A 105,884-nucleotide genomic window follows, 5' to 3' on the forward strand; every position below is an offset into this window, starting at 1 on the left:
ATACAGTCATGTAAACAGAGATGATTCTTACAGCATAAACCCACTAAGGGAGGTAAATGAAGGCAGGGCAGACAGTGAAGACTGTTGTATTTGGTTACTTTTTGCCATCTATTTTGTCAATGTTATTTACATTATTTTGCTATAAACAGTCTCTGTATATTTGTATCCATACGGAACTAGGACTACAATACCTTTTTAATGTTTAATAATTCATTTCTTCTTCTAAAGGAAAATAGGGAGAAGCAACAGTTCTCCACAAGGCAAATATTTTCTAACTCATGAGGTCTAGAAATCATCGACTTACCATTTGCAATATTCTAGGGCATTAGCTCTTCCTCCCTCCACATATATTACAATAAATGCCCTAAATTTCCCTTTCAGCAAATTTTTTTGTAGTGTCTGTTATTTCAAATGACTGTAATTACTGTCTGACACTGAGTTATAAGAAGATAGATTGGTTTGATTAGAGTTGGTGAACTGTTTCTAGAGAGGCATTTTGCTTGAGAAATACAGCTACTTTTTTTCCTTATCAAATATCTAGAGAATGAATGTGCTTTATGTGTTTTAAATGCTCACTGGTTGAAATTATGCAGTAGATGGTATATATTGCAGCATACTAAAGAATGATTAACTCTTTAATCTTACTGCTGCCAGCTTCAGATGCTGATTTTCAACGTGGAGAGCCGTCCAAGGCATGAATTCTCCTTTATCCTTCCATTACCCAGGATACTTTTAGAGCCCCTAAGCAGAGCCTCACACACTCTTTTCACTGGAGCACCCTCCCATGGGAATACTCAAGACACTTTGTTCAGACTGACTTGTGACAGAAATGTTGGGGAGTGGGGAAAGGAATATGGGAATATGGGAAAGAAAACATGTCACCTTTGCTTTGCTGGGTTTGTAACAGCCTCAAAAGCTCCTCTGCTTCTATGATTCAGCTGGACACTCCTGCTGGAACCTATCCCAGTTTCTTCCACCTGACCTCACTGAAGGAATTTCTCCATCTATACTCAGTCTACATACATGGAAATGAACTCAAGAGTTTCAGTCTGTTTTTGCAGCAGCACTTAGCAAGCTGGAGGCGACCTTCCCAACAGACTAGTAAAAACAGTGGCAAGATCTACACACAGTGCTGTGTTGCATCCCAAAGGACCTCCAGCACAGTTTTACCAGCAGCTGTTAGCCTGAGTTATTGAAATATTGACAGGTATTAGGGGCTTTTGTTGAAATGCATCTTCATTCTCAAGGAAAGGCCATGTCGCATATTCTGCTTGCTGTTCCATGCAGTTTACAGTGCTGCCTGCCAAGTGTGTCTCAGAAAGACTAATGATGTTTACAGTGCTTCATACACATTTAAACACAATATTTTCATGCTAATCTCATCTCGTATTTAGACCACCCCATGAGATGGCCTCCTCTGAGCAAAAAAGGAAATATTTATTAGTGAATATGATTGGTAAAGCAATATAGAGCTTCGTGAATACCTAATTTCTCCAAACCTTTTGAAATTGCAGTTGTAACTTACATAATTACAAATTTACAATTGCAATTTTTAACACACATAACAGAATTTCAAAAGATATCACAGCAGGTCTCTTGTGTTGCCGGCCTAGACCATTGCTGCAGAACTCTGTGCAAGGAGCATTGATCCATATAAATTTTTGACCTATGTGAACTGACAAGCTTGAAGCCTACTGTGTGCACTGCCACTGTGTGCATGCTCTTACTGGGAAGTCCATGTGAGCTCTATCATACCTCTCACTGCTGCCCAGTCCTCCTAAACCTCAGCACTGCCCCGTGTAGCCTGTGTTCATGGAATTAAAGGGTGCAGCAATGCTGACACAGCCTTCTTGTCCAATCCCAATTCTTTTGCCCACCTTCACATAAATCACAATACACACAGGCTGTCGCTGCAGCAACTCTGCCAGCTTAGATTAGATGCTAACAGCATGACACATGATTATGCCACAGGGCAAGCCAGGTCCCCAGATACATATGCACTGATGAAACCATGACCAAAACTGCCTATCTCAGCAGTGAAGCCACCAATAGATTATATAGGGAACATACCATTAGAGTTAATGCACCTGAAAGAAAAATGAGGGGAAATGGCACTTAAGCAGCAAAATGGAGGGACCAGAAATGTGATTCAGGAATGGTCAGACGAAGCTGAAACTCCCTGACCCGTTCCAACCATTAAGCTGCTTTACTCACCTTGATAACCCATATTAGGGGAAACACTGGAGCAGCAGACAGCTCCCAACATCACCTGCTTTGTTAGATGGTCCTTGTCTTAGAGGTCATCTGGTGTGCTTGCTCCTCTACCTCTCATTTGGACTGAAGGAGCATTGAAGGACAAGACAAAGAAGCTTTCCTGCAAGGTGAGTTCAAGTACAGAGGCAGTTTTTGGGAGCAGGTATAAGCATATGGAGGAAGTACAACATTCACATATTTCTTTAAAATTAAATGAAAACACCTACTCCTCATCTTCTTGGCCATTGCAATCCCTTTCTGGTTACAGTCTGGTTACACAGAAATTAAAATTTAAAGCAAAAACTTGTGATTCAAAGCAAGGTGTGCTATTTTGCAGGTACTCACTGACCAACCCTTACCCTCTCAAAGGCATGATAGCTACCTACCTATCACATACTGTTTAGTAAACAGCCTCCTAAGACTCGTGGATATCAGGAGACCTTCAATATGCGTATTTCCTTCCACCAATGCACAATGTGATACTGCTCTCTGCCAGTAAGGTCTTGTGCCACGTGGTGCTGAAATTCAAACAACTGGTGCAAGATGACTTGAACGGACTCCAAGTAACTGAGGATATTATTGCCTTCCCAGGGGTGAAGTGACAATGTTGTCAACTCCTCAGAAAGGAGGAATACATGTCATTCGTCAGAAACACCTGAGCTGCTTCAGGGACAATATCAGTGTACCACAAATGAAACATAATGGAAAGCCTGTTTTTTAGAGGAGATGAGCATCTGGGGCCTCAAGAGATGGCACAGAGGGAAGGAGAAAGACTGTGTGAATGAGCACACATGAGACAGGAGCTGGGGATTAAGAACTTCTAAGGATAACAGGAAAAAAATAATGTCCTTCCTGCAAAACAGGAAAGAAAGTCAGAAATGCTGTTGCCAAGAGAGAGAGGTAGGAAGGTCTCTGAATAGCTGAAGAAGCTTCTAAGGACACGCAGAATTTTGTGGTAACCAAAACTGTTTTGCATTACTTTTGCTAAGTGCGTATTTTGTATGAAGCAAATACTTAAAATTGTTTAGTTTAAATATTTCAAAGTATTTTCTCCCTGTTCACAGATAAAAGATGAAGAAAGCATGCTGCCAAATGCAGTGTTAGTAATCTTCTGAGATTTCAACATCCTGCTTTATAAATATTCTGTAACCATAGGGAGATTGCTTCCAAGCAGTGTGCACCTAGAGCTAGAGTTCACATCATGGAATCACAGAATCATTTGTGTTGGAAAGGACCTCCTGAGATCACCTAGTGCAACCCCCAGCTCAAGTAGAGGCAGCTACAGCAACTTGGCCAGGACCACATTATCAGGTTTTTGATATGTCCAGAAACAGCCTCTAAAACATCTCTGGGCAACCTGTGCCAGTGCTTGACCACTCACAGTAAAGAAAAAAGAAAATGTTTTCTTACATTCAGATGGAATTTCACGTGTTTTAATTTGTGTTCATGGCCTCTTGTTGTGTCACTGGGCACCACTGAGAAGTCTGGTGCTCTCTTCCTCACTACCTCCTATTAGATGTTCATACATGCTGATAAGATCCTCCTTGAGCCTGCTCTTCTCCAGGCTGCACAGTCCTAGCTCTCTCAGCCCTTCTTCATATGAGAGATGCTTCAGTCCTTTGTTCATCTTAGCAAACCTACACTCAGCTGGCTCCAGTAAGTCCGTCCTTTCTTCCACTAAGGAGTCCAGACTGGCGGTACACTCCAGATGTTGCCTTGCCAGTGCTGAGAAAAAAGGAAGGACCACTTCCCCCAAACTATGAATCTAAACATTTGTTATACATGCACTGGGTCACAATAGCGCTTAGGGGTTTTAGTTATACAAGAAGTAACAATTTCCAGGCTGAGAAGGGCACACTGCTGAATTAGAGTTCAATTTTTTGTTAGGACTCTCTCCTGGAACCTGGAGAACTGTGTCTAGGTTTCCAGTCTATCTCAGGTGATGGAGAAGACGTGAACATGTACCACATCTAACCCAAGAGCTAGTGGGCAGAAGAGTCCTTTTCTTGGGCTTTTCTACTCTGCTTTTTCTGGATCTTTCCTGTGAGATCTATGTGATCTGAACATATGCCACACTGGGCAGTCTCCTGACCGCCCACACAGGTGGGAAACTCCTGGCCTGAGGGTCCCAGCAGAATTTAGGATCAAGATATCCACCCAAAAGTTTGTGCCTGCCAAGAGCTGTGTGATTCTAGCAGTCCACTGACAAGAGCCACAGATGTCTATGAGATTTTTATCAACAGAAATTTAAGGACCTGTACGATTAAGTAGCAAAGCATTATTGGTGACAGTGGTGAATATACACTGATGTTTTGAACCTAAATGCTAAATTATCCCTGTTGATAGTCTGTTCTCTAGCCAATACGGTTGCTTTAAGCTTGTTTGCCTTTTTTTCCTCAGCTGTAAATAATGCATAGCCCATTTAAGAAAACTGGAACAGAGCTAAGGTGATGGCAAACAGCTTGCTTTAGTCACTGAAGTGGGATGTGGTTTGCACTCGTGCAGGAGTTTTCGTGCAGTTCTAGAAGACCCAGGGGCAGAATGTTATGCCAATTTTGAAGTTCTCTTGGCAGAAGCACAGGTTCCCCAGACAGCAGTGAAGTATCACAAGAACATTTCTTCCAATGCACTGTTGTCCATTATGATGCCTAAAGGAGCTGAGGAACAAAAACTCCAAAGCAATTTGATTGGGGATAAGATAAGAAAAGGATTTTAACTCAGCAACAACACGCGTGTGCCTCCCCATGTCTCAGATGTTACAATTTATAATACTGCCTGTCCAATCTGAGGTTTTCCCACCCTGTGGCTTTTGCCCTGATCCACTCCCAGCCTGCCCCTGGGGAATTGAGGATCTTTTCGTGACCCTCTCTTCATCAATCTTCATCTTCTTCGGGGTACAGGGGCACATAGTTACCTAGAGTTTGACTGTACTCTGCAGTTTAGGCCAAGATACAAGCATTCTCCAAACAGAACAGGTCTATCTTAGAGTGAGACTAAACATGTTCCAATGGAATTCAGGGATAGAATTGGTATGGGAGGCATAGAATGGGGTTAGAGGGTTGGCAATATATGTAACTTCTGTGTTAAAGGAATGAAATGCTGCTGCTTCTAAATCTACTTCTGCTATATAACTACTTATAAAACTTATAAAAATTAGAAAAATCAAAAAACTAAAAGGATCTTAAGGCGTCAATTAACTGTCCATTAACAAAGGATGATCTCTTACAGACTCATTTCTAACTACAGGCATTGCCAGGTGTGAGCATGAAAGACTTGAAGGCTACAGAGGGAGTCTCCAACACCATGGATCCTTTGTCTGAATTTACACCTCTGTGAGGGTGCAGAGAATAAATCATGTATCTTGGATATTAGTGGAAGAATTCTTGCTGCCTTGTCCTTTTGTGTACTACATTTTTAATACATATAACTTTTGTTGCTAGGTTACTCTCAAACCTTCCAGTGCAATTTTAAAAAATACATTTATTGCCTTCCATGCAGTCTCTACTCAAAAAGAAGCATTTAATGAAGCATTGCTTGGCAACACAGAGCTGGATGCTGGCTGTTTCTAACACTACTCACTGATCCTCATCATTCCCCATGCCCTTAGCTGCTTTATCTCCTATGCAAGAACAACAGTCTTCTGGCAGAGATTACTCTGTCCTACCTAAAACTGCCCCAGAATCATTCCAAAGCATGTCTGATGAAGAAAGTACAAATATGCATTCAAAATTGCCAGCGTCTACATGAATAGACACATAAACCATGAAGTAGGAGGTCTGGAATTAAACACCGTGAAACAGTAACAGCACAACACTGATGACATACTTTCCCTTCTATTTTCACTGATGCTAACAAGTCCCCCAAACATAAATGGATATGCAAATACATGCAAATTATTCTAAAACAATAAGGTGTGCAAAACCCAGAGCTACAAGACGGACATGAAATGTGAATTTACTTGGTGTGAAACTACTCTCAACAGGCACTTTTACTTTGTCAGTGAGATGGAGGATGGTGGTAGCTATTTGACTGATTTTCTTGTGATTCAACTGTTTCTAGACCACCATCCAGGCTAATTTGTACATCTGCACAACATTGTATGGATTCCCTGAACTGAACACTGACCCAGCCTCTTGGTTGGATGGAAGTTGAGCACTAAACTCGCATTTAAAGAAAGCTGGAAGCTTTTACAGGTGGCTTAGAGATCAAGGCACCATTTGGACTTGGAGAAGAAAGCTACTGTGTAAAAACAGCCTTCACCTCACCTCTGCAGCTGAAGGGAAATAAGAGAGGTCTTGTGCTGATGAAGGTGTTCATCTTTAATGCACAATGTTTGAGCTCAAGTACAAAGCATTGATTTTCTGTGAGAAACATTGGAGAGTAAAAAACTGAAAGTTAGACTTCTGTATCTTGTGCTTAGTCTTGAATCAAGAGGTAGAGATCAGGGAGGGCAATAAACAGAAGTCTTACAGACAAAGTGCAATTTCATCTGAAAAGGTCCATAAGGTGAAAAACCCCAAAACAACAAAAACCAAACACAACTGCAGCTGTAGCTAAAGAAAGGGAACATGAAAGAAAGTAAGTTACATCATTTTTCTATTTGGTCAGAATGCGATGAACATTTTTTGCTCAGGAGATTTGAAGCCAGCCAGGCCCAGATCCCTGGTGGCACAAATAGCATTTTTTTCACTAGTGTGTTCTTCTAGTTTGCAGTCATTAAAGACAGTGAATGAACAGAACTGTCTCATGTATAACTCATGGCATGTGGACACCAAGGACTCTTCTGCCTTATATGCTTTGACAGTGTAAATCAAAATCATCTCCTCCCAAGAGTGTGTTCATAAGTTTAATACCTTGGCCAGTAAAATTCCTTCCTGCTGCATGTTCAGAGCTTTGGGGTGTTACAACTACCTTTTTCTAATGGTTTAGCACCTCTATCTCTGTCAAGCAGGATCCAATTCCCTGCTCAGTCACAAATCTTGTCCACAGCCTTGTCAAGTAATCTTCAGCCAAGTCAGTAACCCTCAAAAACATCTGTCATCATCCCCTTCAGACCAGCCTGCTCACAGCAGGATGTCTCCTCTCCTGAGCTCCATAGCCTGGGCACAGACAGTCCTTGTGGGCTCCTGTCACTGACACTTGATGAAGGGTCTCTCTCAGTGTGAGTCTACAGCCCCAGCAAAGATCCACAGACCTAAAAGTCCTCCAAGGACATGGCAGAAGCAAGTGTGGCTGAGGAATGATTTGTGCTGGGTACAGCTGCAGCAGGGCAGGACAAACTGGAGAGAGCTACGGTCCTCCCTCTGTGCCACAAGGGAAAACACAGGTGATCAAGTGACACAAGCTTTGTTCAGCAAGTGCCAAAAATCGCTACTAACATACATACTCTCTTCCCTAACTCTCCTACAAAAGCTCTCCCATGAAAGCTCACCATCTCTCTCTTCCATTTGCCCAGTCCGTGATTAGAGACCAGATACCCATGGCCTGCTTAGGGACAGCTTTCCCAGTCTCCATTAGTCCCTCAGAAGTTCCTGTGTCTTACTCCTACTGACCAGACACATCTCAGGGAGCCATGGCTGCCTGCCTGGGACCACACACCAAAGAGTACCTAGAACACACCATCCAAGATATTTGTGCAAGAATAACAAATTTATTCTGCCTTGAAAAGCACAGCTAGAAATCCTTTACCAAAGAAGTTCCTGGACAGAGATGATGTTTAACTCCACCCATATGTGAGGACATCTGCTTCTGGGTGCTGAGGAAATGTGCCTGCCTTGCCAGGAGCTGGTGGCAGTCATGGTCAACAGCTTTGAAGGACGAGTGCCCATTCAGTGGCTTGGCTGGTGTGGTCCTGGCTGGCATATCACGAAGCTCAGGTTGCTTTGGAGCTCGACCAAAATTGTCAGAACAGAGTCTGTGAACACATCTAAGAAAGCCAAGAAGTCTGACAACATTTCAAAGACCATTGCTATGGTTGTTCAAGGCAGCTTTGCCTTCAGTGTTTCAAGAGCAAGGTAAGCTCTGGTACTTAGGTAGGACTGTGTAAATTATTTAGCTTAATGAAAGCTGAGGCACAGAGACATGAAGACCCAAATCCTTTAAGGTCCTCAGGCCCATTGCTATTATTGAGTGAAAGACTCTACCCTATCACTGCTGAGGGTGCGTGCACACACACACACACAAAGGAAACGAATCTTTCCAACAAACTGCCTGAAATTTGGGAGGCATATGTGACATACACAGGCATTTACTCTTGGCGTGGCTGTATGACCAAGGAACAGTTTCTGAGCAGCCTCTCCTGGTCGAAGTGAATTACTGCTTTTCCAAGAGAATTAGAATTCAGTGTTTAATTCCAGCTACAGTCACTGCAACTAAGTTGTTCTCTATCACTTTACCATGCTGTCAGTGAAAATCTGAAGGGATCTAAAAACACACTCTATCAAATCATCTGTTAAATTGAATTCTGGTTAAGATCCCAAAGTGCCTCTTAATAATATCAGGTATCTGAGAAGATGAATCATTCATTGCTTTAAACAGTTCATGACCTTCAATGTATCACATTCCACACACTGCTGTGAATTTCAGTTATTTGTAAAGAAATTGAAATCCCCTTTCTAGCAAACACTTAAGGACATTGTGCCTTATTACAAAAACCACTTAAGCATGTGTATTGTTAAACCTCTATTGACTTCCATTTAATTGTCCTGCTGACTCTAAACATCATGCAAGATTACCCACAGTCAAACTTTGCGGACACTTAAAAATTTGGGGGTTTAACCATGTAGAAATAATAATAGCATATAGAATGCACTTTCTAAGTTACATGTGGTGTAGTCGTGCAAGCCATGCAATATGTGGTGCAAGCCACATATTTTAATGGTATTGAGTCTTTACCAGACCCCACAGTATCCTCTGAGCTACTAGCAGAATCTGACATTTAGACCAATTAAACTATTATCACAATTGGCATAAAAACTGTATTGGTCTCATGTCTTCAAGACAGTACAGTACTATTTACCCTAGCACAAATTGAGATGCAGGCAGAATAGAAAGCACTGTTGCAAGGCGCTGAATATCAAAGCTTTTTTCTAATAAATTAATGTAGCCAAAGAAATATAAAGAAAAGAGATCATACCTTGCAACATTTTTGTCAAGGTCAATTCACATATTTTAACACATGATAAACACGTTATGCCTAACAGTATTGATTTATAAACCTCACAATTAAAGACCAGCAATATAATGATAACTCTTACATTACATAAAAAGAGAAGAAAAGGAGGAAAAGCTACGAGGCTTCTTACTTGTGCTTTGGTGAGCAGAGAATACACATTTGTGTGTTTGTGAGTTTGATAAGCAAATGTCAGACTGTATTTCCAAAAGCAGTAATAAGTCATATCCTACTATGACACATAACAACAGTTCCAAGTGTTCATAGACAGTCTGCTTACAGGTTGGTGAATTCTCTTTAATTTCCCCCAAAGAGCAAATGAAGAGGTAAAGGTAGCTGATCTTTGCTGAGGCCACATTTTCCCATAAACTTCTTTTAAGGACTCTTTGTCCTGCCAAGACGGACTTTTTCTCCACTCGTTTATTCTTTTTCCTTTGGCTGAGTTAGGACAACTGGATCTGTAGATATGTGATGAACTAAATCAGGAAAGTGATCCAGATTAAAACCCAGTAAACCATTAATTATTTCCTTCCTGTTCTAATTCACTACATATGCACAAAATCAGATATCCTGGCACAGCTTAGGAGGCAGAGCAGGACATGGATGGAGTAGCCACTGGAAAGAGGGTTTAAGGACAGCTTAAGACATTCTATGACCAAAATGTAATACATACAAAAGAAAGATGGCACAATTTTATAGGAATTACACAGATATAATTTGTTCTTTATCCAGACTCCTGGCTGTTTCTTAGAGATGATATTTTTTCTGGGAATAACCATTATATCATCAATTCAAAGTATTTTAATACATCACTAAGATTATTAACAGGTTTTTGCCAGTTATAGACATGGACAACAACGTTTGATTCTAGTAGAACAGAATCCCAGCAGAAACATCATACTTGTACAACAACCTGCTATTTGCTCAATTGCTGGGTAAAAGTAAACTACAACATTTTTTCAAATTAAGAACTGAAAAACATCCAAAGAAAGCACAAACTTGTAATGTTATCTTTCTACGATAGAATCTTCAGTGTGGGACTCAACTTTGACAGCAAGGCCACACAACAAGGTGGTTCTTTGGTTAGGCCAAAATCTGGTGAACAGGAGAAATATTTCCTCATCCTGTTTTCACCATCTTCCCTCCCTGACTGAGTGTGCTCTGATGGAAAATTAGTTTACTGAGGGAAATCATGTCCTGAACTGTCCAAATGTCATACAAGCTTTTTAGCAGCATCACACTGTATGAATGGGATTCAGGCCACTAAAATGCATCATGTTAATGTGTTCCATTATTGGACAGAACAACGTCTCCCAAAGTTAACATGGCTCTGCACCATCATGATTAAAGTTAATTGAATGCAATATAAGTTTTCAGTTTTCACATATTCTTAATGCAGTTTTCAGAGTCTCTTCATTCTCAGCAATGCATACAACTGTTTTTAACACTGCAATACAAAGCAATTATCACTATTGAGAGGCAATGTAGATATCTCTGTATTTTCTAAATAAGTCTCTAATAATTTTCTCTGTTGAAAGAGGAGCTAATGCATTATTGGTAATAATGCAGCCTTGTTCATATTAAGATACATCAGTTGTGGATGGCTTGGAAAACAGCACTACTTAGTTTGCTGTGACTTTCCCTGGTCTCTGTGAATGACTATGGCTAACACTAAGACACTTAATTTTCTCCTGTAGCAGCCATTTCCTTATTACTATTTTCTGCCAGTATGATTGGTTTCTCTGAAGTCATAACCCCAGCATTTTATTATGAACAACTAGAAACTTCCCCCTTGAAAATGACAAAATTTGGGGAAATTACTGATAAGCTTTATAAAACATTTCCCCTATCATTGCATAAAATGGACTGTCTATTGCTCTTTCTCATATATCTTGACTTCCTGGAATATTACTGTCTATTCACAGTTCTAATCCATATAAGGATGTAAATTTGCCCAGTTAGAGGTACACGTGATACATCCAAAACTGACCTTAGCGTCAACCATAGATCTCAATGGTAATTATTCAGCACTTTGTGTCCTGAGTGACTAGAGCTCATGTGCTGTCCTCCACACAAGTAGTTTCTGTCTCACAGTAGATACATGGGATGGAGTTTGATTTATGAAAGACAATATTAGTTGCCAGTTTTTTATGTAAACAAGAGCTACTCTGAAAATACATATCAAACATCTTTTTTTGCACTATAGTGACAGTTGATATTTCTGGAAACACATTGTAGACAAATTCAGGATTTTGAAATGTCTTAGGAATGTAAATTCTTGCTGCTTGGAACCTAACACAGTGGACTTGATCTTAAACAGAAAAGCGATGTGAAGAAGGAAACAGCTTTCAGCAAAGCAGACTCAGTCATGTGGAAGTTCCCCTGGAGACTAACCAAACTCTGTCAAAAAGCTCCCAGTTCTTTGCCTTACTCTAAGCAGGTCCTTCAATTTTCGAATAGTAAAGAATTTGAAGGAGTCTTCTCTTTCAGTTCTCCTCAAGTTCTCACTTTAGCCTTGCTATAAATAGGCAGGGACACAGTTTTTCAGTTCTACTATAGGCTTCTAGAGGATTTTTCAGCATCATTATGTTTATTTTCTTGTGCAATGCAGGATGGGAATAGATTTATATATTTATTTAAACAAGAATTAGACAAAAACTATTTGAATTTTGCAGTAAAAAAAAGGTGTACTGAGAAGTTGTTTTGCTTAGCTTTCTGTGACAGTTTAGACCTTCCCTGACTCACATCACAAATTGGCTGAAATAGTATCTCCTCAGAAAGGGAAAGGAGTGTTAGCAGTATGTTACAGAAAGGAAGGAAGGAAGTTGTGTGCCTGTCAGTCCCTGCACCTGATGGCCCTGCCCCAGGACCCACTGCAGAAAGCGCTCAGGGTTGGTTCCCCAAAACACAAGGGATGCTCAGAAAGGCTCTTTTCCTACCAACAGAGAAAGACACTGAGTGTGCTTTGGAAACAAACATCTCCATCCTTCATCAGGATGGCTTAATGCTTACACCCAGGGCTTCCTCCTCAGCTCTGCAGGTTCTGTTCAGGCAGGTGAACTCACTTCACTGTCCTTTTTCTACATTAACTTTGCTGCAGACACGAGTTTTGCAAAAGCAACAAGTGTTAAGAGCTATTAATCAGCAACACAAAGAGGATTCCAATGAACCCATTTGTATAGCTATCCCTAAAATGTGTACTGAGGAAGAAAAAAAAAAACAAACCTCAAACATTTTTCAAGTCTTCAGTGTTACTCTGTTTGCATGGCAAGTTTTAAATTCAACTGATTGCCCCTGGGGTAGCAGTATTGATCAAGTAATTCAGACACAAGAGCACTAACAGCAAATCTCAGGGGTGGCAGAAATAACAATACTACTCAACTTTATTCATCAACCTTCCTGGACTTTTCTCTTAAACCACTGTTGGGGTTTCATGCTTAATAGGAAGCAGCATCAGTAAAAATTCAGGTTGAGGACAACAAGGAAAGATGGTTATGATGAAAATTGCATTTGAAAACCTTCTCTCTTAACGTCAGTGTGGATTTTTGCATTAAATAATACGAGAGGCTTAGGGCAACAATGTAGTGGCATCAATGGCTAATGTAGTAGGACACACTCCTATGTAATTGCCTCCTGTCATTTCTGCAATGCCTGTGGGATATTGCGAAGAGACAGAGCCCAGTTTACAGCCCCATGACAACAGATCTTCTCAAACTTGGAGGTAATTTTTCTTTTTGAATGAATTGTCAAACTCCATTGTATTAACAAATATACCTGGAGGTGTATCACTATTGGTCAGGAAAAGGAAAAAGGGGCCTCCTGCCAATAGTTTACAGCACTTAGGAGAGAACAGTAGCAAAAAGAGAAAGCCATGCTCTGGGACAATACTTTTGGCTGGTGTGAACAGAATTCAGCTATCAAGTAAGAGGATTTTCTCCAATGGAATTGGTATAATTGCTCCCCCTCGTTTACATTTGTTGAGTTTGGCCTGTGACTGTTCTGAGGAAAGTAAGCACTCAGAGAGAGAAGTGATGTGGAGAAAACAAAAAAGAGCAAACAGTATTACAACAAGGTATTAAACAGCTCTGAAAGGTCAAGAGAAAACAGACCTCAAGAGCATTACTGAAAGCCTCATGTTTAAAATAAATACTTTCAGTGCTCTAAAAGACACTTCTGCCACTGAGTACACAGGGAGAGGCCATAATGAAAGTGAATCATTTTAAGTTATTGAGTGATTCCAGGAAACATTTCAGATCTGTTAAACATTACTAAAAAGATAAATGATACCAGGAACTGTATTTCTCAGAAACTTGTATCTGTATAAAGAACGTGTTTATACAACTGGGCACTGTTATTTCCATCCTCTCTTGCCATACTTTGCTTTTCTATTACCTTTCCATCCAGAGTACTAAGGGTTGCATGCATCTTTATCAATCACTGCCAGGTCCATATGCTATCTGGTTTTCTGTCAGCAGCAATGGATCCAGATCTGTACAATACTCCTCATAGCAAAGCATACACCCAGGAATACCCTGCTATGGTCTTGCCAACACTCACAGTACACCCTGTGCCATTTCATCTTTTGTGGTTCAGCTCATCATGCCTGCCCCTGCCATTCAGCCAAGGACTGCCACAGTTGTGGAACTGTCAAACATCTCAAACTCACAATTTCTGTCACTTACAAGCAGCCATAAATCTCTCTCACACTGTGCTGTACACACAGTAGGAAGCATTTCCAAACTCAACAGACAGAAGAGGAGAAAGAAAGAAAAGACAGGAAAAGACAGGAAAGAAAGACAGGAAAAGACAGGAAAGAAAGACAGGAAAAGACAGGAAAGAAAGACAGGAAAAGACAGGAAAGAAAGACAGGAAAGAAAGACAGGAAAGAAAGACAGGAAAAGACAGGAAAGAAAGACAGGAAAGAAAGACAGGAAAGAAAGACAGGAAAAGACAGGAAAGAAAGACAGGAAAGAAAGACAGGAAAGAAAGACAGGGAAGAAAGACGGGGAAGAAAGACGGGGAAGAAAGACGGGAAAGAAAGACGGGAAAGAAAGACGGGAAAGAAAGACGGGAAAGAAAGACGGGAAAGAAAGACGGGAAAGAAAGACGGGAAAGAAAGACGGGAAAGAAAGACGGGAAAGAAAGACGGGAAAGAAAGACGGGAAAGAAAGAACGGGAAAAAGAAAGACGGGAAAGAAAGAACGGGAAAAGAAAGACGGGAAAGAAAGACGGGAAAGAAAGAACGGGAAAGAAAGACGGGAAGGAAAGAACGGGAAGAAAGACGGGAAAGAAAGACGGAAAGAAAAGACGGAAAAGAAAAGACCGGGAAGAAAAGACGGGAAAGAAAGACGGAAGAAAGACCGTGAAAGAAAGACGGGAAAGAAAGACGGGAAAGAAAGACGGGAAAGAAAGACGGGAAAGAAAGACGGGAAAGAAAGACGGGAAAGAAAGACGGGAAAGAAAGACGGGAAAGAAAGACAGGAAAAGAAAGGAAAAGACAGGAAAAGACAGGAAAAGAAAGGAAAAGAAGGAAAAGAAAGAAGTGCTGGGAGATTCATGCAGTTGTTGGAGCCACCAACAAATCTTCAGTACCAAACAACTGCCAAGTGTTGAAGTCTAAAGGTGCAAGTTAAAGCTTTCTAATGGATATAGTGCCTACTTATCTTTGTGCCCATGGGCTACAATGGACCAAGCTCCATTTTATTGAGTATACACCCCCATATCGCCAAAACTTGCCTCCTGCTCAAACAGGTACACATCTCTTCTCCTCCCTAGAGGCTTCCTTCCACTCTTTGGCCTGCAAGAGCCAAGTTTAACATTCATGTTCCTAGTAAAGAATGAAATCAACAACAGAGCAAATAAGAGCCTGAGAACTTCACTACAGATAACTATTTCACAAATTCTCTTGACAAACATCTAAGAAGCTTGGACTGCTTCCTTGCCTGTGGGGTCATGAATACTTCATGGCTGCCCTTCAGTAAGCTCTGCTTTCATCTAATCAGTCTGTTTCAGAACAAAACATCTCTGAAACTTCAATTTCTCTCACAAAAAGGTAGCTTTATGAAATCTTTTATAATCTCTGATAATACAAGATGGTTTAAAACACTATTTCCCAGAAACATGAATTGGCAAAAAAAAAAATCCCATTATTTAATACCACATTTCAAAGGTTGCTAGCAAAAATCATTTACGAGGGAAAAAAAAAAAGGAATGCTTGAGCCTCAGTCATGCTCAATTAGGAGTGGAGTTCAAGGACACCAACTCATGTTGCTCCAGGTTGGTATGTCTTACTGGTGGCTTTCCATAAATTCTCAGCTGGAGTGTCATCAGCTGTGGCCTTATTCTCCTTTGCTAGTCTGGGGCAAGATTAGAATTATCCTTGGTATGCCTCAGTATTGCAAAGAGAAAGAACTTTACCACTTCCTTTAATCCACGTGAGGTCTTGCTTAAAAAAAAAAGGCAGGGAGGGAAGAAGAGATACACAGGATGGGAGTCAGCTTCCTTCTTAAACGAAGGGTTACTGTTTGACAGAATAGTTATCCAGGCCTTATACAGTGACCACCCCTCATCCCCCAGAATGTTACATCATTACAAAACACAGCAGAAAATTATTTACACTTGTCACATTATTCAGGGTCCTGGCACTGGCACCAGCATTTAATACCGCCCAGTACTCAGATCTCTTTTCAGATGCTTGTACCTTAACATATGTGAAATGGGTATTAGAGAAGCATCCTGAAAGACATTTATTATTTTGCATCCTTCACAGAGTTTGGAAGCTAATAAAGCTTTAAAAATCTCCACTGAATGCAGAAATAAGATATACTTTCTTAGTAAATAAATGTGGCAACAGGCCTATGGGGGCACAATATCTGATCATACAGGTAAAGAGCACTTTGCTGGTGCAGAGCAGAGGTGGTTTCAGGTTATATCAGCCAGCTTAATACATTTCCTACGTTTTGACCTCCATGCAATTTTAAAGCTTTCCTTTTTTAATCAGTATAATTTTTTTTTTTTTGAGGTACAACAGTCAGGTAGATAAAAAGTTTTAAGTTAATTCAAGTATTTTGGGAGACTGTTTTCTGGGTCAGTTATATTCACAGGTAGAGAAAACCAACTCAAGGAACAAATTCAGATATTTATTTATGTATTGTTACAAATTTGCGGGTTTTTTTTTTCCATTAAATGTATTTAACAGACAACCTATTTGCACTCAGGCCTTTCGGCATTTTAATAAGCTAAAATATACACTTTTGGTGCCATATAAATTATGGTTAAAAATAATTCTCAAGGACATACTGAGGGGACAAGAACTTTAAGCAAAATAACTCAAGTTGAAATAGTCAATTCCCTTCAACAGTGGTTTCTATTTCATGAGATTATATTCTTTACACTAGCAAACTATATACAAACAATACAACAAAACTACTGTAAGTGCAAAAATGTAAAAAATATACACAAACATATACACAAACTGCTGTGTTTCTGTCTGAGCTACCTTACTATTAAGAAATCCAGTACAAATGCATGATTTGTATTTATGTATTTAACTTGTAGTATCTAATATTTAATTGTAAACAAGATTCAGCATGTAGAGCAACTTAAAACAGTTGTCAGAAGCTTAAATCATGAGGCCTGGAGACTGAAGAACTGTGCACATTAGGAACCAAACCGAAATACATACTCATACCTTTTCTGACCTATACTGCTGAAGCATTTAGGGTATGCAAAAAATTTAGAAATATTTAACTACTCCAAACAAATTCTTGAATTTCATTGTTTTACAAAATGCATACATTTCAATATTTAAAGTAAAATCATTATCACATTTACAGGTGTATGGATCATGTTCAGTAAGAGTGTTTTGTTCATAACCATCGAATAGGTTTTTGGTTTATTAAAAAACCTTTCTTGGCAACTCAGTTAAGGAACTCTAAATGAAAGCAAGCAATGGATGTTCACAATCAAACAATTAGTGAGCAAATGGTCACATCCCTTAAGCACAGATGAATTCACTGGGGACTGACCAGTGAGTCACTGATGATACTTATCATTAGGCAAGTATGTGTAGGATACACTGCATTGCTGAAAACCTACAGGATTTAGAAACCATGAACAGATATTGGAAAGAAAATGGAAGCTGCCTTTGCATGGATGTGATGATTTGCTGCCATGAGTCACTGCTAAGATTCTTAGTAAGGATGTTTTTTTGTTTGTTTGTTGTCAAAAGATGGTTGTCTTTTTTTCAGGTACTTCCCAGGCACTCACTGATGTATTACTTGAAGCACCTGGACACTTAAGAAAAGCCAGGATGACAGTTCTGTCTATCAGGACGGTATTGGACTAAGTAACAGTAGTAGCAGTAGTAGTGTTAGTCAGTTCAACATCAGAGAATGTGGAGAGAATTAAACATTGACTGTGTCAGTTTACAGCCTCTACAAATATGAGGTGTCCGTATCTATAGCAACTCGTTTCAGTGGAAAATTCAAGTACAACAATATTTTCACAAATCTCCTCATGCTAACGGAGAATACAGTAACATATCCATAGGCTTCCATTTCCAGGAAATATGTCAAGAGTCAAATCTCATTTTGTGTATTTTCTAAGTGCTTGAAAATTTACAGCATTGAGGAGAACATTTGACGAATTCCTTCTCATACATGATGCTTTTTGATTTAAAACACAAGCCAATCCATACAAGACATTCTGAAAACTAGTTTGATGTAAAGACTAGTTTAACAAGTTTTGTGAGCTTTTAGGTTTTTTTAAACATTTCAAACACTGCAACAATGCAGAATACACACCCTAAAATTAAAAAACTGCTTGTAAAAATAAAATGTTGGAAAAAAATTTAGAATCGATTTCACTGAAAAGGCTCAATAAAGTGCAAGCAGTAAATGAGAGGGTTTACATAGTGAAAAGTGAAGTTTAATAAATTCATACAATCTGTATTGCTGACAATGAGAGACACGCTATAAAAATGTTTTACTTGACACCATGCCCTCATATAAAAATATATTCTAATTGCCTTGCAGTACAATCAATTGACAGAATTGAAAATTAAAAGAACACTGAAATGCCACTGCTCCTTCTCAGCAATGTCAAAAAGGAAGAAAATATGTAGAGTTATACTATTGCAGTGTACTCTAACTGGATGAACTGGACTAGCTGAAATTACATAGTATGGTAATTGCAAATGAAAAAGATGCATTGCTACTTACTTGCATTGACTCCTCACCACTTCTTGAGAAGGTATTCAGGAGGTGCCACATTGCAAACATGGAACTCATTCCTGTGCAAAAATTCTCACACTTTGAGCTCTCACTAAAGCAGAGCTCTCTACTTACTGGACAAAAGTATGCACTGCAGCAAGCATTTTTACATCAAAAAATACTTCATGTCATTAAATCTGCAGGTCTTCATCCTCTCAAAAGTATCTCCTCCTGCTTGCAGCAAGTCTTTTAACTGAAATAACCAGGTCTTCAAAGTGTATCACAACTTAGACAATTCCAGCAATTGGAAACAAACCTTTGTAATATCACCTGACACCCAATGAAGGAATTTGCTTTTAACTGGAACTTTTTTTTATGAAAAATAATAAAGCATACTGCAAAAGTCTTCCCAGCAGAGGGGACATTTTCAAATCCTTTACCCTCCAGGCAGATTCTTTGGTGTTCAGGAATAAGGAGTATAGTATCAGCATGAACAAGCAACAATTATTTTCCTTCATACACTCCTGTTTGTCATGCTATTGGCAGATATTAAATAAAAGAGAGGTAAACTACTTCTTCTTTACCCTTAGAGACTGAAGTCTGATCAATAGCATTTGATGTCTCCCTTTCAGTGGAGATTTTCCACATGGCATATAGGCAGAATTTCCACTTATTATTAGCACAGGACTATGACAAACTTACATCCTGGCTAGTCATTCGAAGTTTAACCTGTTGAAATTCAAAGTGAGTATTTTTGTATTGAAAAGAGTCTTTACTTTTTAGCCTCCAGTTTTTGCTAATATAAGATAAAAGAAGTTAATTATTGCACAGCTAGTGCCAAGCCTTTTAACTGCCCCAAAATGGTGCAATGTCAGGTGCTTAATAAAGCTCTGTGGAGACCCTGGTCACCTACTAAATACTAAATAATGTCAGTACCAACTTTGATTCTTGAAGTTTTGCTGTCCTTTTTTTAAATCCTCTCACCCATTCCAAGTTCCAATTAAACGTCCCCCAATACTCATTTCCAAATAACTGACACACAATCTAAATTAAAAATATCTTGTGAGAGCTGCAGCTTTGCAACAATATGAACTTTAAACAAAAGCAGAGTATTAAAATAAAGTCTGTATAGCCTTTTAACTATGAAATCATGAAATAATTCATTTTTACTTATGATTTTTCATTCTTATAAAAAACTGTTGGCCACAATTAAAATCAACTCCTGTTTTCTTGAAGAACACGTATTTTTAGCATTGTAGTTAGTATAACAGAAGACAAAAAATGTTTTAACATATAATGAGTTTAAATAAATTTAAGACACTTTTCTGTAGGATCATCATCAAATGATGCTCTTTTCAATAATTTGTGTAAGCTTCTAAACCACATAAAGGATAATGCACATTACATTTTATTCACACTATAAAAAAAGCACAATATACAGGCCATATCTTTTAAAGTGCAACACAACAGAACATTTCTGCAACATTCAGGTTCTTCAAAACCCACAAAAGTAGGTATTTAATATTTAGGACCAAATCCTGTTTGGAGGTGTATCAACACTGAATCTAAACTCTGAATGGTTATCAATCTTGTCCTTGCTGTAAGTGCCACGCTAAAAGCGATGCTTATGACCACTAAACAGTATTATCTTATCTGCTTCCATATTACACAGCCTTCATGTCACATGTCCACAATGAAGGTTTTTATTCTTTAGTCAGTGAAGAGCATCTGCAGAGCCCTTTATTGAAGACAGTTCTTTGACTATGCTCAGAAAACTTCTTTAAAGTCCACTTAGCTTCACCATATAGGCTACTGTTTCAGATGTTAAATGTACCAAGAAAAATATGGTAAATGGAACAGAGCAAGCATGTCTCTGAGTTGGCAGCGCATGCTTCACTACGTTTGGCACTATCTACCAAATGTATTGGTAACACAGTATGAGCACGTACCAATTTGCTTTTCACCTCATAAATATTTTTGGTTGGATGTTTTGTGAATAACAGTTGAAAACCTCATTTGTTCCTGAGATGAGCATGACAAAAAGTGAGCTCCATCTAAAGCTGCCAACAGGACATTCCTCCAGCCTTGCTACCTGTGTGCTGAGCCAGATTTACAATCTCAATCCTCCCCAAGGCGCCACTTCTGAGACTCTTCTTGACGCACATCTGGCCTGATCTGGTTTCTCATTCCACCTAGAACATTTGAGGTTGCCTCTGTTGCAACAATGAAAGGTTTCACCACAGTTGGTGGGATTTGGCGGAGGACTCCTCCTACTGCTCCAGTTACTCCTCTGTTTTCATGCTCACGAGCAGCAGTCTCATAGATGGTTTGGGCTGTGTCCGTAATACCCTTTGAGAAATAAAAAGAAATCAGTTACACTGAAAAAGAAAAAGCAATCTCTCCTAATTTTAGGGAAATTTTAAACTGCTCAGTATTTCTCATCTTGGTGATTTGTATTATAGCTGTAGTACAACTAGACTGATACAAATATGATTTAGTTGTTCTTCTGTGAACTCAGAGATGTAAGTATTTCATCTGACTTCCAGTGGCACATGTTGTGCATATGGGAAAAAGCTGTGGGGTACTGTGGGCTATTAAAAAATCACGGAGTTCACTAGAAACTCAGCTGAGACCTTACTTCATAGACACCATACCATGTGTAACTAAAAGTACAGTACAAAAATACAATAAAAACAGGTCAGCATTCTAATTTATAACACGCTGTAAAAGCTTTCACTTCTTTTAAATCCAGCATTATGATTAAACTCTACCTCAGAATTAACAGTAACTCCAAAGGGAGGAGGAAGGGGGTGGGCAGGAAGTAAGGACGGATGATACAGTGCAGGAAATCAAGTTTACAGGATTTACAATAGTTGTAAACCATCACAGCTGTAGAGCACTCACGTCCTATTCACATTTATCTGCACGATATCTTAGTTTACTTCTGCTTTTTCCATGCAAGGTTTCTGTTGGTTTAAGTTTACTGATGAAGACAGTCTTGTTCAAAACCTAAATCCTCTTCTTTATTTGGTCAGCTTAAACTAGCATCTGTTAATCTGTTAGTCACTTTTGCACTCACCTCTTTTACGACACTGTAGGCTTTGGCTACACCTTCCCGTAGGTCTACTGGCTGATGAGCTAAACGATGGCGAGGGAATCGCTTGATCTTTTTTGCTTCAATAAAGGTAGGCCCTGGTGATACCATGTCATATGCAGTTTCTGCAGCTGCCTGAAGATCAGGAGCAAATGCAAACCATGTAAGAAGTCTTATGGTACCCAACTGCAAATTTAAACTACTAATAGGATGATATCATTGAAATAAAACAATTCTTATTCCACAAATAATACTCATTTACATAAGATTAGGGTTTTGTATAAGAACTTCTGGAATGGGTGTGGCTGTAACTATACATTAAGTTCCACAATGAAAGAATGAATGTTGTGGGTTTAGGTGGGTTTTCTCCCCTTCTAATTTTTGTCTCTTCAAAGGCATCCTCTAATCTGCATGAAATGCTCAAGACAGAAACCGAACATTTGATCAATGGTACATATTTCTTACAAACACACAAGAACACATATAATCCCATTCGTGAGTAACACCACTTTTTTTTTTACTATATATATTCAAGCTTAAGCACGTACACAATTTTTGCAAAATCAGGTGGTAAAAGTGTATTTTCATTATGTATTTTACATTAAGGAACATAAATTTATTAACTCTTTAATCCAAGATTACCTTGGGATTAAATCCAGAAAATTTTATAGACTTTGTGTACATCAACACAAATAGTACTGGGTTTAGGTTTTGGGGTTTTTTTCCTTTGTTGGTTTTGTGGGGTTTTTTTGTTTTGTTTTAAATATGCACAGATAAGCTGAGATTTTTAGAAAAGGCAAGAATCTATTACTGGAAAATACATGTGTGAAGAACTCATCTTTATCAATATAAATGATCTTCTAGTGAAGCTGAAAATTTTAGTATTAAACTGTACATTGTAATACATCAAAGTCATAAGAAACATGTAGCAGCTTGGGTGTTCAGCAGTATTTTAACAGTTTTCCAACTATTGCATTTGATGCCATAGTTCTCACCTCACAGATTGATGCAAACTCTGCCCAGTCCCTGCTTTCCTATTTATACAGTTGCATTTTTTTCCTTTTAAATACATACTCCCAACCTTAAATTTACAGCATTAAGATTCTAGTTTAATATAGAGCACTTACTAGGAGCATTTCTCATTTTATGTCTAACTTCAGAAGTAATACACTGTACCTGTATAGTCTGAACCATTCTGTTTGTCAGCTCCAGTGCTGCCATTGCAGTGGAAGTACCAAAAGAAGCTGCTCCTCTTTGAAAGCCCCTGACGATACGTCCGTCCTTCCGGTACTGCTCTATCGGCAACCACACCAAGTCCTTCAGACCTTGGACTGAAAGTGAAGACAGAACACCACAGTCAGAAAGTTCTCTTAAACAAGCAGAATGCCTCGAAAAGAAGTGAAAACAAGGGTCAACATGGTTTGTGGTGAGCTTTTTAGTGGGGAGAGGTGTTGTCTGGTTTTTAAGAAAACTGTCATGCGTCTGAGAAGAAATAAGATTTAACTTACCTAACTGCACTAGAGAATGCATAGGTCCTACTCCTCCCAAAATTCCTGGTAGCTGGTTTTTCTTTATATCATTAAGCCATTCACTGATGGCATAGGAGAACAATTTATCCACACCTAACAAACTAAAATAAATAAAATTATTATTTTTTTTAAACATACAATTCTCAACAAGATAAATGCATTCATTAGTCACTGAAGTAAAAGATGGCATTTAAACAAAAGAAAAGCTTTTTCAAGTGTCATCTTTTGACACTTCAAGATATCTCTTGAAGATATCTCTTGAAGTGTGCTATCACCAAGACTAGCACATATATTAAATACTGTTCTGAATTAGATGTTATTCTTGAATAACATCATCATCGAAAAAAAAACGAGACTCAAGAAATATTTGTAAAGTCAAAAAGCATCGTGGATTTCAAAGTACATCTTAACAGAAAATTTGCTTTGCATTTGTTATGTTCAGTTATTCACTACAAACTTGTTCAATTTGCATAGCAATGTTCATCTACATTTCAATAAACTTACCCGTGTCTGTAACAAAGTCTCTTCAGCTTTAATTCTGAGCAGTTCAACTGAGCAAGCCCAATAAGAATCCCAGCCAATGTTCCCTGTAAGTGAAATATTTTATTGTCACATGAATTTACTTAACCTGTTCAACTCGTGAGGAATAATTTGACCATCTCCACTCTTACTTGTAGGTATTTCTGTCCAAACAGATTCTCCCCCAGTCTTCCAAAAGCTACTTGTTACAGTGCTACAAATCACGTTACCTGAAAACTTCCAAGAGATGAAATTTGACTTAACCTGCTACTCTAAGAAAAACATCTGGATACAAGACAGCTTCTTCAGAAATAATAAGCCATAATAAGTTATGTAAACATAGCTCTGGCTTTAGTATGTTCCAGGCATTCTAAAGCTACTATATTTCACAGTTTGATTTCTGAGAGCTGGGCAAATTGAAGAATTTGCTGCTTTCACTCTTCCATATTTTCTTACTGATTTGCTGTGTCAAAGCACAATTCTGGTTGTGCAAACAGGATTTTTTGATATCTGTTTCTAAACGCAGTATAACAACCAACGCATATTTTAAGAAGAACTATGAACATTTTTTTGTATTTATAACAGATTCTGCCATTGCTTCTGAGGCCCACATGTTACTAGACTGCAAGGAAAGGAAACAAAGAGAAAAAAATGACATTTTATTCTGGCATTAATGAGAAAAAAAAAAGTGTAGAATTCTCATATCAGACAATGGAATCATCCTTTGAGGGGCACTGCAGCAATGTACTCTGATTTCAAGCCAATCATTGAGTTCATAAATGTGGCATGCAAGTTCCATTTGGAGTTAATCAGATCTGGAGGATCCACCCCTTAGGTTTCAAATTAAGAGTGCAACAAGGTTAAGCTTTATTGAAACTAATGAGAAGAAAAAAAAAGTGTTCTGTATTTGTCTTGATCACATCAATAATGACTAGGGAGCATAAAAATACACCCCCACTCATGGGGGTCGGGGAAAAACAAAACAAACAACATCAAATTTTTGTTCTGTAGCATCAGCATTATATACAAACCTGATCCATTGATACATGTTTGCCATGGTAATCAAGCCGTATTGGAACTTCTGATGTGAAACGAAATTCCCTGCAAAGTGAAAAGAAAATTTCATAGTGAGATACATGAAAAGGAAATAAAATCACTTATCCTTCCAAAAGAAACTCCTGGTTTCACATCCTCCTGGAATAGAATGTCATAGTCTTTTCTGTAAGCCATAAATCCTCTAGTTACTGTGTTGGTACTTCAGAATAAATGTACAAAATACAGTGGCAAATTCAGCTTTTCTTGGTTTATTAACATCTAGTTCAGATTAGCATTTGTAATAAATTTAACAGTCCTGCAGGAGTGCTACTAATCCTGCAAGTGAACATCTTTCCTCAATTTTCACAGCACAACATTCAGTTAAAAACAAACAAACAAAAAAAACCCATAAAATGATGGCTCTGTAGGCAAAATTTAGTCCTGCAACAGGAACTTAATAAAAAATTCTCCTGGTGATGTATATGATGAACTAGAACCACAGCCATGCTCTTACAATTTGGCTCTGCATTGCTTACTAAAGCACACATCTGTTGTTCAAGGCACTTACAATCTGAATACACGTGAAAAAACTTTTGCATAACAAGTTACGATTTTCACAGTCACTTCCTACTCAGGACTACATTAGAGTTTATCTTGTGATATTTTAATCTTATACCTCACCTCTTCCCTGATATCCTTTTCCTTTATATACTTTCATCTCTGGTTATATTAGATTTATTTTATATTGTTAGATGTAAGAATATAAACAATGCTCTTTTTATTTATTTGTAAAACATCTCATTACTGGTTCTCTACATAGCAGCACTTTAATTAATTTTTATTTCTTTGTGCACAGTAGTATTCAAAAGTTAATAAAAGTCATTAGTTACTGTCCTGTGATAGAAATAAATACATCTGATTGCCACACCCAGTCAATGAACAAACAAAAAAATGCACCTTTGCCCTAAGGTCTGTATAGTTTATCATCACCTTTCCTTAAAACATTCAGCAGAACAGCTGTGTGTCACTGGAAATTTTGTAACGAAAGTTTACCTGAAAAATACTGGCTGATCACTGTATGACGTCGATTCTTGTGAGAAATTATCATCATCTCCATTAACCACATCCATAGAGTCAATGCTACCATTTTCATTTGCTTGCTTGTGTGATGAGAAAGAAATGACTGGACTCGGTTCCTTAAGGCTGCTGACGTGCCTGGGCAAACTACACGTAACTTCAGCACCAGGAGACTTTTTAACTAGGATAAGAAGTTACACACAGTAAACTGACTCACATTTTCCACAGAAAGATTGCATTTACACCATTAACTGTGTCCTTAGCAAGTTCAAATGCTTATTAGCAGGACAATATTTAGACTTTTAGTTATTAACCAAAATTATTTCATGCAGCTTAAGACAAGATTGATGCATCAGCATAAACAATCCCTTTGGTTTTAATGGCAGTATTGCAGAGCACTTCATTACCTATGCATTTCAGTATGACACCTCAGCAGAAATAGGTAAAGTGTAGCTGCTAACAAATGCACAAATATAGTCAATAGTGGAAATATGCTTTTCAGTATGTTCTGCTTTTGCATCAGATGTTGTAGTTGATTAGAAGTACTCCTTTAGCTGCATACATACAGCATTTAATACCTCTTTCATAAAATAGTATGTCTATCTAATAGTTTGAAGTTGTGTAACATAGAGTTCAGTATTATAAATAAGCAGCACACTGTATTTGTTTTATTTAATAATTACATCATATTATATGCACAATTCTCAGTTTTTTTCAGAAGCTCTTATTAAATATGCTCCAATTTCAGTGAAACCTTTTATACAATTGAGATCCCAGGTGTTGAAGACCTTTGTTGATAATTATAAAATATGAAGCTAAAATACCCAAAGATTCTGTGTTCCAAAAAATCAGTAATTCATGTTAGTGCTCAAACCCCAACACAAGTTTTTATACACACAAGATTCACATGTGAATTTATAGAACATGTACCCACATTAAGGGAGAACAAAGATACACTTGCTAGATTTTTGAAAAGCATACCTTCAGGATCTGGAGTAACTAAGAGTTCTACTTCTGTAGAAAGGCTAGTGAAAAAGTCCTTCAGGAAAAACAAGGCATCCTAATGACAAAAAATAAAATACAATCAGATTAAAATAAATACAAAGATCTAATTCTCTAAAAATATTATCTATTATTCCAGCTCTATTTCCACACGGCCATGAAACAAAACACATTTCTTCTTTTTGATCCTTTAACACATGCAGAAATCACATAAAATCTAGGACAGAAACCAGGAAGATCCTCTGGCCACTGCCCGCTGCTACATATAACATGATTTCATGATCAATCTAGCTCTGTCTTAAAAATCCAGGGTTGTTTTCATCACTCCTAGTGTAATTTTGGAGACTGTTCCAGAACCCAGATGCTTTAATGGTTACAACATTTTCTCTCATTTCCAATAAAAGGGTATTTAAGTACACTTTATATTCTTTTCTAATACTGTCAAAGTCAGTCAAATCATTACAGATCACCACTGCTTCATTAAAAGTCATTAATATCTGTGGTGTTAATGTTCTAAAGTTACTACATCCCATTTTCTTCTTCTGACATATGCATCACACTGGTGCCTTATTCATCCTGTCATTAATGATCTGGACTTTGTTTTCCATTTTTGTTTCCAACTGATAAGAAAGACAGATTAAGTAGTAATGACAAGTATTTCTAATATGACTGCATGCAGCCTGCCCCATGCTTCCAAATGAGCTGTGGTTAATTTCACAGAAGTTGTAAAGGTGAATTCTGTTCATGGTACAAAAGATAAAAGGCTTTAACGAGCACCCAAGAGGGAACACATTTCCTCACTAGATGGCAGTATTTCCAAGCTATTTTTTCTGGATGAAATTATTGCAAACTAGACAGAGTTCAATTTTTCTAATAGCAGCATGAAAACCTCGTCTCTAACGTATATTGACAGAAAGAGAAAGTAGATGTGGAACTCCTAAATTAATACTCAAAACCCAAACATCTCTCTGAAGACGACAAATTAAGCAAGAAATGCCTCAACAAAGAGTAATATGCACTTTATATTTGCATGCCCAAACATATGTACCTTCCTTACTGCTTTAAAAAAAAATCCAAATGTTTCTTGAGTACATCAAAAATACTTTGAACAAAGGTTTGCTAAGGAAAGTAAAACAATTTCTGTTCTTCCTGCCACTGCAGTTGACAGCAAGACCAAAGCCTTCAGAGTAAAGACACGTTTCTTGAGTGTCAAGTGCCCTTGACTAAAATGTTGTGAACCACTTCTGGTTTAATGATTAACGTTTTCAATTAAAAACAATGAAGCCACTTCATGAACAAAGCCAGATGATTCAAGAATAAGTACACGATTTTTAAAAGCCATGATTCCAAAACCTTTGAGGTTATCAGAAGTCTCAGGAGGAAAACTTATTGAATAAACAGCCTTGTCTACAGATATTCTAAGTTTTTAAATTAAAAACCAAAAATGGACCCCAAAACCAACCTGGTCAATATTGAGGCGAAGTGGCATTAGGGAAACACGTAAACAACATTCCTGTGGGGATCTGCCAGACTCTGGACGGACATGTAATGCTTTAACTGTTAACTGAAAAAAAATAATAAACAGAAGCACTTACATTCACAATTATTAAATCTCAGAACACTAACTAGGAAAAATATTTGATGCAAAACCTCTGTACTTATCTGATTATAACTGCTAATATTATTAGCAATTATAAAGCTAGTATTGAATAAAAACTTACTATGAATGTAATAAAAATTAGAGGAACCCCCCCCAAAAAAGTAATAAATCCTTTATAGAACTAGTAAGACTTCAGTATACCATAAAACTACAACACTGTATGTGTAGTGAAGTCTCATCATACTCATACAAGCGGACATTTGTTCAAAACCAAATTGTGAAAACTACCAAAAGTTGTCCTGCAAATCTACTTTTTTTAACTGACAGAATCTCAACAACATGAATACCTGACAAGCTACCATTCAAACTCACTTTTGAATCAGTTTTAATATCCATAAAGAGTCAAGCAAACTATCAACAAATTATATTACTTCAGTGTTCCATGAACTCATGCTTTTTCTTGTGCAAGATTTCTAAGAAGAGTACATAACCCCCACGATGACAGTTCAACCACTGTAAATGTAAAAAATTAACATATTTCTAACATGTTTCATAACTGTACCATGTTTGAATGTGCTTTTCTGGGCATCTCCTTACTGCAGTAGAGATAGAGAAATTTATTCATCTGTGATGTAGCTAAGCGATCTCTAATCTCCAGGTCTTGAACAATAAAAACCTGTCGGGACACTGGCTGCTCCAACAGACAGGATTCACCTTCTGCACCACATGGAGGGTACACCTCGTGCTGGAATTTCACCTTTTACAACAGAAAGAAAACCAGCATCATCAGTTTCAGTGAAAAAGAGCATTTAACAGCAGAATACTATTTAAAAAAACAAACAAAACAGAAAACCACACCATACATAGGAACTTTAATAGCTGTCTACTGTTTTAAATCTACAGGAATAATATTGGGATTTCTGAAAACTATTCAGCTTTTTACATGTAGCAGGAGAAATCTTCCAATTTCTAGCTGTGTATATATTCATATTCTAGGATGCAAATCCAAGCCAAAATGAAGAGTCAGTATAAGACAATGAACGAGTTTCACTTTTTGTTTTAACATTGACTTTGCTTTTTCCTCTCAATCCTAACATCCATCTTACTTCACAGTGAAGCCAGTATCAGGCAATCCTGCAATTCTTGAATCCTGCACCCTCTACACTTCGGAAAGTAAGGTTTCTTCCCTGCCAATTGACTTCTCAAGTGGTTTCTTGCAGTCTTATTTCCTTTTTCTTTACTCACTTTTGGTTATAATAAACAAAAACATTAAGAATATTAGAATAGATATCCTTCATCTTTAGAAACAAGTTTATTCAGCTAGTAAATGCTATGCTAGAAGAGTAAATACATCTTTTGTTACACAAATTCTACCTTCATCATCTTCCAAGTGATTGCTTAGATTTAGATACTGTTGAAAGAAATCCTACTGAACTCTAATGGAAAACTTATCAAAGGAATGTAACATTCACACACAAAGAGTCATGGCTGAAGCTGTTTCTGTCATTCACCTTGCTTAACTGTATTTCCATTAGGAAGTCAGGGTTTCTTCCTCTTCCCCCACATGCTGTATTCCGCCCATGCCTTGTTGGTGTATGAGAAGGAGAACTATGGGGACTTCTGGGGAAATAAAAAGAAAAAATACACTTTTGCAGATTAAAGTTATCTCACTGTTAATCTAGAACTAAATGCAATGGATGTAACTTATTAGTACTTTAATGGCTTTCAAAAAAACCCACTGAAATTGTGTTACTGTTAAACAAATAATTTCTTTCTGCTCTTCAAGTAATGCATACTTAAGCAGAATGCTACGTGTATGTGTCCCCCCAAATTACATTTAGAGAACATTTTCTTAATTTTGGTTGTGATAATTTTAATAACTCTTTACCTTATATGACACCTGGTAGACCTGACTCTTATGCTCCTTAAGCCCTGATCTCTTTAGGAAAATTTGACTTCTAATATTACCGAAAAAAAAAATCCATCCCTCCACCACACCCTCCCCCCAAAAAAAAAAATCAGCAAACCCAAACCCCAAACCCAGCTTGTCCAGGTTAAGACATGGGAAAAATACACTCTGGTGTGTGGAGTTAAACTGAAGAAGATTCTAGATGATCTTTAAGGTCCCTTCCAAGCCAAACCATTCTGTGATTGACTCCTTGTGAGAAGGGAGCAAAGAAGCAAGCAAGGGACATTGAGATTTAACAGTGAGATTACTCCAAATTAAAAGAAAATCAAGTCTTTTTAAGGGTTCTAATCTACAGAATTACATGAAACACTTACATGAAACTTTTAGCTGGTGATGTTGGTGGTGCAGTCCCAAAATCCCTTCCACCATAAAGATGCCAAATAAGAGATATTTCCTTTACAACATAGCGTACCAGAGGAACAGGAAAATGCAGAGGAGCTTTGCTTGTATCTGTTTTTTTAACAGGTTGGCTGAAATGATTTTCCTTTATGGTAATTGCATCATCAACCATTATTTTTATAACTGGTTCTTCCTCTTTTTCCTAATTAAAAAAAAAAGTGTATAGCGTTGGGAAGATGAAATCTGCTTTCTTTATTGAGATGCCTAATTCTTTCCTATGAAAAGAAAAGCTATTCTGTATTGTCTTCTAAAGCTTATCCAACACATAATTGTTTTAGGAACGTTTCTTATAAAGTAAAGACAAAAGCATATGAAAAAAACCTAGAAACTGAGAGGTAGTTAAAAACAGCAACAACAAAAAAACCCAAACCAAAACAAAAAAATTCCCCACTCAAACTGTAAAGGAAACAAAGTACTAATTGAAAGCAAACAAAAAAACCCACAGAAGAGCCCAGGCTACCATACTAGCACTTTTGGAAACAAACAAGTTCAAACATAACTGGGAAAATACAGCTCCTAATCAGGGATCCAGGAACTACTTCTGTCTATTAAGATGAGCACAACCAGAAATACCATGAACAACATGAACACTGTGCAGAGGACGGACATCAGTGTAAAGCAACACACAAGCTTTTCTCTGAGCTTTGGCAAGGATCTTAGGTCCTTAAAAATACTGAAAGCTTAGACTATGAGAGAAATGAATAAAAGATTAGAAGATGTGCAAACTACTATTTTGCTAAATACTGGGTTTTGCCTAAAACATTTTTTCCTAACTGTGTCATTACTGTAAGTCAAAATGGCAATGATAAAACATGACTAAAATGTAGGAAAACTGCCAATACAGTTTAATGTAACATTCAGATCAGAGAACAATGACATAGTGCTGAGATATAGAAAAATCGTATCTATCTGAAAATACTTATTCCTTGCAGTAACAATGCAGAGTTCCTTTCAAACAGAAAAACTATTTTTCTGCTAGTTTGCCCATTGATAAAAAACATCACTAAGTATCACAGAAATCTATGAAATCTATTTTGTCTAAGTCTTAGATAGGCTTTTCTCTAATTCAGTTTATATATGGACTATTTTTAGTAATTTTCAAAGGATCTTACAGCAACAGCAACTTTGGGTGCAAAAAGAATGCAGAAATCATCACTTTCTGCTGGAACATCTCCCATGGCCTCATTTATGAGGTGATGAGTGAACGAAGCATAAGTGGGACTTGAATCTTGTGAGACATTTCCACTTTCATCTGGAAACAGGAAGAGATCTGAGCAAGATGGTTCCTGAGTGTGAGATCTGTCATCCAAAACTCCTGAGAGTTGAAGAAGGGTGGAGAAAAAAAACGTTTCAGTGGAAAAATCCTTACAAAATATGAAAATTATTTAAGAATTAACAAACATTTCTTAGCTTCAATTACATCAAGGAAATTTGGTTATTATATCTTGAATCACTTCCTACTATAAATAAAATACAATTTTCAAAATTCATCCAGTATACAATTGAAAGTGATTACAATATAATCATAACTAGTTACTAGCAGAGATGAACTGAGAAAAGATAGGAAAATTATTTGCAAAAACCCCCCACAGATACAAAACCCCAAAACCTGCCAAACATAGATCAAGCATTTTTATGTCCAAGTTTCTCATTCTGGTAGTAAGACCACAGCATCAATAACTTTCAGTACTACAGTGACTGTTCACCTTCCACCATCAAAAAGACCAGACATCACAGAAATAATGACATACCCTATTTGCAGTACAAAATCCTTAGCAAATTTAAATCTGAATTACACTCTAGCCATGATACAGGAGCCATAACCCTGTGATAAAATCAACCTATCTTGTTCTATCTGCTAATGGAAAGAATTCCTCACAGTCAAAAGTTCTTCCTGTGACTCAGAAATGTACCATCTTCCTGGACTACCTTCATACACACAAGAGAGGTCGTTGAATCCTCCACATTGCAGTATGACATATAAACTTACACCTAATGCTAACTTACAGTCTTACAGAATTTGGAGTCTTGACAGATTCCTTCCCTGCTGCTTTGGTATCCCAGTAATGTGTATTTGACAAGATTCTGCATTACTGTTATTAAAAGCAAGAATCTGTTTCATAGTTTGAAAACTTCAGACATCATACGTATCTGCTCCCATTCTTACTGCACCATCTCTACGTACACAAAACTTTCAAGGCCACTTTCTTTCCAAAAAGGTTGTACTTTGTGTGTACTTATGCCTTTAGAGGATTCTTACCATTAGATTCTGGTTTCATGGCAGAAGCAGTCTGTTGAGTCTCAATTTCTTCCATTGCATCACTCATCAAATCCCGTAGAATCTGTTGCTCTGATTCAGCGAGGACTGGTCCATGGGAAGATGGTTGGCTAAAGGTCTCTACCTGTAGGAGAGGAGTTACATCTGAAAGACAACTGCAATGTTGTGTTGAAAAAGACTTTGCTAGAAAAAGCTTGATTCACAGCTCTTAAACTGTGAGAAGAAACATCTTTACTTGATAAATAATCAAGTACTTTGAAACACCAAGCTAGATAATTCATAGAGTAGGTTAGAACATTCTGGTTCAGGATATTTAGATAATGAGAGTACCTGGACAGCTCATATATGTCCTAGAATTTCATTCTTTAGAAAAGAATAAAGTACAACAGGTAAACAGTACAAAACATTTTAAAATATTCAGGGACCAAAGTAGAAAAAAAAATACATTATTTTACTCTTAAATATATTTTAAATTAGATACAATCTGTTAATTTCTTCACAGGAAATCTCATATTATTTGGAAATAGAATAGGGATTAAAATTAAAACATATTACCAAGAAGCACAAAGTTAAGTTGATATTATTTTGCCGTGTTATACCTTCATTTTTGGCTTGCTAACTCCACGTTTAACCTCTGTCTTAGCAGGTGGATGTAAATCACCATAACTTGCAATATATTGTATGAGATTCATTAGTGCAGCACACGAATCAGAGCAGGTACGAATATGGATCACATCGCTGGAACAGTGCAGCTCAAAACGTGGTTTGGTCTAGATAGCAACAACAAAAAGGTAAGAATGCACTTCAGATTCCCTAAAAATAGCACCTTTACACAGTTGTTTTTAAATTAATTTACTTAACTAGGCAAAAAGGATTTAAAAGAAATAGCAAAATGAAGGAAAGTTTTTCAGTTTATTTTTAAGTATAATAAGGTAATTTTCAATCACAATCTCTCATGGAGATTTTACATTTTACTTTGTCTATGATTAAATACTTACTCTTTCTCCCTCAGAATCCGATTTTACTGCTGTAATGGTTAGTTCCAGCAGTCCCATATCCATAACACGAACATAATCTGAAAATTATAATTAGAAAAAATATTAAGATAATAACACAATCCTTATTATTTCTTGTTATTACACTGCCAAAAATAGCATTAAAAAAGGGTTTTATCAAAACCTTTTCTATCTCCACATTTCCTTCTCTTATGAGGATTAGTCTCTGAGTTCAAGTTTCAGCTACTCAAATCAAGAACTCAAATAATTTCAATCCAATATATCACTCCCACTGCCACCATCTGTGTGCAATGTAATCTTTTAAGGTATTTATCCTCATCCCATCTGTGTGAGTTAGAGAAACAGGCACACACAAGTTGAGTGACTAAGCATTCCACCAGTTTTTTAGTTGAAGTTAGAGAAAGAGAACACATGTTCACATAGTACTCGTCTTTCAGTGCCACAAATAACTTATTTCCCCTCTTTTCTTGTTTAAACAAAACAGGCATACATTTATTGTGTCCTTTAATAGAGATCTCTCACCTAAGCTAAATACACACATTTGTGGGTACAAGGATTCATTATTTTTCCAATTCATTTGTTAAATACTGATTTAAGTTCCTCAGTCCTTAAAGGTTCTTCCTATTTCAATGAGAGCAAACCAGTTGGTATCCTTTTCAGAACCTAGAACTCTGTGCCATATAGCATCTTTGAAGTTCAACTATTCTGAATACATCTCATAAAATGAGATCTCTTTTCTATGAAAATTTCTTTCTACGAAACTCCAGATTTTTAAAAATATGCTTTTCTCCAATACCCATTATGGAACTTTAATGAGATAATGGAGGAATTGCAAGTTGCTCTTCTCTGACATACTTCTGAACAAATCTAAACTGGAGCACTCAGATGTTCATCAACACATTCACTCATATTCAAGTTGCTGCTCCTTATCTCCTCAGACCTCTTCTTCAAAAACCTTTATATATGCTGAATATTACTGTAATTTTGTTTCTTTAGGCTCTACAATTGATTAGTCACATCTAAAACATCCTTACCTCTATGGAGGTTGACCATAACAGTATTGCACTTGTCAGACAAGTGCAAAGCAGCTTCATCTAAAATTATCCTAGAACACAAAACAAGATAAAGATGCTAGACAAATGCTGTACAACCAATCAGTCAAAAGAAATTGGTATAGGAAAAAAATACTTTAAAACACAAATATACCTAACGTATCTTAAAGGCAAACTCTTCACTTTAACTTTTCATAATTTCCAAATCCACTGGCAATTAACTACTGTAACATATTTTCACTATCACTAATTATATTGGGTTTGCATTTCAGTTTTTCTATTTGATCCTTTCTAGAATAAGAAATAATGCTTTTGACATACGGAATTGTCACTTATTTCCTTTTTTGCCTTTTTCTCTTTTTGATAAAGCTAACATACACATTTGTTTCAAGGGTAATTTAAAAAGTTTTATCAATAAAATCAAGCAACTTCGTAAATGTTTCACATCAGAACATGTATAACAGAATGAATATTCAACTGAAGTTGCAAGAAAAATTATTAAAAGTTACAGAGATGTTCATTAATCACTAAATATTTAATTAATTAATATACTGTTTCCAAATAACAAATATTTAAGAAATCTTAAGTGTTTCTAATTAATAAAATGGACACAACAACATTTCAGGACATCTTTCAACCGTATTAAAATGCAGAAGTGCTGGTTGTTAAAGAAAGTAATCTAAATAAAAAAATATATTAAAAAATTATTTAACCTAATAAAACAGAAGGATTACACATAAGCAAAGTATATTTCAAAACATGTAAAGCAGTGTGATCATTTACACAACAGGAATGCTTCCAAGGTCAAAAACGCAGGCAGGTGTTACAAGTTTTACAGGAGCTTCCATGAATTACAATCACTTAAATCATACCTGAGAGTAGAAGAGGATTTATCTACTGCAACACTGCTTGAAATGCTGAAAGTTTCAACAGTAAGTAGAGATCTGACTGGCAAAAACAATGGCCTAACAACGAATAGGAAAAACAAATTAATACTCTGTACCTATTTAGAAGTGCAATCAGAGCCCTGCAGATGACCTAATTACATCTTCCCAGGCCTAGGCAAGTGTATATCCTACTTTAAATTGCTTCCAGTTTAAGGGATTTCTGTTAAGTACTTTTTCCCAAAAAGCCTAAATAAATATTCTTTTTAGTATGCAAACTCAGACATTCCTGAAGAATAAATATATAGCTGCAGTGCCACCAAGTGACAAACACTTGCATTTTATTTACCTGTAGTCAAGAGCACAACTCCATAGGTGGACATGAAAAGTTGTAATTGTAGCTGGAGGATTATATCCCAGAACAGGTTCATCAGAAATATTTAAAAAATATAAAATCTAAAAATCAAAAAACATATTATTTTAATAGTTCAATATCTGTTAAATAAATATTCAATCATCTATTGCAAAAAAGAAAATCTCTAGCAGGTATGACAATAACAAGATTAGTAGAAAGAAAAGGAGAGAACAGTTTCAGATATGTAAAGGTGCTTACTCAGTGTTTTTTTATAGAAAAGCAGGGAATGGAAACAAGGCAAAAAACCTCATCAAAATTGCAGTTTCAAAAGTATGGAAAAGACCCAAGTGGTATATAAAGTCTCACAATTCATTTTTAAAATCTTGCCAAAATACAGTTTCATTCATCCTTCTTTGCAGTTGTTACTACAGTATTATCATTTTCTTTGCTCTCTGTCTAAAAAGTCAACTTTTCTTGTAATACTGAACATTGTTAAAGTTAACTTCAAGATATTCTTTTTCTTGGGGCTGGGGTGGAAAATATGCTCAGAACTAGAAATATGTGCACAAGCATTGTACATACAGATTTTTCACGTATTACCATATAAAATAAACACTTATCCTCCTCTTTAGGATCTGTCATAGCTCCTTATCAAATCTCTTACACTATAAAAGTTCTTCATTTATTCTAAGCCTGGAGCATACCACTGCTGCTAGCCTTTTAATTGTTTCCTCTAACTGTCTCTTTGGACAATTTTTTATTTCACCCCTCACCCTCCAAAAGAGATTCCCAAGTGCATTATTAATTGAGCAAATTCATAAAGCAAATATGGAACATGGTTTAAAGCAGGTTACACGAACCCACAGGAATATCATTCTAAGAAGAAAGTAATGACACAGCAGAGTCTGAAGCCCTAAGTTCAGCTCCCTGAAGTTATACAATATCAATGCATATAAAAATAAGCACACCATACATACTGGAGGATAAGAAGGATAAATTTGAATGTCAGGGTTTACTATCTGTAATCCAGTATGGTGTAACTACATGCAACTACACTGCTACCATGCTAATGGCATGCCCTGCTTCACATGTGTTCACACACACAGGGTCTCCAGCCCTGGCTGCTGTGCTGTCCCTCTGCATCCACACCTGTGAGTACAACTCTCCTCATTCAGAAGTGTTTGTGTAAACTGCTGCTTACTACCTCCCTAAGTCTTCTCCTCCACATTACTGCTCTTCAAACTACGCAAAACAGGGAACATATAAGGGAGAAACAAGACTTGAGAAATAAAGTGAACAGAAGGGAAAAATGGGGAAATGCTTTCAGTGCTGCAAGTACTTTGCTTGTTTTGTGGGTGAATTTTCACTAAAGAATTAAAGTACTTGAATAGCATTGCACTACCAAGATTTCTTCGAAAATTCTTAAAAAAAACCAAAACCAAAACCACGAAAAAACCCAAACACTAAAACAAACCACTACAGAACAAAACAACCCCCACCCCACCCCGAACCTCTCTGACACATAGTGGATTTAGGATGATGAGAGGAACTGTACCAAGTGAGTACACAAGAAATAATTTAAAAGCAAGACTACAGCCTATCAGTGGTCTCAAAAAGAGACAAGAAAGAAAGAATAACACTTTCAAAAGAAGAGTATGATAATAAGACATAGCTTAACACCAAGGCTTAACACCAAGATTTTATATCAAGGTTTAGTTTGATACTCAAACCCAATAAAACAATGAGACTAAAACTGAAGATGTAGTTGAGAAAACTGTAGCAATCTGACCTGTTCATGCCAGCTTAAACCTGAAGGCAGTACTCTGTGCTGAAGGGTGGCTCCCCGTAATCCAACAGCAACTAGAAATTCCTGCACAACAAAGTTGCATGACTTAGCTTACATGAAACATAGGTAACTATTTGGCATTTAGATTATGAAATAGTATCTGTTCCCGAAATCTCCAAGTGTATAGAAATGAAGAAAGGACTGGGCCAGGATTAAGCATTCAAAAAACTCCGCTTCACAATACAGAAACCCTGGCTAATACAGTCTCATACCTTTTGCAACAGCGTAGTTTAGAAATAACAGTTTTGTGGTGGTGATGGAAGGAAGGCCACCTGCACATTCGATCCAGGATTCACCAGAAATTAGCAGGAGTACCAACTCAATGTAGTTCTTTCTTATGCTGTTCAAATCTGAGTCAGTTCAGCCCCCCACAACACTTCACAGGTCTGCAGGTTCCTTCTCCAGATAACTCCAACCTGTTTGTCACCAGCTAAGAGGTCATCTTTTAGCCACACCAATGAATGCTGCTGTTACTTAGCTATGTCACTCCAAATAGGTAAGCAAATGCTGCCTATTAGATGACACTGCCGGTAAACTGAGCAGAAAGCTTTTAACTCTTTATATTTGTTCTTGTCTGTTTTGGCACCAGATTAAAATTCAACAAAACAAACAAAGTCAGAAAAAATTGTCAAAGAAATGCCTTCAGTAATGAAATGCAGCATGATTAGCAAAGTGAAACATTGGAAGAATTAGTAAATTATACGGATAATTAAATTTTAGAATCCACCCATAAGATTCTAACAGAAAATTACAGTTTGAGGATGAATGTCATGGTTTGTTTATCTATAGCCCTTGTAACTCCACATCTAGATGCTTCCATATAAATTGAAGTAACTCAAGTAATTTATAAAAGCACAAATGTAAAAACACAAACCTTTGTATTGCTCTCTACTTTATCTGACTGGATTTTGACTGCAACAGTCAGCATACTTGGACTATCCACTCCCACACCATCTGAAGTAGTCCTGCTAAGACCATCTTCTTCAGAAAAACAAATAGTAGGTTCTAACCAATGGGGACGTATTGTGCTGGGCAGTCGTACTTCAGAGGAAGGGACAACCCCATCTACCAAACCTGCAAAGAGATTTTAGAATGAGTTACCTCAGGCTTCAAAGTTGTTACTGATGGAAGAGTGAAGGAAAATCCTTTTTATGCTTTACACTTATAAAACTATTTTAATTATCAAAGTTAGTCATGAACACTGACAACCAAAAACTGTGAAGGGAAGGTTACAGGTGATCCTGATATTTAAAACCAGGGTTCAAGCTAAAATCTTCAGTCTGACTACAGGGTTTAAGTTTTTTATCTGCCCAACAAAACGGCAGAGGTGAAATAAAGGACAGATCTCCAACAGGTTACATGGAGAATAAGAACATGTGTCTCCATTTTATGAGACAGTGTCACGCTAACCCGTAAACATACAATAATTAAGCCTTGCACTGAAAATACCACTGATTCAGAAACATATGAGGGGAAAACCTTAAGAAGTTTAACTAAATGGGGGCTACCAGTCATACAAACTACACAGTCAAAATTCTTCATCTGCTGACTACAACTAGCTACCCAGGAAAAACACAGCAGACGCTGGTACCCTGTAACTTTTTGAATGAAACAACCAATAACATGTAGGGAGCTAGTACTTTCATGGTAAAGAACAGACTGTACAGCTAATTTGACAGAGGATCACAATATCAATGAAGACCAGCAGTTGCCAAGGAAAAGTTTGAGCTAAACTAAGTAAATATAGTTATCATAAAGTTGCATTACTGTAGTCTTTAGAAAGTTTAGCCATGAATTACATCCGTTGTGCCAAATGATACACTATCAAAGAAAAAAAAGAAAAAAAAATACAGCCTTTCTCCTAAAAAAACTGAAAACTTATCTCATTTCAAGTTTAGTCCCAAAGACATGTCAATGCCACCCTACCTTGATGATATAAATTGAGGCTGCTAGAATGGAGACACACATAGTGTCTGTCCTCAAAGCCTTCATATTTAGTCACGCTGAAAAGGGAACCACTGTTGAACTCAAACCAAAATTCACCGTACTTTCCTTCCAGTGTATTTCCATCATCCTGCTGAAGGAAGCATAGAAAGGATAAAACTACTGTTTGCTGAGTTTGCTGCATTTAGACAGTCTAAACTAACATAACTAACTTGCTACCAGTACATGTTTTCCTGCTTTTATTTTAGTTATTCTCATGTGAAGCAAAGTAAACACAATTGGCAAAATATTGCATTGCATTATTGCCTAGTTATAGTATAGTAGTATGAACATTACAGAATCACTGTTAAAAACACTTGTTCTTTCCAAATAAGTACATACAGCATGAAGGGACCCTGTGGTCAAAACAACAAACAACTTTTTCCAGTCTCAGGGCCTCACCTTTACATCTGTGAATACTGACACTAATCCATGGGTCACATTCAGCAGAACAGACAAAAAGCTTTGTGAGTTCTTATTCTGTGAGTCCAGCTTTTTCCTTCTGCGTGAACGATAGTTTGGATCAACAGTGGAATAATACTGTAGTGTTTCTTCCTCAGATCCACTCTCATCATCTAATAGACAAAATGAAAAACAACTCAACTCATTCTCTAACTAGTACATATATTACGTCAATAACTCATTTTTCCATTGGTAATGCAATTCAATTTCACACTTATTTTACTCAAATAAACAGTAATCTACATTTTGTCTTCTTGGTTTATGTTTTCTCCTAAGTTCACAAAATCTTTCCACTAACAGCTTAATCACTTCAGCCAATTATGCTTCTAAATCACTATAGGTCTAGATTATTTATTAAGTGTATTACCATAATTAACTGCAGATTTAAATTGGCTAAAGCTGTCTTTACTGAAAGTGTTGATGAGCTGGCTGGCCACAGATAGTCCAACACCATAAGAAAGGTTTTCAAATGTTTCTACAGGAGATGGAGCTGTGGGTTCCCACAACAATAAATCATTGCTGATCCTAGGAAGAAATACATTGTCATTACACAAAACATATGACTATGTTCCCACTTTATATAAAGTCAGTCAAGCATATTTTCTTTGCAGACTTCATATAACAGATTTCAGATTCCATAAACAAGATAGAGAAAAAAAGTTCAAGAGCACAAGAAATATATTAGTGTGTAAAAGTAATAAATAATGCAAGTAACCTTTATTCTGTAATTATTATACACACATATCAGTCTAACATTTGACAGTGACACGAAAGCCTCTATAAGTAGGTACATATTAGCTCAGTAGGTTGGAGGGGGTGAGAAAATCCTACTTTCATCACATCAATTTTCAACCAAGTTGCAGGAAAAATTTGTTCTTTTGATTTCAGGTGAGTGTGTCTGCTATGGTAAAGACAAATGTGACATTCAGTGTAGAAATATTCCAACAGAATATTCAAAAAAAGGATCAGCTTTGCCACTTTGGAAGTGAAAAATACTCTTAGAAGTGAAGTAATACCTATCAGAGGCTAAAACAGGTCGGCACCTCTCTTGCATCTAACATAGCACAGTACCAATCTAGTAGTATTTTGTTGTCTTTCAGACAGAAAATTAACAAAAATAAAAGTTGAACACACATCTGTAAGTTGGAATTGTTCTCTCTACACTTCTGTAAACCTTTGTAATGCTTACAAAATTGGGTTAGGGTTTTTTCCCCTGACTGCCTTGTAAACTCTAGATGTATAGATGGAAACAATAAGATGGAGTGCAACAGTTTCTGAAGTACAATGATCTACTTAAAGAAGAAATCAGAAAGATTAGAGCAAAATGAAATATTGCAAACAGAGATCTGAACCAAGTACTCAGTGAGAGTAAAGGACTGTTTAGCTTTACCCTTTGTTCACAATATCTGCCAAACACTTCTTAGCAGATGGCTGTCATGGCACCGACCAGACGCCTGAGACAATGCTGTCTCTGATGTTAACTTGAAAAAATATTTATATAGCATTTTATGTTCTTAAATAAACTAAACAAGTGCTACATCTGCTTATTCAATTGCTTTTATCAACGGTGAATACAGAACTAAGAGTGCAGGTCATGATAACCAAGCAAAAACAATTATCATACTTGCCTGTTGTAAAGCTTTTCATAAAAGCTTTTGTTCGGTAATGTTAAGTGAATGTTTGGTAACATGAGTTCCAGTACATAATGAGAATTGCTAATTGTTTTATCCTGAAACTCAGTCATTTCTACTACATCTCCTGGCATCACCATCTGAAAAAAAAAAAGAAAAAAAAAAAAACCTCTTGAGTTAAAAAAACCAAAACGCAAAAGTGGTAGTCAGAAGATGTACATCAAGTAGTGAGGATGTATTAATTTTGTCTACCATAAGCACAAAGCAATAACAAAACTTTATAGTACCTCTTCATTTTCAAACATGACCCTACGAGAAGAAAAAGGAGAAGGCTCTGGTCTTCTAATATCACAGACATCCTTCAAAGAATGAGACCCTCCTTCTTCTTCCTCTTGAAAGTTATTATCACCTTCTTCCTCCTCAGCTGCTATCCTTTCCAGAATAGAGTGCACAGCCAGAGGGTTTATTTTCAATACAATCCTGACATTGGAGAAGTTATGCAGAATAAGCCATTAGATATGCTTATAATGTTTATATTTAAGCACTGTCACATGTCCCCTAGTTCTACTAGCTTGCCACTAAATACACACAGACTAAATAGCTCAAAGACCAGGGATTTTTTTTATTAGATAGTAACATATTTTATTACCCAAAGCCATACTGCTAAGAAAAAAACCAAACTTACATATACAAAGGGACATGGAAAAACAACCATCAGATGAAAGAAAATGTTGCTGTCTGCTTTTTTCAATTCCATCAGGTGACCATCTAGGTGACCTTTTTTTAAGAAAAATCTGGCACTCTCCCAAAATAATGCTTGTTTCACTAGATCATTAACAGCTATTCAAAATACTCTACTGCATGATGCAGTATATTATATGTAAACACTGTTACAGAAAAATTTATTTGTGCCATTATAAAAGAAAAAATCTCCCTACAAACTTGCTGTCAGGAAGCCACTAAATTTTGTGGTATAAAAAGTACACAGCAAATTCTGTAGCAAATCTAAAATTGCCTCTTCAAACATCTTATTACATGCTTCAGTTGCTAGGTCCTTCTCTTCAGTAAGTCCCATGTACTGAATTGCCTTGCATGTGATACAAGCTGCAATAATTCAGTCTTAATATAGTTATTCTTACTGTTATTCTGGCTTATTAATATATAATATAATTTATGAGATAATTATATAATTACTATTAATATATTATAAATATATAACATTAATATTAACATATTATTGTTATATTTTTAGGTAAAACTTGATGGGGGGTTGTTTGGTATTCAGTCTGGAATGCAGAAGTAGGAGAAGAGGTAAAGTGACAAAAAAAATGGGAGAAAGTTTTGAGTCTAATAATTCATCTAACTTTCACTGACATTTACTCAAGGAGTTTTTTATACTTCTTTTTGGTTTTTCATAAATTCTTGAGGTCTTTTCACAAGTTACATGTTCTTTCTTTGCAAATTATTTTCAAGCATTTATCACACGGGCATTCTGCATTAAAATCACAAAAATAACAGTGCTTCTTAAAAATCTAAACAACCCACATTAAAAAACCCCAAATGTTTTTTTACCGAGGCCAGTCAAAATTGTCTGATGACGATGTTACATCTCCATCTGTGCCACCAGACACTTGAAAAAATTTTATTGGTGTTTCTGCATTATCTTCTTCAAATGAACCTGAATAGAAAGAGATTTTTTAAAAATTAACACAGGAATGCTAACTGCTAACTTCAGGTTAGCTGCTCCTCAGGCTAGAGTTTAACTAGCAATTGTCAATGCTATTTACTAAGTTACTCAGGCAAATTTGGTTGTCTCTTCCTCCAAAAAATATCAACTTTTAGAAACAAAAATTATTTCACATTATTTTCTAGCTAGCAGTAGTTAGAAAACAAGACATTTCTAATGCACAGATATCTGCATTTACACTTATAGCATCACTACATTTTGTCACAGTCTTGATAAGTACACGAAATGACACATAAGCAGAGAAGGTTGCAAATATAAATCGGTTTCACAGATTTATTACTTTGGGAGATATTAAGAGGCATGAAATCATTACAGTTTTCTCGATGGTTATTTAGGGAATCAATCACAGAATCGTTAGGATTGGAAAGGACCTCTGCAGAATATCTAGTCCAACCTCTCTGCCAAAGCAGGGTCACCTAGAGCAGGTTACACAGGAACACATCCAGGTTGGTTCTGAATATCTGCAGAGAGGGAAACTCCACAATCTCCCTGGGCATCCTGTTCCAGTGCTCTGCCACCTTCAATGTAAAGTTCTTCCCTATGCTGAGGTGAAACTTCTTGTGTTTCAGTTTATGTCCATTACTCCTTGTCCTGTCTCTGGGCACCACTGAAATGACTCTGGCACCATCCTCTTAGCACGTCACTTTGAGATGTTTATATGCATTAATGAGATCCCCTCTCAGCCTTCTCTTCTCCAGACTAAAGAGACCCTGCTCCCACAGTCTCTCCTCATATGAGACATACTCCAGATCCCTCATCATCTTTATTGCTCTCTGCTGGACCCTCTCCAGCAGCTTCTTGTCTTCCTTGTACTGAGGAGGTCAGAACCAGACACAGCATTTCAGATGTGGCCTCACTAGAGCCGAGCAGAGAGAGAGGATCAGCTCCCTTGACCTGCCAGCCACACTCTTCCTGATGCACCCCAGGACACCCCTGCCCCTCCTTGGCCCCAAGGACACACTTGCCAGCTCAGGGTCAACTTGTCATCCACCAATACTCCCAGGTCCTTCTTTCCAGAGCTGCTCTCTAGCAGGTCAGCCTTCAACCTGTACTGATACTGGGGTTACTCCACTCCAGGTGCAGTGCCCTACACTTGATCTTATTGCACCTCATTAGGTTTCTCCCCACCCAACTTTTCAGCCTATCAAGGTCCTGCTGAATGGCAGCACAGCCTTCAGGTGTATCAGCCACTCCCCCCAATTTTGTGTGGCCAGCACCTTGCTGAGGGTGCATTCTATCCCTTCATCCAAGGATTCTTCATTTCTAGACTAGACTTCTAACTTACAGAGCTGTAGTAATCTCCTACGAATCTACAAAACTTACCTGGGATAGAGAACAGAGAGATACATGAAACTGAAACAAACTGGTATAACAATGTAACAGAAAATAGAAGAAATACTAGCTCAGATCTCAAAAACTAAGAATGCAAGCACTACACTTAGATACATTAGCCTCCTATTATTTTGTTTTCACTTATGTTGGTATTTAGTACAGAGCACTAAACTACAGCAGAGATATCTACTCAAAAATTCAGGTGGAAAGACACTCCCTATGTTAATCCATATGAGAGGACCTTTTTCTCAACTACACAGTATCTGGGAAAATAAAAAGAACATTTAATATAACGTTAACATTCTTACCAGTTAGCTCTTTAAAGGTAAGCTCTAATTTAACTTGTTCTGGAGTTGACCCTCCTATAAATTCAGTTTTAAATTCCATATCTGTAAATTCAAGATGAAGAATCTCCTTCTGAAGTGATTTCTTAAACCATGGTCCTCTTTCTTGATCTGACCGTAGGTCAGGTATTGGGAAGCGAACAGAGAGATTTAATGCTGGGGCAGTGACTTGAACTGAAACTCTACAGTTTGCAGGAGTATGTGAATCATCCAGAAAAACTTCAGTAAATGCTTTATGCTAAAAAACAAAGTACATGGAAAAAAAAAATCTAAATTAGAGAAAATTGCATTAAAAGTGACTATGGGGAAAGTTTTTTGATGCAATACCTAAAAAAGAAAAATATTATTTATGTATCACAGAAAACATACATTAAGGCCAACAGCTATTAGTCTTAGAATATTTTTCTATTATTAGTGCTGTTAACATTCTATTTAGTTAGAAGTCAAGTATTTGCAGAAGTTAGCAATCCTTTAAAAAAAGCCTATTTTTGCATCTTTCTTTTTCTCTTATAGACAAAGTACCAAACAATACTCAGCTGCAGTTGGGAAATACTGTGTCTCAGATATTTTTTTTAAAATTGTGACTGTTAAGAAGCCAGGAATTATTATCCTGTGTATTTGCCCCTTTCAGCAAGTCATGTCATCCAGCTCCTGTCACTGACATGTCCTTCAAAGCCTCCCTGAGGCTGACCAACACTGAAAAGAATCAAACTCTCAGGACACAACCATATTGATAGAAATGATTGATGTCTTACACATTCTTTAAATAAGGGTTCTCTTAAATAGGTTTGAAAACTGATTTTTTTGGAATCGATCGATGCAGCAATAAAATTTCATGAAGATATTTGTTGCTGTGTAGTTAATTGTATTAATCATTCCTCAAGTACTTCAAGAAAAGTAGTCCAGTTTAATGTTATTGTGCTAAAACTTCTGTTGGTCCCCAGTCACTAGAATGCAAAGCATATGCTCCCCATCCTCTCTGTGACCTACCCCAAAAGCAGATAGAGAGAGGTAGAAGCAACTGGGCTGACTGAGACACAAAGATTTCAATACAGAAGTGTAATTGTCAGCAACAGTTTACATCAGTTGCTGGAGAGCATGATGAGAGAGTTCAGGGATGAGAAGTCAGTCAAGATTCTTCTTTTTGGCTCAGTTCTGTCTGCTTCAAGAAGCTGAGAATTTATGCAGTTTGTGAAGCATCTACCATTGTCTTTAGGTGTGTTATTAAACATGCAATCACTGAATCTAAAATGAGAACCTATGTCACATGGCTACTGTTCTATGTCAGAAGTTAAAAAGAAAAACAACAACAAACAAAAGAACAGAACAAAAAGAAACAAAAACCCTCTCACATTAAAAAAACAACCCTCAACCACCACAAATCAATTAGAACTAGCAATGTCAGGCTTAGTGCCATCCTGCCTTCCTCCTGCAAAAAACCCAGCAAGTTTATTAATCTACCTCTCTTTTAACTTACCAGACTTATGTGCTTATTGTAAGAAGCATACATGTGAGATGCCATCATCTCCACTGTAGTTAGTTTCTGTGGCTGAAGTAAGGAATTCAATCTGTCTACAATACTAATATCCAGCTCACAAAATACTGGACTTAACTTTATTTGTAACTCTGCCTTCTGTGGTACAGAACTGAGTCTCCCTTGACTACCCTAAAAAGAAAGAGAAAAAGCAGTAAAATCTTTAACAACAACAACACAGTGAAACAAATCATAATAACTGAGAGTTAAGGACTCTCTGTTTTACAAGTTAGATAGCTTTCTGTTCAAATAAACCAAATTAGACAAAGGTTATTACACAGAAACTTGGTCTTTTAAATCTGCCACCTTACCTGAGGTCCTCTATTATCTGAATGCTTATAATGCAGCTGAAGGCATGGCACAGTATGAGAATCGTTTCTTTCTTCAGAATGAAATGTCAGCAGCTTTAGAAAAAAAAAAAGTATTAAAAGTACTTAATAAATAAGGAGGAAAGAGTTGACACAGGAGAAGGTATTTATGACATTTTACCTAGAACAGACAGTAGGTAACCCCACATTCAAGTCAGTGAACAGAGCCCCAGCCCAACTGCTTACTCAATGCACTTACTCAGCTACTTTATTGGATGTCTCTGACCATTAAAAGAGATGGAAGAATAATCATCATGCAAAGAAACCTTTGCATTGCTCAACTCTACTGGTTAGTTTTTAGAAAACATTTACTCTAATTCCCAAACTGCATTAAGCAGATTTAAAAGAAGTAAACTAGTGAAGTTTGGCTGCTTGGTGCTATTCCTGTCAGTTATGACAGCAGTCAGGTTCACTATTTGAGCTCAGAATTAAAATTGAAGGTGTATCTTAAAACCATAACATATTTAAAATAGTAAAAAAAAAAAAAAAAAAAAAATCAAGAAAAATTTAAATTACAACCATTTTAAAATGTAGCATTGTCAGTTATACAATTAAAATTTCTTTGCTATGGAACTCTCTCTATATTTTACATACCTCTGTATAGTGAGGCTGCTTGGAATGAAAGTCAGTAGAAAAAAGGCATTCCAGGAACTCCATATTACCAATGGATAAATCAGTACTAAAACTTCGAGAGGCAGTCCTTTGTCTTTGTTCATAAGACACTTTGATGCCAGTACCTATAAACCTAATTATTAAAATCATGAATTATGAAAAGTAGCACAAAACAATATCAAAGTCAATAAAAATAACAAAGTCAAGATTTAAATATACAAAATAGGATCACTATAATCCTTTTAAAATCATTAAAGGAACTATAATTTCTTCAAAAATATGAAAATATCTAATTATAACAGATTTTGCAATGAAGACAATGGAGCTCACTTAGGTTACACATTCAGCAATCGTCAACATAGAGAAATTTGTAAAGAACATTTTAGACACCTAAGAGGTGCAAGTCACATAAATCTAACATCCTTAGACAGACAATGAAAAAGTCAAATGTCTCAGAAAGTCTAAATTACATGCATAAGGTAAGAAAAGGTATATACACCCTTACATATCTTACTTCATACACTGTACTGGGATGGTAAAAACTTCTGCAAAAAAGGACCGTTGACTGACTTTATGATTTTGTTCACACTTATATTTTATCTCTATTAATACACTATTTTGCACTAAGTAAACTCCTAAGCTCCTTCAAGCAGAAATCACTACAGTGGAATAAAAATAGTCCCGTAAAACACAGCTGTTTCTAAAGCAATAATTATCTTAATGATTCTTGACTCTAGACTTCTGTGGTAGAAACTGTACCTAGTTTAATTCATCTATTAAAAAGCTAGGTGATTTTAATGTTTATAATATTTTTTTTCTTAATTTAAAAAAAAGTCTTGGAAAACAGATGTCAAAATTTAAGACTATTTTGAAATTAATAAAGAAGTCTAATGCAATTCAAATATTAAGTGACACAATTCCTATGGAAATAAACTTACTTAATTCAAATTTACTTAAAATATATTTTTGTTAATTATATTTATTAAGAAGCAAAGTTATACCTAAGGTGATCATGAGAACAAGCTTCTGCAAATACTTCTCGGAAGGACAGAAAATCTTCTGTTGAAAACTTAACTGGCTCGATCTTTTCTATTCGGGCAAAGAAATCCCGAGCCATTGGTGTCAATGGGTTAAGGTTCAGTGAACTTTCAGGTGGGGGTAAAGGGTCAATATGAAGTACAGACACTGAGAAAGTTCCAACTGCCAGTCTAAAAAGCAGCTCAGGTCTGGATTCATCCACAGAAACAGATCTGGATGGAATAGCTGAAATACAAAATTAAGTTCACGTAATTTTTCAGCAATAACACATTTATAAAATCATCTTACTTTTGATTTTCATTTCTTTTTACCAAGTTGCTGCATAACAATTCATTTTCAGAATTACCTAGCTATTGTTACTTACATGTCCTTCTTAAGGAAGTCTGGTGAACCATATTGGCTGCCAGCGAAGAACCTCTTGGAGGCTGTAATTCTTGTTTGTTACGATCAAGAAAATCACCCCAAGTTGGTTGAAGCTAGAACAAAAACATATAGGACCTTAAATTTGCAAAGAGCTGTTAGATATTAGATCAAATATAAATAATAAGGTAAAGAAACACAAAAACCCAATATGTATAATCAACATCATGCCATTTCATGGGGTATTAGTGCTCAACTTATTAATGTAGATTTGCTTCACTTTGGGGTATGCTTTTTAATTCTATGATCTTCTGCACCCACATATTTTTAAAGCTGAAGTTGCACTTCATGTGCTTTTTACAGAGAAATGGGAGAATATATGCTCAACTATTCTCCATGGTTTTCATTAAGCAAAACACTAGGCATATAAAAAATTTAGCAAAGATGGTGATAACAACAACTTAAGTTTTTATGTTGTTTGAGGAATAATGTAATACAACAATTTTGTACTTTTTATTGTCACAGCCTGCGTAGTCTACACTGAAAGAAAACCCAGGTGGCAAACATGCAGCTATTAAAAAGAAAATGAATCACAAAGCATCCCACATAAGCTTCAAGGCATTTGAAAATACATTTCTTAGCTTAGTGGCCAAATAAATGAGAACCATTCCATTTCAATTTCCATAGCAGAAAAGGAATATTATCAGCTCTAAACACTTTCCATTGTTCTAGAATTTTTCCATAGTTCTCGATAATGTAAAGAATGCAACAGTTATGCAATGGTGTCAGACAAAACTGTTAATTTTAAAAAGATTTTAAATGTAGTTAATACTATACCACTGTAGTGCTCAGTGGAGATCCTGCTGGTGTAGTTGTATATGTACTGGTTAAAGACAAATCTAGATCCATGGTTGGAGGGTCTCCAAGAGGTGGAAGGGAGGAAAGGCTGTGAGACATGTCCATTTCAGCCATTGAGAAGAAAACTTCTTCTTCTAATAAGAACCATAGATAGTAAAGAGTTATTTTCTTATTAAAAAAATCACTTTACTTTTAACAAAAATGTATTCCTAAGTTTACAAATCTAACTGCTAGACAGAATAAGCAGCTAAATACATTATTTACAGAAGTTCCAAGGTTTCTTGATGCTGGGACTAGTAGTGTCTATGGAGAGAGATTTAAATAAAAATAAAAATCAAAAGGAAAAAACCCTAATGACCACTAAAACAGTTAAATGTCTCATTTTCATGTTCAACGTGGCATATTTTATAGAAATTCATGCACTCTCCTTTTGACAAATCAAAGTTCCCACTTTCACATTAAAAATAATTAGCAAAAAAAATTGAAATAAAAATATCAAGAAAATACAACTATTAGATGTAATTTCTATTCTAGATGTAATTTCCTCAACCATACATTTGAAAAGATGTTACACTGCATGTGTATTTGCTGTGTGCACATTAATATAAACCGAACAGTTTTAATGAAATACTGAATCAAGTCTAGCCCGATACCTAAAATAGTTAATTTTTTATTCAACTTTACAATCAATAACTTTGACATCAAATAATTGTAATGCTATTTCAGTACATAAGTTGGTAAGATTCAAAGCTGAACACTCAATTTAAACAATGTTAACACTGATTATTTGCTATGTTGCATTGTCTTTTATACTTGCCACGACTAGAAGGTGTTCTGGCACTCTCTGTCTCATAGAAGCTTTGTTCAGATGATGCTCCTGCAGATAAAGACTCTTTTCTTAAATAACGTTTCAACTCCATCTGGATCCGGTACTCATCCTCCTGTTGCATTGGTCGGTTCTTCCTATCTTTATTTGACAATTCTATTCTGTTTAGACTCTCTGCATTCAAAAAAAAAAGCACAGAAAGCCCACTGTAATTTCCTTAACAGTATCCCTAAGAAAATCCAAAAATTAATCTCAAAATTAACCATTGCTGTATATATAAGCATCTGTAGATATATGTATATACAAACACATGTCTGTTGTACATCAGATGTGTATTATGTGCATTTTCTTGGTTTGAAGATTTTACCTGTCCAGAACAGACTACTCTCTCCCCAGCATTCATTAACTTCAAGTCTGAAGAAAATATTTTAAGGTCATATATGCAAGTCACATATAATATTAGCATACATTTCTCAGTCAGCTTTAGGGACTAAGATCACAATCTCTTAAACGTTTTACTATTAAGGAAGTTTTAAAATTTCAGGTTTGAAGATCACACACACATGGGAAGCTATATGTAATACTTCTCCAGTTGTCCAATGAACAAGTCCAGCACAACAAATATATCAGTATCAGAAGAATATTAATTACCTACCCAGGACATGGGAAATCTTTTTGAAAAGATTAACTATCTACCCTAATAATTGTTGTTACATGAGGTAGATGGGGGAACAAACCAAAACACCCTCATCCTTCCAATGCAGTAGTTCAAACACTGCTGTTAATTCTTCACCAATATGGACAAACAGACTCAGTTACTGTCTGCTCTATGATTTCTGTGCCTGCCACTAAAGCATAGGACAAAGAAGGTAAGCTACTCTCATGAAACAGCACTACAAGAACCACAATTGGTTTGGTCTCCTGATTTTCTCCACTTAGAATTTTCTCATGTCTTGTCCTATTATATAGTACTTGTCAAGCCTTATTTGTTATTCTTTTCATTACTAGCATTTACAATTTGCAACTGAAATCAATAAATTGATCATAGCCCTAATTCAGAGCAGCTACAAAACATTTTGCTAATATCAGATAAACATTCATAATAACTCACCACAAATATTTTTTTCCACTAAGGAAATTCATTTATCTTGCAAAGTTTACTTTTTGGCCATTGCAATACATATTTAAATTTTACAGAATGTTCACTTGCCTGGTCCAGCAATAGCTGCTACCATGTCCAAAAGAAGATGCACCTGTCTTGGTGACAGAAATAGATGTACAGAGTCTATTTGTCCATCTATATCCAACTAAAAAGAAAAAGGAAGAACATTTTCAAGAACACTGAAGGAATTTTTCTCTGCAAGTCTTGAATCAAGTATTTTGATAAAAGATTTTTTACACTTTTGATGTAAATATAGCCATTCCAGCAGTATCTTCATTTTCTGCACAACACCTAGAAATTTAATTGTGTATTGCTTCCAACCTGTAGCTTGGCAGGATAAATGCAAATGCATCACTATTAGGTTAAAATAAATACACAATCTCAGATGAGAAAAACTCAAGAATTTCGTTCATCTGCTAATTTTTTTCCTTTTAATAATTCCATAAATAAATAACTATATAATGTTAGTTATTACATACTAATTATAAAATATTGACATCAGCACCTTCTGAAATAGACCTTAAAACTGTGAAGGGTCTCTTCAGGACATCTCTTTAGTATACAGATGAATAAATTCACATACTTTCTTCATGACGAGTGGGATGTTTACAGAAGTCCAACTGTTTTGAGATGGTATGCAACAAAGCAAGCCACTTAGCTTTAGAAAGCAAATCAAACTAGAACTATCTTAAAGACTTCTATGGATTTATCTTTCAGTTCAAGAATCCTGTACTCCCAGACATTGGTCCATTCATGATTATTACTCATTGTATTGGGTGTGGCAAGGTATTGGCAGCGAGGTTTTGCTGCAGGGCCAAGAGGTCAGGGTCTGCCTAGAGCTGGTTCCAGCCAGACTTGTAAAGGACACACCTCAGGACACAGCTGAGCCTACCAGCAAAGCTGGTAGTGACTCCTCGAAAAGATATTTAAGGAAGGGCAAAATGCTGCATGGGCAGTGAGGAAAAAAAACAGCAAGAGAAACAATCCTACAAACACTGAGGTCAGAGAAGAAAGAGGGGAAGCAGGTGCTTCAGCTGCCAGAGCCTCTGGAAGAGATCACACCAGAGCAGAAATCTACACTGCAGCTCATGCAAGTCCCACTCTGCAGCAGACAGATGTGCCCAGGAGGAAGCCTGTGGGGAGCCCACACTGGAGCAGGTTCCTGGAGGTGCTCAGCCCATGGAGAGGAGCCCACACAGGAACAGGTTCTCATGTCAGGAACCATCGTTCATGGAGAACTCGTGTGGGACCAGGTTTATCCTGCTGGACTGCAGCCCACGGATAGGACCCACACTGAAGCAGTTTGTGAAAGAATGCAACACGAGGGACCCATACTGCAGTAGGGGAAAAGGTGAGGAGGAAGGAGCAGCAGAGAGGAACTGTTATGAACTGAGTGCAACCCCTCAATTCCCCATCCTCCCTGCACTGCTCAGGGCGATGAGGAGGTAGAGGAGTTGGGAATCATGAAGCGAAGTTAAGCCTGCGTAGAAAAACGGGTGAGGGAAAGCTAGTTTAGTTTGTTTCTCAGCATTCAACTCCATTCTACTTGGCAATAAAGTCATTAATTTTCTCCAAGTTGAGTCTGTTGTGCCTGTGACAGTAACTGCTAAGTGCCCTCCCTGCCTTTATCTCAATCTACGAGCTTTTTCATCACGTTCTCTCCCGCTGTCCAGTTGAGAAGTGTTAGTGAGAGCAGCTGGATGGGTGTATGACAGCCAGCCAAGGTCAAGCCACCCCACTCATGGGAAAAAAAAACAACCAAACAAAACAGGCACCCAAATGAGTGCATTTATATGAAAATATACTTTTGCTCATAAGGACCTTAAGGGAATATTTACCTAAGCAGGGAAAATAAATGATCATTTAGTTCTGTGTACTGTTCTCTATTTTTTCCATCCTTTGGAAAGAGTTGTAAGAAAATGACACTACTGAAATGTGTGCACTCGACATGAAGTTACAAAGTGCACTTTGTATTTTACATGCTTGAAACGTCTGTCCGAACATAATTCAGTTTCCAGAGTAAAAAAAAGAGTTGAAACTAGACTAAGCAATATACTGTATCCATGTTCTTTTTAATATGCATGAACTCTACCCGATAAACCAAAAATCAGCTCCTTCTTCAATTTTGTCATGTAGTATTACATCCATTCACTAGTTTGGTTGTTACTCTTATTTAACCTAACAGCATTTTTACCTGTACTCAAGAACAACTTGCAGAGATCACTGCTTAGTCTTCCGTTATATTGAACATTTCGTATAAAACAAAAGTTACTCTCAACTCTGCCCTTGACATTTTTCTGTCAGCTATATTAAAATATATCTAATGACATAAAAGTGGGAAATCTTCAGCAACATCTGGATATCAATTAATTTAAGGGTGTTAACTGCATTAACTATTCATGCTTTTGAAATAGCCAGCATTTTTCTACTTCACACCAAACGAAATTTTATTTAACTTTTCAAGGCCCCTTCTTAACTGAATTAACAAGAAAAGTTAAAGATTGACTAGAAATTGCTGGACATAAAAAAAACTTTTCTACTCCAGTAGAAACCTTATGCTTTCTATGAAATATAGTATGGTATACAAGACAGGTCAATAGCCAGTGTTAAATTTGGAGACAAGGGGAATATATTTACACAACTTTACTTATATACTCACACTTTTTTAGGAAAATAGGGCTTTATTTTCAACTGCTTTGCTTCCTGCATCTTTATGTAAAATAAATATTACATTTATATAAATAAAAATTTTTAGTATTTCATTATGGCATTATTATTTGATTTACTGTAGATTTGAATATAAAAATTCACAAGTAGAAGTGTTCATGTTAGTTTTATAATGCTGCAAGTCTGAAATTATTTAACCTAATTAATCATTTACAGTTTACTTGTAATTGTTGAAGAGAATGACACCCTTTTAAAATCAAAGTGATTTTAATCAACCACCAGTTACACATTCCACACATACGTAGGCAAATCAGTCATAGTGCCACAAGAAAAAAGGACAAATGGATAGTAGCGGGAGTTTCATGAAAACAAAATAATTTTCTCAGAAGTAACTCAAATACATAAATTCATAGAATGGAATCAGAGAATCATTAAGGTTGGATCATCAAGATCAACCTTCAACTGAATACCACTCTGCCCACTAAAACATATCGAAGCACCACATCTACTTGTTTTGTTGAACACTTAAATTAAGTCTCTTTCTAACATACAGAAATTCTCCTTTAATGGATTTCAGTTTGAATATACAGAATATACAAGAAACTAAGTGTATTCTGCTCCCTTGAGAATCTTACCAATTTCTGGATGTAGTAGAAAAAAAAAAATTCTACAGAACTATTAATTTAGTTAAAGACCAGGAAAGCATGACTAACCTTAGCTCCAGGAAGTACTTCATTTTGCTTTAATGTTAGGCTCAACTCCATTCTACCAATCAGCTTACAGATCTGGACAGGGTCAGAAGGAGTAATTTCTGGTAAGTTTCTTGTTAATTGGGGATGTGGCTCATAAATGATTTTTGGATTCCAGCTAGGTGAAAGCTTTGGTTCAGTTGCCTTAAAACGTTACAGAGAAAAGAATAAGAATGTACCCCATTTCTCAAGGAAAAAAAAAAAGAAGCATTTCAAATAAGCATATCACACAAATAATCATTTTACATAACTATAAATATGATAATGGCATTGAAAACATGTACTGATAACTGTGAAAAAAACAAAGCATGTAAAATGTGAAGCCTTAGGCCTTTGCAAAAAAGAGGAGCAAGTTTCCACAGAACACTGAATTGTAGAGTACTTCTTAAAGTTGCAACCAGATTCCAATACAATATGTCCTAAACTTTACTCAGTCCTAAAGTCTCCATTTCCTTCCCCCTCCTCAAATCAACAGCAATTGATTATAAAACTTATCAAACATAGATTCAAGTAAAAGTTCAACTCTCGAATCCTTTAGAATTAACCTAGTACATTAGTGTAACAATATATTCTTTCATCAGTTTACACCCTCAGATAACGTATTTAATTTTACCAGCTGTGTAGCTGAACACACTGGGGAGGACTTTGCTGATGCAGGAAACTCATCCCAGAAGAAAGAGACACCTGAGAGCTGCAGTAACTTGTGAGCAAAAGCCGTGGGCTGATGTACATTTATTCCAGAGCACTCATCTGCAGTTTCATCACAGTACATAGTTCTGAGAGACAAAAGAAAGGAAATAAAGATGGTGGGTGCCTACAAATTGGGCTCCTTAGCCTTTAAGTTTGTACATGCTCTCTCTCTTCATACTATTTACTGTCACAAATGGAAAATCCACCACTCTCTGGGAATGGGTGGAAACCTTAAATTTTCTATGGAACACCACAGGAAAATTGAGACATGCTTCCACTGCAAACATACCCCAGTGTATTATCCTAGTCCCTACATCTAATCTGATCAGAAGGTGAAGGAGTCTGCCCAATGCTTCTAAACTTATCTTTCCATCAGGACACACACAATTCTTCCTTCAGAATCTTAACTTTTTAAAACTCTGCCATCTAATACTTTTCTGTTGTCTAATAGCACTACTTGAAAGTAACATTCTGTCAAAATGAAAGTTGAAAATTGAGAGAATATGCTACAATCCTGTAGAATTTCTATGATGTTGAATTTCTTATGAGACAGTATAAACAGTCAACTCTTAGAAGATGCAAGTCTACACATGATGGTATTTGCAGTGTAAAAATATACATACTTTTCCATAAATAAATGCTATCAAACGTCAAAACAACACATTATTTAACAGTTTGTTTCAATATAGTTTTTAAATCACAAAAGGTTTGTTCTGGAAATGGACTTCCATTAGAAAAATAATCACAATTGATTATTAATCTTTCCTGAACTGAGCTTAACAACCTGAAGCTTTCAAATGTTTAAAACCAAATATACTTCATTAGCAACTCTCAGTAAGCATCAGTTTTATCTGGTACTGATCTCAGTACTTTGCAAAAAAGTATGATTACACTCTCCTATAGGTTAAAAAAAAATCTACTTTAATAATGTGTAGAGTATTCTAAGCTCAAAATAATTACAGAAGTCACGTGGGCTCTTTTGAAAGCTAAAGCTCACAAAGGACCTAAACTCTTTCTGTTTGTTTGGGGTTTTTTCCCCAGGAGTGTACCTTTCTTTCTGAAAAGATCTGAAGTGTCTTACTCAAAAGGGTTGGTCTCTTTTCTAAACTGAAGAGATGGCCCAATTTGCCAGCAATCTACACAAAACTGTTGAACACCTAAGAAATGGTATTCATTAACTGTGGAAGTTGATGAACACTTTTATTTGGGAAAATAACCCAGAACTCTTCTAATTCGATGGTTGAATAACCTTAGTGTAAAGATGTTAAGTGGAAACTGAGTGGAGAAAATGCTCCACTCAGAAGAGGTACTCAAGAGCTAGTGTCTAACTGTATACTAAGAATGTGTGCATGAATGAAACGTATTCTGCAAGAAATGGCAAAAAGTGCCTTAGGAAAAAAAAATCTACAGATTAAAGAAAAAAATGTTTACCTTTCAATTCTGACTTCAAGTGCAGTTCCACTTTTTGAGTTCTCTGGCACATGTTCTATTCGCAAAACAGTATCTAAAAAGGTAACTTTCACTCTTCTTAGAACTTAAAAGATAAAACAAAAAAATACAGTGTAGGCAATTAAGTCAAGTTACTTAACAAATACTTTTGTAATTAACTCTATTAAACGGTCTTTCATTTTGTTTGAGTTCTCGGCCTTTATTTCAGTGGAAATAATCAATTGAATTTAACAATGTAACAAGACACCAAGAGACAATGGTAACTCCTACTAAATGTCCAATATGTACATCCATAGTGTACAACTGGTCTTTAAGGCTTGGATATTTGAGCAAGTGACAGCTCAAATCAAGTTGTTCTGTAGCTCAGTGTGGATGACCCTCAAAGAAAGTATCTGCTTCATTGTGCACCATATCTGAACTCCTAAACCTTGGGTAGCATCACACTGCTTGGACTGAATAATTCCACTTCTAGACTGAACATTTCCCTTAGCTCACACTTTTCAGCACTAAGTTCTCCACCACATACTGTGGTCATAAGGCCTTATTTTCTTTCATTTAAAAAAAACACCTCCAACAAAAAAACAAGATTTCTGAAGTACTTCTATCAACATGGTGTGATTATGGTGGCATGATATATTATAACAGGTCAGCTTTGCATAAAAACAGCTGAAAAAATATTCTCCATTTCTCCCTCAACAGCATCACTACTAACAATCTAAATTTGTGTGATGAATTAAACTGGCATCTCCAAAACTAAGGCATCTCACCAATCACTCAGGTGCAGATTCAGCTGGATTTATTCTGGTGAAAACAAACACCAACTTGCCCTGAAACAGGGTTCATTCTGTCCACTGAAGGAAGTATACAAATATTTTAGTAAGTAAATAGGGCATTTTTTCTCTGCTTCAAAAGCAAGATCAGCTGTCCTCCTTTCCTCTTTAAATTTTACAAGTAATGCTAACAAATGAAAATTTGTCAGATAAGTTATGGCAATTGAGATGCCATTTTGTAAAACCAAGACACAACATAAACCAATTTAATCTCAGATGTTAATTCAGATTTCAGTAATTAATTCATACCTGTTTCAATAGTTTCTGCAAATTTCTCAAGTCCTTCAAAAGGCTGGGACCCTTCTCCTTGTTCATCTGTCAGTTTTTGGCTAAGACACTCTTTTGCAAGCTGCATACTACTGGTCATAAAACTTGACCAATACATAGGCTCAGAACCAGATGCTGTGGAGTAAAAGAAGTCTTAATAAATTTGACTGTAAACATTATGAAACTATAAAGACAAAACAAAGTAATACATTTGGCACACCCAGGAAAGAATTTCAATGGTTTAGTGAGAAGTCATACTTAAAAACAAATTTAGTTACAATCTCTCTTTACAGACTTTACTATTTTAAAATTATTTTAATCTACTTAGACTGCATTGATAAGATTCTGGTATTTGAAAACTCATTATAAATAAGAGGAAACCAAATAATTAACACCATGACGAATCTTTAGCACTGGTTTAAGTGAATAATTTCTGGAGTTCTTTCACTATATTGGTATGCTTTTGCAGGCATAATTGGCAAAATTAAATAAATCCTATTTTTAAGAATTATTTCAAGGTTTCTTATTCCATCTGAAACATATCCTACATGAAGAAAGACTAAACAAGGTTTAAGATGTTATCTTAGCATATTAGAAAACGTTTTAAATGACTAACATAGACCTGATACAGTAAGTAGAACATCATAAAATCATAGAGCATGGCAGGTATTAAGCTGAACAAGTTTTCATCAGCCAGATTAATTTAATTGACAGTTCATTCCTACCAGTTAACGCCAAGCCCATTGTGAGCAAATACTATAAAACTAGATTAGAAAAGTTAATCAAATTCAACTAAAACGCTCTAGTGTAGGCAGAAAAAAGTAAAACTAGCACAAATACAAACAGGTTAAACAGGCAAAACATTTCAGTCTAGCATTCAGGTCTGGAAACATCCATGAGGCTATAGATGTGTGATAAAACCAGCTCTGTGGGGGTTTTTCTACACTGTTTATTCTAAAGCACAGTGCATTGAAGAGAACTAAATGGATGCAAGTGAACAAATAAAAAGTTTCCTCCTAATGCTATCATTCTCTTAAAGCAGTAATCTTACATCAGAAAGTAAGATAGCTCAAAACTTAATTCCAGTTAAACAACTAAGGATGAAATTCAGAGTATATATATGCAAGTAAGTTATTTAAGGTAACTTGCAACAGATGAAAAATAGGTTTTATGCACGAAAACTTATCAACGTATCAAGAAACGTATCAAGAAAACTTCTTCATGATACGTTTAAAGAAATGTTTTATTCCATCTTCTCCACACTATAAAAAGGAAAATAAACTAAAATCCTTCAGACAACCAAGCTACAATTTTCACACATTAAGTGCTCCACACATGCTATAACAACACATCTTAGCAGAATTTATGGAGTTTTGGTGACCAGTGAAAATTTATCACTAGATCAGTTAGATTCATCTGGATACAGACAAGTTAGAACTCAGCCAATCCTCTCAGCATCAGATTACATAAAGGTAAGTCTTTAGAGTACTTGAAAGTCATTATTTAAGACTGTGATAGCAATTAAATTGCATTAGTTGTTCTCCAAACACACAAGAAGAGGCATCTTTTACCCTAAAGTGGCCAAAGAAAGCCAGAACCTCTCTGTAGCCCCCCTTCATGGTTACTATGGTATTATCCTACTGCCAGCTACCAATGCTGACTAACAGCATTTGGCATACAACACCCAAAACCGGTAGCCAATCAAAACTCCTTTCCACACAGTATTGGAAGAGATACAACAGTAAGAGCATTTTATCATTTTAAGCTATTTAACAGAACAACAATTAATTGAGTTGACAACCAATTGATGAACACCTGATAGTTTCTTTTTTTTATTACATTCTCTAACATTAATGTATGTAAACTAAATGGCATTTTAAAAAAGGCAAAGACTGACTAAAGCAAGAGTAGCCTTTTGACTCTGAAAAACTGTAAAGAATCTCCTTTTCTAAAATGAAAAAATAAGCATACCCAGTCTTGGTCTCGGCCTGAAGACCATCTCTAATCCTTTTACTTCCAATGCACAGTTATCCTGTAGCAATGACCCCCATGGAACAGATAAAGAAATTGATTGGATAAATCCATCTGTGACTTCCAGAGGTGCATCTGCAGACTCCAGGATCTCATTAAGACACTAGAAGAGAACAAAAAAAAAAGTTTTTAAAAATCATCTCCATAATTATGCATCTAACTAATAAAACACTTTGAGACTACCAGAAAATGAATTATACTCAGAAGGACAAAAAATGGTCACTTTCAAGTATTTCAATTCCACTGCAATTTGTTTCACATTAATTACCCAGCTTTCAGCATAACACAGATTGCTCTGTGGTAGCTGTATAATCTGTATTTTTGGCTATTCAAAAAAAATATCTGCTAACTTACTCTTATAAATACTACAGTACTAACAAAAGTAAATCTATTCTTTCTTTGGCAGTACTTGAAAAAACTGAAAACAGGCTGACAGTAAAGGTACAAAAAGTACCTAAACTCCTAGTGACAGGAGTATTTCATAGCATGTATCTTCAGTGTAATGTTCATTTTCGATTTCTCTGTGACACTGGATCAATGGAACCAAACAATCACTTCCTGTTGTGTAACATACTTGCCATTTCTAAATCATATCTTTATAGCAAAATGCTACAATCAAGTTGCCCTTAGTACTGTACTAGCTCTGAAGTAGTAACTTCAGATTTTTAAATCTTCCACAATTCTCAGAAAAGACTCCCTTGTTGCATTATATAGGTTTTATTACATCCATATAGACGAAACATATTCTTCTCATTTACGTTAAAAAAAAAAGTGAATCCCTGTTTGTGCCCTGCCTCAAAAATGTAGTTAAAACTGAAGTTATGGAACAAGAACTAGCGAGGCTGCTTTAATGAAACAAAAAACAATCTAAATCACATATCAAATTTGGTGAGTGCAACTTTCCAATATAAACAAGACCCTACTAAAGACTGTGGTTGTAATAACAGGACATAATCTCCAAATGGCAAGAAAAAGTGTGGGTTTGACCTTCCTGTGTTGAACAAGGCTGCTGATTTTACCTGAGAAAATGCATAAATTCAACATCAAAATTTTGGGAAAAAATAAAAGTTGTTTTTAAAAGTTGTTTTCCATTTTAATCATATTTAAAATGTTCCAATTATATAGAATAACTTAAAAATAAACAAAATAAGTTTTCAGAAAATTACATTTTTCACTCTTATGTCTCCAGGTGCAAGTTTCCCATCATGTTAACTTGTTGCTTTGCTTATGCTTAATAACTTTGCTTTTGGAATCTTGTTTGCCTTGCATGTTCAGCTTTTCTAGTTTCTGTTCCAAAGTCCACTCAGGACAGCAGGAAAAGACATCAACTTTAAAGAAACAGAATCTGAACAGTCCTATCGCAAAATTATTTAGGAATCAAACAATCAGTTAAGATTCAGTGACATAAAAGCTTTATTTTGAACTCAAGTATAAAAGTTCAAATATAATTGAACTTAAACATAAGAATTATACGTGTGGTAACAGCCTGAGACAGGCAAAAACAAAATTTCAAATGAAAACTATATTTTAAAATATCACAGGTTCATTTAAATTACTTGAACCTTTATAAAGTACTTTGCTATCGCAGGAATTAAGCTAGCTACTATATTTTGAATAAGTCTGACTGAGATGTGCTTTTACTACCAATGTACATGGTGATAAAAATAAGGGTATTTTAATACATTGTTTATTATTTTCAAACAGAAATTTACTATCTATAAGCAAAAAAAATGAAGCATTCTTGAGCTAAATTGCTTCATAAACAGACCAGTTGTTCCTAGAAAGCAGCAATTAGAGCATTTCAAGTGAAATTTTAAAACTGAAGCACAGCCTTCATGACAGGACTCGTTTCCACATAACTGACCAAAAGTCTCCAGCTAGAAATCACAGCAGCACTAGTGATATACAGCAAAAGTGCTATTTGATGTATATTAAAATTCAACCACAAACATTATGCATTACATTTTGATTTTTCTAAACAGTCCAGGTCCCAAAAGGCAAAGGCATTACATTAATAGCCCCAGGTATTCCTACATACCTCTACAATCTATAAACACATACAATGTTGGCTAAAGTATCTACAATGCTAAGATGAACAGAAGTATCCACAAAAATGGATACCATGTAAAAATGCAGTCATCGAGGTGATTCACTGAGCACAAGGTTACAATGACTAGGGGGAAAAAAGAGGTGTAGTACTTCCGCGACATCTGTTTTTGCAATCTGTCATACACGAGAAAGTCACGTGCAGGGAACCTCAAACATGTCATTGTTTACAAGTGGAACAGAAAAATGCTGATCCACAAACGGGGAAAATCACCTAAGCATTACTGTATATTCATTTAATCACTGTGTATACGTAAAGAACTGCATATTTACTACCGGCCCGTAACTGCTGCTGTTACAAAGTATTTACATTTTAAATAATATCACTTTGACTCGCAAAGAGTGCTCTACACCCACTAGAGGGCATAACAATTCAATTAAAGCGACCAGCCTCACTGTAAGCCTGACACAGAAAACAAGCTGCAGACACAGCTAAAAAATAAATGAACAAACAAGCAAACAACAAACACTGGTACCATTGAGCATTTCTGCAAACGTCTGTCTCCTTCCACTTTCCAACATATTTTCACACAAACAATTAGAAAAGCATTACTTGAAAACATCATAAATTCACAAGTATTTTAAAATGTACCCAGCACGGCCTAATACCAGTATGTAGTCTAGTAAAAATGCATTCTGGAAAAACTTAGTAAGCCAAAGTACCTAGCTCATGATCAGTGCTACCCTGGAAGTCAACGACTGACTCACTGCAGTGCTTAAGACTCCTCACGACAGACACTTGACTGACAGGTAGAATTCAGTAACATTGGTAATCAAACCAAGAAACTTTACGAATTATTACAAACACAGTAATCCAAAGGTCTGTGTCTACAGTACACTAGAAGTGTGCATACGTGTGCATAGGCACATACTTATACAAAAACATATGTGCCAGGATTGAAAAATAAAAGCCTCAGCTGGTTCAAAGTGGGACAGCCCACCTGCTAAACTCCAGCTAAAACCAGCTTTCCATTTGTCAACAAGTACTTTCAGTATTGCAAGACTAGGGGACAATTTTTAGAGATCTACATGGACTAAGCTCAGCATAACACGATAATTAAGAACCACGATGTCTCCAAGATGAAGAAAAAGTATAGATGCCACAGGGATTACTTCATGTTTTTACCATCTCTAGTAGCCAGCAAAAATGCTCTTCAGTAAGTACATCACTGAATTCTAGTAGTTTTGGCTACACTAACTCCTTCTCCCTGAAATACCAGCAACTATTGCCTTCTTTTAGTTTTTGTTTCCTTTCTCATATTAAAAATTACGCAATCAAAGCATGGCTAGAAAAATATATCTGTAATAAATGCACAGATTTTTCTTCTAGATGCTAGCACATCAGCGAAGAGTTCCCTGGATGAAATGCTAATTACGGCTGTAACTTTTTACATAAAGGAGGCTGGGTATTGAAAATAAAGTGGGTGGCAGCCGGGGGCAGGGAATCAGCTGGTCCCTCAGATGCAGCAGAAGCCGAGGGGGTGAAGTGCCGGCATCTCTTACCCACTTATCCAGAGGGACCTGCGTCAAGGAGCCGGTGCCCTGGTAGAGATCCAGGCTGAGCTGTTCCAAGCTGAGCTTCTCCTGCAAGAAGTGGCCCAGGTACCTCTGCAGCAGGTACCTGCAGGCTCTCTTCTTGATGGACTCCGAGAAAGGCCACGGCATGGCGGCGGCGCGCCGGGGGCCGCAGGGCCGGGCGGCGGGACGGGGCTGGGGCCGGGCGGAGAGCAGAGGTGCGAGGGAGGCGAGCGGGAGCCGCCGGGCCGGCCTCGCCCCTCGGCGCGGGCTACCGCGGGGGTTCCGCTTCCAGGCGGCGCCCCGCGCCCTCACGGCCCGGCGGGCGGCACTGCCCGCCCTCAGGGCGAAGAGACGCTGACAGGCGCTCCATCCTCACTCGGACACCGCCGCCATCTTTTCGGCGGCCGCGGGCGCGGAGAGGCCGCTGCAGCCGCGCTGCGCGGAGCGGGGAAGGGGCCGCGGTCCGGCGGCCGGACGGGCAGCGCCCTCCGTGTCAGCTCTTGCGCCGCCGGCGAGGGCGGCCGGGCCGATCGGGGCTGTTTGTCCTGCCGCCCGGCTCCCCCGCGCGCCAGCGGCTCCGTGACGTGCGGGAAGTGGCGTCGGGAGCGGGGAGGCGGGGGCGAAGCAGCCGCGGAGGGGGTGGCGGGGCCGGGGGAGTCGCGCCGGCAGTGGCGCCGGGGCCGCCTGTGCGGGGAGCGGCCCGGGGAGCGGCGGAGCGGGCGCTGCGCTACGCGGGGGGGCGGAGCGGAGCGGAGCGGGTGCGTCCAGAGCCTGCGGGTCGGCGGCGGGGCCTCGCCGCCCGCCGGCGCTGGTGAGTGCGCTCGGGGCGCGGTCCGTGGGCGCGGGAGGCTGCGCGGCTCGGGGTCCAGCTCCCCTGTTGCTTTCAGCCTCTTGGGAATTTGTTTGTAGGTCCGAGGTGGGGTTTGGCAGGAAGTGATGGATCTCGTGGAGTGACTGCCTGACGTGTTGCGGATCGGCGATTGGCAGCCCCCATTCCCTCCTGGCTGCAGGGCTCATCAGAGCTCTCAGGACAGCGTCCCAAGGGGCTCTTTCCCTGCTGCTTCAGGCAGGTTCCCTACGGGTGTCCGCTGAGGCCTCACGGCCACACTGGTACCCGAGAGGCCCCTGCGGTAACCGCTGGGTCTGACCCTTCTTGGTACCACTTGCCCACAAGGAGCAGAAGCTCATGTCTCTGAAATGTATCGACAGCTGTGCATAAAAGATGACCAAGAGCATTAGTCTTTAGTGACTGTAAACAAAAAGCTCCTGTTAATGTCTTTTTAGTCACCGATAATCCATTTAGGTCACAGACTTTTTAAAGTCTTCCTTAAATTCACTAGCAGTAGGTTTTTATTTTCTACTGCTATTGATTTCAGTTTTTTGAGCCATGACTTGTCTTCCTCCTGCATTCTGGATTAGCAAAGGGCAGAATTAATGACTGCTGAATCATAACACTCTTATACAACAGAATGCGGGTTAACTTGCCGAAGAAAAACTAACTTCAGAGAAACTGATATCACTTCTATATGCTCCTGTAACCTTCTTCAGCCCTTGTCCTCAATGTCTTGGTTTTTAATTCTCTAGGCTGTCATTGAGATTTCATATGTCTGCTTAAAATGTATCTCATGTTTTATGGCCTAAATATATGTTGAGTGTAATGGTGTAATAAATCTCAAATAAATGTTTCCGTATGCAGAATGGAGACTGATTGCAATCCTATGGAGTTGCCCAATAATACAGGATTTGAAGAGGATTCTGATTATACAGACTTTGAAGGAACAGAAGTGAAAGATATGAGACTTGAAGCTGAAGCTGTTGTGAATGATGTTTTGTTCGCAGTCAGCAACATGTTTGTCTCAAAAACCCTTCCCTGTGCAGAGGATGTGGCATATATCAATGTGGAAACCAGAGAAAGGAACAGGTACTGCTTGGAGCTCACTGAAGCAGGACTCAGGGTAAACTAATTTATTTATAATTTCTTAAGCTTTGTTTTGAACAATGAACATGTTCAAAAGGTGCCTAGAAAAATACTTCACTGACACCAAAAAAGCATACATATTTCTCTTATACTTCTATGAAGCCTGTTCTACGTGTTTTCTCGTAGAAGAGAGTACTTTAACTAGTTACTTCCAACAAAGCAAGAAGGGGTATTAATGAATGACCAAGCATTTATTTGAGACACTAAATGATGAAGATTGAAGCAGAAATTTATTATAGTTGTGTCAATCTTTGGTTTTCTTGGGTACCCAAAGCAGTCAATAATGCAGCATCTATACAATTCCTTTTTGCACCATTTGTATTTTTTGTGCAAACATGTGGACACGAGACTTCTTTTCAAAAACCATAATGATATATTTTGCTAATATTCTGAATTTTGGACAAAAGTTATTTGAAATTGCCTTAGATGCTGTATTACTATTAAGCTCCATGGTAGAAAGTACAGACTGCGATTTAAATCCGGTATCTCTTGTTCTTGCATTACTGTACTACCCTGACTGGCAAAGTTAAATGTTGTGATACTAGTTGCAAGGTGGTCATAACCACAGAAATTTAACTACCCATTTCTTTGTTGCAGGTAGTAGCTTATGATTTTGATCAGACTGATGACAGACTGCAAACTCCATACCATGAAACTGTCTACTCCTTATTGGACTCTCTCAGCCCTGCGTATCGAGAGGTGTTTGGAAATGCATTACTACAAAGACTAGAAGCTTTGAAGAAAGAAAGTCAGTCATGATTTACCCACATATGAGGAAGATTTAGTGCCAGAAAGAATTCTTGGTATGAAGCACTTAGGTCTTCCTTACAGACATCTTAAGCTTCATTTCTTGCATTAAGGTCTAATTCATACTAGTATATTATTATATAACATCTATATGTTATAGCAAATATACTATATAACATTTTGCTACCGTGGATTTGCTTATGTCACAATACTATTAAAAGCTACTTTGATAAATAACACAAAAAATTCTCAATTTTACTTTTAGTTGTAAGTGAGCAAGTAAGTTGCATCTTACAACATTCAGAAACTTTGGTCTTTTCAAGGTGTTACTGTTCAAAACTAAAAAAAAAATAGAGACTGAATGTTATATATACAAGTAGTAATTTTTTGTGTGTGTGCTTACTGAAAATTTTCATATCTGCTTTTTAAAATAGAAGCTTACTACTTGCTGTACCTGATTAATGAAAAAAATGGTTGGGAAAACTACTGTTCTGCAAAGAGTTTCAGCTTGATTTGCTGTACATAAATCCGAAAATTCTCAGCTTTGGTAACAAGAAAGATAGTTCTTTAACAGTTGGGCGTTGCTTATGTGGTGGCAGTATCTGAGTTAAAAGCAAGGCTCAGCATGAATTGATCTGCCCTTGTCTATGGCAACCAGCAAGCTCCAAATAATACACGAGATATACTACTAATATATGAATGTATTTTCTGAATCACAAATGATTAAGCACAGAATTAATGGGCTACACATTTCCTAAAGATGATGTTATATATGCTATATATATGTACATGTATGCTATATTGCATCTGTTTGGGAGGCTTGGAAGGCATTTTAGCCTGTTTACTATTTTGAATGTGTGTTTACATGATGTACAGGATATACCCAAGAATATTTTTGCTTCAGCCTTTACTTTCTATAATACGGTACTTTGGTACTCCCAATTCTCACATTTTCTCCCTCAATTGTACAGCGTCCTCTCCTAATGAATACTAAGTAAGCACTGTAATGATGATTGCATTGCATTGGTTTGAAACCAAAGGCTGTATGAAGTTTGCTAAGACTAATACAAACTGGAAGATATAACTTGTATTTTCTACTTAAAAACCGGTACACTTCTCTTTATAAATCTATTGTTCTGCTATAACTTTTCAAATACGTACTGAATCGTAGACTTTTTAAAAATTACAATTGGGTAGAAATGCCTGTGCAGTTGAAATGATGTTCTGTGACGTTCATACTTTTTGTATTCTTCTATTATTCCATATTTGTGTATCTTTATTTAAACAATCCTGCCGTTATTCTTCTATGCTTTTATGACAAGTAAATGCAGTAGCTTTTTTGGAGCCACATTTAGGGGTATATCAGTTCTCACAGATTCCAGTGACTTCAGTAGAGCTATATTGACTTCTAACTGCTATGGGTTAGTCATGGATCAGAGAATCCTAGTAGACCTTTTGTAATGGCTTTGGGTTAGCGATGTACAACTGTGACTGAAAAGACAACTGCAATTTTTGCTTCTGTTTTCAAGAGCTTAATTTCGTGATTATTATCTTTTTGTGTTGAAACTTCTGATACTCATCCTCTGCCCTAGGGTATGCTTTCCTGCTCCAAAAATTGTTCATAGGCTCTTTTTTGCACACAGGTCTGTGGCACGTGGTTAGTCCTCTGTGAGGAGAATGTACTTTAGCAAATTTATATTTGAATATTTTTCCTTGCAACTAATTTACTTGTTCAATTTCAATGACTAAAGAATTAAACAAATGCACCAGTGTGTTGTAGTTTTCTTGTGGGGGGTGGAGCTACTGGAAAGGGAGGAGTGAACAGCTGAAGTCATCATGCCCTTAGAAAAATCTTAAATATCAAATAGTTGTCAAATATTTGGAAAACATTGGCTGCAAACTTTGTCCTGAAAAAACAAGGTAGGTGATTGTAAAGAGGGATTTGGAAAGGGAGTTAGAAATCCAAGTGGAAAAACGCCAAACTAAATGTTGCATTGCTAAGTTTTGTTTTGGAGGTTTTTTCTGGGGAGGGTTGGCGTCTTTAGACTGCTTTGTCATTTTGTGTGTTTTTTATAAATATAATACTTTCAAAACGGGCATTTTGTAGGTGTTAACAGAAGAAACTTGTGTGGTTTCTTAAAATGCGTTGCAGTGCTAACCCAGAAGTGGGACAGCCGTGTCATTCCACCGTGTCTGGGTTACTGAAGATGAGTGAAAAGGCTTTTTTGTTCCTGTCCTTGGGCGCTGCTGCCCCTGTGGCGGGAGCTGCCCTCAGCCCGTGTCTGCACTGCCCGGGCCCCTCAGTCGGTGTCACTGCGCAGCCGCCGCCGGTCGCGCGGCAACGGGCGCCCCGGGGCCCCCGGCGATGGCGGCGGGGCCCGGCTCAGCCGCCGTTCTTCCTCAACCACTCGACTCCCTACTGCGCGCGCGGCGCTGAGGTGACCGCGGGCCGGCCCGCGCTGCTCCCGGCCGCTTTCTCGGTGCCTGAGGGAGTCCACTGCCCCCCGCCCGTCCGTCCTCGGTAGGTCGCGCAGCAGCCGCGGCGGCCCGAGGAGCTCGATCGGGCGGGCGTCTGGGTCACCCAAAATAGCTGCTGAGGAGAGGGACCGGGGCAAGAAGGGGTTAAGATAACGAGGATTAAAAATAGTCGTTAAGAGTAGGAGGTGTGAGCAGAGCCGGTCGGGAGAGCTCAGGCAGCAGCTGGTCACTGTTGGGGGAGATAACTAGAGAGGACTGACAACCCTCTGAGGGAGCCCCTGCCTGGGAGGAGCCGGGTGCGGAGCAGAGGCATCCAGGGACTCGCCAGCACCTTCGGCATTGAGGCGTAGGACACAAGTGAAGACAAAACATTGCAGCCGAGGCTGAGCAGTCCCTAGCGTTTTCCTGCTCAAAGCGAAGCTATGTCCTGAACCGCTTTACCAACAGCAGGATCAGGGCTAGACAGACCGTGCTGGTGTCTTCTCGAGATCACGAGAAGCTGTGTAGGGCTCGATAGATATTTGCATACAAATCGTGTGTCTTGTATACTTGCAGTATTTGTCCAGCTGTGTTGTTGGGGCGACGCTTGCAAAGGAAGAGGAGGAAGAGGAGGAAGATGAAGAAGAGGAGGAAGCTGTTGAGGTTCCTAGTAACCCAGAGGAAGTCTATGAAATAGTGGGTACTCTTTCTAAACCAGGGAGTACAAAACCACGTTTTGCACAGGAAACATATGCAGTAAGTAGGAGTTTTATTTCAGATTGCCATTAGACAGCATTAGACATATTGCAAGTCATGTAAAATGACCCACACCAATGAAATGGTCCTTTGTTCCTGCTGGAAGCTGTATATGTCTATTATTCCTTCTGCTTCCTGCACACTCTCCATTTTTCTCTCTTCTAGGTCTGATACAGCAAACAGTAAAAGGAAGGAACTCAGACTCAAAATAGGTTTTTTTAAAAAGTTATGGGCAGGATATTATCCCTCTTGATGATTCATAGATCTGCTTTCTTTTTCCCTCCAAGTGTATTTCTCATCTTCTCTGTGTCTTTTATCACCATTTTAAAGGTAGTGGTGCTGGAATCAAAGTGTCCCCCTTAACTGTTCACTGAAATTATGGCTTTCACTAGCAGCTAATTGTGCTGAAAACATACATCTTAATATGAAGAGGTGTAGGTCAGAGTTTAGTTAGCTAAAGGAGGCTTACTTCTGAGAACATGGTTGCTTATTGCTTGATTAGAATTGTCTCTGTTTCAAACTGCTTAGTATAAATTATTATTCTTCTTATTGAAGTATCTCTTCAAACATTTGAAAGTTTTGATTCAAATGTCTATACAGCTGAGCTGTTCAATCAGGAAATTATGGCTGGCAGTATTTAATTTTAACCACTGCTTTTGCCCAAAGTGTTTGCTGGGATTGCTCAAGTAATACAGACAATCTTCACTTAACAAAAATTACAGGATGCTATTTTGCAAGGAAATGAACATTTTTTTATGTTTTCTTCATTCTGCCAACTGATACACGTTTAAAATACCTGTACAAGTAATGGATATTTTTTATATGGATCCTAAAATACCATTAAATGTCTATATTTTTGAACTATGTTGATGTGTACTCTAAATTAGAAGTCTCACCATTTAATTTACATTTCATCAGTTTCCTTGTATCTGACAGATAACATTTGATAACTGTCTTATGAATTATTCCAACATTGTAGTGTTAGAAAACAACATTCTACCAGAAACTTAAACTTGAAAAGGACTTTTTTTTTTTTGTTATGACAGAATGTAACTATTTTTCCCTCAGGTCTCTCCTGGAGATGAACTCTTAAATCACTTGCTTGCATGTGAGGTTATTTTATATAATATCACTGAGGATGCAGATCAAATTGAGGAAGCAACGTGGGCTGCTTCTGGTTAGTATAGCTATCAACTGAATAGAAATTTGATTGCTGTACAGCCATCAAAATTTGCCAGAAACGTAAGGAAATCATGAGGGATTTGAAGTTCACTGTAATACAAAACTGGGTTCCTTGATGGAGAAATGCTGTGTGAAGTGTTTGATTAAATAGCAAGGAACCGTGGAACACCCTCTCATGTTTAGAAAGGAGAGAAGCTGTCCTGGTATGGTCCAACTCTTTAAATGACACATCTGTGTAGGCAGTTATTTCCCTAAATAACTGTCAACCATCGTCTCATCTATTTGCATTGGGAGGTGGGTAGAAAATTTGCTCCTGTGATATTAAAAGAATGTTTGAATATTTTATATAATGATTTCGAGTATATTTTGTCTTAAAAGTCCAATAAAGAAGTACTGCTATCGGTCTTTTGGAAACTTTCTCCCAGTTGTTACATCCAGATTCTAATAAGCACTTGGAATCCTTTTATGGTGACAGTGCAATATTATTCTTTATATGATAGCTATATGTAGTGTATTTGGACAAGAGAATCATTTACATAACAAACAATTCTTTTGTTTGATATTAAAATAAGGAAACTTTGCTTGATTCAGTAGCTCTTTTTTTTTTTCTATCGTGAAAAATATACACTTTTATTTCCTTTCAGTATCTCAGCAGTCAATAAAGATGAATCATTTCCTAGTATAGATTGTCTGGATTTTTTCCCCATAATATGTAGCTTTGTGAAGATTATGTTCCCAATATTTTGATTCTTTATTACCATTATTCCTCTATTTCTTGTCATTCCTGATTTATTATCTTTATTTTATATTAACTTAAGTAAAGAACATTTGCTTAAAAATACATATCACATAGACTATTAAGATACCAATGTCTATACAGGACCTTTATATAAATGCAAAAATACAGTTTAATGCAGTTTAAAATAAATTAAGTCCTTGCTTTCATTTAACAGCCTTACATAAGGAAATAGAGAATTTTGCAAGACCAAAGTTATTCATCCTCATCTCAACAATAATGACCTGGGCAAATACGAAACCCTCTGACCCTGTAAGTAATATGAAAACATTAAACTTTTTTTAACCAAATATTGCCATTTAATGGAAAATATTTGTCAAAATCAATTAAACAGTCTATTTCAGGTATGTACTTCAATGATAGCTAATAAAGTTAATGTTGGCAAGTGAGGGGTGTTTTTAGGATTCTTTCACCCTGAATCATTACCTACTGCCAAAATTGTTAAATGTATTCTACTGACAGAGAAGTTTAGGCATTGGGCTACAATGATACAGAAGGACATAAGGGGCTGCTTGGTCAAGAGGCAAGACCTATGCTAACCACAGTATGCACTGTCCTTCAGTCATTAAAAAAAATCTCATATTTGCTATATATTTAATAAAATACATATTTTAAGCAGTGTATAGACAGATAAATAGACACATCTTTATATCTATATATATTAAGTATTGTCAGGAATCATGCTAGGCACTTTGGGGTATGCTATTGCAATTCTCAAATTCAGTGTTAGAGAAATAGAATTTTCCAACCTCATGTAATGCTATATGTAATAAAAATTAATGGTTTTTAAAATATAAAAAAGTTAAAAATCTTCTACTGTGAAAACACCAAGGTTGTGGGTTCAATCCCCATATCGGTCACTCAAGAATTGGACTTGATGAACCTTGTAGATCTCTTTCAACTCAGAATATTCTGTGAAATATGTGAAAATTGAAATTGAATTAATGATGTTTTCAAAATGTTGAACCTCAGGCATCAGATTCAGAAACTTTAAGAATTTCAAATGAAAACCAAGCTAGAACAGATTTTAAAAATACTTTTAAAGAACTTACTTTAACTATCTAGGCCTTTAAAAATTGTTCTGTTTTAAGACATGTATAACAGTCACAGTTTTTTCTTCATAGGAAAATCCTGAGGCTCCTTTTACTGAAGAAGATTATCGCAAAAGAAAAGCTCATCCGAACTTTATGGATCACATAAATGCTGAAAAACTCATTGTGAAACTTGGAAAAACTGTATGTAAAGAATGTATTTATAAAAATAAATCATTTTGTCTTCTTACTTATAGCTTTTTCTTACGATAATTTGAATAAATTTTAAGAATATGTTATTCTCTTTATAAAAATTGATTATATCAATAATTAATAAAATATAGTAGTATAGAAAATACTAGAATGCCTTTTGAAACCTAAGTGTCTGCATAATATAAATCCCAAATTCTGTCTTTTTTTCCTTAGTGAGTAAATGAAGCTTATCTCATCTACAAAAGATACTGTTTCTTTGGTTGTATCAGAGAGAATCAAAGCTGGGGCCTGTGTGGGGAAAGACTTGAGGATTAAAGACTGTGGAGGAAAGGGATATCAGTACAGCTTTAAAGAAAAGCAGCATCTTTAAATATTAACAAGCTATGTTAGTATTATGTCTCATTTAAATACTCAAAAGATGTTCTGGCCACACCTAGCACGTTCCTGGATAGTTTGTGCTCTTGGAGCAGAGGGCTTATTGACTTTTAGTCCACCCTATAATTCACTTTAAAATCATATCCATAGAGCTGACGCAGAATAACTAAAATATATGTTATCACTTCGTATGTGTTTTAAAATCCCTTCTTTCAGTTTTGTTTGTTTTGATCTGATTAGATTATTAATCTTACTAGAGAGCAGACCATGCTTTTTGTATTTAGAGAACTTTGTATTTCAGAACTATTACTAAATAAATGCCAACAGTGGCTCACATTATACTTCACAATTCAGGAAAATGGATGTTGTTATCATTAGTGATGGAGTACTGTGGAGGGTAGGAGGACTGAAATACATTGTGTGATGAAGATGTCATTTGGTCATTCTTTACATGTGTTAGCAGTCTCACATAATCAATATGATCCAGTGTCTATTGCAGAAATTTGTCAGGCTAATAATAGAGGGGGAAAAAACTTTGCTCTGATTTGAGTATACACTTACCATCTTATACCCTGCTGAGAAAATAGCACTAGACATTATATTCTTGGTTAACATGGGTCTAATAGTATAGAATACCAGTAAAATTTGGTTTGCAGCTTGAAAAATCATGTGGTGGTGAATTGATTTTTCTTTGACTGTACTAACATGGAGTTATAAGACCATGAAATAACTTTCACACTTATGATGTTAGAAACATGAAGATGGTAAATGTCCATCAAACCTTGGAATAACTTCTGCTACAACTAACACCCAGATGAACTATTGACTCTACCTTCCTGACTAGTCCAAAGCACTGAGTCACTGCATAACAAAAGCATTAATATAATTAATATTTGCTTCTAAATGTTTGTCAGGCTGAACATCTGTTAAGAAGACAGTGGAACAATGTGTAGCTGTACATTATAAAAGCACCTTGAATATTTTCAATACATACCTGCTGTAGGCCTTTCAAAAGGAGCCCTTCTCCTCCAGAACTCCAGGGTCAGCATCAATGGGTATCGGTGCCCCTGGGTGTCAGCACTTTGGAACAGGAAGGCTCCAAAGCATCTGTTCTTCCCAGGAGATCAACATTATCTTCTTGTAATGGCTGAAGACTTCTGGATTACTGTTCTTACTCATTTCTAAACTCAGTGGCATCTGGAGAATGTACCATCAGTGAAAGAAATTACAGTGTAACCACTGCCCACAAGGAGGGGGATTCAACATCAAGATTCATCAGTCTTGTCAGTCAGGTAGAGAAGACTTTGGCACCAAGAATAGAAGAGTTTTTAACCTTGGTGTCTGTTCAGAGTGCAATTTAATGGCTGTTGTCGCTCAAAGGAAGATTTCACCCATCTGCGTTAGTGTATCTCCCATCTATTTTTTGTTCAAAATTCAGTAAGAGTTGTGAGCTAGAAGTCTTTGCTTACCTCTAGCAATTTTTTACCTTTTACCTTTGTGGCAAGGCTTGCAGGCTGTGTTACTTCTCTCAGAAGTTGCTGACTCTGGGTTCCTGCCAAATTCAGAATCCTTGGAGAAATATCTGTCTACCACAAACAGAAAAGCTCTTCATCTCCCAGCTCTGTTCTCATGATTCCCGAATCCATTAATTTAGACCTGTTTCCCACTTCACATAAAGCAAGTACAGCCTGGAATGGATGATTCCAGCTAGAATGTGACATCTAGTGGCTTTGATGAATATTACACGGAAACGTGACACTACCTGGGACTAAACATGCTGAGTGGAACTGCAGCTTGCCTAAGAATTGCCTCATTTTTTAAATTAAGTATATCCAACTAACTTCAAGTAGTACTTTCTCATATGTGTGACTTATGGCAATAAGTAAGTATTGTTAGAGGACTTCAACCTATTTTAGAGGTTTATATGTCAGTGAAGTATAGCCCTTGGTGCCAAATTGTTTCATCTCCACAAGTGGCAGAAGTTAGCACGAGGTACATAAAAGAAAATCCTGTGTTCCTTTCTCTTTAGGGGAAATGAGAAATAGCACCTCCTTTGCTTTCACAAGAAGCAGGTTTTTTCTGCTAGGAGATGAACATTACTACTTGTCTTCTGGGGCATGTTTGCAGAGCAACTCTGGGAGCTGCTGCTCTTAGGGTACAAACAGTATCTATCAAGGTACTATGCAAGCAAACTTGGTGTGTGTTAAGATCTGATTATTAAGAGATGCCTCTCCTTGAATTGGAGTTCAAAAGAGAACATATGCTAGAGTCAATAACATGGTTTTACTTAACAGTGGATGTGAGGTAGAGAGACAGAAAGAAAAAGAGAGGAGAGGGACAGAGAGATCAAGGAGAAGATACTCATCACCCATGGATCCAATGGTGTCCTGTTGGTCCTTCCTCACTTTGGGCTTCTCAGTGATAGGGGTCCCAAGGCTGTTCAAAACTTTTCATATTTTAGCAAACAAAGAAATTAATGCTCGTTGGCTACACTGTTCTCTTATTCTATTGGTTAAATTCCCTCACTTCCAATTCTAATTAGTCCCATGCTCAGTCTTTCTCTGGTGGGTTTCTTTTTTAGGTGGCCATGAGTTGGTTGTGATCTCCCCCTGATGGAATTACCTTTTACCCAGTTGGAGCAGATATCAGCACAGTTGCTGAGTTGGCTTTCCTTGTGGCCATTAAATTCTGTGTCCTTTGTGTCCATTATCAGTGACACATTCTTCTCCCCAGGCTTTGCTAACCTCCCCCTAGGTCTGAGATAACACCCAGACAATAGTACCACTTCTATCTTATCTCAAGTTCCCGCTGTAGTGGCTTCATTTACAGCCCAAGTTCCAGGTATCCACAGAGGCATATTTGGGGGGGCTTTGATGGTCATTGGTGGTCACTGATGCCATCTGTCCCATAACTTGGGGTGATCTTTGTTTGATACATGTATGAGCAGTTTCTTCTTTACACAGTTTGCCACAGTGGGAATTTTTGTCCAGATGCATTAACCAGATCTGACCTCGACCAGGCTGGGAGTCAGTGGCATCCTGTCCTTCCCTTCTGTGATTATCTCATGGCAAAGTCCTTCTGTGGCCTTAACAGTATTTGAGACAGGCAACTGTGGTCTTTAAGGCCTCACAGTGTGGAAGCTCTCATGGTACCTGTTACGTCTTCTAATTTTAGTGTTTCTTGTGATTAATAACAAGCTGTTGAATTCAACTGAGTTGAGGTAGTTTTTATTACAAAGTTTTACATTGTAAGTAGATTAGATAAAAACACATAGACAGATAAAATACACTGATGTTACAACTTGTCATCACTTTATATGATGTTTTGCTTATTAAAGATTGACTAAGACTTCCCTTATTTTTATGTTTCTTAAATATTTCAAAAATAACAAAAGGTTCATTTTTCACCAAAAAAATCTAAATCTCAAATCTTTGTGTTTATTCCCACTGCTGGTAAAGGCAGGTTCTTTTACATGGAAATATATAATGTCTAGGATCTTTACAACATGAGAATTATTTAATAATATTGTTTTATCTTAAAAATTTCAAAGATAGTGGTCTTAATTTAAAAGACTTCCTTGAAAGTTTTTCTTCTTCAGATGATTTAAAAATCTTTTTTTTTCCTCTGTAAAACCCTCCCCACCATTGATCCAAGCAGTAACATGTATGTCCAAGCACATAGGCAAATTTATGGTGCTACACAATAATGGTTAGAAAAAAATATGTGGGTTTATCATGATGTGTGGTTAGGAAAACATTTAAATAGTTCACAGATCTATTTTTTTTAATCGTGTATCAAAATGAAAGTAAAGATGTAAAATCGTTAACCCAGCCTTTCCCACTCCTTTAGGCAGATAAATGCAAATATAATGCAATTGAAAAAATAGCTTCAGTGAATTTCAGAGTTATTTCTTCTTGAAAATAGAAAATTGAAACATGAGTTATCCTGTTCATTTGTCTGATTTACATAACTTCTAATTCTTTTAACTCTTAAATTGTTTTAGAATTTCTATTCAAATGTAAACAGATCAATTCTAATTGAGCAATGGGGTTTTTTTTTGAAATAAGAAACTGCAGGATATGCAACAATTGATCTAGTTACAAATTCTGAGTGACATAGTTTATACACCTTGTATATTTAGTACACAAGTAGTCAAGTTTCAGTGTAAGCCTGTATCCCAACTGCAGTACCAGATTTTAATAAAAACTTTCTGGCTGATTTTACTTCACAGAACCCAAATAAATTTTCAACTTGTGTTGCTGCCTCAGGACATCAATACGGAGCTGAGGAAGGAGTCTTCCACTATCTTTTTAAGGTAGACATCCAACTACACTTGAAGAATCATTTAATTTCTAGAGGCAAACTGAACTGGAATTGAACGTGTCTTTAGCAGCTTTGGTATCATAAGCTTAATACTTTCATGAGCAGAACTGATTATTTGAAATATTCTAGCTACAGTGAAAGTGGTTTTCACCTCTTTGGCTCTATATTTTTTTTTAGATTTTTCTATCTTTTTTGACAGTATCTCCACATGTACTCTACAGTGAGAACATGTCTGTCATATCAGTGGAATCCAGAAAAATGTCTTTCTTCTCAACACTACAGTCTCTTTTTTCCCCCCAGGTATTTGTCTTTTGGGGGATACAAAATAATATTTTTCAAGATGAAAGAATATTCTTTAAAAAAAAAAGACTTCTTGCAATCAGTATTTCTCAAAAATCGGGGTTTTTTTTCCTGCAGTTCCATTACTCACTCAATAAACTGAACTTTAAATCCTGAATTAATAGATTTCCCTAGTAAAGAAATGCTCCTTTTTTAGCTCTGATTAAAAGTAACCTTTTTCTCCTCACTTCACTCTCTGTATTTTCAGATGTGTTGGCTTAGTGAGACTCCTGAAATACCTGTTTTTGGGGATGGAAAGAATTTTATTCCAACCATTCATATTCTTGATTTAGCAGCGTAAGTGGAAAAAGTTCCCCGGGGCAACAACTGATACCAGCTAGATCACAAATCCAAATCCACAAGAGAGTACTGAGGCCTTTAAACTGGGTGGGTTGGTTTGAGGTCACTCGTTGGCCCTTTTTGCTGGGTCAAACAGAGCTTCCTTAATACTAAATGTGCCTTTTGGAAACCTTACATGACTGTTGCACAGGTGCTGTGCTTTTAAGAAATGATGAGCCTTACTCGACCTAGAGTGTGATATCAGTTAACTGGCACAGAACTGGAAATGGATTGTGGACTCTATAGCAGGCTAAGATAATATCTTCTACAGATGTTGCTTTTTATCCTTTCAACTTCTTTCTAAATAAAATATCCAACTGTGATTTATTAAGTAAAATATATATGACAATGTCATGCTCTGAAATGTTCTGCAAGAATTTATAGCCTCCTGGCAGTGTTCCTGAAATTTGTTTAACAGCAAAAGCCAAGTATGCTTCTGTAAGTGCCGGCCCTGGCCGTACTTGCTGTTTTTCAGAGTGTTGCAAAATGTAGCAGACCACAGACCAGAAGTTCAGTATATACTTGCAGTGGATACATCCAAGCACACACTTGAAGAACTAATAAAGGTAAGAGATTTGAGAAAGGTACGAGATTTTGAATCTTTTTTTTTCCTTATGATATCTCTAAGGTTTTAAAAACTATACATCTTACTGAAGTAGAATTTCCAAGGTCTTCCTGAATTATATTATGTAGTAAATTACATAGAAGATTATTTTGAAATCCTACAAGACTTCTGCCCTTTAAATAGAATACATTACTTGGGCCTAATTTTGTGGAATTGATTTTTGAGGTATTATCATTAATTTAAGGAGAAACTTTGCGTAAGAAAGTTCTGGTGATTTTTTATGGGATTCACAGTACTGTAATCAGGTACTCAAAGTCTTTACAGTAAAGTCTTTACCCCTCGTTTTGTGGATGTGCCAGTTTGCACTGGCAAAATGAACACAAAGAAGTCACCAGAGTCCTATGGTATTCACTGAAGATGACTCAAATAGCTCCAAGATGAAATACCTCTGAACTGCAAATTTACACATGCAACCTGCTGTTTAGCACTGTCCTGGCAGCTGAAGACTGGAGGATGATAAATGTAGTGTCAATGTAAAAAGAGAGGTTCCTGAAATATTTGGGGAATTACAAGCCAATATACCTAATAATGTCAGCTAACAACCAGATACATTGTAAGAAATTATAACAAATTAAATGCATTAGAGGACACCCAGATACATACGATTCTATTTGGGAAGAGCCAGTGTGACTTTTGTAAAATGCTTTCATGAGAAATACTTTCAAAAACGTGCTCTCAAATACCTTGGAAATCTCCTGGATTTCTATACTACTAGTAGTCAGTGTGGGTAAGGGTGAACAAGATGATGCAGTCTACTTGATTTTCCCAAAGGCTTTCAAAGAGGTGTTTCACCAATAGCTGTTGAGAAGCAGCTAGACACCAAAGGGAGTGGCTTGTGTCCTTTCATGGGTGTGTGGTTGTTTAGAAATGGGAAACAGAGGGCAGGAGTAAGTGGACAGCTTTTGTGGATGGAAAGTTGCCAGTGGAGAGAGTGCTGCAAAGTTATCTTGGCAGGGGAATTGTCTGTACCAGCCCCGGGCAAGACTGGAAAGGCACATGGGAGAGAGACACCTTGAGAATTATAGCTGAAAATAGTTGAAGATTAGAAGAGTATTTGAAAGGAGTATCACATATGTTTTTCCTGTGCTTATTTTCATCGGAGACAGAATGTTGGAATACATGTATATTTGATCTGATGGTCTATATCAATGTTTATTATTTTATGGAATCTAACGGAGTTTAAATCTATTTTAAAGGACTGTAGGAGTAACCAACAATTTCTGTTTAATGATGAAATGCAAATTATATATGGAGAGTTGTCAGTGGCATTGATTTGAAAACCCTTCCTGGCTGTTAACAGAAATAAACACTTCAGGAACTTGAAGTGAAAAGTGCTGGCAAATAATATAGATCTTGAAGTAGATCTTAAGCACTAGGAAGTGTACATTGACTTAAGGACTTCATAAAACTTTTCTGTGGTTTTGGGTTGTTTCTTTCTTTGTTTTATTTTTTTATTGCAGGTACTAAAGAGGAAGTGTTATATAGCAAACAAAAGCTATTTAATACTAACATTAAAATTAATATACTGCTCTTAGATCTATTTCAAATCAGTACCCTGATTTTTCAGGTACAGTGAAACATAAAATTTAAAGCACACATTTTATTCACACAAATCCTGTTGAATTTTTTTCTAAGAATCTTATTTGTTAAATGTTTTTTGTTTTGTTTGTTTGTTTATTTTTTTTGATAGTGTATCAGTAAAAATGTTGGACCAGGAAACATTCAGAAGATTCCTAAAGAAGATGCATTCCTGAGCAAAGATTTAACAGTCAGTACTTTTCTTTCTTTTATTACTTCAGGAAAATATGTAAGCTTAAAGTAAAACATCATTAAATATACAATTTCTTTTTTTATTTCACCAGAAAAATTTAACTACAAAATATGCCCAAAAATGTATCATTTAAATTTAGAAAATAAACAAAGAAAAATTTAACCATCATAGAACAGACTACTTTAAGGAGTTACAGTCTGATTTAAAAAAAAAAAAAACAACAAAACACTGAAGCACTGATATTGCTGCTCCCCTTAGCATACTGGAGCACTCTGACAAAACCTACACCAAATGATAAAAATAGCAAAAAAATAAGTTAATAATCAAGTGCTGTTAAAGGTGATGAACACAGCATACATAAATTATGTTGTGTTCATCTCCTACTTCATAGGAGAAATGAACGAATTACAATCCAAGTAGTTTTAAGATGGCATTTGATAAATCTGTGAAAGAAGTGATTCCTTGCAATTACATGAAACCTTTACATTGTACAGAATAATTACTTAGTGTTTCATGTTCTAATAGTTCATGAGAACACTCAAATACAACTATACATTGAAAAATAATACTTTTAAAAAGCTTAAAATATCTGTTTTGCTTTATATGTAAATCTTCTTTCCCTATGATTTAATTCTTTCTATTGTCCCTGTTCATTCTGGTTTCTAGCTTCAGCTAACTGTTCTTTTAACATGCATAGCTTAAGTCTGTAAATAAGTGTAGCTCTATTCCTCAGCAACTGCATTTAGATATGTTGCTTGTGAACCTGCAAATGGAATCTAATGTTCTGAAAGATGCTTTCAACATTAACTGGGTTGCTGAGGCAGGACTGATAGAGAACATTGAACAAGTTGTCAAGGAATACAAGCAAAGTCGAGGATTACAGGTAATACTTTGTTGTATACTATTTTAAAGTGCACCTTTCTTTCTTTTTCCCCAATAGAAATGTTTATATAAACACAGGCTTTAATTTATTTAAGGAAAAATACATAGAAAACTGACATAGGTGCAAACTAAGTGAACATAAAATCCACAAATGAAATTGTAGAAGTTAAATGAGGCAATATTAATTAAAACAGCAATGATTAAGTTTTATTTCCTTTATGCCTAAAACTGAAATTCTGTTAATGCAAATTAGCTTAATGATGGAGAAGCTCCTATTCTGAAGGTAATTTATTTATGCAGTGGTGCTCTCAGTATATTTTGCTTCAAGAATAAAATAAGTGTATCTTTTATTTAAGCTTTTTTATGATAGTCAATAGTTAGCTGAGTATTTTGTGTCCTTCTTTATATTTAGCGAGTCAGGATATTCAGTTGCAATGTAGCCTTCATTTTACCCTGCTCTGTTGCATAATTTACTGGACAACTTTGCTGTTTCCTGTTAGCTTGATATTTAGAACTTTCTGCATTCAACTGTACAGGGAGGCTTATTGAAAAGTGCAGAAAAATGCTTGTATACATTTGAATATTGATTGGTATGATAAAGCTGTTCAGCATATCTAAATCTTGTTCAGACTTCAAATAAGAGTTCAGGGCATGTGAAACAAAATACAGCTACTATTGTTCAAGGTTGTTCATTAAAGTCCCTGCATAGCTCTGAAAAGATTATCAGATCTGTGTTTGGGTTAAACCACTGAATCTGAGTACATACACATCCAATTAAAATAAATCAGTACAAAATATAGACCTACCAAGTAACAAAGAGAGGGAAGGCTGTCTAGGCTGTCTCTGTTGCTACTCTTAAATTTTCAGAGTTTGTGCTGTCAGATTTACTAAAATAAGAGAGGCTGTTAATTATGTGTGATTTTGAGTTTGTTGCATAACATGTTTAATAAGTGTATACTGGAATCTTAATTAGATTTACTCATCCTCAGGCTGGTTGGCTGAAATGAGAAATCATTAATATCTTCAGAGTGTGATGGATCTGAAATTTTTGAGGTGAAAATAATCATTGTGATGACAGCAAATCTACCACAGTTGGGAAATAGAACCATTGCATGTTTATAATATAAGATCTGCCACCTCATTCCAAAATTCACTGCATATCTGTGGGATTGTTTTTCATCTCTTTGGATTATTCAAACACTAATTAGCCACGTTGATCTGTTAGTCTACTGAATAGAAGCGTGCTTTCTCCAACAGTAAAGTTCTACATTTAAGTAACTGTGTTACTCAGAGCCTGTGGGTGATATAGGAGATATTCAGTGAGAAATAAATAGATTGATAGAACCAAAATCTATTTGCAGTTTTAATTATAAATCCTATTAGTTATATTAGAAAGACCATCTCTTTTACATAAAAACATCTGTATTGTTTGAGTGATGTCATATCTTCATCTTTTTTTTTTTCCAGCCTCTCAAAATTTACATTCATGGTCCTCCTGCTGTTGGCAAATCTACCATTGCTCAGGAGCTCTGCAAACATTATAGGCTACATTACATTAAGATAGATGATGTGATTTCCGAAAAAATTGCACATCTGGTGCGTTGCTGTTTTCTAATATTCCTATTATTTTAATTTCTGTGACTTTAAAATGTTTGATATCATTTCAAATTAGTTATAACCCCATTATTTTAGAATGGAAATATCTTTTTACATACTGATCACTTCTGGAGGTTGCACTGAACTCTTTTTAGAGGCTGAGGGTTGCTCAGTATCTCACTGTCCAAGAGAGACATGAAAGGAATTGTTTAATTTTTGTTTATTTTTTTGCATCTGCATATAAAATAAGTCAGCTGTGGAATTTCTGAGCCTATTCGTATTTCTGTGCTTGTCATCAGGAGAAAATTGTGGCTAAAGAACAGGACACTGGAGTAGAGGAGGGAGAAGATGAGGCAGAGGAGCAAGGTGAAAACATAGAAGCAGCACTGGAGTTATTAGATGGAATAAAAGAAAACATGGAGCTGAATCAAGGTAGGAAATACAAAATTATAGTTACTATAATAAAGACAACTACTGCAACCCTATGCAAATGGAAAATCAGGAAATAAATTTGTGCTCTAGAATTTTACTTCCTATTAAAAGCAAAAATAATGTCCTTTCCATTTGTATGTACCTTATTTAAAAATAAAATACAATGTTTTACATTATACATTAATGTGGTGGTTTGACTCTGGCTGAATGCCAGGTGCTCACCAAAGCTGCTCTGTCACTCTCCTCCTCAACTGGACAGGGTGAGAGAAAATATAATGAAAGATTCCACAAATCGAGATAAGGACAGGGAGAGAGTACTCACTCATTACTGTCATGGGCAAAACAGACTCAACTTGGGGAAATTATTTAATTTCATTACCAATCCAAATCAGAGTAGGATGATGAGAAGTAAAACAAATCTTAAAAATACCTTCCTCCCACCCTCCCTTCTCTCCCATATTTAACTTTATTCCCAATTCTCTGCCTCCTCTCCCAAGCAGCACAGGGAGATGCGAATGGGGGTTGTGGTCAGTTCACCACATGTTGTTTCTGCTGCTGCTCCCTCCCTGGGGAGAGGAGTCCTACCCCTGCTCTAGTGTGGTGTCCCTCCCACAGGCAACAGTTCCTCCATGAACCTCTCCATCGTGGGGCCTCCCCCTGGGCTACAGTTCTTCATGAACTGCTCCAGCATAGACCCCTTCCAAGAGGTGCAGTCCTTCAAGAACAGGCTGCTCCATCATGGGTTTCCCATGGGGTCTCAAGTCCTGCCAGCAAACCTGCTCTAGCATGGGTTCCTTTCTCCGTGGGTCCACAGGTCCTGCCAGGAGCCTGCTCCAGGATGGGTTTCCCATGCAGTCACAACCTTCTTTTGGGCATCCGCCTACTCCCTGTGGGCCTCCTGCATGGGCTGCACATGGGTCTCTGCCCCCCACCCCGTGGATCTCCATGGTCTGCAGGGTGACAGTCTGTCTCACCATGGTCTTCATCACAGGCTGCAGGTGGATCTTTGCTTTGGCACCTGGAGCACTTTCCTCCCCTTTTCTTTGCTGTCCTGGGTATCTGCAGGGCTCTCACAGGTTCTCACATCTCTCTTCTCTGGCCACATTTAACTTCTATGCAATGAATTTTTCTCTTCTTAAATATGTTATCACAGAGGTGTTATTACCATCTCTGCTTGACGTCCTTGGCCAGTGCCAGCTCTGTCCTGGAGCCAGTGGGCATTGGCTCTGTTGTACATGGGAGAAGCTTCTACCAGCTTCTCAGAAAAGCCAACCCTGTAACATCCCTGGCTACCAAAACCTAGCCATTCAAATCCAATGCAATTATACACCTTGTGTATTAAAAACAATACATATTTTAAATACTTTGGTGCATCTTTCTACTTCAGATTTTTTTGATAACATTATGTTTTCATCTCAGAGCAGAGAGCATAATTTATATAATATAAAGTAAAAAGTTGGTGAAGTGTATGTTTACCAATCTTGCAAATATAAAAGTATTCTAGTAAAAAGGAACATTAGTGCACAGTCATATGAGATTTTGGACGGGATTTAAGTACCTTTTACATCATTAGAAAGTAAATAGTATTTACTGAAGCTGGGAAAGAATTTTAAAGTCTGTAGATTGAAAAAGGTCCAGAAAATTACCATTATTGAAAAGTATTAGTTTTCATCTATATGTGAACAAAGTCATGTTGGTTTTGACTCAGTGCTTAAGGTTTTCCATGTTGTATAAAGTGATCCCTAGTAAAAATGCATTCTATCACTAAAGGTTTACCTGATTTGGATCTTGTGTTTGTTAAACAAGGAACTTGTAACACACCCAGAAGCTTCAGTAATGAGATCTATGGCAGTATCTCTTCTACATGCTTTGATTTGTTACTTAAAATAATAATGACTTTTAGAATAATAACATACTTCTATGGTTATAAATATCTAAGACTTTTAATAGCCAAAGCAAAACAAAGTAGGAAACTAGAGTCAATGTTTACAGAAGGACAAAAACTCAGGTCAAACCAAACTTTTCACTTCCACATTTTTTCTCAACAATACAGGACAAATTAATAAACCAATTCATATTTCAATCTATTCATCTGAAAATGAAACTGGCAAAGTCAATCTCACTTCTTTTTTGCAAAACTATCTTTAAGACTTACTGTTAAATGTAAATAGAAAATTATTGCTTTGTCTCATGATTTTTTTCTGTAAATATTTCTTTACTGCTTCTATTAAAATCTCATTGTATTATCCTAAATAAAACTAATTTCATGTTTAGTATTCCTAAAGTTCTAATATTTATATCCCTGTAAACACATATGTGATTTTATTTTATAGCTACATATTCATATTCCATAAATCATTGTCAACACATAATATACAAATTGTAATCCAAAATATATAACTTTTTTAGGGTCTAAGTAGAAATTTCTCTGATAAATGAATTTGAATGTTAGTAAAATAAGTTCAGATAATATTATTCAGATTATATAAACTGGGTACCTATTAAACTTTTTTGTCTTAGGTCGTCTAGATGATCAGTTTATTGTTACAATTGTGAAGGATAAGCTCAAATCTATGCCCTGTAAGAATCAGGGATATGTTTTAGATGGGTTCCCAGAGACCTACAGTCAGGCCATGGAACTTTTTAGCGGTAAGTACTGCTGCTTTTGGTTTAGTTACTGCCTTTGGTTTTATTGCTGCTAATATTCTCATTATTGTTATTGTTCTCAGTGCCATACTAATTGAATTGTATCAGCACTGTAATGACTGTAATGCAGGATACAAATCAAAGTTGTTTACACATGATTGTTAGAACACAAGAAAGATTGTAATCCACTTTATTTAATTTATGCACAAGACAGTTTTCAGGCTCTCCTTCCTGGCAGAGTAATAAGTAAATGCACAAACATGGAAGATATTTTCATGTTTTGTGTTAGTCTATTCTCCTTAAGCAAGCTCTACAGCAGAACTTCTTCATAATATTTAAGGGTCACCGAATGAGGGGATCCAGCCAGTGCATCAATACATATTTTGTGAGCCAGATTAGAGTTGGTTTATTAGATCAGCTACAGTAGATATGACTTCAGAGAAGCTCTGCAACATACCTCTCAAATTGAGAGCAAGCACCATCCATACATTAAGACCAAGATTAAGAGTTATCTTCATATTGAAATTACAACATGAGGTTTGAGGGAAAAGAAAAACCAGTCTTGTTCAGCTTAGTATGCTGTTCTGCAAGTGGTCATGGTAAGCTGATGCTCTTCAGGCAGTTTTACTAACTATTCAGAATAGCATATCCTAAGCAGCAGAAAACATTTTAAACATACAACTTTAAAACATTTCTACTCACTGTTCTGAGCCTTGTCTCTGTTTTTGGCAGAATAATGCACTTAGCTAGGGTAGAGCCCAAAGACAGGATGGCAGTTTTGTAGCTGAACACGTTTTAAAATGGTGTACGTATGTACATACTGCTGCTGTGTAGGTAAAACAATTACTGGTAGAATTCTGTGGTGGCTGGAAACATGAATTACTTACTGAGTTCTCTAAACTGGTTCAAGGGTAGATTGATTTCCAGCTATTAGTATAATCAGGATATAGACAAACCTGTGTTTGTACTGGACACATTTTTAGCAAATATTGTTGCTTCAAATGAAAATATTGATAATTTCTTACTTTGTTTTAGCGGAAGATGATGATGAAGAAGAAGAAATAAAAAGCAAAATACCTAGATGCCATAAAATAATCACACCTGGTAAGTTTGATGGATTTCTTTTTAAATAGATTGAGGAGTTTTGAAATATTACTGCCACCAACGAGAAGTCTAAAATATCACTCCATCTGTTCCTATTGAAGTTAACTTAAATATCTATTTCATGTAATGCCACTGCCTTCTTATTCGAAAGAGAACAATTAATCACAGAATCATTTAGATTGGAAAAAACCACTAAGAACATCAAGTCCAACTGTAAACCCAGCACTGTTAAGTCCATCACTAAACCCTGTCCCTAAGTGCCACGTCTTCCTATCCCTTAAATACCTTCAGGCATGGTGACTCAACCACTTCTCTAGACAGCCTGTTCCAATGCTTGACAGCCCTTTTGGTGAATAATTTTTTCTTAATTGAAAGGAAGGGTTTGTTTTGTTTTGTGAATATTTTATTCTTTTTTCTTTTTTTTTTTTTCTGAAAATACCATCGCCTGTTTGCTGATAATATGTTCTTCTTCACAGAATTTGTTTTTTCTTTGACTGCATCTGATGAATTCCTTATAAACAGAGTAACAAATCTGCCCGAGAGTGTCGTTGCTGGGACTCATTATACGCAGGACAGGTTCCCGCAGGCTCTGAAACTCTTCCGAGATTCGAACACAGAGGACACAACAGTTCTCAACTATTTTGATGAACTTGAAATACATCCTCAGTTTATTGGTATGAAATAATAGAATTAGTAGGTAAAACATAAAAAAAAATAAATTTGTTGTTACAAATTTAACACTTGCAAAAATCATATAATAAGTGTACATATATAGATAATGTTTTTATTAATATTGCAGATTGCATATACAACAAACATGTAATTATATAACCTGCAAAAAATGTTCTTGTACAATTAGCTTGTTTTTAAAAACTGGGGGTTTAGTTATTTATTTTTGTAGGCTAAATTATTAGAGTAATTTTATGACTTAGGTTACAGACCTCTGCACTTGCGTCCTTCCAGATAGGTGTAATAGTACATCTTCATGGACTTTCAATATTATAGTTGCTTATATTTTTTTTTTAGACTTATCCTCAGATGCCATTGTTGTTCACAAAAATCGAATTCGTTACCTGGTGTGCAACAAGCCAATAATTACACACTCAAGAGACACTGAGTTACACAAGCCTGGGTTCTCAGTAGTATTCCACAAATCAAACACTCTAACTACCAAAACTTTTTACTATTTATACATTTTAGCAAACAAAGGAATTAGTATTCATAGGCTAAAACTTACATAGTTCTCTTATTAATCAGTATTCTGTCTTCTATTGGTTAATGATTCTCTCACTTCTGCTAATTAGTCCACATGCTCAGTCTCTCTCTTCTTTTGAGCTGGTGGGTTTCTTGGGTCAGTGGGCTGTGAGTGAATGGTCATGATTTCCCCCTGCTGGAATTACCTTTTACCTAGTTGGAGCTGATATCAGTACAATTACTAAGTCGGCTTTATTAGTTTCTTCCTCATCTTGGGAGTTCTGCCAGATGTCCTTGCTCCCATGAATTCTGCATTCTTTGTGTCCTCTATCAGTGGTACAACCTTCTCCCCAAGCTTTGTTGTGTCTGAGATTGAAGCATGTCCAGCCCTAAACCATAACAAGGCAATTCCACCAACAAGTAATTTGTCTTTCTAACACATAGACATCACTTGGATCTTGCTTGTGAGCGGCTTTTTGTTTCACAGATTAAATCTCCCTTCTTGTTGATTACACTTGAAAGTATACAAAGATCAAACATCAAAGAACATCCTTTCTCAAGAAAATTTTCACTGTGTAATTTAAGTAATTCTACGGTGGAAAGTAAATGCAAGAAGTGGTAAATATTAAGGTCTGATGCCATCAATTGGTCTCATTTTTAGCTTATATACTTCTGGATATGCAAGTAATGGCGCTGTCCAAGACCAAGTTTTATTTTGGTAGGGACTATAAAATGTATAATCTGATAAAATATTGCACTGTTTTCTGCTAAGAATTATGCCTAAAGATTATTCTTAAACTCTAGTCCATTCCAAATATGCAAACTCACCTACCTACTGATTTTAACTATTGAGGTATCACAGCTGTGATGTTTCAGATGATTTTCACATTCAGTTTACAGTATTGATTCACATTTCCAAATGAGCACCATCTTTAGGTCCTGTTTGTCTCAGAACCGTCTCCTCACCTATGTTCATATTCTGGTTGTTACCCACTGAAGTATGCAAGCATATTGCTTCTACTGTAAAATGGTAAGGACAGATTACAAAGACAACCACTGAGGAACCTTTGGCTCAGCACATACTCTCCATTCTAGCTGACATTCCAGTTGGATTAGGAGAGGTATAGAATTAAGTAGCATTGGATTTATTCAGAGAGCCAACTGCTTTCTCAGTCATATTCTGAAGAAGGGGTTAAAAATTGTGTTTGGTTTGTTAAATATTGACTCAATAAGTTTTCTTCTACCTTAATTTTAGAAAATCATAACATATGGTTTTATGTATCATTTTTATGATTATTATCTTTTTCTGAGTCTGAAATATGATTAGTACAAAGGAGTGGGCTTTGAGATTCTGTAAACCTTACTTTGCCACAATGAATCACTTCATGAAGGCTGCAAGTTGGTTATCCTGTATCTTGTTTTCCTCATCTGCAAATCTGGGATGGTGACACAGGCATGTTAGATATTTTAAAGAAAGGCATGTTAAAGTTATAACAGCAATTTCCTTTGAAGACCTTAATTTGTTAACTCCTTTTCTGGTGATTTTTCCTCTCCATTAACATCAATGCTAACTTAATCTTTCATTTAAAGGGCATTTATTTTTGACAATAAATGTAGTTAATTATGATTGCTGCAATATGTTCATTGTATTCTTCTGTTGCCAAGAAAAAACATGCAGCCTTTGAGACCTCAAATTCAATGCTGGTATTAGCAATACTGTAAGTGATTAGAAAAGTGATTTTCATTGTAATTTGTATATCCAGGCGCAGTTAAAATTGTGGAAACACTGGACTGCTTGTCATAGCAAATTTATTATTTCTTTAATCTGAAATCCTTCAGGAATGCAATTCCTGATTTTTTTGAAAGAAGAAGCTGTAAAAGAATTTTATCATTTAGAATTATGTTAGCTTTCTCCTCAATTCATGGGAAGAGTTTGGACTTCATGTCCAAATCACAAACACTTCAACTGTTGAGAGAACGGTGTTAGTATTTGACAGCTATCTTCTGCCTGAATCGGTGACCAGAAAGAACCGGGAAGAACGCTTTGCCAGCAACTTTCCAAACAACTTCCTAAAGCAGAGAACTGTGAAGCAGGGAATACTGAATTCTCATCTAAATTCTATATTCTAGTTGTTCATCTTTTTCCCTTTGTTCACTTCCTCTCCTTACCCATTTCTGTGCTTTTACATCTTCCGCTTCTTGCCTCTGAAGAAGCCCTTTATCTCTGTATTCTCTACCTCAAATGCCCACTCTTCTCTTTTCCATGTACATTTCTGTACCTTTTCTGCCTTCCCATACTGTAACTAGAAATTTCTGGAGAAAGTCTTCATTCTTCCGTAGTTTTTCTTTTCCTTTGTCCTTGTCAAGTTTAATGTGCAAGTAACCTCCAGAAATTAAAAGGGAGAAGGAATAGAATGAAAGAGGTCTTGCTCAGTCTCTATGTTCCTACCTGAAGCTACAGATTTGATTTGTAACTATAACATAGTTATACTAGGTGGACTAGAGGTAGGTCTGAATATTTGTAAGTTTTTATGAGTGAAAACTTTGGAATGTGTGATTAACAACCTATCCTGTAGCCTTTGGGGGCAGACAGGGGCAAAGCTGATGATTTTTATGCATCTGGATAAGCTGACACAAGATTGGTGTCAGGAACATCTCTGATAGTTGATTGAGCTCATTTGCATGTTTCAAAACCTGGGCAAGCTGCAACTAATAAATGACAGTTATAAAAATTATTTTAATGCATTTCTTCCTTACGTCATCTTAAAACGCAAGTTATTTTAGCTGAAACTAGTAAAGAAAATCAGATTTAGAAAACTTCATTCTGTGTAGCAAAAAATTGATGCTTACAAGCAACTGAAAACAGCATCTTATACCTGAAAATTCAAACAACATGAGCACCATATGTTTTTAGGTCCTGCAGTTATTTACTAATGTCCACTGATAATTGACAAAACCCTTGAAATGCTTTCTCTTGTATTGTTTAAAAGATGTACCCATATATGAAGATCCTGAGAACAGATTTATTGTGCAAAAGATCATCAAAGAAATTGGAGAACCTCGGAATTATGGCTTGACAGATGAAGAAAAGGAGATTTTGGAACGCAAAGCAGCCGAGGAACGCCTTGCCAAAGAAGCTCAAGAAAAAGCTGAACAAGAGCGTAAAGAAGCTGAGGAACATGCTGAAAGGATGGCAAGATTGGAAGAGTGGGTAGGTTAATACATATTTTTGGAAAACCACTATTATTTGTATGTTTTAGATGACTTCAAGAAATCTTTATGTAAATACACTTGAGAAGTATGGCATAAATTCCCTCGTGCCTTATATCATACTTTAGACCTGGGGAAGACTATCTTCACATTTTGGAGCCCATCCTACAGAATATAGTCTCTTTTTTATTACAGATATAGCATTTTTTTGCATGTCTTTAAAATACTTCTATGGTACTCTTGTTGTTGCTGTACTGTAATTCTTACATTTTACCACTTATAAATATCTACTATAATCATTGGTAATTTTCCATATCAAGTCTTCTAGGACTTCTGCATTTTGCTCATTTTAGTTCCAAGCAGCTGACCAAGTCTTAATTATCAAACTAAATTTTTAATTTAACACTGATCAACATTCCAATCTGTGCTGCAGAAAGGTTTCTGAGCCTGCAAGAATATGTGTAAGAGCTGAGTCTTCAGTTCAGTAAGGACTACCTGATGCAGTTTGAAGGATGATTTTTGTTGGCTAATAATGTGATAAGTACTTGGCATTCAGGCTACCTGACCTCACATGATTTGCACATGATGCTTTTTCCTTGTTTACTTTACCACACCTAAGGACATTTTAGGTAAATAACCTGAAGTGCACACTGTAAGAATGTTCTTGTTCACACCCAAAGTCAGGTTGTTCACCCAGAAGGCAGATCTATTGTCTTCTTTTGTAGCTATTTAAAACCAAACTGATCATTCCACAGATAAGTCCTTTTCTTATCTTCAACAGTCCATACACATCTATGGGGAAATAATACACTGAAATGACTCACTTCTAAGGAAGTATTTACATTGCTCTGATGTTGACTTGTAAATAAGGATTTTTTTTTGTTATTTCTGTGCTTATTTGCAGCTTCATTCAACATTAAACAGCATTTTGTGCTCTGTAAAATGTTTAGGGATAGTTAACACACTTTTAGCTAAAATCAGTCCAAAGGCATCTACCTTTAAAAGAGCAAACTCTGCATTACTCAAAGCTAAACCAGGTGTTTATATAAAATGTGTGCTTAAAATTATCATTCTAAATAGGCAGTTGCTCAGGAACAGTTGCAACTGTTCACTGTTGAGACTGTAGATTAGCTGTCTCTGAGTAGTGACCAAAGACCACTTGCAAGATTTATTCAATAGCACTCCTGGACTGGGTGAGTAAGGTATTTTATTTTATACATATATTATTATATGTATTTTATTATTATATATTCTCTGAGGTGATCAGTGATAGGACCCAAAGGAATGGCCTGATGTTGTGTCAGAGGAGGTTTAGGCTGGATATTAGAAAAAGGTTCTTCACTCAGAGGCTGGTTGGGCACTGGAACAGGCCCCCCAGGTCACAGCACCAAGCCTGATACAATTCAAGAAGCATTTGGACAACACTCTCAGGTACATGGTGTCATACTTGGGGATGGTCCTGTGCAGGGCTGAGTTGGACTCGATGATCCCTGTGGGTTCCTTCCAACTTGGCATATTCTATGATCCTGTGATTCTGTGATTAGTGTATCATTGCTTTTGTATTATGCCTTGCATGTAGAAAAGCAGTCTTCAGAGTATCATCTGTGTGCTGTATCAATTTACATCAGGCTACTGATGAATAAAATGAGAGAAGAGAGGACAATAAAAGTGAGTTGAAATAATCTTTGCCTAAAGCTACTGCAAATATGCATGCTACTAAGTGCTCCTGAATAGAGGAAAGAAAAATTTGCAGCAGTTTTATTTCCTCACTCCTCCTATTTTTTGAGGGTAATACTTGTATTTGATTTAACCTGAATTTGGGAATAAATTTAGCTGGTGTAAACAAATGTAAATCACGGTGATTTTATTTAACTCTCAAATCCCTCAAAAACATCAATAAAGTAAAAATAAAACAAAACAAAGAAACCAAACACAACACAATTTACCATTTTAATATTTAGAGAGCCAGGGCTCTCTTCTGAGTAAAAATACTCTCTTTTCTCTCCAGTTCAAAGAACCCTTAAGAAACTATCTGCATTTGCATTAGTACTATTTTTTGGAGTGCTACTGTGTATTCCAACCACTCTGCTAAATATGATATGAAAATAGGACCATTGGAAGACTTCATAACAAATCTCCTTTTAGGTGTTAAAGAAAAGAAATAAAATAATTTTCCTAAGGAGGTTACTTCAGTAGTCATCATGTTCAATTCTTTGTCCTCAGTGTGCTCTATATTTAATAAACAGTTGATATTTTTTCCTGTCAAGTTGTGTTTTAAAGTTCTGCCCACAGCTTCTAACACTAATTTTTTTCCTCTAAGCCCTAAACATTATGTAGCCAAGTGCTATTTGGTAGATGTTATAAGTCTTATTATTTACGATTTTTTTTCTCACTACTTTTAGAATAAACAGCTGGAGGAAGTGAAAAGACAAGAACAAGAGTTATTGGAGGCCCAGTCCATTCCACTACGAAACTATTTAATGAAGAATGTCATGCCAACACTTATGCAAGGGATAAATGAATGCTGTAGGATCAGGCCAGAAGATCCAGTCAATTTTCTGGTAAGGTGATTACCTTTTATTTCTTAAATATATTTCAATATTCATCTAGACCCAAAGGACTAACATAAGGACTTAAATTCTTTTTCCCCACTGTCATAATAACAAACTAAATAATGACTAGTATCTGCAATTCTGATGAACAGCAATTACAGTGAAAATTAAAACTCAGCAACTACTCTTTGTGGGTTCAGTTGATACTGTGTATCAAGTAAGGGCATAATCCAGTTTAGTGAAACAGTAATAGGGCAAGAATCACTACTAGAATCTGCTTCCCTTTGGTAGGTGCAGCGCACATCTTATGTACCCTGACAATTCTGCTGTGACGTAGGAAGCCTGCAAGTTACAGAAACTTTTGACACTAGGCTCTCATCTCCATTAGGCTCATTGGCACAAATCAGTTATGATATCTGGTAGCTTGAATCAGGTGCCATAAAAGAAATCCCAGGGCAATTACACCCTTACAATCTACACTCCCCATCCCTCACAGGACAGTCTGGACCAACAGCCAAGTAAGGGACTGAGGTCTTATTGCTCTCCATTGTTTTGCTGTTTGGTTACCAAGTGGTTGTTAAGCGATCCCCTTCACATCCCCTTAGGTGGGTTTCAGAGGCAGTTTCAATCTGTTCTGTAGTCCATGCTGTACTATGGTTGTTACAGTTCATATGCCACAATCTATGGGCTGTCCACTCCAGCTATTAATTTTTAAGCAATTTTTAGGCTGCAGCTTTGTCTATTCTGACTATTATTAATGTTCATATTGTTAGCACCAGGTTTCACTGTGATCCATCTTTGACTTACACAACATAACCGTATGGTTCAGACAAAGTTCAACTTGTGTGCTAACAGTTCTAGCCGCTTATGTCTACTTTCAAATGATATAAAATTTTTAACCCTTCAGAAAGGGGGACATGACTCTCCATCCAGCCCTCTAGGCACAACCAAACATATTGTTGTAATGATGAATGCAAGCTCTGTGGTAATTCCCTTCACAGTACAGAGACAAATTAATGAGAAAATCCCTTAGGACATTCATAGAATACTTCCAATTGCAAATGACCTCAGGAAGTTATCCATTTCAACTTTCGGCTGAAAGCAGGGTCAGCATTGCATTCACAGTAATTCAGGTGCTATAAAGTTATTGCTGTGCTGCTGTTCCCCTGCACATCCTAGCCAAGTTATTAACAAGCTGAAACAGAGTATTTTATTAAGCAAGCAAAAGCTTAAGATGAAAGCAACAGTGTTGCAATGCCAATGTTCAGGCACTAAGGAATGTTTTCCTACTTTAACATTTTTCGAGTGACAATTACCTGTAGCTATATGAGCATGAGATCTTCCCTAATGACTGCCTAGCTTTTAAGAATCAGTATCATCTGCTCTTCTGGGTCCAGAAATCAGGCACTAGGGTACTTCCCATGGAGTGACAAATACTGTTATAAATGGCTCACTTCCTTCTCTTGCCCATGATAGAAATGGGGTGACTGCTACCAAGAGGGAGAATGAGGTCAATGGCATTTTGGATGGTATTTGTAGGAGATTTCTTTGGCATAACTGCCAGAAATTACATTTTAGAGCCATATAATACTTCTGCAATTTTTTTAAGCAATGTTTTCCACTATATCTTTGTTATTTTGCATACATTTCAAAGTTGGAGATATAAAAATAATTGTAACTTTGAAACTCTTCTGTTTATAGGCAGAATATCTCTTCAAGAACAGTCCCGATATTGATTGGAATAATCGTTAAATCCTAGCAGCAATGGGAACTGTGAAATAAAAATGCAGAAAATTCCTAATACATTTTAGATAAAAATACTTAGTTTCTGAAATTATTTTTGGTTAGGCTTATTATGTAATCTTCCTTTTTATTTCTCATACTTTATTACTACGTTGTATTGGGTTTTTAATATTTCTTTTACAAAAGTTTCATTTACTGCACATATTGATTAATCCATTTACACATCTGTACTTCATAGGTCTGTTTGAAAATGTGAACCATAAGAATCTGTTATCTCTTCAAAACCTTCCTCCTGGATTTGTTTTCAGATGTACATTCTATTTAAGCAATATACTATTTTCCTAATCCATAGTGAATGTAAGCAGCCAGGTTGAGAAAAACTACTATTAGAAAAAAAAAGGTGTTTTTACTGAAAATGGAAATAAACAGAAGCAGCAAGTTCTCTTATTTCCCCTCCTGGCTACCAAGAGGCAGAAAGTCACACAATATAGTCTTCTCACGCTGCACTGAAGACTGACTTGTAAACAGTTTCCCAGCACAGGTATGTCAGAAAACCTGTGTTTTACTTTGGTATCCAAATATGGGGCTAGTTCCATTTAATTATCCTCAGCATTCGATATTACATGTTTTTTATAGATTCTTGAAGAATATAGACTTTACAGCTTGTGGCTGTCATTCCCAATTTTATTGACTTCATCCAGCTCATGCAGAAACAGTATCTATGCTGACTGAGCTGAAACTGATAGCACACGTGGGGTCAGAAGGAAAGGACCCTTTGGGAGAAATGGGGGGGGAGAGGAAGAACTGAAAGAATGGTGATATAGAAACACCTATTTTATCTGTAACTTTTAGTATCAGAATTTTTAGAATGCCCAATGTTCTTATTCAGATATATTAATATTTTTACACACTATGAGTCTTATTTCATCTGTTTTCACACAGTCACACAGATAAGTTATTGATAGCCAGGAACAAAGTTCAGAACCATCCTCTCCTACTCTAAAGAAACAGATTTTTTTGCTATCTGTATATCTTATATACTGGCAGCTCAGGTTACCATTTATCGTGTGAGGCAGTTGAAGATGAAATAATCGGTAGTTTCAGAGAATTTTTTAGTTTGAAAGTCCTATTTTTCAGAGTAGAGATGAAAACCAGGCACTGACAAAATAAGGTAAAACAGGAGGTTTTCTGTAGAGTTATTGTGATGTATTTGCCTCTCTAAAAATAAAGTTTTGAGCTGATCTATAAAGTGTGACTTTTTTTTTAAATTCAATTTCCCGAAATTTTATGCAGACTGTTACGGGCAGAGGTTTCAAAAAACAGTTACTAGGAGAGAGTCTGTTTGCTTTGTGTAGGGCACGAACAAAATGCACCGGGTACGGGCGCCCCGTTGCGGGAGCCCCTTCCCGTCCCTGGGGGGCCGCGCTCAGGGACCGCCCGACGCGAGGCCGCCCCGCGGCCGTTGGCGCTTTGTTTTCAAACCGCGGCCGGCGCCGGCGGGACTACATCCCCCAGCGTGCCCCGCGGTGTCGCCCTCCGCTCTGCGCACGCGCAGCTGTGCGAGCGTGCGCGCCCGTCGGGGGTGGTCCACGGCGCATGCGTCAGCCAACCCCCGGGCCGGGACGTTGCTGTGGTACAGCGCACCGGGCGCCATGTTTTAGAAGGCCGGGAGGGGAAGAGGCGAAGTGAAGGCGGGCGGCGGCGGCGGCGGCGGGCCGGCACAGCGCTCCTCCTCTCCCGGGGCCTGGCCCGGCCCGTGCCAATGGTCGCGGCTCCGCGCCGCTACCGCGGGACGGTGACCGGTCCCTCAGTGCGGCAGCGGTGGGGGAGGAGCAGAGGAAGGGAAGGAGGGTAGAAGGGGGACGACGCGGCGGCGGTGGTGGCGGCGGCGGCGGGAGGAGGAGAGGAAGGGCCGGAGAAGACGAAATGCCCGTTGTAAGTCGGGAGCTCGCGGGGCGCGCTCGGGCCCGCGGCTGATGCGGCCCGGGCCTCCCTCCGGGCTCGGGCCCTTCCCCCGCCGCCGCTTCCCGCTGCCGGCAAGTGTGCGGGCGCTGGGGCCGCTGCGGCCCGCGCCGGGGTTGTGGGGAGGCGCGCGCTTCTCCTCCTGGCCCCCTCCGGCCCCCCCAATGGCCGTTGAGCCCCGGAGGACACGCCGATGTGGCTTTTTGCGCTGTTGTTGTTGTCGCCTTCGCCCGCGACCCCGCAGCGGCGGCGTGTGGGGCCGGGCGGCCGGCTGCGGCGCCCCCGCCCCCCCCCAGCCGGGTCAGGGCGCAAGGAGGGGCGAGACCGCGTGTTCGTCCCTTCCTCGCCCTGCCTGCCGGGGGTGAAGCGCTTTTTCTCCTGAGAGCCCCGGCGAAGCCTCTTCCCCCGCGGCCGCGCGGGCGGTTTTTCCCTGCTCCGGGGGGCAGCAGAGCCCGAGCCGCGGGTTCCAGCGGGCGCCCCGAGCGCATCCCGCTGCCCTTGGAACCCCCCGTTCCCGGCGGGGCCGGGCAGCGCCCCCGGCCGGCAGCGCGGGCAGTGGGGCCGTGTGTCCCCCCCATCCCTGCCGGGAACCCGGGGGCTCGTGCTTTGGACCTGCCGTACCGTGACCCTGCCCGCAGTCAGGAATGACCAAGTGTGGCATTATTCATTCCAGTTTGTTCGCAGATTTCTATCAATCCCACACCCTGCGGTTTTTTTTTTTCCTCTTCCTTTCTTTTTTTTTTTTAGCTTGCTGGCGTTTTGACAACTCCTGTTTGAGACGACAAAACTTTCAGCTCCTCACTTCTCTAGTTCATAATCTTATTATTTTATTACTCTATAAAAATCGAGGGAACCAGTGATGTGTAGGTGGACAAGTGACTTTTAAGAATAAAGCATGTTTATATGCTAGGTTCAATTGGTCTGTTTGTTTTTTATTGAAGGAAAAAAAGGGATTATTCACTATTTTTTTCACTGTTATTACTTGGGTTTATTCACTGTTGTTTTAAATATGTAAACTTTAGGTGAAGGATAGCCATGCTTGCCTGTTGTGGTTGTTTAATTCAGTCTGCAGTATTGCAAAGTTAGTCATGGGGTGGATAACGCAGTAGAAACTTACCCGAAAGAGTTTGTGGCAGGGAAAACACGATGGGTGAATCCAGGAAGGCAAATGATTATGCCAAATGGGTTCTAATACTTGTATAATGAAGCTGCAACGTCCTTATACCTATCAGTTTTGCACATGTTCATTATAGCAATGAAAACTTACCAGAAATCAGCTTTGAAGTTGGCTAGGCTTTTCAGCCTCAGGAAAACGGGAGGGTGTTTATTCTGCTTGCTTTCATTCTTATTTTGTTGTGACTACATAAATTCCGAATGCTTAGTAACAACATTTAAAAGCTTGGCCTACTTGTATGAGTTCTAGTAATAGCGATCTTCAACTTTGAAAAGTTTAGACTGACTTGATAATTTTTCCTGATGTAGGTGTTTATGATACTTTAACTAGAAACTCTTAAATAACATTACATAGTTATATTTGCACCAATATATTGCTATTTTCAGTATAAACGTCACTTGGCAACTTAACTAGTACAGGAGGGTTATTGTAGTTAGTAGAAGTGAAGCTTTCTCAGTTTATGCATTTGTTCAGTCATTTGTATGTTTGAAATTATTGACTTCGTGTCGGTCAGTCAGGACTTCAAAGAGAGCATTTTAATGCCAATAAATTGAAAGGCTAGTAATGTTGATTCCTCAGTTTATGAAGTGATACCACTGACTTAAGTTTAGAGGGGGAAAAAAAGGCATCTTAGGAAGTTCCTTTTCTATATAAGTCTCTCCAGTTGATGCTTTCATGCTTTTGGATGATAATCTTTTTGAGTGAGTGTGGAACAACCCCGTGTTACTGCCCAACTTTCAAAATGACCAAATATCCCCACCCCCACCCCGCCTTTTTTGGTTGTGTTTTTTTTTGGCTGACCTTTAAAATAGGTCCTTTAAACTTCATTTTCAGAGATGGTGTTTGCAGTTGACAGGCCCAGACAGAACCGATTTCCCATACAACCAGAGATTGTTCTTATTCTTGACTTGAAAGTCCAGAGTTCCCCAAGGTTACAGCAGTGTTGATACCCTGTGTGTATGTGTGCTTATTAGCAGTGTGGTACCAAGCTATAAAACCAAATTCTTTATGTACCTGGCACATCAGTAGTAAGAGAGCAAACTGGGGTTCTGCTGATGTTGATAGGGGGCATTTGCAGAAGCCTTTTGATGTTTAAAAAAATACTAAATTTATCCTAGAAATTGTCATGTGTGAAGAGGTAGCAGCTGCATAACCAAAAAGTCTTTAACTTTCAGTTGTTAAAAAAAGCTGTTTAGAAACAAAAGGACTACTTCCACTGTCATAAAGATACATTTTAGTCAACAGTTAGGTACTGAATATTCCTGTGCGTTATCTGAAATGTAAGATTCTAGGCAAAAATGAAGCTCACTGAGCTGTTCATATGTTTTGGTCGGGTCTGGGGTTTATGCAGAAAGATTACTGACTCAGTGGAGCTGCAGCTACATTTGTACGAATGATGATGTAGTCTTCTTATGTAACCTGGGCCTTTCTGACCCTCCAAATAGAGAAAAAGCACCATGAATCTGTTCCTTGGTAAGCTACTGAACTTCTGTGTCTGCTGAAATCATTGCAAAACACTTTTGTTCTGTTTTTTTCTGTAACCAGAAGTGGCAAACTGCATTGAGTCATGTATCTGAACATTTAAAAGTGCTGTAAGCACTCTAAATTTTAAGTATTTTTAGTATTGCTTACTTCTGTATTAGAGTTTTGGAATCTCATCAGTAATTATTTCTTCCAGTCTTTATTGTAGACAGTCGACCTTATTTTCACTTCTGAAGTAAAACTCTTTGTATTTTCTTTCACTGAACTTTGCTTTAGACATATACAAAGTCATTTTCTCGACTTCTAATTAGTGACTGTCAACTTGCATGCCAAAAGTACAGCACTATATTTACAATGGTTTGAACTGGTTGGGAGTGGATAGTGTGTTTCTGAACAGAGAGCTCAGATTTTCATGGGCTGTTAGGAAAGGAATTAAATTGTTGTTAACATTGCAAAACATAGGACTAACTTTGGAAGAATAGTTACCTTAATATAAAGTGATAACTTTCTTAATAGAGAAGCAATTAATATAAAAATTACACTGAGGAATAATTTGTTAAATGCAGAACAGAAGAACTAGGTGGCAAGGATGTGTGGTTTTGCAATAGCTTTCAGTCTTCTAAAAAAAGACTGAGTTTATACCTGTTAATGTAGAGGTTCTGCACAGAATTTGGAACCCCAGTTATTTTGGGCAGAGCAGATTTCACCGCTGAGACAAATTAATCTCTTAGGGTGAAACGCTTTGTGGTATTCTAGATCTTGGTTTTGTACTTCTTGTTATCGATTTCTTAAGCTGCTACATTTTGAGTTTTTTGTCTCCAGAATAGGAAGAAAAATAATTTTGGTTCAAGTGCTGCCTGTACAGTTCAGTAGCACTTTGTTTTCTTTAAACTTGAGAAACTTCTCTTGAAATTGGCATTCGTAAGAATGTTGTGGATCGGTTTGTGTTTAGACATGCTGCCTTCACTATTCTCTGCAAACAGAAGAGTCAGGGAGCTCAGGAGAGAGTCCAAGGTTAGCAGAATGTGTATGAATGATCTTCCTTTTGCCATAGGTGAGTCTCTTTTATAGATTAGTTGCCTGTTGTTGCTCCAATACCTGTATTCAAATCAGTTTTGTGTGTCTTGAACATCTCATACTGACGGTTGAAAACTTAATTCATGGTCTAAATGTTCCAGTGGCCTTCTGCTAGATATTAAAACTTTAATTCAGGAGGGACAGCTGGATTGCCCTAACCACTTAAAACATATATTCCCCAGTACCTGATCTGTACAGACTTCGCTAAGGTTTCCTGCCTAGATTTTTGAAACTCTGGGTAGAGTGATGGTGTTAGCATTAAACTAGAAATTTTAGTCTGAAATTGCCACTCAGTCATTGTTGGAGGAAACTTTAAAAGAAGCAAACAAAACCCTTCAACAGACTTTATCTGAAATTGGACACAGTGGAGCTTGAGCTCTGTGAATTTAGCTCCAGCTGATTAACCAGATGGTGTGATGACCAGTATTGCTTTGGGAATCTGACTTTGGTCTCTTACATCAGTAAATAAGAAGGAATAAATTTTACTGAGGTAATCAGTAGAGGCAAATAAAGAAGCAAGGATAGTCATTGAGATTCCTTAAGTTGTGTATTTTGTTTTAGCATCTGAACAAATTTGAAAATTCAGTGGGATTTAAACTGTTACAATTTGTTCAGTATTATCCTATGTGTTTTTAAGATTTCTGTTGTTTGTGTTGTCTTTTATTTTTGGGAAGTATCCCAAATTTCAGGAGCATGACGTTTAGATAGCGTGGTGGTGATTGCAACTGTATTTTACTTGTGATAAGAAATGTAAAATCTTAACTCAAATAACACGATAAAAATGTTACCATTAGAACTGAAGTAGAATACTGGGAGTGAAGAGGAACAAGGGCTTAGAAAGATAGGAGTTGGGTTAAATACAAAGCATTCTTGACAAAGAAGTTTGTGACAGGATTATAGTTTCTTCTGAGAATGGAACAGGGTTCCAGTGTTGTAAAAGAAAGCAGTAGTACAGAACTTAGAATTTGTATCCAACTCTTAGCTATATGTAGGACAGTGTTACATAGATATACCTGTATTTGCTCTGTGTTCTGTTTCCGTGTGTGTTCAGGCTATAACCTGATCTTTAGAAGATGCATTGTAAACTCTCCCTCTACCTTAGAAAAATGTGCACTCACTTCCACTTAAAGGAATTTAAAGGTGTATGCTCTCGAAACTATAAACCTCTTACAAACTTTATTTGTGTTTTTTTCTCCCACTTTTTCACTCTTTTTAAAATGGGTTTTAGCAGTTTAGTATTGCCAGGGTCTGCTCTTTTTAATTTGGTGGTTATTGACAACAATTTAAGAAGGTATGACCTACCAAAGCTTTGCGTTGTGAAGAAAAAGTTGTTCAGCTATACTGCTGTCAGCTTAGCACAAACTAGAGCTTTGTGTCTGTTTGTGTTTTAATATGGGGGAAAAGTTAAGTGCATTTCTTAGAGATGAGATTAATTAATATTTGAAGTGAAATACGGGATCATAACACTTTAGAACTAATCCACTGTAGCTGCTGCCCAAGTTACAGATGGTTTAAATTGTCAGTATATGTTCTTCAAAAATCCAGGTTAAACCAGAGCTACAACAATGTGGTTGACTAGAAACAAATAAACCAAAAAGCCCCAAACTGTGTCTTAATTTTCTTTGTGATCTTAAAAGAAAAGATTGGGGATTTTTTTTTTGTTTGGGTTTTCTGTTACTGTTTTATTTTGTTTTTTAGAAACAGAAACAAGCCCTAAACATGCTTTTTCAAGCTTTCAGTTGTGTGAGACCTTGACGTGTCTGCCAAATCTGCTTCTGCTGTTGTCAAGATTGAGTAGCTGGAATAGGATTTCCAGTTGCTGTTTAATACTTTGTTTTTCATTAATGCTTAACTTCAGTGACTAGCAGATGTGAAACACCATCAAGGTATTGACCCCCCAACAAGGCCTTAATATCTCTAATCCTCTTGGACACAAGGTTAGCTCTGATACTTCCCTGTCTTTTCACCTTTCTTGATTTGAATAAATTCAGTAGTTTAAGCTCTTCTCTGGACATGTCACAGGTTAAAACCAGAATGTCCATAAGTCTTACCAAGAGGAAAGATATTGGAATATGAGTGTGATCTTCATGGTTTTAGGAAAAAGTAGAAGATGAGTCTGGAAGTGTTGATTATTAGCATTTTCTGGCTAAAATGTAACATGTAAATACAGCATTAAAGTTGGAATAATGGGCACTTAGAAGTTTATTTCTCGGAGGTAATTTACTTTTACTTTAAAAAGCAGCTAGCAAATGTTTTACTTGAAGTTTCTTGATTTTGTGGGAGGTAGGGGGCAGGGACAGGATAAACCTTTACTTTTTTGTTTATAGTAACTTTCATGACTTGCTGTCTTTTTAATAAATAAGCATGGATTACCTAGCACAGTTACTTTATTTAATCCTTAATTGACTTTAAGAAACTCTTACCATACCATTTTTTCTGTCATTTTCCAAATGACCTTTTCTGATAAATGTGCTACAGAAACCTTAGGCTAGACTTAACTTCAGCAGGTGTAAACAATTGAGCTTGAATTTAAGTGTTTTTATCTGGAAATAATCTATATTCTCTTCAGTATTAATATGTGTTAAAATGTAAGCTTCATCAGGCCCCCTGCAGCAGTGAAACCTTCTTGAAGGTAACTGTGTGGAGAAGCGTTACATACTATCCCAGAGAAAATGTTCTTACTAACTCAAACACGGGTGAAACACTTGTTTTAGGAAGTTCCTGGGCTGTTGACAACAACTTTATTCCCTTATCATAAAAGTAAATGTAAGAACTGTAGCTGTTTTTACGTTACAATTCCCACAGAGGTATATCTGGTGATTGATTTAATTGATTGTTTAAAGCTGTTGTTTAGTGAACAAAGTTTGTCTGTGCCCTTGGCCAGCTCTGGTGGTCCTGTAGGAGTTTAAGTCACGGCACTGTGATGTTTTGCAAAGGCAGAGCTGCACCTTGCACTCCCAGGGTTCTGTGTACACCAGATCAGGGAAGAGATCTGATGTTTGGTTGGCTTTTATGTACTGTAATTTTATAGGCAAGGTAAAAG

General features: G+C 37.2%; 4 protein-coding genes across 8 annotated transcripts; 3 read left to right on the forward strand and 1 right to left on the reverse strand.

Moving 5' to 3' along the window:
* Positions 1–14,301: 14,301 nt before the first annotated feature.
* LOC115307921 (nucleolar protein 58-like) lies at positions 14,302–14,790 on the forward strand (the record flags this gene model as incomplete). Its single annotated transcript, XM_029964141.1, has 1 exon — positions 14,302–14,790. A coding segment is annotated over one exon (489 nt), but the record flags the coding sequence as incomplete, so codon positions are not given.
* A 3,540-nt stretch (positions 14,791–18,330) lies between these two features.
* ATG2B (autophagy related 2B) lies at positions 18,331–65,012 on the reverse strand. Of its 3 annotated transcripts, none has more exons than XM_029964340.1 (42): positions 64,841–65,012; positions 61,172–61,334; positions 59,183–59,335; positions 58,086–58,188; positions 56,578–56,740; positions 55,929–56,108; positions 52,597–52,693; positions 51,378–51,560; positions 50,540–50,694; positions 49,707–49,818; positions 49,306–49,567; positions 48,287–48,437; positions 47,636–47,728; positions 47,268–47,456; positions 45,755–46,028; positions 43,940–44,045; positions 42,655–42,847; positions 42,365–42,507; positions 41,104–41,261; positions 40,677–40,849; positions 40,218–40,365; positions 39,166–39,365; positions 38,235–38,315; positions 36,440–36,546; positions 36,079–36,171; positions 35,189–35,259; positions 34,137–34,213; positions 33,738–33,908; positions 33,121–33,262; positions 31,973–32,175; positions 30,776–31,002; positions 30,004–30,112; positions 29,055–29,249; positions 28,355–28,456; positions 26,872–26,950; positions 25,867–26,071; positions 24,810–24,879; positions 23,764–23,846; positions 23,239–23,360; positions 22,907–23,061; positions 21,716–21,865; positions 18,331–20,985 (listed from the first exon to the last, which is right to left on the reverse strand). In XM_029964340.1, exons 1-42 carry the CDS (start codon positions 65,000–65,002, stop codon positions 20,755–20,757), a joined length of 6,234 nt encoding a protein of 2,077 aa, XP_029820200.1. In that variant the 5' UTR covers positions 65,003–65,012; the 3' UTR covers positions 18,331–20,754. The 3 variants fall into 3 exon arrangements, with proteins under 3 accessions (XP_029820200.1, XP_017937966.1, XP_017937968.1); XM_018082477.3 differs by having other exon boundaries at positions 40,218–40,368; positions 64,841–65,002; XM_018082479.2 differs by having other exon boundaries at positions 20,755–20,985; positions 30,004–30,109; positions 40,218–40,368; positions 64,841–65,002.
* Positions 64,831–69,357, forward strand: GSKIP (GSK3B interacting protein). 3 transcript variants are annotated; one of them, XM_018082482.3, is made up of 3 exons: positions 64,831–64,954; positions 66,552–66,810; positions 67,431–69,357. In XM_018082482.3, the coding sequence occupies exons 2-3, from the start codon at positions 66,553–66,555 to the stop codon at positions 67,590–67,592; spliced, it is 420 nt and encodes a 139-aa protein (XP_017937971.1). In that variant the 5' UTR covers positions 64,831–64,954; position 66,552; the 3' UTR covers positions 67,593–69,357. The 3 variants fall into 3 exon arrangements, with proteins under 3 accessions (XP_017937971.1, XP_017937969.1, XP_017937970.1); XM_018082480.3 differs by lacking the exon at positions 64,831–64,954 and adding an exon at positions 65,601–65,666; XM_018082481.3 differs by lacking the exon at positions 64,831–64,954 and adding an exon at positions 65,719–65,921.
* A 364-nt stretch (positions 69,358–69,721) lies between these two features.
* AK7 (adenylate kinase 7) lies at positions 69,722–98,383 on the forward strand. Its single transcript, XM_029964142.1, has 18 exons — positions 69,722–70,060; positions 70,566–70,793; positions 71,862–71,970; positions 72,929–73,023; positions 73,896–74,006; positions 78,622–78,705; positions 79,261–79,349; positions 79,867–79,957; positions 81,707–81,784; positions 82,521–82,670; positions 84,137–84,265; positions 84,565–84,697; positions 87,218–87,346; positions 88,379–88,447; positions 88,924–89,121; positions 92,632–92,852; positions 95,254–95,412; positions 97,105–98,383. The coding sequence occupies exons 1-18, from the start codon at positions 69,722–69,724 to the stop codon at positions 97,153–97,155; spliced, it is 2,463 nt and encodes an 820-aa protein (XP_029820002.1). The 3' UTR covers positions 97,156–98,383.
* The last annotated feature ends 7,501 nt before the right edge of the window (positions 98,384–105,884 follow it).

The sequence above is a fragment of the Manacus vitellinus genome, unplaced genomic scaffold (genome assembly GCF_001715985.3).
Source record: "Manacus vitellinus isolate BGI_N305 unplaced genomic scaffold, ASM171598v3 scaffold_6_pilon, whole genome shotgun sequence".
Taxonomy (NCBI): Eukaryota; Metazoa; Chordata; class Aves; order Passeriformes; family Pipridae; genus Manacus; species Manacus vitellinus.

Coding starts and splice junctions, on each gene's coding strand:
- GSKIP (XM_018082482.3), top strand. CDS start 66,553: ATGGAGACTGATTGCAATCCTATGGAGTTGCCCAATAATACAGGATTT. Junction 66,811..67,430: donor TCACTGAAGCAGGACTCAGG/GTAAACTAATTT, acceptor TCTTTGTTGCAG/GTAGTAGCTTATGATTTTGA.
- AK7 (XM_029964142.1), top strand. CDS start 69,722: ATGCGTTGCAGTGCTAACCCAGAAGTGGGACAGCCGTGTCATTCCACC. Junction 82,671..84,136: donor AGCAAAGTCGAGGATTACAG/GTAATACTTTGT, acceptor TTTTTTTTCCAG/CCTCTCAAAATTTACATTCA. Junction 84,698..87,217: donor AAACATGGAGCTGAATCAAG/GTAGGAAATACA, acceptor TTTTTGTCTTAG/GTCGTCTAGATGATCAGTTT.
- ATG2B (XM_018082477.3), bottom strand. CDS start 65,002: ATGCCGTGGCCTTTCTCGGAGTCCATCAAGAAGAGAGCCTGCAGGTAC. Junction 58,189..59,182: donor TGCAGAAACTATTGAAACAG/GTATGAATTAAT, acceptor TTATCTTTTAAG/TTCTAAGAAGAGTGAAAGTT. Junction 20,986..21,715: donor CCTACAGTGTCGTAAAAGAG/GTGAGTGCAAAA, acceptor TATTTCTCAAAG/GGTATTACGGACACAGCCCA.